We start from the raw sequence: 109,220 nt of genomic DNA, 5'->3' as shown, positions 1-109,220 counted from the left end.
TTCAGGTTTTTTGCAATGCACTTAACAAACCCACTTAGTTATTTCATCCTAGATTCCAACTTATTATGCTTACCCTCCCTTCTGTTTTAAAGACAGTCACATTTGGTAATTTGTTTCGGCCTTTTTTCCTTCATCCTTTGTGGGGATGCAAGATCCCTAGTTAGGTGCCTGAAGTGAAAATGTGAGGCACAGTAAAGAAAAGCGCTGGGTTCACAACCCACTAAAAAATAGACTCATTGCTATATCCACATGTCTTGAGCACAGAAAACATAACACAAGTGGGAGGAGGCAGTTTTTGAAGAAGGGAAGGAACACTTTTGAAGACTGCTCAGTTGGCATCTTTTACACACACACCTGTCTACTATCAAAATACCTCTTCCTAGAACTTGGAAGCATTCAGTTTATAACTTGCTCAGACTAATTTAAACTGATGTTGCAAAAAGGTTGCTGTGCATTTGTGTGTGCAGGTAGTAACTTTACATTCAGATATAGCTCCCTAATAAATTACCTCCTTATTCCAATCAAACTGGTTAAACTTAAGGAATTTTCTATTTCATTATGCAATCTGCCTAGAGATTCTCCAAACTTCCATTTTAGCTGCCCAGTGTATGAATATTTACAGAGACTCTTAACCTCACTCCCCCACCCACCCCTCTCTGGAAGCTTCCTCACCCTGAGCTGCTACCAACTAACAGTCTGGATTCACTACTTCTTTTTCTCCAACTCTGCAATTTAGAATACTTCTCTATTGGCTAGAAGCAAAAGACATCCCTGTCTCCACTACCTGGCAGGTAAGCATGATGATAGGGGCTCAAATCTTACGGCCAGTGGGTAGAAGAAAAAGATCCACTAGAAATGCTGTTTTCCATGAATCAGACAGTCAGACTACACACTGTGGATGGTCTGGAAACCTAAACACCTATGTTCCTTTTCTATTTCCTAACAGGAAGAGGGGCTCCTGAACTTTGTCTTTCCTTTTACACTGATGCTTCCCAAAGCAGAAACCCAGTTATAGATTTAATTGATGTCTAAAGTGCCCATAAGAACTCTAAGAGATTTTCAAGAACTTTAACTTGATTAATTTTGTAAGTAGGTTTGTTGATGTAAGAAATGTCCAAACCTGTAGAGACTTTTTATGAGTTTATTTGAACCAAATCAACAACATATGCTGGGGAGCAAGGTCTCAAATGCTCTGGAGAATGGCAGTTTTGCAGCATATTTTATACATTAGAATCAAAGAAGACCTAAGGAAAGTGCATGAAATCCATTGGTGGTAGATTAAGGAGGCAGGAGAAAGCATGGGGTGGGGGGAATCACTAGAATGGGATAAAAGGCAAAATGGAGAAACACATACTTTTACATTGGTGGCATTTACAGCACATAGAGATGGTACCAGGGAACAAGGTAACAGTGAGGTATTCTGTGGTCTCATGCTCTGGTGGTCTTGTGCTCTGGTATCAGGAGTTGTGACTTCCAGGCGTAGGAAAAGAAAATTACTCTGACATTTCAAAGGTATATTTTCATAAGTGCATAAGTACAGCAGACAGAACTCATTTGGTAAAGATTGACCTTTGCGAAGGAAACTGTAGGCCTGGGACGTGACTACTATGATGTCCAGTTAGGAATTTTTGATCAGACCATTTTGTATGGTTACTTTTGATCATTGAGCTTGTCAGGCCTGCTATGTGCTGCCCCTCTCCCTGCCCCCCCTCTGCCCCCTTATGTGCTGCCCCTGGCCCTACCCTGCCCCGCCCCCCAAGCTTGTCAGGTTTATTGCATAGCCCCATTTTGGTTCACAGGTTTTTATCTGGTTTGGTGTTTGGAAATAGCAAGGCTCAGGTTCTCCAATCTGGATGGGCTGTTGGGTATTTTTAAGGGGCGGGGGACTGGAGAGGGATTGCCAAGAAAATCGATGGCTGCTGACTGCCAGTGGCAGGAAATGTGGGAGGGAAGCCTTTCTCACCCCATAGCTTCGAAATCTTTTTTCTTCTCTCTTCTTTGTCCTATAGTTCCTCAAACAGTACCGTGTCGCCTCAATTTTATTCACTTCAAAAAAATGTATAATTCTAAGTTTAGCCAGAAAAAAAGCAAGAGATAATTGATATGAATCCTAGAGCCAAGTTTTTTGTTTGTTTGTTTTTTTACTATTTATTATTTATGCCTACAGCACCTGGTCTTCCTAGGTGGTCTACCATCCCAGTACTAACTAGGCTGGCCCCTGCTTAGCTTCCCAGATCAGACACCAGGCTCGTTCAGGGTAGCATGGCCATAGACCATGGACTGTGGCTCCACTGGGGTGTGAACCTAGGACCTTCAGTATATAAAGCAGCTGTGCTAACTGCTACACTATGGAACCACATCTGAGCCAAGCATTTTTAACAAGTAAATAGCAAAGCCTTCAATGACCTGGGAACTCTGGAAATTTCCAGGAATGTGGAGAAAAAAAACTGGGAAAGAGAAGACTGGGTTTGCATCTGGACTCTACTTCTTTGTTGAAGCTTTTCTTTACAAAACAAAACAAAAACAATGAAGCACTTGTAAGTTACCTAAATTACACAAGTCTCTTTATCTCTAAAATAGATTTAACAGTATCTATTTCATAGGATGGTAGCAATAACGATTAATAGGATTATAAGGCCTTAGTTCAGTCCCTTTGAAAGAGTAGTGCTCAAAAGTTGCCCTCTTCTCCCTTTTGTTGGGGTCCTATACTCTTGGGTCTGACCTCTAATTAAATCAGTCTTATTGAGGTGCTTACAACGTTGGGGACTACTACCAGAACTATGTAGTACTTTTATTGTCGCTACTATCTCAAGTTTCTAGCCAGAGGGCATTCAGCCAAATCCTTTCACAAAGATGAATACAAAAGACCAGAAGTTCAGTGGCTTGGTCTGGTGGCACAGACAGGTAGAGAACAGGTAATTGAACCTACACATTTTCATACTCCCTATTTTGGACTCTTCCCAGTACTGGCACATCAATAGGTCGTTTCATTCTCTCAAACGGCCACAAAAGAAGGGAGTAAAGAGTGATTATCAGGGCTCGGTGTGCATTAGGAGCGCTCATGGGGCTATATAACAAGTCAAGGGCTCCCCTCCTGCTTCTGCCTCACAATCATACCCCTACAAGCTCCCACCCTCCCAGCTTCTCCTAAAGTCGCCTCCCCTTCCTTTTAAAACAGACTGCTAGGTCAGAAAGAGGTGAAAGGATTGGCGGGGGTGGGGCGTTACTATGGCTAGATTGGCAGAGGGTGCCAGAATCTTCTGGAAATTAAATGTGGAGCCGTGACTAAGCTTAATGTTCCAGGATCGAGCGGGGGAGTAGGGTGACTTAGGTGTCGCAGTTTGTTGATGAGTGTTCTAGGAGTCAGTCACCAACTTCCAGCCCAAAAAAACTCCAGAACGTTCCGGGCACAACGCGAAACAAGGTAAAGGAACCTGAGCCAACCGGCCTCTGACCTAGGGGGCCGGGACTGGGCGGAGCGATTGCAGGGCGGGGGGGCCGGGACTGGGCGGAGCGATTGCAGGGGCCTCACCGCGGGGCTGGCCGCAAAGCTGCCTCCCCGGAGCCGGCGCTTTGCGGTTGTTTTTTCAATACGGGATTAAAGGGGAAAAAAAAAAAAATGGAGAGACTTTTAGAATTCTCTAATGTATCAGGAGAAAACAGTGGAAAGTTTTGTAACTCATACAACAATGAAGCCAGAGGCATTGGGTGGTCAGACGCGAGAAGGGAAGGTCCCCAGAGCCCCAGGCGACCATGCACCGGGTTGGGCTGGGACGAATGACGGATGGCAGCATCCGCTATCTCATTGCGTGGCTCTAGTCCATCCTTTCCGAATGGACATGTGGAGGGGTAAAAATGTCGAAAACCTTCGGGAGTAATTCTCGTCTTCTGGATTCCCCCGTCTTCCCAACCGTTCTCTCCCATCGTGTCCTCTTCTCTGGTTCTTGACTTGGTGGGACGGGGGCCGGCGGGGTGGGAACTCGTTCCACTGCCTCAGTCTTTTTAACCGAGCGGTGGTTAACGGACTGGAGAGGCAACGGACTGGTTGGGGTTGCTGCACTGGTTACCTTAGAGGTGACCCAAGAGGACTGATTTCGGCTGATCGAATAGAGTGAAGGATGATGATAGTTACCGTTTCTTATTCCTACCGTAAGTTTCGCCTCCTTAGAAATCGCCAGTATTGGCACTTCCCTTGAAATAACCCCATCTCTTTTAACCAAAAACTCACGTACCTGCCTACTTCCCTCACATTTGTAAACGTTTTTGTTTTAGTATCTTTTTCTGCAATTTTGATGCTATAAGTCTGTTAAGCACCAGAAATAACATAAGTATATATGTTACTAATAAAGTATTGTTTTGGGTTCAAAGGTGTATGAAATCAGTGGCATTACCATAGCTGCCTGCTTTCTGAGGGCTGGGATAGGGAGATAGGAGGTGAGATTGGAATCAGGGGAGATATTCCATTCAAAATTTCCTCACCTACAATTTTTTTTCTCAGTGTACTCCCCTCCCCAGTTTCTTTTGCTACCCAAAACATCACTTCCTCCTGGGATGGCACTTCCTCCTCTTTGCTAATTTTATGATATCTGCTCTACTTGATCTCCTTGAGCTTACACAGTATTTTTAAAGTATACGGTGCAAGGGTTTGCAGGCAATACCATTTTAATTTCTTAATAAAACATATGTTCAGTAACCTCGAGTGGAACTCTTATTTTCTCCAAGGTTATTTCAGGAGATTTCACTAAACTCTCTTACTAACGGTGTTTGGTAGGTCCCTGCCAATCTCCACCCTTTTCTGCCCAACTGCTTTATCTCCTGTTCCCACCCCCACCCCACCCCTACCCCACCCCCAAGTAGTGGTAGTGGCTGCTGGTTTGAAGAGTCACCATTATCTGCAGATGAGTCACAAATGCTTCTGCAGCTCTAAGGGTCCTATAGCAAATGTATATCCCCACAAAGATTGATTTATGTTGTTTGGAGTCCACAGTTCTACAGTTCAACTATCTTGACAGTTGAATGTGCTTTTATAAGCTGGCATGGAGGCCTAAGCATTTCTTAGATTTCCATTTCCAAACTTCCAGGGCAAGGTCTGTCTATCTATATGTGCCATTCTCTTAATACTAGGCAAATATTTAGTGAAAGGTTTGGTGGGTTCTGAGGCACACATAGGCTCACAAAGTGCTTTTTTGGAATGTTGGTATAATTTTTAAAACTTTTTGTTGAAGTGAAATTCACATGACAGCCATTTTAAAGTACAATTCAGTGGGACCTAGTAAACTGACAATGTTATGCAACCACCACCTCAATCTAGTTCTAAAATATCTTTGTAACCCCCAGATGCAATTGATTTTTTTTTAGAGAAAAATTTTATTACAATATAAAATGCACTTATAAAATGTCCACAGAAGGCATGTAATTCTTCACTGCTATATAAATTCATTGAGAATACTTTATTCACCTATTATGATGATGCCACCTAAAACATATTGTAAACGATGAGTTATACTCTATATCAAATGCAGATACAATTGATTTTTAAAGGGGCTCACTCTGCAAGTCTTGAGAATTATGCCAAGCCTTTTCCAGTAAGAAAGCTGGGAAGGGGATTACTTCTAGGATAATAGCAGCTAGGGCATGAACCATCTCCAAGGGAAGAAGTCTGTAGAGTTCCAGGCGAGGTTAGTGAGTACAGAGATGCAGGCTTTTTCTCCTCTTCTGAGTTAAAAAAAAAAAAAAAAAAACTAAACCTTTGTCATCAATCTTACTGTTTATCTGACATAATTGTTCAGCATTGCACAGAATAAAGGTAAAAGGGGTAGTGATTGTGAAACCTAGGGTAGAACCAGACATGCACAAACAAGCCTTGTGGACTTGGGGCAGCATGGCAAAAACCTGTAAAACCTGAGTTGGAATACAGGTTCAACATCTTTGCTGAACTGGAGCCTATTTTTAACCTTTAAGCAATTTTAGTTAAGCCAGTACTTTTAGATGTCCCCTTATATTCACCTGTGATAGTCAAACACTACCTAAACTCAGTGTGGTGGAATGAGAATTAACACGGTGCCTGGCATATAAGAGCACTAAAACATTGGAGTCCGGCTGGGACACCAAACTCTCAATAACACCTCCCTAAGGTAGTCACTGGAATATTTAAAAAGGAATTAACTGCTAGAAATGCGGCACTTCTATCTCAGCATCCTTTCATAAATTATAAACTGAGGCATTAGCCAAACCATTTCATTTTAAAATGAAATGAGAAGTAGGGATCACAGTGGCTAATGCACTTGCAGGTAACTCAGCAAGCCTGTGCTTAAATTCACATCTCACTATTTTAGGCCCCACTTTCTCTATCATATTGAATTCAGATTAAATATCAGGGCTTTGATAAATGAGGGGCACTTACAGAATGAGTAGCCATGACCTTCCCATCTGCCTCTTCCTTGCTGGCTTCTCCCAGAACATACCCACCCCCAAGTCCCTTTTGAGGCCACTCTTCAAGGGTTGACCCCCTCACCAACCTTAAGGTCACCAGGGCAGTAGCGCTAACTTTTTTTGGACTCACAGACCCAACCTACTGTAAATAAGCAGATTCTTCTTTTTAATCTCCTAAGGATACCACTTGGCTAAAAGAAAGGGATCACAATGCAATAGCCTTACTTTTCCAGATCCCTAACCTCGCCTAAGAGACAAATTACCATTCAGTTTTAAATGCTGCTAAGACAAACTATGCAGACCCTTCGCACCTCAAAATAAAACTCAGAGGCAAACACCACATCACTAGACTTCTTTTGAGTTTATTTACTTTGAAGGAAACAGGTGGGAAAAAAGGCCCAAGTTTAGTGTGAGCATTACAAAAAAAGGAAATAGACAAAAGGTGGCAGTATAAAATCATCTCTACACTTACATTGAAAACAAGGCAGTTCCTACCTATACCAAAAGAGATACACAGTTAAACTTTACAAACAACTTGCAAAATTGGGAGCTGATGAAAGGCAAATATATGGCAATGCAAAGTCTTGAACCCCATCCGTTTTCATAACAAACACGACCAATCTGGAAAAGCCTCCTCCTAATCCACCTCCTCAATGGTCGGGCCAGACCCAGAGCCCCCCTTGGGGGCCTGGGCCCCAAACCCACCGGCCCCGGGGCCGCCCGCCCCCTGGTACAGTCCGCTGATGATGGGGTTACACACCTGCTCCAACTCCTTCCTCCTGTGCTCAAACTCCTCCTTCTCGGCCAGGCTGTTGGCGTCCAGCCAGGAAATCACCTCCTGGCACTTGTCTAGCACCTTCTTCTTGTCGGACTCGCTGATCTTGCCTTTGAGCCCCTCATCCTCCACAGCGCTCTTCATGTTGAAGGCGTACGACTCCAAAGCGTTCTTGGCAGACACCCTCTCGCGCTGGACCTCGTCCTCGGCTTTGTACTTCTCCGCTTCCTGCACCATGCGCTCGATCTCCTCCTTGCTCAGGCGGCCCTTGTCATTGGTGATGGTGATCTTGTTGGCCTTGCCGGTGCTCTTGTCCGTAGCCGTGACGTTCAGGATGCCATTGGCGTCGATATCAAAGGTCACCTCGATCTGGGGCACGCCCCTGGGGGCAGGTGGGATGCCGCTCAGCTCGAAGCGCCCCAGCAGGTTGTTGTCCTTCGTCATGGCCCTCTCGCCCTCGTACACCTGGATCAGCACCCCGGGCTGGTTGTCCGAGTAGGTGGTGAAGGTCTGCGTCTGCTTGGTGGGGATGGTGGAGTTGCGCTTGATCAGGGCGGTCATCACGCCCCCGGCAGTCTCCAGCCCCAGCGACAGAGGAGCCACGTCCAGCAGCAGCAGGTCCTGCACATTCTCGGACTTGTCCCCCATCAGGATGGCTGCCTGCACCGCCGCCCCGTAAGCCACCGCCTCATCGGGGTTGATGCTCTTGTTGAGGTCGCGCCCGTTGAAAAAGTCCTGCAGCAGCTTCTGCACCTTGGGGATGCGGGTGGAGCCCCCCACCAGGACCAGGTCGTGGATCTGGGCCTTGTCCAGCTTGGCGTCACGCAGAGCCTTCTCCACTGGCTCCAGGGTGCCCCGAAACAGGTCGGAGCACAGCTCCTCGAACCGCGCCCTGGTGATGGACGTGTAGAAGTCGATGCCCTCGAACAGGGAGTCGATCTCCAGGCTGGCCTGGGTGCTGGACGACAGGGTCCTCTTGGCCCTCTCGCAGGCGGTGCGCAGCCGCCTCACGGCTCGCTTGTTCTGGCTGATGTCCTTCTTGTGCTTCCTCTTGAACTCCTCCACGAAGTGGTTCACCAGCCTGTTGTCAAAGTCTTCCCCTCCCAGGTGGGTGTCCCCGGCCGTGGCCTTCACCTCGAAGATGCCGTCGTCGATGGTCAGGATCGACACGTCGAAGGTGCCCCCGCCCAGGTCGAAGATGAGCACGTTGCGCTCCCCCTTGCCGGTCCTGTCTAGGCCGTAGGCGATGGCGGCGGCCGTGGGCTCGTTGATGATCCTCAGCACGTTCAGCCCCGCGATCACCCCTGCATCCTTGGTGGCCTGGCGCTGCGAGTCGTTGAAGTAGGCCGGCACGGTGATCACCGCGTTGGTCACCGGGTAGCCCAGGTACGCCTCGGCGATCTCCTTCATCTTGGTCAGCACCATGGACGAGATCTCCTCGGGGTAGAACGCCTTGGTCTCCCCCTTGTAGCTCACCTGCACCTTGGGCTTGTCCCCGTCGCTGATCACCTGGAAAGGCCAGTGCTTCATGTCCGACTGCACCACCGCGTCGCCGAACTTGCGGCCGATCAGCCGCTTGGCGTCGAACACGGTGTTCTGCGGGTTCAGCGCCCCCTGGTTCTTGGCGGCATCCCCGATGAGCCGCTCGGTGTCGGTGAACGCCACGTAGCTGGGGGTCGTGCGGTTGCCCTGGTCGTTGGCGATGATCTCCACCTTGCCGTGCTGGAACACCCCCACGCACGAGTAGGTGGTGCCCAGGTCGATGCCGATGGCTGTGGTTTTAGCCATGCCGGTGCCCTGCTCTCTCGCCCCGCGCTGAGGTTCGGGCCTGAAAACGGCGGCCGGGATCCGCGAACAGAAGCTCGGTCCTTTCCGAAGCCGGGAACTGAAGGCCGGTGCCGCAGGGGTTCGTCCTCGGAGGCAGTGGGTCGGTGGAAGCGCGCTCAGCGACACCCGTCAGCACTTCGTCAATCAGCTTGTCTCTGCAGGCTCGCTGTTTTCCCCGCGGCGCGCGGCTCTGCATTTATAATTCTTCATCGAGCCCCTCCTGTTCCCGGCTCACCCAATCACCGAGCTTGGAGGCGCTGCCTGGTCCGGAACATTCCAGGGGATTCGCCTTGCGTCCTGCCCCCAGTCTTTGCCAGACCAATCGGCGTCCCGGGTGCCGCCCCACCAGAACTCTCCAGACTTTTCTGGGGCTTGCTAGGCGGTGGAGGGGAGGCGGGAGATGGGGGCGGGAGATGGGGGCGGGAGATGGGGGCGGGAGCGGCAGGAGGGTGAGGAGGACCTGGCTGGACTGGTGTGTGACGCTATGAAAGGACGAGGGCGGGGCTGTTGCCGCTGCTCGACTCAGTCGCGTTACAATGCAAATACGGCCTCTGACCTCATGGCTAGTATGGATCAGGACGAAAAGACAGGAGCCAGCTCAAAGTTGTAGGGCGGGCGGGTGGGGGGTGGGTGGGGGACCACTGGCTGCGCAGTGTGGCTCTGTGGGAGTCCCTACCAACAGGGGCTCCGCAATCCGAACATTACCAAACTGGAACGAAGGCGGCGGGAGAATAGGTGAACCAGGAGAGCTGATTGAGATGGGGTGGGAATGGACACGACTGGTGGGTCCTTGTTTGAGAAAATGTTGCAGAGGTCTCTAGCCTGTTTAAGACTAAGATTCGGGGTTTTGGTCAAGCAGGGAAGGGGGATCCTTTGAGGAGCTCAAGGTGGATGAGATTGTTCATAGCTGCTGGAAGGAGGTGGATAAGCTGACTGTTATTTTCCCCAGATAACAGGATTTTATTTGGTAGAAGGTTAGACAAAATGACTGCTAGGACTCACCACTGCAACCTGAGAAAACTTGTGAGGTCTTGAGTGGGTTCCTGGCAGCCCAGATTTACTCCCACAAATCCCTATTAGAGGGTAAAGGAGCCCAGAAAAGCAGCTAAACCGAAGTGTGGAGAGTGTCTTGTGCAGAGATTAGAAGGTAAAATACTCATAGTCCAGCAAGAGACAGGTACAATTGCAGAATAAAATATATCATAGACATAGGAGATGATAGTTGAGTCAGGACGTGTAAGAAACTGAAGACAGTGAACACCCACTACCCACTGCCTTCCCACTTCTAGTTAGCTAACAATACTTTTGTCTAACTTGTCAGAAAAACATGAAAACATTGTCTGGAAGAAATATTTGTACACTAAAAACATACTTGTATGCTGAGTTCATGGCAGCATTATTCACAATAGCCATGAGGTAGAAGCAGCCTAAGTGTTCATGGAGAGAATAAATGAATAAATGTGGATACACAATGGAATATTATTCATCCTTTAAAAGGAAGGAAAATAAGACGCATAGTATAGCATAGATGAATTTTGACACTGTGCTAAGTGAAATAAACCAGACACACACACACACACACACACACACACACACAAAGTATATAATTCCATTAATTTGAGCTACCTAGAATAGTCAAAATCATAGAGACAGTAAAGTTGTGGTTTCCAGGGCTGGTGGGAGCAGGGAATGGGGGAAGTTGTTTAGTGAGCATAGAAGTCTGTTTTGCAAGATAAAGAGTACTAAAGTTTGGTTGGACAACAATGTGAACAAACTTACTACTGAATCGTACACTTAAAAATGGTTAACAGAAAGTTTCATGTTATGTGTATTTTACCACAATTAAAAATAATAAATAAATAAAATAAAAAGCACTCCGCCAAGATTTCATCTCATTTGTTCTCAATAGGCCTCGGAAAAGCATGGCTGCTACTAAGGGAATGGCCATTGGCATCGACCTGGGCACCACCTACTCATGTGTGGGGGTGTTCCAGCATGGCAAGGTGGAGATCATCGCCAACGACCAGGGCAACCGCACCACCCCTAGCTACGTGGCCTTCACCGATACTGAGCGGCTCATCGGGGATGCCGCCAAGAACCAGGTAGCCATGAATCCCCAGAACACTGTCTTTGATGCCAAACGTCTGATTGGCAGAAAATTTAATGATCCTGTAGTACAATCAGATATGAAACTTTGGCCTTTTCAAGTAATCAATGAAGGAGGCAAGCCTAAGGTGCTGGTGTCCTACAAAGGGGAGAAAAAAGCTTTCTACCCTGAAGAAATCTCTTCTATGGTACTAACTAAAATGAAGGAGACTGCTGAGGCTTTTTTAGGCCACCCTGTCACCAATGCTGTGATCACTGTGCCAGCCTATTTCAATGACTCTCAACGCCAGGCCACCAAGGATGCAGGTGTGATTGCAGGTCTCAATGTGTTAAGAATTATCAATGAACCCACAGCTGCTGCCATTGCCTATGGCTTAGATAAAGCAGGTCAGGGAGAGCGACATGTACTGATCTTTGATCTGGGTGGAGGCACATTTGATGTGTCCATCCTGACCATAGATGATGGGATTTTTGAGGTAAAGGCCACAGCTGGGGACACCCACTTGGGTGGAGAGGACTTTGACAACAGACTGGTGAGTCACTTTGTGGAAGAATTCAAGAGGAAGCACAAGAAGGACATCAGCCAAAACAAGCGAGCTGTGAGGCGGCTGCGAACTGCCTGTGAGAGGGCCAAGAGGACCCTGTCATCCAGCACTCAGGCCAACTTGGAAATCGATTCACTTTTTGAAGGAATTGACTTCTACACGTCCATTACCAGAGCCCGGTTTGAGGAGTTGTGTGCAGATCTGTTCAGGGGCACTCTGGAGCCTGTGGAGAAGGCTCTTCGTGATGCCAAGATGGATAAAGCTAAAATTCATGACATTGTTTTAGTAGGAGGCTCTACCCGCATCCCTAAGGTTCAGAGGCTGCTGCAGGACTACTTTAATGGCCGTGATCTCAACAAGAGCATCAACCCAGATGAGGCAGTGGCCTATGGGGCTGCAGTACAGGCAGCCATTTTGATGGGGGACAAGTCCGAAAAGGTACAGGACCTGCTTTTGTTAGATGTGGCTCCCTTGTCCTTAGGGTTGGAGACAGCCGGGGGTGTGATGACGGTCCTAATTAAGCGCAACTCCACCATCCCCACCAAGCAGACGCAGATCTTCACCACTTACTCAGATAACCAGCCTGGGGTATTGATCCAGGTGTATGAGGGCGAGAGGGCCATGACGAGGGACAACAACCTGCTGGGGCGCTTTGACCTGACTGGAATCCCTCCTGCACCTAGAGGAGTTCCTCAGATCGAAGTAACCTTTGACATCGATGCCAACGGTATTCTCAATGTAACGGCCATGGACAAGAGCACAGGAAAGGCCAACAAGATCACCATCACCAATGACAAGGGCCGCCTGAGCAAGGAGGAGATTGAGCGCATGGTTGTGGATGCTGAAAAATACAAAGCCGAAGATGAGGTCCAGAGAGAGAAAATTGCTGCAAAAAATGCCTTAGAATCTTATGCTTTTAACATGAAGAGTGCTGTGAGTGATGAAGGCTTGAAGGGTAAGATTAGTGAGACGGATAAAAAGAAAATACTGGATAAATGCAATGAGGTCCTTTCATGGCTGGAGGCCAATCAACTGGCAGAAAAAGATGAATTTGATCATAAGAGAAAGGAATTGGAACAAGTGTGCAACCCAGTCGTCACAAAACTCTACCAGGGAGGGTGCACTGGGCCTGCCTGTGGAACAGGGACTATGCCTGGAAGGGCTGCGACAGGCCCCACCATTGAAGAAGTAGATTAATCTTATCTGGAGCTGGAGGGTTCTAGGGTGCCTTGAAGGTGAATAGTTACCCTCTTCTTCAGACATTGTTATGATTCTTAAATTGACTGGATCTGAGCCTAAGTTACCATCGTTTGGGGATTCTGATGGAGAAGTTTCATATGCCATCTTTTCACATTCCGCTGTCCTGTTTCTGACTCTGGAATGAGACTCTTAGGAAACCTAGGCCCCTATTTGAACCATCTGATGAATTTGAATGTTTGTTATTTATTTCCGCCGTTCCCAACTTTCTCCTCTCTGTGTGGATAATTATTTGTCACTCAGTAAATTTGTTCCTAAAGCAAATTATTTCTGGTATCTTTAAACTGTGAGTGTATCTTGAAAAGTAAGGAACAGGGAAGGTCATTGAGAGAGCATGTGTGGTATGACTGAGAGCTAATTTTGAGTGATTAAGCTGGTAAGGGCAAAGTATGTGAACTTTCATGAGCTATTTCAAACAGGAAAATAACTTTTGATCATAAGACATTTTTAGCCCCAGCTAGAGCAGTTGGTAACTATAATTATTGCTTATATTCAGTGATAGACCAATTTAGGTGCTTAGGGTTCAGCAAGTGGGGGTAAACTTTTGCTTGATGTCCTGATGTCACTTATAGATGGGGTTTAGATCAGCATCTGTGCATTCAAAGACCATTATTACATCCTTTACATGCAGAAACATTTCTACAATTCTCATCTATTCTTTTAATATTGCATATTTATAAAAGTCTCGGGGACATAAGTCTAGAAGTATGTGTGACCCTTTGTATTTGAGGGGGCATATTTGTTTGTGAAATAACAGAATGGCTATTTCTATCCTCAAGTCAGTCTATTTGGTTTTACTCAATCCTTCACAAGACAGCCCTAGGCAAAAGTGTATAAGAAATGTGGACTGAGATTGGGGTCCTTAGGAGAAATAGGTTAATTGGGAGGGAATCTTTGATAAAATCAAGATTTGTGCTCAGGCCCCTGATCTCGGGGACTCAACATTTCATTTTTAAAACATTTTTAGGAAGTTTAAGATATACAGAAAAGTGTACAAACTGAGCTTTCACAAACTCCCCAAGTTTTCAATAGAAGCGTCTGCTGGACGTAGACTAAGCTAGGAGCCGTTCTGGCCCTCAGGCTGGGGCGGCGCCTGCGCAGTGGATGCCACCGCTCCCGGAGGACGTCGGGAGGCAGGAAGCCCCACCCCTTACTGGGCTTTAGCGTGCCGGCCGCTCTACCCTACTCGCGCTTGCCACCCTGGTGTCTCCGCGCACCCTCCATCAGTATTCCCAGCTTCCCACGGCGTTTTCCGCCCCGCCCCACCCAACACGCGGGCTCGCGCTCCGGTTCCCGCCCAGCCTCTAGCCCGCGGCACCAGGCTGTCGCCTGCCCAGTCCGGCTGGCAGCCCGTTGCGCGAGCACCATGGTAGGTACCGTGAAGTCACAAGGGGGCACCCTTGGGGAGCGCGGGCGCGTCGGACAGTTGGCGCTGGAGTGGGGGTCCCGGCTTTGTTCTGTGCGCTGGAGTTGGGCCTTGGGCTTCCCTCCGTCCTTAGTTCCTGCGCTTCAAGTTCTTTGAGGAGGCACCTGGGAGCACATGGGATTTTTTTTTTCTTTCTTTTTTTTCCTCTTAATAAGGAGGAAAAAACCCGAGGGAGAGTCGGTAGGGACAGCAGGAGAAGGAAAAGCTAGACCTCAGGGAGCATTTTCTGACGGCTTTGAGAGTTTGGTGGGAGGTACATTCTACAGTTCCCTAGAAGGAGTGGACAGGGACCCCAGCAGAGATGGTGGATTGAGAAACAAGCCCGGAAAGCCTGAGGAGTGCAGGGCAGAGCCTCTTTCCAGGGCTTTATGTCAGGGGTTCATTGAAGTGTGTGGAACCATTTGGGTACCAGTCGTTCATCTCTGTCACCTAGTGTTTTTTATTGTGAAGTTTGAGAACTGCCAGAGATGTGGTGGGGATCCCAATACCAGTATTTGGTAATAGTGGCAGGAGGACACTCCTCGCTACCATGTCCCTTCCCACATGATGGTTTTCCCTCTCTTCCCCAATAGCTCTTCTATTCCTTTTTCAAGTCCCTTGTGGGCAAGGATGTGGTCGTGGAACTCAAGAATGACCTGAGGTAGGTACCTATTACAACAAGTCTGAAGGGGATGGATGTGTCCACCTCCTCAGGAACCTCTTAATATAATTCGATGATATGACTTGTGCTTTAAACTGACAGATTAGCTGGAGAGTTGTATCTTGTATTGGAGAACAATACAAAGAAAAAAATATGTAAAGAGTTCAGAGAGGTCAGGGGATGGAGGCATCAATGATGTCTTTTACAAACATAATTTTTTTTCTTATTATATATTCCTTTGACCCAACTTCTAGAAATGTGAGAATCAGTTCCACAAGTAAACATATATGTACAAAGATGTTTGTAAAAGTTGAAAAGAGCTATTAATAGGGAGTGGATTAATTAAATTATGGTAATACCATATTATACAACTGTCACATAGGAATGAGATGTATTTATATGAAAAGCTATTGCAGAATAGTATATGTAGCATAATCTCTCTTTTATTAAAAAAATGTAAAGGATAAACGAGCAGTGAGGTCCCTTCTATCTGTACCACTTTTACATCACCTACCCCTTTTTGTCATTAGTTCCTAATCATCTTTTAGGACTTGGATTAAATGCTGTATCTTTGGAGAGTCTTTTCCTGATCCTTCTAGCCAATAGACCCCCTTTATCATAGAGTCTTATTTTCTTCCTAGTGGGTTCTTGTCAAATTTTCATTTCAGATAAGTATGTTTACTGTTTATGGCCTGTTTTTTCTACAGGGCCAGGACCATGTTTAAGCTCACCATTGTCTACCTAATGTCTGGCATAGGCCTGGTATGTAGTAGGAGCTTAATAAATGTGTATGGAAAGGAAGAAAAGTAGCTCACAATTGAGGACCTCCTCTTGACTAACCAGTATTCTGAATACTTTACATTTATTAACTAATTTAATTCTCATAACACCCCTATATGACATATACTATTGTTGCTGTTTTACACATGAGGAAACTGAAGCTCGGATAGGCTAAACTTGTTTGGGTCTATACAACTAGTAAATGACATCCAGAATTAAAATCCAATTCTGCCTGGCTTTTTTTCTTTTAGTTAAAAACAGGATCATATTCTCTATGCAGTTGTGAAACTTGTTTTTCACTTAACAGATGTTGTAGCTATTTTCCATGTTAATAAAGTTGATCTTTAACGTTCTTAATGTCTGAGTGGTATCTTTATTAACTGGCTGGAACTAATTCAACCAAGGCCTTGCTGTTGGACACTTAGGCTGTTTCCAGTTCTTTAGAAAAAAATCCTTTAATTGAGTTGTACATTTAAAATATTGATACTTATTTGATTCTCTCCCTAACAGTGTCTTCTGCATATCTATGTGCTGTACTTCTTAGAGGAAGAAACATTGACATGGCAGGGAGAGGTGAAGAGAGGGACATGCCTTTTAGATTAGAGATTTCCACGTATGACACTGGTAGTGCATATGGTATTGATGGTGTATAGATTAGGTCCATATAGAGAGACAAGTATGAACAAGACCAACCCTATGCAACTCTATGAGATGACTTGTTTTTTATTTTCCTCTTTTCTCCTTCCTGGACCTTCTACCTGGCAAAAGCAACTGTTGTGTTTTAGCCCCAGGTCCTAAAGCAAAGACTATAAATTAGAAGATAGTCCATTGGGTTGGGAGAAGAGCTCTTTCTTTAAAGCTGGGAGAAGAGCTCTTTCTTTAAAGCTTATTATCAGACCACTTTTCTGCCAAATATCTCATTCTTAAAGGATTGAATTAAATAATATCACCTTATGCAATTCCTAAATATTATTGCTGCAGATGGTGGTAGGTCGTGTCAAAGGCTTTTCAGTAGCCAGGGATATAGTGAAACCACCACTCAAGTAGTAGGTCTCATACTGGATATCAGCAACTTAGAATTTTAGAAAACTTAGGGTCGAGCAGAGAACTGCCAACTTTATTTTTGGCAAGATAAGATTAAAAGAACTGCCGTTTATTCTAGTAATTAAAAAAAATTTTAATACCCCCCAAAATAGGACAGTTACAGTTATTTTTAGGGAAAAAATTTAAAAACCTTTAGTACACTGCATAGACACTCCACACACACTATACTAGCCTGCGTTTCCCCTTTTACCGTGGACTCATGAAACTTTTGAGCACATCAGTGCTTGAGAACCATGGTTCTAAGGAACCTTAGAATCTGGGCAAAGACACACAGGACAGTTAGGATGAGGATGGCCAGGTTGGAGGGTGGCCTGGATCGAGGTATAAAGCAATAAAACGTTGGTTTGTAGAAGTCAGACTAGAAAGAGAATTACAAAAGTGTTAGAAATCAATGTGGATTCAGGGGACGTGGTGGGTGGAGAAATACTAAGGGGATTTTAGGTTGTGAGACAATGTTGAAGCTACCGACTAAAAGAAGTTGGGTGAGAGGTAGCAGGGCTTGGAGCACTGGTGTTTTGATAGTATTAACATTTCAGGGTCTCAAGGATTGAGGAGGGGAGAGAATGCCCCTTGTGCCTTAATCATCAAGAGCAATGCTAGTTACTTTACATATGGGGCTCTGGTTCTAAAGCAATAAACGTTTCAAAATAGCCGGTGGTTCTAGGGGTCAGACAGATGTGGACTGAATCCCTGTTTATTCTAAACTTGGGCAAGTTATACAACAACTTTGAGCCTCTGGATAGTCATAGCTACTTTGTAAAGTAGCTAAAAGGTTATAAAATGGCTTTAAAAGGTTATAAAAATTTCAAATGCTATGCATAGTACAGGTGAAATACAAGTCCTGTGTTTAATGGTAGCTATTCAGAGTGAATTGGTTTAGGGAGAGATGTACAATCTAAACACATGACTCTGGAAGCACTGTCTTTCCTACTCCAGGGCTTAGAAATGCCCCTTTTGGTCCCACTTATTCTGGCTTCCTTAAGTCCTTGACTTCCCCCATCCATGTTCTTAGCTCAGAAATCACCTGTATGTTGACTTTGGCTTAAACTAATTTGGTTCTTCATTCCCTCTGCTCCTGACAGCATCTGTGGAACCCTCCATTCTGTGGATCAGGTGAGACAAAGCAAAAGACCAGGATTTGGGCTTGGGGAAGGAGAAAGGGGAGAGCTTAATGGCTGGGTACTTGCATCTTGTTTCTAAGTCTAATGATGGTGTTCATCTTTTTTTAGTATCTCAACATAAAACTAACTGACATTAGTGTCACAGATCCTGAGAAATACCCTCACATGGTGAGTTGGGGATGGTGGAAAAGAGGAAACACCTCTAAAAGCAGGAGGCCCTTGGGTAGGTAGAGGACCTTTTTAAGGGTATTCACATTTGCCTACCTTTGTCTAGCTATCTGTGAAGAACTGCTTCATCCGGGGCTCAGTGGTGCGCTATGTGCAGTTGCCAGCAGATGAGGTGGATACACAGTTGCTACAGGATGCAGCAAGGAAGGAGGCCCTGCAGCAGAAACAGTGATGGCTCCTCTATACTCTTTCTCCTTATGTTGGCGACTCCTTCCCCCATACTTGAGGTGGTGGTGTTCTTTCTAATAGTGAAGGTGCTTTTTTCTTTTTTAAGGGATGAGTGGATGAGAGAACTAATAGTGGGGATCAGCTACCCTCTGTTGAGACAGGGTGGATAAGTAGTCCGAAGAACTGCAAAACCTTGTCTCCAGCACCTACCTCTCTTACTCCTTCCCTGGAGCTGGTAGGAGAATCTCCTAGATCTCCACAGCAGCATGTAATTCTTTTGGGGGGATGGAAGGAAACTGTCCCGCATCGGGAATAAAATTTATCATGCAAATGTTGAGTTCTGGTTGTGTGTGTGTTTTGGAAATGAGGCTGTAGGGTGGGAAAGGGAAGTTGAATTCATCCACACTCTTACTTGTCACTACCCCAGCCAAGAATCCAATCTCACTTCTCAGCGTTATTTGCCACTACTTTCCTTGAAAAAAGCCGCATAGTACCTCAACTGGGCTACACCATGTTTATTGAACATGCCCCTACCTAAATGGCCTTTTTCTCATACTGCACCTTTCATGAGTGCTTGCTGTCCTTCTTAAAAAAAGAAATTTTTTATTTTTATGCCTACAGCACCAGATCTTCCTAGGTGGTCTCCTATCCCAGTACTAACCAGGCCTGGCCCTGCTTAGCTTCAGAGATCAGCCAGGATTATGGCCTAGACACTTGCTAGTCTTTTGTAATGTGACAATGTTAGATGAGACACCAAGATGCATTCGACGCTGCTGGATTTCTTCCTCAACTCAATACACTCTGAATTCGATAATAGTTAAATACAAACGACAATTTTTATTGTGGAGAGGAGCTGGATATAAGTCGTGTATTCACTCATTCCTGCTACGGATGAGAGCTCTCTGCATTAAGGGGCTTTAGAGGGTATCCAGCGTGTCTCCATATTAACAAAGGAAACGAAGCCCACATTAGAACTGGCCGCGCCGGAGCCTGGAAATGCGATCGTCCCTGGGCCGCAGCACCCTCTCAGGGCCGCTTCCGCCGCTACCCGCTGCGCGCCGCCATCCCGCCTGAGGACCTGCGGGTGCCCGCGGCGGCGCCTGACGGGAGCGGCGGCCCGGAGCGTCCTCCCATCCTGTGCCCGCAGCCAGCGCCCTTCTGCCGAGCGTGGTCCAGGGCGGGCAAAACGCCCTCCGGATTAGTGCCGCGCAGGGCGGCGGCTGCACACACAGGCGGTGCAAGGCAGCCCGCGCTAGGACCCGCCAGCCCGGAAACGCTTGCTGTCACAAAGGGGGCAACACGTGGGGGCGACGCGTGGGCCCAGACGGCCGGGGCAGCCTGGAGAACCGTCCACTGTCTCGGCCACCTGACTCCTCGGTCCCAGCCGCCAGGTCGGTCCAGCTTCGGCCGGCGCCCGGTTGTGAGGTGGACGCCCGAGCTCCGTCTGATCACCTCCCTCCAGTACGTACATGCGGCCCTAACCCGCGTTCTAGCAGACACTGCGGGGCTCCTCCGAACTTTCCACTCTCCCCGAGTCCCCCACTGTCACTTCCACTCCGAGCCCCAGACCCTCGGCTCTTGAGACCCAGTTAGTTAGACCTCTCAGCCCTGGAGGGTCTCGTGCGCCTGCGGTAGAGGAGACCCACGAGGGTCTCCTCAACTCAGATAAAATCCCCATGGTCCCTCAGTCTTCCTGGTCTCTTTCTCTCTAGGTCTTTTCCACCTGGTTCGGACGCCTGCATAATCATGTCCATCCTCTACGTCTCCCCTCACCCCGATGCCTTCCCCAGCCTCCGAGCCCTCATAGCTGCGCGCTACGGGGAGGCTGGGGACGGTCCGGGGTGGGGAGGGGCCCACCCCCGCATCTGTCTCCAGCCGCCTCCGACGAGCAGGACTCCCTTTCCCCCACCACGTCTGCCGGCCCTGGAGCAGGGGCCGGGTGGGCTCTGGGTGTGGGGGGCTACAGCTGTGGCCCAGCTGCTGTGGCCAGCAGGCCTGGGGGGCCCTGGGGGCAGCCGGGCAGCCGTCCTCGTCCAACAGTGGGTTAGTTATGCAGACACGGAGCTAATACCAGCTGCCTGTGGGGCAACGCTGCCCGCCTTGGGACTCCGCAGCTCTGTCCAGGACCCCCAGGCGAGTGGGAAGAGGGGGAGGGGGATATGTAGAAAAAGAAAGAAAGAGTTGGAATGGCTAATGAGACAGGAAGATAGCGGGTCAGATGTGGAAAGAGATTAATCAAATCCCAGTTTGCCACCTGGTATGGTAATTTCTCAGCCTTGGTCTTTCTGTGCCAATGAAAAGTTTAGTTTTCATGTTGAGGAACTTATGGAGAACATGTCGAGAAGATTAAAAAATGTGTGCAGAGTGCATAGTCTAGCGCCAGGCACTCTGAAGTCTCTGAGTAAAAGTTTGATGAGTCTGAAACTGATGATAGAGATTATTGTGAATAAGGCTGGGTGAAGGAGAGAGGAGGAGAGGCAGGTAGGGCCAGGAGAGAAGATAATGTGAGAGATGAAGGAGAAATGAAATAAGGAGAGGGGGAAGATAACCACACCAGATTACAACTAAGTCCTTCCAGGGTGGGTTGTGCCTTAGGGTCATTATCAGCACTGCTTCCTTGCAGAATATTGAGCACACAGTGAATACTTAGTATTTCATTCATTCATGAACAAACGAATGAATGAATAGGTGGATGGATGGAATATATGACTTAGACCCTGGCTTGCTCCCCAATATCCCAATTACCCTATCTAAAATAGAAAACACACACACACACACACACTTTGTAATTCCTTGTCTGGTTCAGCCTGATTTATTTTTCTTCATAGCACTTAAGAAGAAAAATAGGGTAATGCATTTATATATTAGCTCATTTATTGTTTCCCCCATTAGATTGTAAACTCCACCAGGTCAGAAGCTCCTTCTATTCATGTTCTTTTCATTCCTTAGAGAAGTACTTGACTTACAGTAGGTACTTAATAAATGTTTGTTGAAGCAATTAATGTGTTGCCTCAAGTAGTGTTTAAATTCCTGTGCTTAATATATTGCATCTGATGCATAGTAAGTGTTGAGTAGGAATTATCTGAATGGAAGGAAAGTATGTGTTTATGACTATTTCAGTGAAGATAAAACTGGGGTGATCTGTGGGAGTGGAAGGAGGTCAGGCCTTGTCTCATACTCCTCTTTCCTGCTAGGCTGCACTGGGGGCCCTGGGAAGAGCTCTGAGCCCCTTGGAAGAGTGGCTTCGGCTACACACCTACCTGGCTGGGGAGGCCCCCACTCTGGCTGACCTGGCGGCTGTCACAGCTTTGCTGCTGCCTTTCCGATATGTGAGTCAGTAGGGCCTAGAGAAGAGTGAGGGCAGCTCGCTTCATTGTAGGATAACTAAGGATAGTCCATTTCTTTTCCCCATCCCAGGTCTTGGACCCCTCTGCCCGCCGGATCTGGGGTAATGTCAGTCGCTGGTTTATCACATGTGTCCAGCAGCCAGAATTCCGGGCTGTGCTGGGAGAGGTGGTTCTGTACTCAGGGGCCAGGCATCTTTCCCAACAGCCAGGTGAGGAAGGGGTAGGAGGGGAGGAGTTCCTTGGGGTCTTCCATGCAGCTCAGTTTCTATTTTCTCTTAGAAATGGCACAATCGCTGGGGCAGGGGCCTCCGGGAGGGTAAGATGGGAAGTCAGCATGGGAGAGCCTTTGGGCAGCTGAAATAGCCCATTTGAGACATAGCAGTGTTCACAGAGGGCTTCCAGTGGGCTAAGTCTGCATTTCTGTGCCTCTCACCAGGCCCTGAGGTCACTGCACCCCCAAAGACAGCTGGCCAACTCAAGAAAGAAGCAAAGAAACGGGAGAAGCTACAGAAATTTCAACAGAAGCAGAAGATCCAACAGCAGCAGCCACCCTTAGGGGAGGTGAGAGGCTAAGGGTAGAGCTGGATGGGAGGTTGGTACCATTATGGGGTGGCTAATATATGCACCTGTATTCTTTCCCTCCCAAGCAGAAGAAACCAAAATCAGAGAAGAGGGAGAAACGGGATCCTGGAGTCATTACCTATGACCTCCCAACCCCAGCAGGGGAAAAGAAAGGTACTAGGAAAGGGAAGGGACCCTTCACTTCTACTGTCTTCAGCTGCTGCTGCTTCTGTTTTTGACCTTCCTGCTTTGTACTTGCTCCCACTGCTTTGCTTATAAAGATCTGCAGAGCCTCCCAATGCCTGTCCTGTGATATGAACAACAGAGGCCCAAGTCCTTCTCTGCTGGCCCATCGTCCCCTTCCCAGCTGCTCCCAGCCTCTACACTGACCCCTTCCTTTCTTTCCCCCAGATGTCAGTGGCACCATGCCTGACTCCTATAGCCCTCAGTATGTGGAGGCAGCCTGGTACCCTTGGTGGGAGCAGCAGGGCTTCTTCAAGCCAGAGTATGGAGTGAGTGGGCACGGCCACCCAGACCTGGAGGGGAGGAGATGGGAAGGGAAGGGGTGAAGAACACATTGCCCACGAGGGGACTAGGAGAGGTGACTTGAGGCCTTAGCTGATGCCTGTCCTCCTTCCCCCATAGCGTTCTAGCGTGTCAGCACCAAATCCTCGGGGCATCTTCATGATGTGCATCCCACCCCCCAACGTGACAGGATCCCTGCACCTGGGCCATGCGCTCACCAACGCCATCCAGGACTCCCTGACCCGATGGTGAGCTCCTGTCCTCTCCAACTGGTTCCCTCTGCTTCCTTCTCTCTTGCCTTACTGGAGCCCTCTGGCCTCTCTCCTTCCATATTGGCCCTCAGCTCTGCCCCCTGGTGGTGCTACACTTCTCTGTCTCATTCCCATCTGTTCACTTTGAATCTTCCCCTAGGTAAGTAACCAACAGTCCCACTCGCAGACTCCCTTCTCTCCATTCTCTTGCTACTAGAAATAACATTTGAATCAAACAAGAAATATGTGAAATATTCTTGTTATAAGGAATTGAAAGCTTCAAGTCTCCTTGAACACTCCTCCAGACCTATTCCATCCCAAAAACTGGATTTTTCTAGATCTTTCCTATTTACTTACATGTACATGTACCCATAGAAATTTATAGTTTTCATTTTGAGTGGGTTTTTCTTTCTTCTATTCTTTAATATAAAGAGCTCACACCATTAAAAGCCCAAATGTTATTCTTCAACTTTCTTCTTACACTTAATAGTTTATTTTAAAGATCTTTATCCTTATTCGTAGACTGACTTCATCATTCTCTTTGATTGCTCTGTAGTATTCTGTAGTGTGACCATACTGTAATGGAGTCATTTTTTATTAATGATTCCTAATTTTCTATGATGAGAACTTTGCTGGAATGGATATTCCTGCACATGCTTTTCCAAGCACATGTGGAAGTATTTCTCTGGTGCAACTACCAGGAAGTGGAACTGCTTGATTGGAGGGACATGCCTTTATTAAGTACAGATAGGAGCTGCCGAGTTGCCCTACAAAACAACTTTGAGGATTTATATCTCCATGAATTGCATGTGAGGGTATTTGTTTCCCCATTCCCTTGCCAGCTCTGGACATTCTTGGTCTTCATTTTGCCAATCTAATGGGCAAAAAAAAAAAAAAAAAAAGGGGGCACCTCTGTAATTTCTGATTATCGGTGAGGCTCTACCTCTTCATGTTTCTGGGCCAGTCTGGTTTCCCCTTATGTGGATTGTCTGTATGTACCTACCATTTGCCCATCTTTCTACTGATTCTTTGTTGTTTTTGTTTCTTTTTAAATTGGTTTTTTGGAACATTCTTTACATATTCTGGGTATTGGCTTTTTGTTTGTGATATGTTGTAAATGTCTCCTAACATTTGCTTCCCCTGCCCAAACCAACCCCATTGTTAATATTTTAATTAGTTAACAAATAGAAAGTCTAATATTAATATTCCAGGTGACAAATTTCTTAAACTTTTAAAACAACTTTTTTATCTTTGGAAACCAGGGTTATTTATCATATTTTAAATTTTGAGATATTTTCTTACTGTCCTACTTACTAAATTAATTTGGTCAAAAAAAATTACAGGACATCACTATGTGCTAGCTCCGGGCTCTGGGGGTATAATGTCATATTAAGCATTTTGAAAGGAATTGAGAGCTGGTAAAACAGTTGTATTAAATACTCATAACATGTAATGGCCAACTTATTTACATGAGAATAGAATTAACACCTCATTTTAGCAATGTTTTTTCTTATGAACATGATTTAAATAAAATATTAGAAACTCTCATTACTTAAGTGAAATAGATTTATATCAATATTTTTGAATCAAAAATAGCATGTGAAATACAGCCTTAAATATCTTCAGCAATAAGACATTATAAAAATGAAATAAAAGCGAGTTGTATATTTTTTCTTTCTCCAGCAGAGTATGTTGCCTTTTTACAGTTACCCATGACATTGATTTATTTTTTTGCTAATTTTATATGATCCTCAGGAGATACTTTTTAATGAAAAAATATTTTAATCTTCCTTTCTTATACTTCACTTCTTTAATAGTATTATCTAACAACATCTTGAAGTTCAGAAAATAGTCATATGCGTGTGAGATATAAGCAACATTTCTGAGTATTAGTTATCTGTGAGAGTACAGAATTCCTACAATCCCTGTTCCCAAGGAGATCTGAACATAATGGGTGGGGATAAATGGACTATAAAGAAATGAATGTGATACAGTTTGATGAGTCTTTGAAAATAACATGTTATTACAGTGTTATTGTGTTTCTATGGTAATTTCCTTTCCCCCACTTTAATGCACCTAGTATTTCTACAGGGGTACAAGAAGGTTCCTGAGAGTTTAATGCTTCATGTGTCAGCCACGTAATAAGCCTAGGGCTTCAGAGTAAAGCACATGCATGTGCTTTTATCAGTACGGTCAACGAAGACCCATGATTTCACTCTCTCTAATTCATTTCTTGATTAATTCTCTAAAACATTACTAGCTTCCAATTATTTTCTCAAAAATGATCGATCACTTAACTTCACTGAGAGGTGCTGATGTGCTGAGGTTTTACGGTTTGCTCTAGTCAGTTAATCAATGTTTGTAGACTTCAAGATGGCCTCTTGTACCTCAGAGTAATACACATGTCTACCTGTGTTACTGTCTTTTTTTTTTTTTTGAAACTATCATTTTCTAAGGCTTTTCTCACATGTTTAGTTTTTTATGTTGAGTCTTGTATGTTGAGTTCTTTAATCTGACTAGAATTTATTTTTGTGAATATTGGGAAACAGGGAGATTTTTTTTTCTAACTAAGTAGCTAGTTGTCCCAAACAAATTTTTTGAATAATTTTTCCTTTCCCTACTGATACAAAGTGCCACCCCTGACAAGTACTAAATTGGCTTGGATTTGTTTCCAGTCATACTTTTGTTCCCTTAGTCTGTAACTTTGTTCCTGTGTCATACTTGTTGCTTTAATAATCATAGCTTTTCTCATATGATTTGCTGTATTGTTGGGCAAGAGCTTTCTCTTGGTTGTCCTTGTACTTCTCCTCCCTCTGAATGTAATTCCAGAATTGAGGGTCCTTCTCCACCACAGCTTTCTTTCCCAAGTCCATTGACTCCCTACCCCGAAGCCCCTTCTTCCTTTGGTGCCAAGCTTTACTGGCCCACTCACCTCCAGTGCTCCGTGCTCCTCCCACAGGCACCGCATGCGTGGGGAGACTACCCTGTGGAACCCAGGCTGTGACCATGCGGGCATTGCCACCCAAGTTGTGGTGGAGAAGAAACTCTGGCGAGAGCAGGGCCGAAATCGGCATGAATTGGGCCGTGAGGCCTTTCTACGGGAGGTCTGGAAGTGGAAGGAGGAGTGAGTGTGCAGCAGCCCTGCCTCCCTGTCCCCTGTTTGGATAAGACCTCTGTCACCTGAGACCCCGGCTGCAGGGTCAGACCCTTGCTCGCTGCAGGGTCAGACCCTCTTAAAGAGGCTGAGGGTCAGTGACCTTAAGACCCAGGTCAATTTCAGAGGATGAGTGATCCCCACACTGCCCTATCAGCCACCCTCTAGTTCAGGCCTAAGTGCTAATCCTACCTGTCTATCCAATTCCAGGAAAGGTGACCGGATTTACCACCAGCTGAAGAAGCTTGGCAGTTCCTTGGACTGGGATAGAGCCTGTTTCACCATGGATCCTGTGAGTATGAGGGGTGTCAGAGCTGGGGCAGGAGGGCGAGGCACCCCAGAGTTGGACACCCACTGACGAGAGCTGTGCTGTGCCCTGCCCCAGAAGGTAAACCCACTTACAGGAAACCACTGAGGGCTCAGCTGTAAACGCCATTTCTCGCCCCATGTCGTGTCCTTTTGTGTTCTCTGTCACCCACTCTGAGAGCTCGCATTGCTCCAGGTGGCACATGATGGGGCCTTACCATGGAGCCTGAACTCCCAGGATTCTCTGCACTGGTACCTATCCCCAGCTGAGTGGCTTCCCTGCTTCACCAGGCTTATTGACTGCCCTTAGGTTCCCATAGTCCCTTCACCCCTTCCTAGCCCTTAAAGGGGTTTAGGTGCAGGGCAGTGGTTTCTGGACAGGCCAGTATCACTGGACCCTGTTACCTTAGAAAGTCTGCCTGGGCACCTGGACACCTAGTCCCATGTCTAACTACCCTGCTCCACCCTAGAAATTGTCAGCAGCTGTGATAGAGGCCTTTGTCCGGCTTCACGAGGAAGGAGTCATCTACCGCAGTACCCGCCTTGTCAACTGGTCCTGCACCCTCAACTCTGCCATCTCCGACATTGAGGTGCGCCCCTGCCCTTGGCTCTTTCTAGCTCCACCACTAGCCCTAGTCCCTGAGCCACTTTTCCTGATACCCATTTCACAGGTGGATAAGAAGGAGCTGACAGGTCGTACCCTGCTCTCTGTGCCTGGCTACAAGGAGAAAGTGGAGTTTGGGGTCCTCGTTTCTTTTGCCTACAAGGTCCAAGGCTCAGGTAGGAGCTGGGGCACCAGGATTCTGAGCTGGATGGCGTGAGGTTTGGGAAGCAGCCAGCACTAAGATCACAAGGTCTCTTGTCACCCCAGAAAGCAATGAGGAGGTGGTGGTGGCAACAACACGGATCGAGACAATGCTGGGAGATGTGGCCGTAGCTGTACACCCCAAAGATCCCAGATACCAGGTGCAGCAAGGGTGCTACCCACAGTTGGGGGAAGAATGCTGGCTGAAAAGGAGCCCTTGCATTACGTGGGGGGATGGGCACTGAGCCCCTAGCTAAGGAGAGAAAATTTGGATTAGAAGCTCATCTTGGACCTTCTTTCTACCTCTGAAGAGGGAATTTGGGTGTTGGGACAGTCAGGATCCTTGGTAGGGATGAGTTACGCTCAGCCCTTCGTGTATTTCATGTATTTTCTCCCTTTGTTCCCAGCACCTGAAGGGCAAGAGCGTGATACACCCATTCCTGTCTCGGAGCCTCCCCATCATCTTTGATGATTTTGTGGACATGGAGTTTGGCACAGGTGAGCTAAGGACTGTCCTATGGGAGAGGAAAGAGCCTATGAGGCACATCCTGCTATCTTTCAAGCAAAAGAAAAGCAGCTTCCCGTAAAGAGGCAGGATTTGGGCTGATTCTCAGGAGACTATCTTAGGTGGTCTGGGAGCCACATCCTTCAGCAAAAGGGGATGATGCGGGTGGGAAGGGACTCCAATGAGTACCTTGTGGTCCTGGCACCCACACGTGTACCCAGGTGCGGTGAAGATCACCCCTGCACATGACCAGAATGACTATGAGGTTGGGCAGAGGCACAGGCTGGAGGCCATCAGCATCATGGACTCCCGAGGGGCCCTCATCAATGTGCCCTTGCCTTTCCTGGTGAGACTGCCTGGGTATGGTATGGGGGTCACCTCTGGAGACAGTAGGGTACCTAGGCACGGCCATAATGAAGCCTGTTTTCCACTCAGGGCCTACCCAGGTTTGAGGCCAGGAAGGCAGTGTTGGCGGCACTGAAGGAGCAGGGACTATTCCGTGGTATTGAGGACAACCCCATGGTGGTGCCACTTTGCAAGTGAGGGTTGGGGCCAGAGAAGAGGGAGGAGGGGCTCCTCAGGGTGCTCACCACCCAGCCTCCTCACCCATGTGTACCTGCAGCCGGTCCAAGGACGTGGTAGAGCCTCTGCTGCGGCCACAGTGGTATGTGCGCTGTGGGGAGATGGCCCAGGCCGCCAGTGCTGCTGTGACTCGGGGCGACCTCCGAATCCTGCCTGAGACCCATCAGCGGACTTGGCATGCCTGGATGGACAATATCCGGTATGTCAGGCCTCTCCATGTGGGGAGGGTGACTGGGGGTGCTGAGCCAGGAACAGGTCAGGACACCTCCTCCCCCCAACTACTTCCTTCTCTCTACCATTCGCAGGGACTGGTGCATCTCCCGGCAGCTGTGGTGGGGCCATCGCATCCCAGCCTACTTCATCACTGTCAACGACCCAACCGTACCCCCAGGGGAGGTGAGAACTGGGCTAGAACTTGATACTGGTGCACTGGGGGATTTGTTGGGTCCTTGATGGGGGGCGGGGTCAAGGCGAGGCAGGGGCACCCCCTTGTGTACTCACTCTACCTATGGCAGGACCCTGATGGGCGGTACTGGGTGAGTGGGCGCAACGAGGCCGAGGCCCGTGAGAAGGCAGCCAAGGAATTTGGAGTGTCCCCTGACAAGATCATTCTTCAGCAAGGCAAGGTGGGGACTTGGGGGTGGAAAGCAGAGCTGGGGCTCTGATCTATACCTCTGCCGCCTCTGACCTCTGTCATTTGGCTTCCCTCAGATGAAGATGTATTGGATACCTGGTTCTCCTCTGGCCTCTTCCCCCTCTCCATCCTGGGCTGGCCCAACCAGGTACATTTTGGAGACTAGTCAAGACAAGGGTGGGGATGGGGATCTTGGAGGCGGATGCTTGGCTCCGCATCATGCCCTGCTCTGCCCCCAGTCGGAAGACCTGAGTGTGTTCTACCCGGGGACACTGCTGGAGACGGGCCATGACATCCTCTTCTTTTGGGTGGCCAGGATGGTCATGCTTGGCCTGAAGCTCACTGGCAGGCTGCCTTTCAGAGAGGTGAGAAGCCTGCTGAGACCCCTCCCACAGTCCCTACCCTCAGTCACCCTTCTGTTCCACAGGTCAGGCTCAGCATGGATGGGACACAGGGCAGGGCCCATGGATAGCTATTGGTGGGCTTTGGGGAGCTGAAAGCCAGCCTGGAATCCCCGCTCAGTGACTCTGTGCCTGGGCTTCCCAGAGGAGGGAGAGCTTCTAATTCACCTAAAGGTGCTGAATGGGCTGGCGGGGACACTGAGGGGCCTGAGGTTCAAAGTGAGGCATCCAGAAGCAGAGCCCTGGGGTGCAATGGGGTCTGAGTGGGAAGACATAGTTTCACAGGCTGTTTGTTTCTTCCCCACCTCATAGGTCTACCTTCATGCCATCGTGCGAGATGCCCATGGCCGGAAAATGAGCAAGTCTCTGGGCAATGTCATTGACCCCCTGGACGTTATCCATGGAGTCTCCCTGCAGGTGGGGGTGCTGGGCCAGACCGGGAAGGGCTATGGGGCTTCGGCCACGGCCCCTGGCCACTCACTCCCACCTCACCCTCAGGGCCTCCACGACCAGTTACTGAACAGTAACCTGGATCCCAGCGAGGTGGAGAAGGCTAAAGAAGGGCAGGTACAGAGGGTGGGCCTGGGCTAGAGTGTGGGCAGAAGGAAGGTGGGGCTGGCAGAGGACTCCCACTCTGACTTCCACTGCAGAAGGCGGACTTCCCGGCAGGGATTCCCGAGTGTGGCACTGATGCCCTCCGGTTTGGACTGTGCGCCTACACGTCCCAGGGTATGGGTAGCCCCCAAATCTCTCAGCCCCATTTTTCCTCCTTCCTTAAGGCCCATCCCTCTCCTCCTCTGCCCTGGGTGAGGGTTGGAAGGGAGGTGGTGAGGACAGACACTTCACTCGCACCCAGGTCGTGACATCAACCTGGATGTGAACCGGATACTGGGATACCGCCACTTCTGCAACAAGCTTTGGAATGCCACCAAGTTTGCCCTTCGTGGTCTAGGGAAGGGTTTTGTGCCCTCAGCCACCTCTGAGGTGAGGACCTGATAGGCAGCACCTACACAGGCTGTACGTCTGCCCCTCTGGCCTCAGGCACAACCCATGCTGTGTCAGGGTTGCAGCCACTGACTCAGGCCCAGCCCTTTCCCTAGAGGAGCCTCCATGTAGGAGGTGGAGGGACAGAGGGTTACAGGGAAAGCCCAGGGCATTGGGGTCCTCCCCCAAGATACAGGGCACACAATGGCTTCAGACTCATCAGGCTCCTTCCTCTGTGGGGTTCTGGCTCCCTCCCTGTGGCTGATCTGTCCCCTCCCCCCCAGCCTGGAGGCCATGAGAGCCTGGTAGACCGCTGGATCCGCAGTCGGCTGACTGAGGCCGTGAGACTCAGCAACCAAGGTTTCCAGGCCTACGACTTCCCAGCTATCACCACCGCCCAGTACAGCTTCTGGCTATACGAGCTCTGTGATGTCTACCTGGTGAGGAGGAGGAGCTGAGTGGGGTGGGGTCAGCTGAGCCCTGGGCCTCCCTTTTACAGTGGTGAGGCATGAGACCTGAGCCAACTTGTCCCCCTCCCAGTCGTCACAGGCACAGTGAGGGCTGGAGGCTAGATCTTTTCTAGACCTGATCCCTGTGCTTCCCTGTTCTCTAGGAGTGTCTGAAGCCCGTGCTGAATGGGTTGGACCAGGCGGCCACAGAGTGCGCCTGCCAGACCCTCTATACCTGTCTGGATGTTGGCCTGCGGCTGCTCTCACCTTTCATGCCGTTTGTGACTGAGGAGCTATTCCAGAGGCTGCCCCGGCGGATGCCACAAGCACCCCCTAGCCTCTGTGTCACTCCCTACCCAGAGCCTTCAGAGGTATGGGGTTAGGCCTGGAGGGGGACTCCAGTCTAACCCCACCCAGCCCTCTTTACCCCCTCCTCTGCCCCACAGTGCTCCTGGAAGGACACTGAGGCAGAAGCTGCCATTGAGCTGGCCCTGAGCATCACGCGAGCCGTGCGCTCCCTGCGTGCTGACTACAACCTCATCCGGATCCGGCCCGACTGTGAGCCTCAGGCCCCCATGTGCACCCAGTCCCAGTTTCCCCTCATCCCACTCTGCAGCCCCGTATCTACCCTGTGCCACTGTTCCGTAGTCCACTCTCCAGTATGGCTGCCTCTTTTCGTGTCTTCTAGGGGCCAGGCCTCACCTTCCTCCCTCCCCTGGCAGGTTTCCTGGAAGTGGCTGACGAGGCCACAGGTGCCCTGGCATCGGCAGTGTCGGGCTACGTGCAGGTGCTGGCCAGCGCAGGTGTGGTAGCTGTCTTGGCCCTGGGGGCTCCCGCACCCCAGGGCTGTGCTATGGCCCTGGCCTCTGACCGCTGCTCCGTCCACCTGCAGCTGCAGGGGCTGGTGGACCCGGCCCGGGAGCTGGGCAAGCTGCAAGCCAAACGTGGTGAGGCGCAGCGGCAGGCCCAGCGTCTGCGGGAACGCCGCTCCGCCATGAGCTACCCAGTCAAGGTGCCCCTCAAAGTCCAGGAGGCAGATGAAGCCAAGGTGTGTTGTATACTTGGGTATTTCCTTCCCCCATCTCCCACATCTCAAACCTGGTCCTACAGCTGCACTCATTTCAGCCCAGGAAGTCCATGGGGGAGCACAGAGCCCAGGCCTTTGGAGCTGGTGGGAAACAGCTGGGGTAGGGGCATAGCCCAAGCCACACTGCAAGGTGCAGATGGAGGCAGACTTAGAGCTGGGGACCCTGCCTCACAGCCAGACCTCTCACGCCCCACCTGGTGCCCGGAACATGGCATCCCACGTGCCTGGGGTTCAGCATAGACCACATACAGACAGGGTGCCCTTCAGGGCAGGAGCAGGGGGTCAACTGCACCTAGGGATGGACGCAGAGAGAAACAGCAGTAGAGGCTGAGTACAGTTACTCACTTGATTCTCCCAGTAGCCCTCTCTCAGCATGCAGTATTACTCTTACCATTTTACAAATGAAGGCTAATTGCCTGCCTAGCAGCCAGTCTCTGGGCTCGGCTCCCTTGGTGGGGGCTGGGGTTGGGCTGCAGGGTGTGGTACCTGGGCTCCGAGGCTCCTTTGTCTTTGGGGACTGACCACTGTGGGAAAAGACAAGATCCAAGAGTCCACTGATGATGGAGGAGAAGCGGGGTGCCAGTGGGGAGGCTGCTGAGAATTTGGGGGACTGGTCCAGCCAAGCACACAAAGTTCCCTAACTAATCCCTGCCTGTGGTCCTTACCTGCCTTTCCATCTCTGATCCCCTCTTGGGCCTGGGTCCTCACCACCCCATATTACACTTGCAGCTCCGACAAACAGAAGCAGAGCTCAGGAAGATGGACGAGGCTATCACCCTTTTTCAGAAGATGCTGTGATAAACCAGTTCCAACCCACTGTGGTCTACCATGGGGATGGCAGCAATAAATATTTTGCCACAAAACCATGTCTTGTCTGTATGTGTAGGTGGGGCTGGGGAAGGGATGCTGAGGGACTGGGTTCCTGAATCCTCAGGCTGGGTCAGAAAGGACCACATTTGCTTAGGAGGCAGTGGGGTTTTTTGTTGTTGTTGTTTTTTTACCTCCTCCCTCCAGATCTCTTTTCCTAACCCAGGGAAATGTAGCCATGGGGCTGTTTTGACCAGAGCAGTTCCCAGCCACCACAGGGAGGCATCAACAAGGATAGCACATCTCCAGGCTTTTCCCCCCACCACGTGCTGTACCTCTAGGCTGCAAAACTGGCCCTTCTGGCCTCCCTCAAGCCTTCAGCCTCCTGCAAAGCTGCCTGGGAGACAGGGGTCTCTCCAGATGAGTGGCCTCCTAGAGATGGTTTCCCTAAAAGGTAAGTGCTCCTGGGGGAGCTAAGAAACCCAGGGCTGGAAACCAATGTGCTAAACCTTCACTGTTTCACTGGGCTACTCCCTAGGCTGCTGGACATCACCCCAGCACCCAGCCTGAGCTTCATCATGGACACCATGGGCAGTATGGGTGAGATCGATGCTATAAAAATCTAGGCTCACCACATTGTGGAATAGAGACAGGACAGCCACACGGAGTCCATCCACTATGTCCTGGTGCCTTTCTATGACCCAGGTAACTGAGGTCTGGCTGGGATAGCAGAGGGAAGAAAAGCCCAGGGCAAAGGGTTAATGATACTGGTGGGGCAATGGGCCTCATGGCAGTTCCTATGATCCTGAGTGAGCCTTTCCTGGGTATCTGTGTGCATCCAGAGAACAATCAGTCACTTCTTCCACTGCTTCTAAAATGGCAGCACTTTACATAGGAGTTTAATCATGATCCATGGTTAGGCAGGTGGCCTATGCTTTCTTAGGGTTCAGTACTAATAAGTGATTTTTCAATTCTCTCCATTTCCAGTAGACAGAGATTGAGGTGAAGATGGGGTATTGGTGGGTTTAGGCCTCTGTGAAGTATCTGAAAAGATAGTTTACATGGTACTCCTTTCCCCACTATATTTATTGGAAGTCAGACAATCTGGCTTGGGTCAACCAGTCTTACTTTGTGTCCTTATGTTGGTCATCTAACCTCTCTTTGCCTAATTTCATCACCCATAAAATGTGTCACTAGTAGCCTTATCCTGCCTATCTCCCAGGTTTGAAATGATCATCAAATAAAATGCTTTTAGGACTGAGAATTTCCTTAGGGCAAGGTTCGAGTCACATTTGCCTACATAAACCTCATAGTAGCTCACATTAATAGGGGCTTATCACATATTTGATGAAGGTATGAATAAATGAATAATTAAGAATTTAGTCACTTATGTGTCAAAGCACTATTTTTACATTTAAAAAATCAACTCCTTCAGTCCTCCCAATAACCCTCTGATGTAAGTACTATTAATTCACCAGCTTTTCTGGTGAGAAAACTGAAGCCCCAGTGGATTTTTTATACTTAAACACATACCCCAAAAGGCCCACTCAGGACCATAGGAAGTGATGCCATTTTGTTAAGGAAATGAGGTCCACCTTCCCACCGGAGTTACCCAGTCCATGCTCTGCCCTGCCTATATAAATATAACGGAATGTTATTTCAATACTTGTCCAACCCAAGAGCACAGTGGGCCTCTTGACTGGGTAAGAATGAGGGGAGTCCTCTCCTTACTCATCTCAACCTCCTTTTCTCCCCTCTAGGGTTTGGGCTCATCTTTCCAACCAGTGACCCTGATAGCTTCTGGCAGCAATTCAATGAGATCCATGCCTTAGAAGGTGGAGATGAGCCTGAGATGTACCTGTCAGCCCTGGAGGTCTGCCATATCCCCCACTTCTCCTCTCCTTTATAGGCCCCACCTCCAAGGGGAGCGCTAAAGCCTTCCTGGTACCACTACCTCCATCCCCTCTTAGAGCTCTGTTCTACTAGCTTCACTCCAGGGTTCCACATTGCCTTCTACCCATTTCCCCATTGCCACCATTTTCAATACATCATTTCCCCCCCTATAGCTGGCCCTGCTGCACACACCTCCACTCCCAGATATCTTCGTCTTCACTGATGCCTCCCCCAAGGATGCCTTTCACACCAACCAGGTGGAATCCCTGACTTGGGAGCAGCGCTGCAGAGTGAGCATAGCTGGTGGGAGACCCAGTGTTAGCCACCCAGGGATGCAGGAGATGCTACAACAACAATTTCATAACAAGGTTCATACCACACTATGGTGGTTGAACCAGGCTTGGCATAGGGTGGGAAAAGTGAACATTTCCTGATCCCTTTAACAACACTAAAGAGTGAGAGGCCCTACCCTTAATGATACTGAATTTGTATTTAAACCTGCCCCTGATAAACTATCTGAAGAACTGAAAATCTAGCTGCCGACATCTGCTATGTGGATGACATATGGTGACAGTTACAACTGCTAACTGAAGGCCGGGGGGTTGTGTCAATGGGAGACCCTATGTAGCAGCCAGGTGGTAGACAGAGACCTTACCACTAATCATGAGCTTTATGGAAAGCTGGAGCACAGGAGATCCTCATGTACAATAGTAAATAGCACTAGGACACCTCAAGTACTGGCTTCTCTTCTGGGTACAGGTAACATTCCTGGTGACCATCAAGGGGTCAGGGCTGAGCTTGGCATGAGGTCTTGTCCTGTTTGTGTTTTGAGCCATATTTAGTGGTGACCCTGGCCCCTGGAGGAGAGGTGATCTTCACCAAAGATCAGCACATTTGGGATGTGGCAGATATTATTGGGGACAGCATGGCTGACCTGGTAAGCGTAAGGGACCAATGATTTCAGCTTAGAACTGAAGGGATGGGTGACACTGCATTTCTCTTTCTCATAGGAGAAAGGGAAAGGCTCCCATTGCTGTGATGCCAGAAAGGTGTCAGAAGAGTGGGAAAGGAAGTTTCTCTCCCTCTGAGATCCATGGCTACCCACTTTCAACACTGATCCTTCTATGTTAGTAAGGAGGGGAGAAAAAATGATTGACTCATCCTTAATCCTTTGCTTTCAACTTTGTCCCTGACCATAACTCCATTCCTGGTCCTATGCCCCCTCTCACTGGCATCTCTTCTCCAGATGTGACTTAGTTTCTTTCTGTCTCCTCCTTTCTCCTTTGCTCCCACCTCATTTCATGCCTTATCTTGTCCCTATATTTTGGTCCTACCCATCCCTCAAGGTGCTCCTTCCCCTGAAACCTCCTGTTATGGTGACTGGGAAGCCACCTGTGTTCATCATGGATGGACTGCTTCAGAGAGTCACAATCCAGATCCACAGGGAGGTCAGCAGCTTCTGGATCAGGAACCCTGAAGGTACTTCCATATGCATCTCAAGGCATAGGGAAGAATGGAGAATGAGTGGTGACATACTAAGGGAAAATAATTGTTTTATGTGACAATCTCTTGTTCCCCACCCCCACCCAGGGGTCTCCCAGGGCCAGGAGGAAGGCCAGGGGCCTCTAGGTCACACTCGCTGCTTTCGGCAGTTCTGGATGGTGACAATGAATGACCAACCACCCAGAGACAGGGACCTGGGATATCCAAGTCACAGCCAAGGGCAACCCCCAGGTGAGAGTGCAAGGTAAGGAGGGAGATATTCCTGGGAAAGGAAGGAGAGACAGGAGCTCAAAGAGCAATGTCACTTAACATTCATTCAGGAAGATCTCTGCCTTCACCTCCCTCAGCCCAGATCTCCTTTGACTTCCTCTTCTACTTTGGGGGTCCCATGGAGGATGGCCCTCACCCTGGCCTCTATCCCCTGACTCAGCCAGTTACATCTCCCCCCCCAGACTTGTTCATTAATTTTATATGTATAAAATTATATTTATATTTAACTTTCTACTGAGTTATAATTTACATATAGTAACATGCACTAAACTGAAGTGTAGAGCTCGATGGGTTTCATATAATACACCTATGGAGCCTTCACTCAGTTAAAAATTTAGAACATTTCCAGCATCCCAGAACGCCCTCCTCACCCTCCCCCAGCAGTAACCCCTATGTCTCCCCGCCCCTCCCATGTCCCAGGTCTCCAGACCCAGCTTCTGGTAGAAGTGACAGAGCTAGGCCCAGAGGTAACCCTGGAGATCCTCTGCTGCATTTCTCCCAATGTCGTCTTTGGAGGGTTCCCGGAGGGTGCCGAGTTGGACCGGGTACCTTTGGAGCTCAAGGGACCCCGGGAGTGAGGCCTCCTCTCTGCCACGCTTCCACCCACGCTTTTGTCCACGGTCGGAGCCTTCTCTCTGGAACTGATTGGCCAGCACGGAGGGGGATGAGGCCTACACCCGGCTGCTCTCCAGACCTGCACTGTGGTCCCTGTCCTTCTGGATGTGAGACGCTATGGGAAGGTGCGACTGCGGCTAGGGAGACCCGGGGCGGCTCCTCCCCTGACCCGCCCTCCTCTGCAGCTCCCCGGGTTTCGTGGCCCCCCGGGTTTCCTGGCCCTCCGGGTTTCCTGGCCCCAGGCAGCAAGGCCCTGCTCAGCCTCGCCAGCCTTTTTAGCCCTCAGGATCTCGATCTTTAGGCATCTATCAACTCCAGCTTCGCTCTCACCCCAGCCTCTCCAGGTGAAGCAGCTGAGCACTCCGTCTTCTTTCTGGCCCTACATTGCGGTTCCCGGGGAGAGGGTATCTAGTACTCACTTTCTAAGCCTTGCCTCTGGCCCCGCCCTATTGGCCCTCAGATTCTACTCCCCCCTCCTCCCCGTCCCCCCTTCTCCCTCCCCAGCGCTTGGCTCTGTCCCTTGAATCTCAGCTCTTCGGAGCCTGGAACTTCAGCTAGATCTGTACCCACTAGACAGGGTTCGCCTGGAACAGAATGAGTCCGCCTGGGGGCGCCTATGGCTGGAGGTCCCAGACTTAGCCCTCCCGACCCCGTGGTGATGGTTACTGTGACTGCGACTGCAATGGGTCGAGAAGCCAGCGCAGTGCCGCCTACCCACCCATGCCTTCCTCCGGATCCTAGTGCTGGCCCGGCCTCGCGGGTGAGGCGCCCCCACTTTTAGTCGCAGGCTAGACAGAGGCTTAATTTGGATGCAGACACCCTAACAGTCTCTCTTCTCCTCAAGACCAGCTTGCTGCCCCTGCCCATTCATTTGGCCCCGGTTTCACCACAGCCAGCCCGCCTTTCCCCCCTCTCCTTTGGTGACTCCGGTAGGGCTGGGGGAGGGCTGGCAGGCAAACTTTGGTGGCATATAGTAGAAAGGGTGCTGTTCCTCCGAGGCTTGGCCTCCTGGTGACAATGGCTCCTAGAAGGATGGGTCTTTAGCACTATTTTCTTTTTCATTTTTCAATTGGAGCTGACATTTTATATTAGATTAATTTCAGGTGTACAGCATAGACATATTTATATAATTTATGAAGTGATCCCCCTCATTAGTCTAGTATCCACTTGGCACTATACATAGTTATTATAATATTATTGACTCTATTCCCTATGCTGTACTCTATTAACTCCTCCAGCACGATTTTCAATCTTGCCCTGATAGAAGGTAACATGGGCCTCAGGACCCTATCTCCCCTGGCTGGGCTGCAGGTTTTCCTTCTCAAGCACTTGTCCCTTCTCTTTTCTTAGCAAGATTGGAATAGAGGGCAATGAATTCTCCCACAGCGCACTTTCCCTAACCCTCGTAGGAACCAAACTAAAGACTTATTTTTGGAAAAGTTGCTTTCTATTTCTCTGTAGCATCTTTATTCCATTACCTGTTCTTGTCCTCTCAAGCTCAGGTAGAGGGAAAGATATACTGGGAGAAGAGGAAGGTTGAGAGTGGGATAGGAAGTGTTATTTATAGAATTGTTTTTATTTGAAATTCTAAAGAAGCTTCCATTTTATTTTTGTATTTAAAATTGAAGGACAGTTTCAATAAACATGTCTTCTCCCCAGAGGGATTTCAAAGAAAGATCATTTACAAATATATGATACCAAGAAGTTGAAATGAAAGTTTTCAAGAGCAGAGAAGAAACTTTACACCAAGATGTTTGGGCTCCAGTTGACCCACCTCCTGGAGCGATTTAGCTGTTGAGTCGGTTAGGCAGAATAAGGAGGTTGGGGGTTCTGACTCAGCCGCCTCTGTCACCAACTGAGGGGAATGATAGAGGCCTTAGACACTGGTAGGGGCCCTCCGCCCTTTGAGGCTGCCCAACTGAGCCATCTCCCCTTTTGGATGAATGACTCCTTTCTGCTGCCTTGACAGTTCCTGGAGGAGAGGAGAGAAACAGTTTAGGCATCTGTGCTCTACCCTTCCCCCACTCCCTTCCAGTTTACCTGTTGTTGCCACAAGTTCTGCTTCCTTGGCCTTCCCTTCCAATCCTGGGTGGCGCAGGAACTAGCCTGTTCAAGGGATAGTTCAAGGGATATGGGGAGAACAGGAGGAATATTCTGTTCTCTGTAAAACCAGTGTTGACCCCAAGTCCACTCTCTACCCCAACTTCCCAAAAGTCTAAAGTAAAACCAATAAACTCACCTTCCCTTGAATAAGATTCTGCAAACAGATGTTCACCTTTTGAATCTGGGCCAACTGGGGGCCACCAGGCTCTGAGTATAAATCTGTTAGAAAATTCTAAAGGAGTTGGAGGCTAAGAATGTGGTGAAAATTTGAGGTCTGTCTGCCACTCTTCTATCCCCACAGGGCATTCTTCTTTTCCAACTGGATCCTCTCATCCCAATACCCCTCTAAGACGTGTGGAAAAATCCAGTATTCACTCTATCTCTAATAGTTCAGTTCCTCCGTCCCCCTCAAGTAGCACAGTACCCAATTTTTCTTTATGGATCCTCCCTGTCCATCCCTGACCCATTGGAATAATCCCAGCCACTCCCCCATGCTAATGGAGTAATCCAAATCACGTCCCTCTGAATGGAATGCAGACCAGCCTCCTCCAATCCCAACAATGAACACCAACTTAACACTTAGTGGCATCCTGTCATTATAATGCTGCTTCCAATTCATGATCCCTGCCCGTTAACTCTCTCCTTTCCAGAGTACTGTCAGGCTGTGTTCACACGTCCCTGCTTCCCATCCCCACACACCTCAGGGCAGCCTCATACCTCACCAAGGGCCCCCAGACGTAGCTGCTGTTGCTGTGCCTCCCTCAGATGGCCTTCAAACCAGCCCTGGCCATGCTTCAGCAGCTCCAGCCCCTGCCACAGGGCATCCTGTTCCCTCTCCAGAGCCTGCATCCTCTGTAGCTAGAAAATGCAAGCACAGGATGCTTCACTTTACAGCAGGACCTTGGGCCATGGTGTCTCTCACAACTCCTGCATGGGTTCACTGTCTGGTCATGGAATGTGAGCCTGGACTGATCACTGAGGATCTGGAGGGCAAGGGGAAGCAATGGAGAAGACTTATGAGTCCTCAAAATTGAGTAGAAATGTAGGGAGCAGATCTAGAAAGAGGGGCTTTCCCTGGGCCCCCTTGTTAGACTAATACTTACCCAGAGGAAGAAGCTCCGGGCTCCTGGGTCTTGGCGGCTTGTCCCCAGTGGTAGCAGCAGAACTGTGTAGGGGGCCTGCACCAGGGGCACCCTACCAGGACCCAGGCTCTCCATGGCTCTGAAGTGGTAAGGGTGGAGCCACACCCACTGGTGGCCAGTGCTGGTCCCTCCCCTTCCCCCCTGACTTGCACAGTCCCACTTAGTCTTTCAGCCTCTCAGAGCCCTTCCTGCTGTGTCTGTCTGAAGCTGGGGTGTTCCCACTAAAGTGGAAAGACCATCTCCTTTGGGCTCCGTCCTCCCTCTCATCTGTTTTTGTAGAGTCTGTTAAAGTTGGTTCTCATGAAGCCCCCTGGGTAGAATCCTCCTTTGTCTTCCTATAGCAGTGTCACTGTATTTTTAATGATGCAGGGCAGCCCCCTCTGTGGACTCTTGCCTGACATTTCATCTTTTCCTATTCTCTTGCTTTGTTTTGGCTGGTCCAAGGAAACAATAACTTTCTCCAGATAAACTTTATTTATAATATGAAACAAAATTTCTGGGGAAACTGAGAATGCTGGTTCTGAAGAAGATAAAGTTACAAAGTGGGCATGGCAGCACACTGGGGTTTGGGAAGTAGAGGAGGGCCGAGGAAGGACTCTCAAAGGATGGTGGTGGCTGCAGGCAGTACTTCCTGACTCATGAAAATGTCCAGGTCCAGGTTTGGATCTTCCAAATCCAGTTTCAGAAACTTATCTACTAATGTCTGGCAACTGAGGGGAGAGAGAACAGTGAGATTTATGGAAGAATAGATAACTGAGTCCTTGAGCAGAGCGGAGAGGGGATGGCACGGGAAACCTGGGACCTTGAAAATTTAGGGATTTCAGAAAGAAACAGTGGGTCATTGGAAGGCAAAGAGGCTCTCTGAGTCCCTGAAAGGGGAAAAGAGCTGCAGAAGATGCCAGAGAGTACAAGGACCCTGGGTTATACACTCACTTTTCCATTTGCTTCTCCTTTAGCAACTCCTTTACAGGCTTAATGGGTTTCCCATTGCGGATCAAGTCTGAGACCTAGAAACAAGAAGGAACGGGAAGGGGTGGGTGAGTTGGGTAAGAAAAGAGGAAATAAGAGTCAGAAACCCCATGGGCCCAGAAACCCAGGCCCTTGAGAGGAGCAGGGATAGTAGAAGGGAGCCCTGACAGAAGTGGTTGACATCTGGATCTCAGCACCTCCTTGCCACGAGCAATGAGTTTGTCAGGAAGCCTGGCCTGGGCAGCTGTGTGGGAGGCATGGCTGGCGTTGGCAACACCTTCGCAAACTTGATAGAAGAAGACAAGGTCGTTTCCATCCTCACAGGTCTCCATGGTCTTAGAATAAAAGGGTACACTATGACATTATCACTTCCCTCTGCCCTGAAACCCTTGGCCAATCCCTGTAGGGTGTAAGAAAAGGGAAGGGACATGGTCCCTGAGCTCAGGGAGCCCCTGTTCTGATGGGAGGAGCCAGTCTCCAGTTCTGGGAAACACTTGGCTTAGGAGCCCTTAGGGGGCTAGATTAGTTTTCTTACCAAGTACTGCAAAAGGGGCCCCTGTGGCAGCAGCTTTAGCTGAATGAGGCTTAGAAAATTGGTGGTCACAAAGATGTGGGGGCACGTGGGTCCAAGTGCCAGCCAGTGTCGGAGGACAGCAGCCAGAAGTGCAAGGCCATCCACCTGTGCAGAGGATGGGTAAGAGTATAGAACCATGGGTGCCCTGTGGGTCCCCCTGCATCTGCTTTAGCCTTTCCCATCTTGCGTTTTTCTGTTTCTTTTCGCCCACATAGCCCTATTCTTTTCCTGAGGCCCAGCCTTCCCATAATGCTTTGTCCTCCATTTTCCCCTTCTTAGTTACTCATCATTTTCTCCCCTCACCGTGTTAGTTCCCTTTCCGAATTCATCAATAAGGACCAGAGACTGTTCAGTGGCGTTGTTCACTGCTTTTGCCACCTGCCGGGCACAAGGTGGACAAGGGAGAGTTTCATTAGCATTTGAGGCCTGTAACACTGACCACAGTCTGTCTGCCTGTGAATAAAGCTGCTTGTATATATGTCTACCCTACTGGACTACATATTCTTTAGCCCTCTTCCTGTCTTCCCAGAGATAACTTGAAGATTACAGTCCTAACCTTACCCCCAAAGTTTGCCATGAAATGTCTTGCTTTTATTATTATTTTCACATTGCTCTAGTATATCAATAGTCTTTGGAAACAAATGACATTGTTCTATTTATAGCATTCTATTTTTAGTAGTTTAATTGCTGAAAATGTCAAATCCTAGAAAACATAGCATTTCTATGTGAGCTGTACTTTTTTCTAAATGGGAAAAGAGTTAGTGGCAGGGGGCATGTTTTGTTCATCCTTTCATTGCCAACAGTACCTCATAAAAACAAAGGATTCAAAAGAGGTTCCCTTGTGTAGAGGGCAGGCAGCAGAGGAAATGTTTTTTTCCTGTTCTGATCATTTTTCAGGGGTAGTGTTCCTTCCTCATTATCCCCCTTCCCCAATCCCACCTCTCTGTGCTCCCTCTGACCTGGTTGAGGTCGATAATGAAGGTGGAGAGGCCAAGGGAGACAGATTCACAGCTATGAATTCTGGTGAAGATGGCATCTACTGCCCCAATTTCAGCTTCCTCTGCTGGTACAAAGCTGCCCACCAGAGCCATGAATGTGATCAAGCCTACCTGAACAGGGAAGGAGACAGGGCCTGGTAGTATCGGCTGAGGTAAAGGCTAAACTAAAGGGTAAATGATAGATCAAGGAGAAACAGACACGCTTTAATAGAAGATCACAGATCATAGCTCCTTCTACTCACTTTAGAAACAGTAGGGAGGGACAGGCAGTGGGCAGAGGCATACTGGGGAATGGCGTGGACCTATTCAGAGGTGGGGGAAGAGAACTGAAGCCATGGAAAGATCTATTAGGCCATGGTTCTCCCTCAAGTAGAAAGTGCAACAGGTAAGATAGAAAAGCAGCGGGTATGGATTATGGTCTCTTCATGACAGGGAGTGTCAGAACACAGCAGAAGAGCTGCAGGAACACGGGTTGGCTTGCAGGGGTGGGCTGAGATGATGGAGAAGATGCCAGAGGCCCAGTGTGTAGGATTCTCCTACCTGTTTGAGGTATATACTCTTCCCTGAGGAGTTCGGCCCGGTGATGACTTTGACCCTCCCTTTGTCCCTACCGCATTCTGCAGAGTTGGGCACAAATGTTCGGGCACAGAGTTCCATCAGAGGATGTCTGCAGTAGATGGAGAGGTACCTCACACATGGTCTGTGGATCCAGACAGATGAAGCCCCCGAAATATGGGGCCTTTGGGCCCCTCATTTCTATGCCTCCACCTCACTCTGTTCTCACCTGCCATTCTGGATTCGTACTCCAAGGAGTTGGGGGGAGTAATGAGGCCTTGAGTAGCCATAGTCCCGGGCAGCACTGGCAAGAGCTAGAAGGACATCCAGGCGGGAGGCAAGGTCCAATACCCGGGTCAAGACAGCTGCCCGCGCCAGCACCTGACACTGCAGCTGATGCATCAGCAGAGTCTCCTGGTCTGAGGGTGGATGATGAAAGATCTGGAGGTTAACGCCAAGGGAATGTGAAGGAGAGACAAAGACACCAGTAGAGGGACCTGGAAACAGGCTTGCAGATAACAGTATGAGACACCCAGAGACATTCAGAGAAGATTCAGAGTCAGAATGAGATATGAGAGAAAGAAGAAAAGGAGCCTGTTAGAATCATCTTTAAGTTGCCCACTCTCCTCCAGCCTTTCACATCTCCTCACCCCGGATGTCGCAGTGCAGGTCCCCCAGCAATCCATCCAGTTCCTTGGTTCGAGCACTACGATAGTGCAGCTTCCCCTCTAAGAGAAACTGGGTAAGGGGGTTCAAGCTGGGGTTTTTGCACCTCTTGGTCTTCATCCTTTCCTACTTTTCTAACCTCACTCCCAGCTCCCCTCCCTGACTTCCTTCTCCTTTATCTCAGAGCTGATAAATGTCAAAGTAAAACTACAGAAGAGAGATCCCATATTGGGCAGTGCTGATGGGGTAAAGTCCTCTGCCAGCTGCTGATTTATTTTCCTTATTACCACCAGTGGTCAAAGTTCTTACCATGAAATCCAGTCCCTCAATCTCAAAGTCACTGGCCTCTACCATGAAAGGCAGGCGAGGAATAGAAAGAAGGAAGCCAATCTGGGGAGAGTATAGAAGAGATAAAGCAGAGTGATATACTGGGTATCTTCTCTCCCTAGAGGAATCCAGAGTCCCTTGTATTCCCAATGCTTCCCTCAGGGGACTAAGGCCACCATAAGGTATTCATGTTCTTCAGACTTCTCCAGAAGTTCTCTAATCTACCAATGTGTCCTTCATAAGCCTAATATCTCCCCTAAAGACCCCTGGAAACTACACCCACTCTCCTGCCCTCACCAGAGGGATGTAGATGACACTGCATGAAGGAATACGGGAGTCCAGATTGTCCAGCTCCTTCCAGGCGACCTCAGTGAGGAAACTGGAAAGTCCCATCAGCCTTCGTTTTTCTAGGAGGGTGGAATGTATGTGGATATCAAAAGTAAGGTTCCTGAAATGGTTGCTAAAATTATCCCCAGTTGTAGTGGCCGCCTGCTGAGGATGGGACCCCATTATTGTGGAGGCCCATGTCTCAGGGTCACAGATCCACCCGCATACCCAACACTCACTCTCATCGACTTCAGGATCTATGTTGGGGAGAACTGTGAAGTGATTTGCAGCAAGACTGCCTTCGAAGTCCACCTGAGGAGACAAAAGCCCAGCACCATTTCTCGGTCCTGTTCCTCACCTCTACTTGGGCCTCAATTCTCTCTGCAGTCCCTGCTCCATCACTAACCCTCTAAGCACATCCCTGATGTTCTGCCACCTCCTCTCACCATCCCATTCTTTAGTCATTTGGCTGACTTCAATGTTTCCCATGCTTCCCCCTCTTCCACACCACAGAGTCCAGTCCCTCTCCATTGTCCAACCCCATCTCTTGCCCCTAGTTCCCCAGAGACTTGGATTTTTTTTTATTCTACTCACCACTTTCCCAATGAGTCTGGCGATATGGTGCAGGTCATCAGAGAACTCTTGGGCAATGTCCCGAAAGAGCTGGATGGACTGGGGCAAGGAGCGACAGGCATCCCTTAGGCCCAGGGCACTATACACAGTCTGTAGGAGAAATTGACAGAGGAGGGTGGCTCACGCCAAGCCCGAGCTGAGGCAAGGGGATAAGGATGGACTGAGAACAAAGATCAACAAGGAAAAACAATAACAAAGACAGAGAGAAGCCTTCAAAGGCAGAAAAAAAATCGTGAGAAAGAAAATGTGCCAGGTACTACACTAAGCACTGAGGCAACAAAGACAACCAAGATATGGTCCCTGTCCATATGAGCCTATAGGCTAGTAAAGAAGACAAATTTTTAAAACAGAAAGATTATCTAAAGTGGAGAAAAGGGACAGGAATAGAAGTTAGAATTAGTTGACTATGCTTTGGGAGATTTGACTTTGGAGCTGTGCAAATATTTTACATAATTGTACAATTAAATTAAAATTCAAAAACGAATTCCAAAAAATCAAAACTAGAATGAAGCCAATGAACATAAATGTATTTCCATATACTGGCATAACCATACAGAGAGGCACTATTCCAAGTGACCAAAATGTAGGAATTTACATATTCCTAGTGGGGACAAAAAAATGTCCCCCCTCTCCCTTCAATAATCATATAGTTTGTGGTAATAATGGTATTGCTATAATAAGATTGTTGTGGATGTAATGTAGGAAAAAGCAAATGAGTGATATTTTAATTTTATCATAGTGTTGCTGAGAACCAGAATTTCCAGTATGGAAGAAGGAAATATTGAAGAGGATAAGTACAGTCAAGGAATATACAAGGCAAGTATACTGTGGTTCCAAATTTAAAATGGTGGTATCAGTACTAATTTAGAATGTACTTTATTTATTTATTTTTTTAAATTCCTAGATCTGTCCATAGAAAAGGCCTAGAAACAATAAGCAAAATATGCTGAACACCCTCTAGCATTCAGACTGTGGTAAAGAAATAATGTTTCTCACTAAAAGGAACCAGGGCTCCTTGGAGAAATGTCAGGTTCCAGGTCAGAACCAGGAGATGGAAATTATATATCTGGTATATCTTGTTAAACCAGAGAGCAGGGAAGCTATCAAAGTCTACCCAGGTTGTGTTCAAAGGACTCAGAAGCCAACCTCAGAAGGCCCCCCACTGGGAAAAGATGGACTAATTTGAATGTGTATAAAGATTAAAAAGGGAGTGGACTGAAACACATGTGTAAATCCATAAATTCATAATCACACTAAAATAACAACAAAAAACTCATTGGCTATCTGGGTGGATATTAGGGAACTAATTTACTAAGATGATAGCTGATAAAGGCAGAGAAAACAAATCAATTTTCTGTGATATGAACTGTATCACTGGGTAACCAAAGAGCAGATGAGAGGAAGTTTTTCTTTACAGAAACATTCTGGCTAATAAATGAAAAAAGAATGACAGAATTAGAAAAAACCACTTTTCAATCCCTAAAGAACCAATGGACTTAGGTATTAAACAAACACAAAAGCCTGATAACATCACAAAAGAAGAGACATATATGTCAGACATTATGATCTTCTACTAATGAAACAGTATTTTAAAAAACCAAATGAACCTGATCAAGGTTCTAGAGTCAACTATTAATTTACAGAAATTCTAGAAGAGACAGAAACATGTCAAAAACACCTACGGAATATAATCAGCAAATCCAGGCTAAAGGAAGCACTACAGGACAAATAACCTAGCTTCTTCAACAAATAACTTGCAAGGCAAATAAGAGAGAAAAAGGGAGGGAAAGAGAGAGAGGAAGAGAGACAGAGACACAAAGACACACACAGAAGGAACTCATAAAAGAAATTTAAAGAGACATCATCCCATTGCCATATGTTGAACATATTTGGGTCCTAATTAAACAAACTGCAACAACAACAACAAAAAAAATCATGACATTTAAGAGATGATTAGAAATTTAAACATCAGAGAGTTGGTATTAAATAATTATGTTAATTTTTAGGTAAGATTATGGTAGTTATTTTTTTTTTTAAATAACATGCTTTTAGAAATCATACTGAAATATTTATGGATGAAATGATATGATAGCTGGGCATTGCTTCAAAATAATCCAGGAGTGGAAAGTGGGAGAAGATATACATGAAACAAGATTGGCATCAATCAGAGTATCAAAGCTGCATGGTGGGTACATTGAGATTCATTTATTATTCTAAATTTTGGACAATTTCTACAACACGAGCTTTAAAAAAAGTGTTGGGATAAGGTTGGATGGGGTGACTAGAGTACAGAGAGTCTAGAACCACATGCTGAGGGGATTAACCTGAACTTTTGAGATTCAAGAACAGAGGTCCTACCTTGTAGAGAATCTGCCAGTCGCTGACCTTGGTGTGGGACAACTTCATGCGTTTCAGAATCAGCTAGTCAGACAAGGGGATAGCCACTGTTTCCCTCGCCCATCCTAATGTCCCTCAAGAAGCCCTATGTCCAGTATTGGCCTTCAATCTCCTTCGTCACCTCCCTGTCCACCCCCTACCCTGGGCTCACAGGCACATTCTTGATGTGACCCAGCAACCGATGCAGCGTCTGAGCCATGTCCAGATTCTGGGGTAGCAAGAAAAACTGAATGACGTCCAGACGGGAATTTAGTTCCCCCAGGTCCTGAGTTGGACGTGTGAACCATAGCCTGGAAGTGAGAGTTGGGGTAAGGAGCCCAGAAATTACGTACGTTTTCAACATCTTGATCTCAATTTGTGAAAATGTGTGTTTACAAGGCCCTGGTGATGTGGCAACATGTATTCTTTCTGGCAAGTAGTGTCCTTCCTATCTATGCAGGGGTGTTTACCACATATCTACTGAAAATCTCTGGATGTGAGCAGGACTGTGTCTGTATACCAAAGTTTTGATGGATATGCCCATGTGTCATTCCACGTAGATATGTGATAGAGCTTGGCAATATTTTAAAGGGAGACTAGAGTGTTGAGGCATCTGTATGCCAATGCTCTAGCTCTCTCTGTGGCTCAGTAGGAGAGGGTGAGTTAGAGTGAGTTTATATATCTGTATTTAGCTGTGAAAGTGTCTCTGGGTGTAATAGCAGAGACATTTGTCTTTTTGTGTGCTTCCTGTGAAAGTACATAATTGTCCCATGTGGAATGGTAAGTCCTCAATTCAAGACAATGGTCATCTCTGCAGAAAAGAAAGGATTGAGAAAGGACACTTAAGGAGGGCTTCAATACCACTGTCTTATTTTCAAATTGGCTAGTGGAAACAGAGGTTTATAATATTATTAATATTTATACATTGTGTCTGAGGTATTTCCTAATAAATCAGTATATAGAAATAAATGCCTCAGCTGTGTTTGCCCAATTCTGGGCATCCCCATCTCTCTATGGCTATGAAGAGTGAGATTCTGTAAAGATCTATGAGACCACAGATTCTTTTCTACATTAGGCACACCATTTTGTATAAGAGCCAACATGTGGAGTCACTGAGGCCTGAGGATGTATATCTCACACTGGCCAGTTACCCTGAGTTAGAACACTCGAAGTTAGAATGGAGCAGAGGACTCAGATGCATTTCAGCGTAGGTGTTAGGCACTTCTGCTCCTTGGCCACAGAAGGCTCTACCCAGTGCAATGTAGGCCAGTTTGTGAATTCCCATCTCTACCTTGAAGAGCACATGAGTCTTATTAAGCCAATTTTCTTATAAAACACCTAGGTGTTTACTGCCAGTGCCAGGAGAGATTTTAATCAAATCGAACTTCCTCATTTTACAGCTGAAGAAATGAGGCCCTTAGAGTGTAATCAACTTGTCCAAAGTAATACTGCTAGTAAGAAGTAAAGCTGGGTCTCAAATTTGGGTCTTCAGACTACCAGAACAGTGCTCTTTAGAGCATACTGTGACATTTAATCAATTTTCTGGTGCCTTGTCCAGCTTTAGGCCAGCCGCGTCTTTAGTTCATCATTCGGGTTATGATTCCATGCCCTGGAGGATCCCATCTGGGGAATCTGCATTCCTCCCCACCTTTAATTCAGTTCTCTTACCCACTGAGAATTCTTTCCTTCTCATCCCTGGTTGAGATCTGCACCTGAAGCACTGGAGAATGTGTAATTAAATCACCCACCAATTACCTGGAGATGACCTCAGAGATGATCATAATTTAACCTCCAAAAGACACACATTGCAGTGTGGGTGAGTTGGGTAAAGGATTATTCACTGGTAGGCTAGCAAAGGTTTCCTGAGTTTTTAGAGATGATGTCACTGGTGTGCTTATATTTGTGTATTGTGCTCACTCACTGTGTTACTGTGTATGAAGGTGCATGTCAATCTCCTTTTGGAGGCCTGTGAGAGCTTCATGACAAAGGTGAAAGGTGGGTTGCACCTTGAAGAGGATGTAAAATTTTGACAGTGGAGAACAAAGGAAAGACTTTTCAGAGGGAACAGCATAAACAGAAGCATGATGTGTTTCTATGACAGCAAGTGGCCTTCAATGACTAGAATATAGAATGGATCTGGTAAGAAAGGATTTAGGAGCAGCTTGGGAAAGTAAGCCTGTAAATTAAAATTGGGGTGAATGGGAGGGGTTCTGAACATCACACTGCTAAAGATGCTAATCTTCATCCTTCAGGTAATGGGGAAGCTTCCTGGGGTTTATGTTATTTCGTTTCAACTTAAGGTTTTTTAAAAAAGTGGAGTGACATGCTCATATCTCTGTTTTGGATTAACAGGTATTTTAGAATGAAGGGTAGATTGGAAAAATAGAAAAGAGTAGAGGCAGAGAGTCCAATTTGGAGGCAAATGCAATGCTTCAGGTTAGAAATTATGATAGCCAGAATTAGAGCCATGGAAAGAGGGAGAAGGGATAGCTGAGAGAGACACTGGAGGATAGAATCAAAAGGCCTTAGTGAATAATTGAATATAGGAGTAGGGGGAAGCATCAATCCAAGGTTCAGAGTTTGAGAAGTTCTACTGCCAGTAATGACATTAAGAATGCAGGGAGAGGAACAGGTTCTATGGGTATCAGTTTGAATGCTCTGAGTTTGAGCTGTAGAAATTACAGGTAGGAATGATGTATAATTAGCATCCTACATATGAAACTCTGAACTAGAGACACAAATTTGAGAGTCATCAGAGAAAAGCTCACATTTGAAGTGTGGTTTTTATAATTAAAAATATTACTATGTGGACATTAGGGTTTTGTGATTGTGTTTCTGCTGCTGGTATGTATGCAAGTCTGTGATCATCAATGAGGATAATACTAGCTACCACATGGGGTCGTTGTAAGGATTAAATGCATTTAGCCAAGATTCTGGAAAGGGCAGTTGCTTTTATTACAACTACTATGTGAGGTGGTGAGTGTGCCTGTAGACTGCATGCATTAGCCTGTAGCATGTATGCGAAACATACTCACCTGAGCAACTTCTCTCCCCACTTACAGCGGCATCTGTTGAGGATTCCTGTGGGGGAGTGGGGACAATGAAAAGAATATGTGGCTGTGTCTAAGCTGAAGCATCCAGGTCAGAGGTTTTAGTGTTGGGCAGGCTGCCCTGAGGGGTGTTCCCCAGAAAGAGGACACAAAGGCAGTCAAAGGCAGCAACTCCTGGCCACAAGTCTGAGCAAGGATTACCGTACATGAGCTTAGGGGAGGAGACGGGCACTTATTGGAACACTGCCAGAAAAATATGCAGAGTAGGCTTAGTTAGACTAACAAAGAGCCCAACACATATATGTAAACACTAGACACCCACCCACTGAGATATGTGTAGTGAAACCAGGTGGATACTTGGGGCGATGTCCCCAGTACACCCTAAATCTAGAGACAACTGATAACGATTCTATGCAAATCAAACATGAGCAGTTTCGCAGTTACTAACTCTTCTCTATACATAGGGCCTCCCAAAGTCCCTAGACCAGTACACAACTAGTGGAAACACTCATACAAACCCAAGGAATAAACATGGAGTGGTAAAGTAAGAGATATGTCAATGACATTGGACAATTACAGGGGGATGCCCAAATTTAGGGAGTGTACAAAGAAGTTAAGAGCTGGATTAGAGTGGAAGAGACATCTGGCAATGCGAGTGAAGTGGGAAGACAGGGCCTGGAAGATATCGTTGGAGGCAGCCACTTTTCTGGAAAGCTTTCATAGTGTGGGATGAGGGATGGATGGGCACACATACCAAAGAGACTGAGCCCCTCCTTCAGTCCACTGGCCACTTTATACACCGAGGGGTGAGACTCACTCTTAAATATCTGCAGAACACTGTCAGGGAGGAATGGGAGAGTTTGAGGTAATTTGGACTTTTAAAGGGAACTGAGAAAATGGGAATTGAGACCATCCTCCTGAGATCAAGTCTTAATGTAAGGTTCGTCCCCCACTTCTGCCTCAGTTTCTCCCTTTGGAAAAGGGTGACAATTTTGTGCTTTTTTCCCTCTTTCCCTCACTCCCCCTTCCTTTTCCTTCAGGAAGAGGGATCTTAATAGCCCCAGGATTAGCCTCATTAGGGTTATTAGAGCATTAGGCGTAATCCTTCTCCCTCCCCAGAGATGACATCTCTGTCTCCTTACCTGTAAGTATCTTGATCTATGCTCACCAAATGGGCCCTGAAGACAGAAAACAAGCAGAAGGGAAAGTGGCTGAGGTATGAGAAGTCTGAGTTCAATCCTAAATTCCACCTCCTTCGCCCCACCTCCCAGAATACTATCTGTCTTCTCCCCACAGCTCCTCATCCCCTCAGGTGCTCCTGTGTGTCCTAGATCACTTTACCTGATAGGTCACTGCCCACTTACCACTCCTATCCCTACCGCCACCCACTACCCTAACCCTGTCTTACTATTCATGGCTCCCAACACCACCTTACTTTGGTTGAGTTTAGGGTAAATCACCTACAACACAAATTTCTTAAAGCCCAGGATGGGAACGCTGATGTTATAGTCTTCCAGTTCAACCCCAATCCTTCTTCGACCCATGAACTTGAGCAGCCCTCCAAGTACTCGAACCTGGGAGATCAGTATTGGATCTGGGGTAAATCTCAATATCCCAGAGCTTGGACAATACCAGGGAAAATTATTATTTTTCTAGTACCTCTCAAGACTCAACCCAAAGACTGGGGTGCTTGTGCTCTTATCTCCCAGGACCCATCTCACCGTGAGGAGGCAGTCAAAAGGAATGATGGATGAGAGGAAGAGAATTTTCTCAGTAGTGGTCATGGAGTCTGGGATGAATGAGTAGTTTCCAGAAAGAAGACGTTGTTTGCTTATCTCCAGACCTATTATGGAGGAGGCGTGGGAGGAAAAGTTCTTGTAGCCCAGTTTTTCACCCCAATTTAAAAATGAGACAATAGAAACAAAAGAGATCATCTAACTTGCCAAGCTTGCACAGGCAGTTAATAGAAAGCTGAAACAGGAACCAAATTTTCAGACTTTTAGCTTAATTCTCTTTATTCTACATATGGTATAAAGATATTTGGCTCAGATCACAACCTGAGAAAAATAAATGGCTCAGGGGGGTAAGATATTTGTCTGGAATTGGGGATTTTTGGTCCAAAAGATCATATAACACTAATGCCTTAACATCTAATTAGGATAAAGCATTCCCTATCCTTTTTGCAAAACTGGGAAGGTTATAGAAGTGCCTTATGGATCATCAAGGTCACTGAAGCAGTGGATTCCACCCAACCCTCACCCCCGACAAATGGTTTTGGCTTAAAGGGGAAAATTTCAACAATCAAAGCTGTCCAAAAGGTGTCACCACTCTGTTCTCAGGGGAGGCCTTCGTCTCTAGACATGCCTGATTAGAGGTTTCATAATAAGCTCCTGGTTATTAAAGGGTAGGGAGCAGGAGAGTTCCTAAGATTAGTCATGGGGCTTGGAGAATACAAACAAAATTTTAGGATGAGGTAAAGTTGAGGGGAGACTTCTAATGATGGGGGTGGAATTAAGAGAAAGGGTTAGGAAACTGGGATGGGGGGTTCAGCAAAGCAAAGAGATACCGAAATCCACATTTGGCAAAAATATAATTTCAGGTCTCTTAGGCTCTCTGTGCTCCTGGGAGGCTGTCAGGAAGGCAAAGAAAGGGCCATTAGTCTGTAAATTTTAGTCTTTCTGCCTCTGTCCCACCTTCCCTCTCACTCAGTTCTTGCTTCCTGGCTCTACTTCCCTCCAAGACCCTTTAGTCTCCTGTAATATTCCATACTTTAGTCCTTCCTCATTTTCCTTCTCAGCCTTAGTCAGTCCTTACCAAGCTTCTCCAGAAACTGAGTCATATTCTCATCCTGTTTGGCACTCGTAACAACAGACTGGGGGTTGATTTCATCTAGAACTTGGAAGGAGAATGGAAATCAAATGAGTTAAAGGATCTTTATCCTTTGACTAAGAGAAAACATAGCCCTCCCCTTCACACCTCAAAAACTTATTTCCTCCCTCCAAGAGTAGGGAGTGCCCCACACATTGGTAGAAGCATAAGTAGAAGTAAGGCATGAGAATTAGTTAATAGTAAGACTGGTAGGGTGGTGAGAGGGAATAGGGGTGCCCTGGAGACTGTCACTAGACTATAAACCCCTAGAGGACAAACATGATTGATTTGCCCAGGACTACATCTCCAGCATCTAATACATTGTGAACACCTAATAAGTATTTGTTGAAGTATTCCTAAAAACAACGGAGTCCTCTAGAAGTCAACTAATAAAACCAATCAAGTCAGGAAAGGACATATGAGTGAAGGACACGTCCAACCCCAGAGCAGAGAAATTGTTGGTTATGTCCTACCTCTCTGGAGAAGCTTGAGGTTCTCGTGGTCTGGGGTATCTGGCATGAAGTGGATGGTGTAGTCACTAGTGTCATAGTAGGCCATGCTCAAGTAGCCTGAATTCCACAGTACACACAGATGGATCTGTCCACAAGGAAGTAAGAACCAGTATCTGAACCACTCCTAAGTGCAGGGTTGTGCCGTGCCTTATTTTTCATCATTTTCTCAAATGTCTGAGAAAAGCATCATTATTCCCCTTCAGTACATGTGAAACAAACGCCTAGCTCTTCCCCGCCCCCTTTTATCCTAACACCCTAACATCCAGTCAACTCCCCACTCTCAATTCATTCGAGCTCACGCTCCCTGGACCTCGCCGCCCCAGAGACCTCCGCCTGCTGCTCAGCGTCGTCCTCCTCCTCCGCCCCCCCAAGGCCCGGCACTGGGGCCGGGCTGGGACAGCTTGCCGCCGCTGCCCCGAGTACCGGTCCCTGAGGCGTCCTGTCTACGGTCGCTCCCAAGGAGGCCATGACCTGAGAAGCTCTGCGGATGCGGAAAATGAAGGCGACTTAGGAGGAAGCATTCATCAAGAGGCGGCTGGGAAGGTGGGAGAGGGCTGAGGCGAGAGAGGGGTCATATTTTGTTCTCAACATCTGTGGGGCATTTCGAGAGGTGGCTCAGGTAACTCACTGATGTACAGACTGAAAAACTCCGCCCCCTCCCCATTCCTGTCACGCCAAGGTCATAGTTGGATGGAGACGGTCTGAGGGCCATTGGGGCGAGTTGTGCATGTCCCCTGTACCTGCCCCTGTCAACTACACCCCCATCACCGCAGCCCTATGCTCTCGACTTCCTCACCCCACTTGCGGATAACTCGCAGAGTTTTCCCGCGTTTTCAGTCACCAGGAGCGCAACGTGCGCGAGACCACGTCACTAACAACCAAGATGCTGCGGGAGGTGCGCGCCAGCGCGAGGACAGGGCGCACGCGCACGCGCCCCGCCCTCTTAGCCTCTATTGGTCGGAGAGGCCCGGATCCCGCCTCGAAAGTCTACGGGGGCAAAACGGAGGAGGGGGAACCGCACTTGATGAGACGCCGGACGCTGATTGGTCTATTCGTATACGAGGCAGTGCCAGAATGTTCAAACTTCCCGCCCTCTGCGGTTGTTCAGCCCCCCGGCGTCTGGCCCTCAGGGTTTCTGGGCATTGATTGACGCGCGTGGAGCTTGTGGGAAGGTTAGAAGCGGAGCTAGAGTCTAAACCACAGGAACTGGTCTAGGAGAGTTGCAGGGGCGGGGGACGGGGGCGGCAACCTGGCGAGGGGATGATCTTAAAGGGCCCGAGGCGCGTTTCTCCCCCCCGACCCCCCCCCAGAGTGGAGATAAGCAACATTAATTCAACTTGTGCCAACAACTCTGAGTTACTATTTGTACCTGAGTTAATATTTATAAGAGCTTAAAACAGTGCCTGGCAAACATAGTAAGAGCAACGTGAGTGTTTTAAATAAATAAGCAGAAATAAGAAGTCAGACTCCTATTGCAACCCTCCTTGGCCGATTTCCAGGGTACAGTGTATGACCACGCCCACAAAGGGCACTACAGGGCCTAATTTATAATTTCAGCCCCCCAAGAGGAGATGAAAGCGTCGAAATTACATCAAAGCAGAGAGTGGACCTGATAAGAACATCTACACCCCTCTTGGGACATGCCCATACCCTTGGGCAGGCACATGCACCCTGAGGACAGAGGGGAGTCATTTACTCCTTCAACAACTATTTAGTGCCTACTCTGGGCCAGGTGGTATACTCAAAATAGTGAACAAAATTAAGTACGGGCTACATGAAGCTAACTTTTGAGTGTGTGTGTGTGTGTGCGTGTGTAGGAAAAGCAAGGAAATTGTGAAACAGAAACCAACATATACTTTAAAAAAGATCCCTTAAAATACATCTTCTAGCTTTGTTCTGGGTACCCTGAGATGGGGAGATCTCACTCAAAACTTTAGGAAAGATGGCAAGGTAACCTGGCTCTGCTAAACAATGATTGGAAAATCCCCTCTAGGGGAGTGAGCTCAGGGCAAAGTTAATGGTTACCCTTGACAAACTTGAGCACTGGCACTATGGAAACCTGGAGGAGGCAGGTGATAGCTCTAAGGAGTGTCTGGAAGGGACACATCTTCCAATGGGGGGGGGGGGGAGCTGTGAGAAGAGATTAAATAGGGACTGGTTTACCAAGCCCAAGAAAGGGAGGGAATGGAAAGAGAGGCCTGCTCAGAAAAGGAAAGGGGAAAAATTGAGATAGGAGAAAAGCAGGGGCAAGGAGATGAAACAGGAAGGAGACTTCTCTGATGTAGGATTTGGGTGTGCAACCCTTGGCTTTAAAGCCATGGAACACTGCTGGATGGTACCAGGAGAGAGTAGCATCACATGTCATCTGGGAAATAAAGGCAAAATACCTTGTGGATAGCCATGCCAGCCAGCCAAAGTCAATATTGATGAATAAGGCAGCTATAGCTATAAAGCTGTAAGAAAGAAAAGAGGCAGGGGAGAAGCTGCCAAACCTGTTTAAACTCAGAGCTGGCCCCACTTGCCTGAGGCTTTTCCCAGAGGGGACATTTCTGGTGGACACTGACCAGTTGGAGCAAAAGAGGACCCTGGGAAGTAGGGCTGTTTCGATATCCCCTACCCCATCCTCAGATGGAAGGGGTCCTGTTTGGAGGTTTTGAGGGTCCACCCCCACACACACACACACACTCATGGAATCATTCTATCTCTTTATAGGATGTTACAATTCAAAGAAGTAAACACCAAATATATACATCCTCTCTCTGGGGAGGAAAGAGATAGACTTTTCCCCAGAGAGGTAAAAACCCACAGAAGAGGAAGCATGAGAGGAAACCACTAACTGCTGGTTTCCAGCAGGACATCTTGTCATTCTACCCCACTCCTCCCCCAAGTCCCTCCCTCTCTTTTTAAATTTCAAGCTCTGTTTTGCTCCTATGCCCTTGCACTCCACCAAGTTTTTCTGGTGGAAAAAAACTGTAGGTATCTTGTTAGACAAGATAAGGAAGAAAGAGAAGGCATAGTTGGATAGGAGATTCAAGATGTGGAAGATAGACTATGTCTAGTTTGGAGAATATATACTTGGGCTATTTTTTAGCAGATCATAGCTTGATACCACTCCAAAATCAAGGTTTCTGGGAAGGGAGAGAGCTATTCTTCCTCTGTTCTCTTCACTTCTTTATGCGTGTACCTAAAGACTCCACTCACTCTATTTTGTCTGTTCTTTGCTTTTTACCCTTCTGCTCCATCTCCAAAACAAACTCAAGTAAGAAAGAGGCAAAGGAGTCTGTGACCGTGCCACCCTGAACAAGCCTGATCCCAATGCCTTCTGATCTTGGAAGCCTGATCCCGATCCCTTCTGATCTTGGTTAGATCCCATCTGGCTTGGTTAGTACTTGGATGGGAGACCACGTAGGAAGAGCCGGTGCTGTTAGATGTTTTTTGTTTTGTTTTGTTTTAAAAAAAGAAAAAAGAGAAAGGCAAAGGGGCACAGGAAGGAGCCCTGTATTGGAGTCCCAAGTGGAAGCATTAAAGATGACCAGACTATAGAGAGCATACCTCCTTAAGTGATGAGGTAAGCTCAGCTTCCTGTTTTCTTAGCACAAGCCTGATTGTCTCCCTTCCCATCCCCTGCCCTACTTGTCACTACTCTCTACCCCCAATCCCAGCTTCCACTTCCAAGGAGTGTCTGGAAGGGACACACCTTCCAATCTGGGGTGAGAAGAGTTGCTAGGAACACCGTCCTAGCAACCCAGAATTTTGACTGAAACCTGGAAGAAATGTGGAAAAAGAAACGACCTCTTTCCCATCCTAAAATTCCCTGTGGGTCCTCGTGGGTGGGCCCAACCAGTTGATATCAAGTTTTTTGTGTGAAGGCAGAGTGGGAGAGTCCTTGGATTAATGAAGTAGGGAAACCGAGGCAGAAAGAAAGTCCTGTATTCAAGGAAACTGGTGGAGAAACAAGGAGGCCCCTAGGATTCCTTCACTTTAACAACCCCTCCTTATCTTCCGGGAAACCTGAGGATCTCTCCTCCAGGTCCACTGCCTGAACGTTGGGTCCCTCCCCTCTCCTGTCCCCTCCCCAGGTTCAGGGCGGGGCCGGTCAGTGAGTCAGCCAGTTCCCTGATCCAGCCTGGCAGGGGGATCGAGCCGAACCAACTAGGTGTGGGGACGCTGGGCTGGTGGGGAGGTTGTGTCTGGAGCGAGTGGGTCTGATTGGGCTTATGTTGCTCTGAAGAGACAGTCCTAGCTTTGAGAGAGAGAATCTCTACTTGTGAGACCGCCTTCCCTGGCCTGGGCCCCTCCCAGTTCCCCCAGCGACTGCCGCTTCCTGGTCCCCGTCGCAACCATGGCTGAAGAACAACCGCAGGTCGAATTGTTCGTTAAGGTAAGAACATCTTCCTCCCCTTAGGCCACCCTCTGAACTCCTGAAAGGCAGCTCTCACCTTTCCCCTGCTCCAGCCTTAACTCCCCAAATCTCTTCCCTTCCTACCCACCACGCCCAACCCCTTGTACAGTCTTTGGGATTGGGAGTGGTGCTGTTTCCGGAGGAGAAGACAATTGACCTGTGTGCAGATAATGAGAATTCTAGGCTCAACTCTTAAAAGTTTGAAAAGTGCAAGTTTCCAGCAGCCTAAAGGACCGCAAGATAGAGAAAAGAGGGTTCCCGGGAGTGGATAAGATGACTGGAGAAGGGGGAACAAGCTCACGGAAGGAGGGGGAGAGAGGGGGACAGCTAGAGTCCAACACGATTTGGGAGGGACAGAGGGAAACGTCAGGACCTGTGGCCCTGTGAGATCAGAGGGTGAGGATTATGGGTGGGGAGACTTGGAGAAGTGCATGTGTGGGTTTGTGTGTGGGGCCCGAGGTTTCGAGGGAAAGGTTTCAAGGCAGAAGGTGTGGTATGGCGGCCTGGGAGTGGGAGGAGGACAATTGGAAAGAATCGGCAGGGTGGAAGGAGAAGGGAGAGTGGGAGTGGAGTTCAAGAAGCAGAGCTGAAAAGGTGATGGGTGGAGAAGCATGTCCAGGGGTCCGAGAAAGGGAGGTGAGGAGATGGGAGTTTAGCTGTGGCTACCTGAAGGCCAGGCGAGAAAATCAGAAGGAAGAGGGGAGCTAGGTTTAGGGCATTTAGGGTTTGGGGTTGTAGAAGCAGGAAAGAGTTGCCCCAATTCGCTTCTGTATGTGGGTAGATGAGGAGAGGTAGCCATGGCATTCGAGTATCGAAACCACAGTTTCGGGTCTTCACTGTTTTTGCCCTGCTCCCTTTCCACTAGCGCTGCATCTCTCCCCTCTCTGGACTTCGTCTCTGTGCCCCTCCCTCCCTTTGGCAGCCCCCCCTCTGTGTCCTCTTTTTTGCACATTCTCTCCCACTTTCACTTTCCTGCTTCCTTTTTCTCCACTTCTCCCCTTTTGTTCATATTGTCTTTGTCTGTTCCTGGCTGTTTCTCCCTCTCCTTTATGCTCTGCTACTCTAGTAGCCATTCCTCTCCCCAAGCGCAGCGAAGTGCCTGGGTCCGCCCCCTTAGGTGTGGTCCCCACCTCACTTTCACACTTGCCTCAAGAGATATTTTTACTCCTGGGTGAGGCTGGGCTGCAGAGATTCTGGCTTTGGGTCCTGTGTGAGGAGTATTATCTGAAGCCTGAGGACTTGAGCTGGGAGACCTCCTTATGCAATGTCTGGTAAGGGAGAGGTGGCCTTCACTGCCCAGTCCTCAGTTTCACAGGCCCCTGCCCCCAACTCTTTTGCCAGGAAGGAAGTTGCTGAGGCTGGAGGCACTGTGAGATGAATCACCCTCAGCCTAGGGGGAGGTGTCCTTTGAGAGATGAGGTCACCAATTGCCAATTAGAGGGCAGCCCCTCTCGGCAAGGCCTTCTACTTCTCTAGAGGGGCAAGGCCTTCTTCTCTAAAGTGAGGCTCTGAGCCCCTAGACTCCCCACCCAGCTGCCCAGAAACAGCTTGGGTGGAGATACGAAGAACCAGGACCCTGGCTTCCAAACCCTTCCCCACCTCCCCTGTCCTCAGGCTCTACTCCATTCTGGAACCAGGGAATCCAGGCATCTATCCTAAACTCTGGCCTCATCAAAATTCCTCTCTAGAGGCTATTTTATGAGTTGATGTGAGAATTAAATGAATTTTTGTCTGTAAGGTGCTTAGAATAGCACATAGAAAACTAACCACATTACTGTTAGTATTTCTCTCTAGGGTCCATATCCTCTAACTTCTCCACAGTCCATTCCCTCTGCTCACCTTCTGCCTGTCCTCAACTCTTTGGGGAACCGGAAGCTGACCTTTGAAGAAAAGGTTCCCACTGATCTGCCCTAGGTTTGACCCAGCCCCAGGGTGGAGAGCCCAGTTCTAGAGGAAGCTTTCAGTGGAGAGTCTGAGTGTGTGTCATGACTAGGCAGAAAACAACTAAGTATGGGAGTAGGAGATGCTGAGAATGGCCTGGAAATGGGCAGGGTGCACCAGGCCTAACTTTGGGGGTTGGGGTTGCTTTTCAGGCTGGCAGTGATGGGGCCAAGATTGGGAACTGTCCCTTCTCCCAGAGACTGTTCATGGTGCTCTGGCTCAAGGGAGTCACCTTCAACGTCACCACCGTTGACACAAAGAGGTGGGTCTACTTCTCTTCCTTTGAACACCCCCTTGTATTCACATGTGCTTATGCACACACTCAGCCACCTGAGTCCTTCTATCCTGAATGTATTTTTCCTTCTACCCAGAGCCTCTTTCTCTTCTCACATCCCTCATCTTCCCTTTCTGGTTCTCCCTGACCCCCTTTTCCTGTCCTGATGCCTGACCTCTCCTCTAGGCGAACTGAGACTGTACAGAAGTTGTGCCCAGGAGGGCAGCTCCCATTCCTGCTGTATGGCACTGAAGTACACACAGACACCAACAAGATTGAGGAATTTCTGGAGGCAGTGTTGTGCCCTCCCAGGTATTTGGGCACTTGGAAAGGGGAGGAGGAGTTGGGAGGCTCTGAGAAAGAGGTTGAAAAAATGAAAAACAGATGGTGATGGGGTTGGGACCAGGGATCTGAGATTCCTCCCAGGAGAGTATCTTATTTTGTTTGTCCTGTTGGCTTTTAGGTACCCCAAACTGGCAGCTCTGAACCCTGAATCCAACACAGCTGGGCTGGATGTATTTGCCAAATTTTCTGCCTACATCAAGAATTCAAACCCAGCACTCAATGATAGTGAGTCTTGTGGGTCAGAGGCCTGGGTCCTAGGAGGAATGGAGAAGATCCAGGGATTAGGAGGCATTGGGGGCACCTGAAAAATTCAGATATCAGGGAGATGGAGCAGATGTTGGCAAGCCTTCAACCTCCCCCCTACTGCCTCATTTTTGCCTAACTCTCATATATCCTTGTATTCTCATTGGCCGTGACTTTTAAGTATCTTTCATTTTTTTCCTTAACCTCTCTTGCCCTGCTGGGGACATTGGCTGATAGGTACATTCGTGTTAGCTATTATTATTTTAGACTAGCCTCACCATTAGTATTCACCCCCTCAATCCTACCTTGTCCCCTGGACTTCTTGGACTATGTTGATTTTCTGATCTTGGCAATTCTCTCTTGCACAGATCTGGAGAAGGGGCTCCTGAAAGCTCTGAAAGTTTTAGACAATTACTTGACATCCCCGCTCCCAGAAGAAGTGGATGAAACCAGTGCTGAGGATGAAGGCATCTCTCAGAGGCAGTTTCTGGATGGCAATGAGCTGACTCTGGCTGACTGCAACCTGTTGCCAAAGCTTCACATAGTACAGGTGGGTAGTCATTGTGAGAGGAGAGGATGGTCTCTGAGATGGCTTCCCATGACAACCGCTCTAAAGTGGTTTCTTTCTTAGGGTGTTTTCTATAGGTTGCTGCCAATAGCAAATACCACCCTATTCCTTCTCATTTCTGGCAAAACCACTGCTTAAAAAAAATTACATACCATGATATAAGCCGTGGGTTTAAGTAGGCAGTCTGAGAGTAATACATCTTTGTATTACTCTGAAAAATGCTCTTCCTGTCTCTATCACTGCCAGATCCCCAGATCAGACAACAGGCTTTACCTAACATCAAAGCTTTAACTCTATAGCTTCAGTCTCCAATTCCTCTTGTAGAAGATGAAAACTGTTGGTTCCCATATTTTTGTCATAGCCTTAAATCTATAGTTTTAGTTTGTGAAACATGGCCCAATGTTAGTCTACCACAGAACTATGTATTGAACGAGGCACTGAAAAAGTCATCTGATGATTAATCCTTGCCCCAAAGGATTTGAAATCTAGCCAATTGAAAAATAGAGACAAAAGTCGCTGTGGAAATTCAAGAGAAAAATTTTATGGTTTGTGAATTATATTAGTAAAATCAAGAGGAGAAAAGTAGCACCATGGAATGTGGTGGTCTGAAAATAGGCTGATTATCAGTAAATAAAGAAGAGTTGAAGACATTACAAAACTGAGGAATTAAGAGTAGATTGGTTAAGATGGTTCATATGGGAGATAAGAATCAAAGGAAGAAAGCCAGATAGTGCCTAAAGGAGATGGCTGGATTTTATCTGGTACCCCTTGGGATAAGAGAAAGACCACAGTTTGGCTTCCCTGAGGCTAATATTTTGGTCCTTATGCTCTCTAGGTGGTATGTAAGAAGTACCGGGGATTCTCCATCCCTGAGGTGTTCCGTGGAGTGCATCGGTACTTGCGCAATGCATATGCCCGGGAAGAGTTCGCCTCCACCTGTCCAGAGGATGAGGAGATCGAGCTGGCCTATGAGCAAGTGGCCAAGGCCCTCAAATAAGCCCCTCCTGAGCAATCTTGCCCCCCTCCATTTTGCCCCACAAAGGTGGTTTCCACTTGGCCACCCAATGGACACTCCAAAATGCTCAGTGGGGGAATGAATTCTGGAGCACTTGTGCAGGACTGGCTGGGGAACAGGGGGAAGGAATGAGGGATCTGGGTGAGAATTTTATTATGGGGTGGGGAGGGGTGGGGTGGGATGGGTGGGACAATGTATTTCATTAATAAAATACAGAATGAAAAGTCTAGTATGTTTTTACACAAAGGGTGCTAGAAATGTGGATAACACGGAATGAAGGGTGGGTCAGTGACCTTGAGCTCAGAGCAGAAGCTAGGAATTTAGAAGAGGGGTGCCTGCAGCGATATTGCCGGGGGTTTTTTTGTTTTGTTTTTGTTTTTACCGTCAGTCCATCATCGTGCTGTCTTGTACTCCATGTCACATTTGCAGCCCAGCTTTCAGGGGTGGCCAGATCTGGGTGGGCCCGAGCAGCGCTCGTAGGGCGGGGCCGAGTTCAGAACTGAGCACAGTCCCTTAGGAATGGGCGCGGCAAAGCAGGACAGAGTGGGCGGGGCCTTGATGAGCCCCGCCTTGTCCCGCTTAGACAATGCCCGGGAGCCGCCAGACCGTCGCGCCCCCGCCCCACTGTAGTATTTGAGCTCGTCTGCGCAGGGACCCCTCAAAGCCAGAGCTCCAGTCCCTAAGGCTTGAAGACTAGGAGTATCTTCGCCAACTCTGTCCTCGGTGGGGGGAGGGACCTTGCCGACATTCAGAGCGGCAGGAGTGGGGGTAGCAGCTGGAGGTGAGTCCGGGGTGGGAGGTGTCGACTGGACCGTGTTGGGGCCGGAGTCTGGGCGTGTTGGGCCCGTACCTTCACTAGACAGAGTGCAGAGGGGCCAACATTTGGGCGCGGAGCTGAGTGGGGTGGACTTTGGGGAAGATAGACGGGGAGAGCGGGGAACTGGGTCCTGGAGTGGCACCCGTTTCCTGAAACCACGCCTCTCCCTGTTTCCCCGCCCCTCGGATTTTGTTTTAGACTTCACCCAGTCCTCTGGGACTCGGTCTGGTTTATACTGGGTCGGGCTAGGGCCAGACTGACCCGCCGAGGTGGAGAGGATGTTTTAACTCCTAAGGCCCTATTTCCTCCTCCTTTGCCCCTCTCCCTTTATCATTCGGACATCCAAGACTTCCATCCCCCAGGCCCTCTCCCGCTAGTTGTCTCCTGTCCCATAACCTCTGTGGGTTCCCTGCCGCACTTAGGGTTCCTACGCAGCGAGCAGCTGAGGGTTAAGGGGGCGGGGCCGCTGCATTTTTGGGGAGTGAGCGCATCCTAGCGGCTGCCAAGAGGGGCGTCGGGCAGGAACCTCACGAAGCTCCTGAGCAAGGGGCAACAGGTGTTTTGCAGATTAGAAGGTCCCGATCTTGCTCCTTGGACTCCCCCTAAAGAAGCAGACCCGCGAGGGTGCGGGTGCAGTGGGGTGGGCAGGAGAGGAAGGTCTGGAGCGGGTGGGGAAGAGTGGGAGGGGCGTCCAAAGATGGCAGGAGGAAGACCCCGGCGTTCTTAACCACCCCCCTTCGCCCTTCTTTGCATGTTTCTGTCACTCCCCCATTCTGTCTCTTCTCCCAGACAGGTGAAATAAAAAGAAACTAAGAAATCAGCGCGACCAGAGGGGTCGTCCGTGTGGATGGGATGGGGACAACGGGGGAGGGGCTGGGCCGCTGCTCCCATGCCCTGATCCGGGGGGTCCCAGAGAGCCTGGCGTCGGGAGAGGGTGCAGGGGCTGGCCTTCCGGCTCTGGACCTGGCCAAAGCTCAGAGGGAGCACGGGGTGCTGGGGGGTAAACTGAGGCAGCGATTGGGGCTGCAGCTGCTAGAACTGCCTCCTGAAGAGTCGTTGCCGCTGGGACCGCTGCTCGGTGACACCGCCGTGATCCAAGGCGACACGGCCCTAATTACGCGGCCCTGGAGCCCCGCTCGCAGGCCGGAGGTGAGCGCCAAGGTGGCGGTGGGCTAAGAAGAAGGGAGGTGCTGGACTTCCCTTCTTTAGGAGAGCATTGGGGGTGGGAATGTCTCAGCCCCGGGCCCTCTTCTCTTGCCCTAAGGTGGATGGAGTCCGCAAAGCCCTCCAGGACCTGGGGCTCCGAATTGTGGAGATGGAGGATGAGAACGCAACGCTGGATGGCACGGATGTTCTCTTCACTGGTGAGGCTGAGGTGTTGACACCCTTGGGGCTTGGCACAGGGAAGCAGAGTTTGAGAGACTGGGCCGTCTCTGGCTTGTTTCTAACTCATTCCCTCTTGCCCTCAAACCTCTGCGGCCCCAGGCCGGGAGTTTTTCGTAGGCCTGTCCAAGTGGACCAATCACCGAGGAGCGGAGATCGTGGCAGACACTTTCCGAGTGAGGAGTGGGACAAGCCTTGGTTGGTGGGAGGCAGCGGGGAACGGATGGGGGTTGGAAGGGCATGGGGAGGGGGGCTCTGAGGAGGGAGAGTTGAATGCAGCCTGTGTCACCTCTCCGGCATTCCTGAGTACTTTCCCTTGTACCCCCTAGGACTTTGCAGTCTCCACAGTGCCTGTCTGGAGCCCCTCCCATCTGCGAGGGCTCTGCGGCATGGGGGGACCCCGCACTGTGGTGGCAGGTAGCAGTGAGGCTGCCCAAAAGGCTGTCAGGGTAAGGAGGGTCGGGCTGGGGTGGGGCAGGTTGGGGCACTGCCCACCTCCCAGCTGTGAGGCTCAGAATTAGATCCAGCTCCTGCTCTCACCTAGAAGTCCATCTACTGTGAAAATAGGAGCAAAAACCAGTAGTATAGGGGAACAGGGAGCTGGGAAACTGGGGAACAGGGTCGATTAACATTGTCTTCCAAAAATCTCAAGGGTGGCATCTAAGCGGTGATTTGAAGAATGGATAGGTCAGACAGGTGGGGGCAGGAGAAGGGGGGAAGAGTTACAGGTAGAAAGAACTGCATATGTGAGTTCAAGGTGGAAATTAGCATAGGTAATTAAAGTGCTTAAAACAGCGCCTAACACATAGTAAGCCCTATGTGCTTGCTGTCATTATTCTACCATTGTAACTGTCTCTATCCCTTATAGGTGATAGGGCAGCTGAGCTCAGTTGTGGAGCAGCTCTGAGTCTTGAATATTTCCTTCTTCCTCTGCTCCAGGCAATGGCAGTGTTGACGGACCATCCCTATGCTTCCCTGACCCTCCCAGATGATGCAGCTGCTGATTGTCTCTTTCTGCGACCGGGGTTGCCTGGTGTGCCCCCTTTCCTCCTACACCGTGGAGGCGGGGACCTGCCCAACAGCCAGGAGGTGAGGGAAGGGAGGAGCGCCACCACAACCACCAACCAGAGGAAGGAGTCTCAGACCTTCCTAGTGCAAGAAAGGAAGGGTACCTTCTCTACAATCCAGGGTGGGACCACTCTGAGCTGGCTGCAATGGTCTCACGCTCATCTCCCCACTCTGTGTCCTCCCTGCAGGCACTGCAGAAGCTCTCTGACGTCACCCTGGTACCTGTGTCCTGCTCAGAACTGGAGAAGGCAGGTGCTGGGCTCAGTTCCCTCTGCCTGGTGCTCAGCACACGCCACCACAGCTGAAGGCCTAGCTTTGGAGTCCTGGTGGGCCAGGGGTAGGGAAGCATAGGGAGTAGAAAGGGAAGGAGGGTTTGACAGAGGATGATGAATAGTAGCGGGGAGAGGGCACTACAAGATAGGGGGAGGGCATAGTGTGGGAAAATGGATAGAGGTCACTGGTGAGTCCTCTCCCCCAGAACTAATAAAATAGAACTGACCTTTTAGACTAGGCTGTGGCTGGTGTCTTACTGGGGTAGAGGGACAGTTTGGGTATAGTGCTGGGAAGGAGGCCTCTTTTATTCGTCAAACCCCAGGCACTTACTGACTCATTGCCCAGCCCCGTCATAGGTGTTTGGGCATAAAATGGGACAGGATAGAATTTCTGTTGTGGGGAGTTTGTACAGGGCAGAGAAGAGAGAGTATGGGTGGATCACTTGTTGAATTTATCCAGCTGTCAGATGATTCAGAGACTGGTAGATTACCAGCCCACCCCTAGTTGACAGAGAAGAAAAAATGCTTTCAGGGATATTTTTGTTCACTCATATACTGAGGCTCAGTGGTAATCTGAAAATGGTCAGTCTCCTGCTATCAAGGAACTCACAATACATGAAAATTTCTTACAAATTGAAATACAGGTTGTGATGGAACAAGTCACAGGAGGCTGTTACTATGAGAGAAATAAAGGGACTCCCAGGGCTCCAAAATATATGCAGTAGGGCAAAGAGGGTCAGGAATGGCTTCCCAGAAGGCAACAGTTTGAACTGAGCCCTAAGGATAAATAACAGTTATCCAGACAGGTGGTGGGGAGGAAAACAAAGGGCAATCCATGAAGAAAGAATTGCACTGGACAAAGGCATGTAGCATTTGGGGCCTGGGAGGAATTTCTGTAAGGTTGGCATGTTGTGTGCATATGGTGTGACAGCAATAAGCCTGGGGAGTAGACAGAGTGCTATAGCACCTTGTACCCAATGCTAAGGCCCATGAGCCCAGAGCTGAAAGTTAAGGGAAGAAATACTGCAGTACTGAAATATAGGCTGTCAGGACCTGGCTTCAGGGAAGAGGGCAAGGGCAGGAGGATGAGGTGGGGCTTTGGGTAATCTAGACAAGAAATGAGGAGAGTACACTCATGTGACAGCGCTGTGCATGAAGAAGGGTATGGATTTGACAAATAGAATGGCAGGACTTGGTTCACCAGCATTAAATGAAAACAGCTTAAAGAAGGGAGTAATCAAAAACCAAGCCAGATGAATGCTAAAAAATGTCTACTGAGTATAGCCATTAGGACATCACTGGCAACCTCATAAGAGGAGAGTGAAAAAGTAGGAGAGATGAGTGTAGGCCTCTGGATCAAACAGTTTGACTGCAGAGAGATAGAGAGAGATGGGACAACTATCTACAAGTGGTTAATGTCTTAAGACAGGGAGACAGGGCTTGATGAGGTTTAGAGAGGATACCAGCGGTGAAAGGGACATGGAGGTTATAGGAGAGTTGTGGTAACTGAAGGAATGAGATCAGTGGCAGGGAGAGCCTGGAACCCAAGTCTCCTTACTCCCAGTCTACTGCTCATTTCTATCCCATAGTGCCTTCCTTTTTTAGAGAAGAAGCTGAGGCTGTAGGGGGGAGTAGTGGGGGTGCATTTACGGAGAGGTGGGAGTCCACAGCCTGTGAGGTTTGGAGTAAAGGCTTTCCTTCAAACGACAACCGCATAGATGGTGGAGGCATCAGCAGGGACCACTGGGGACAACCCACCAGGCCTTCTGAGAGCCCTACAATCCAGGTCTGCGTAGAGCAGGCTCTGAAAGGTAGGAAGGAAGGCAGGAGGATCTCAGAAGTGTGAATCCCTTGGCGATACAGGCTTCTGTCTCTCTTGGGCCACTTTCTCAGGGATTCTGGGCAGTCCCCTTCCCATCCCCAAGCCCTTACCGGCTCCTGGTCCAGGTCCCCGGCAATTTTAGGTTCCTCTTCCGTTACTGACCTCTGGGGCTCATCTTTCACAAGTGGAGCTATTTGGGGGGGACAGAGCTGAAGGATTGAAAGAAGGTGACCTACGGTCTGCTTCCAGCGAGGGCTCAGACTCAGGAATTGAGGGGTGAGAAATATGCGGGGAGGGGAAGGAAAATGGAGTGGAGTTAGTCTCACCAGATCTGGGGAGTGGTCGAAGTGGGTGCGGGGACGAGCGCCTGTAAGGGATGTATAATAGTCTTTGAGAGCCACCATTATTGTCTTCGCTTGTTCTCCGCTCCAGGCCTCACCAACCGCAATCCAGCAACTTGCAGGCTCTGACCCGCAAAACAACCTAGATTCCGCCCCCACAGATAGTTCCTCCCATGCTCAGATCCTGCTCCCCTCTAGCTTCGCTTCCCGAGCCAGCGCTCCACCCACTAGCCTGTGGCCTCGCCCCCAAGTTCTGACCTTCCAGGTTCCCCAAACCACACCCTTGGGCTCCATATCCAGCTTTTGCTTATGAAAGTTCTGGTTCTGCCCGTCCTGTCTCTGGCCCCGCCCCATTAAACCAGGCCCCGCCCCTAGTGCTCACCTGAGTTGCCACCAGACCACGCTCAAGGCTCCGAGTCCCAGCACAAACCCAGATCCCAGCAGTGGGATCAGGAACTGGGGATACACGGACTCTGGGGGAACGGTGGGAAAGGGTGGGAGATACCGAGGTCAGGGGTGCAAGGACAGACAAGCTACCTCGCCTCTTAGGAATCTCCAGCCAAGGCCCTCCTCTCTGCCAGAGGATGTGTGTCCGAGTTAAGTCTCCCTGTGACCGAAGGCTTAGACCTACCCTGGCTAGGCTCCGGGGCCCTGCAATCGGCCCCATCTCCCAGCACGTGAATCACTGTCCGGCTTTCGTCCTCGCGGCGGCCCCTGCAGATAAAGGTACCCGAGTCCCCCGCGTTCAGGAGAAGCTCCAGCCGCCGTATACCAGGGTCCAGGGCGCGTAGGCGGCCAGCAAAAAGCTGAACAGGAGACACGGTGGGGGTCGCCCTCGAAGAGGCCCACAGGATCGGTCGGCGTCCTTTAGATAGGCCCTTGCAGGCTGGGAAGCTAGGCGCCCAGGCCCAGCGGATAGGATACGAGACCCCTACGCAGGAGAGATTCACCCGGTCCCCAGGACGGCCCTCCAAGGAAACTAGGGGAGGCCAGGATCAGTGGTTAGAGCAAATCCACAGGGCGAGGCAACCCTCCTCCCTCCCATCTCCTCCCTCTCGCCTCTCCTCTGCTCTCCCATTGTCCTGGATCTTTCCACACATCCCACCACCCAGTCTCCTCCTCCCCCTGCCCAGTCATTCCTCGTCCATCTCGACTTTCCCAGGAACGGCTTACGCCCGGAGTCTGCCTGGGCCCTCGACAGCAGCAGTGGTAGCAGCTGCAGAAACAGGCTCATGGCTGGGATGTGGTGGGGAGAGGAGGCGAATGAGTCAGCCGAGAAGACCGGAGGGAAACCGGGGTGAGAGGAGAGGGAGGATCCAAGGGTCTGGGGGCTCTGATAAGAGGGCAGCGGAGCCACCAGCTGCCCGGATCCCTTTGGGAATCCTCACAGGCAAGTTCACAGACTTCAGTGTTCACTTAAGATTAGTGCTCGGGATGTTTATACAAGCATTTTTGCAAGCTTTAACTCCTGTAGGGGAGCAATGGTCAGAGCATTATTAATTCTGTATATTGAGTTCAAACCCTGACTTTGCCAGCTACTAACTGTGTGATGTGGGCAAGTGGCTTAATTTCCCTGGGCCTGTTGGTTCATCTGTAAAAGTATCTATGTGATACCTATCATGAGAACTAAACACACACACACACACACACACACACACACACACACACACCCCACTAGAACAACCACTGACACATAGGAACATGAAATACTTGCCATTATCATTGCTATGTCTATTCTTATTTAACATCTGCCTCACCCCTATGCGCCCACGCTGTCCATCCCAGCTGTGGTGCCTCACCCAAACAGGCAGGTTTTGATTTGAAAGGCACTTTGGAGCAGGCGCACATGCCCCACATCCAGGACTTCATTGGCCCTCCCTGAACTGGAGCAACAGAACGAGACCAAACCCAAGTGGAGCGGGCCAAGATCCTGAGAACCTTTTGGGGGACTGAGGCAACCTCTCCTTATCAGGCAGCCCCAGGCAGTACCTCTGCTGCTGTGACATCACAGAAACCCTTGGGGACATCTCAAACCCTACTTCCCTTATCCTGTGACTGAGCAGGGGTTGGGAAGACCAAGTGGGGGCTGAATGGAAATTAATTTGGCTTCTTCCATCCAAAATTTCTGCTCACATGTCCTTCCTTACCAGTGCCCCCCAGGGACCCAAATTTGGCAGTTATCTTGGGCCACACCTCATTGTCCATTCTCCAGGAACCAGCAGATGTTACGACCACGCCACTGTAACATGATAGGGGCTTCTGGTTATGCTCCTTCAGGGGACTGGGCAGGCAGGGTTGTCAGCTGGGGGCCAAGAGAGGTGTCTTGGCCTGAAACCAAGAACCAAAATGGTTCACCTATGCTCCCTGCTCCTTCCCATTCCCACTTCTCCACCCAGTCCTGTTTAGCCCCTCCCCACCCCTCCACTTTTCCTCAATCGGCTGTGCATAAATGGGGAAGGAGGGGCCATCAGAGAGGCAAAGAAGGGAGGGACTGTTAGGATTATAAATTCTCAAAAGGCCACTCAACTCCTGGAGCTGGATCCCTGAAAATCTACTCCGTCAGCTGCTGCAGTTGCTACCATTCTCGGGACCCTCATCATGAAAGGCCACCTGCTATTCGTCTTGTCTTCTCTGTTCTGCTGGGTCTCAGGTGAGCACCTGGGGCCCTACGGATCTGGTTGACTCGGTCAGGACTTTTACACCCTGCCCCATCTGCTGCCCTACACTCCCCACTACTGGGATCCCAAGCATTCCTGGCTCCAGTTAGCTCAGCCTTGCTATACTTCCAGAACCAGGCCCCCCTGTGACAGGGTGCTTGCTCCATTTCTCAAGGACCCACATCTCCATCCTTCGGAATGCTCTCCACCTCCAAGACTCACTCTTCTATCCGGCCAGGGCTCCAAGTCCCCTGTTCCCCATGACAAAGTGTCCCCTACTTGGAAACCCTGATATCCAATTTCCCTGCCAATCCCACTCCAATACAAAACTCTCCAGGATCTAGCTTACCTGCTTTTTCCTTCTGTCCACCAGTACCAGCAGGGTGTCCTCCCAGAAACCTAAGCATCCAGCCTGGAGCTTCTTTTGCACTGCACCCTCCCCCATCCACTCCAACAGGGACTTGCAGCTCAGTCCCTTGAGCAGTGTTTTTTTCCTAGTTCTCCCCACTCCCCTCCTGAGGCACATACCCCTAGGGACACAGCTTTCTGGAGGGTGCCAGTGACCTCTTAGAACTTCCTAGGAAACCAGGAAGATTTCCCTAGCCTTCTAGGGAGAGAATTCCAGGGCTGCTCGCCCCGGTGAGGTGGCTTTCACTGAGGTAGTCACCAGTCTCCTCCATCCTGGGACTAAATCTCTCCTTCACCAAACCTTGCATGTCCAAACCTTGAATTAGTTGAGTCAGGAACTTTGGGGGTGCCACCTTCTATACCCACCCTGTCCATTTTGGTAAGGTGCCCAGGAAGAATCTGATAATCTGCCTCCCAGGTAGTATTCCTTTCTGTCAGAGAGCTCCTGGGGTGAGAGGTGGGAATTCCATTTAGGTCTGGTTCCTCTTCCTATACTCTTGGTGGGCCCAGGAGGTGAAGAGTAAATTGCTAAAGCTGGCCACAGGTGGCTTTCTTGCCAGCCTCAAGTTCCAAGCCATTTCTGCTAGTGTTGCAACCTCCATGATTTTTATTTTTATTATTTCTTCCTATTTCAAGTCTCTGTGACCTTTTCTGAATTCCTTCATCTTCTCCCCATCTCCTCCATTCCTATCCCATGGAATTCTCACTTTTCACTTATTTCCAGCACCACGTTTTTGTTGGTAGCTCTGCTCCTCCTGACTCATCCCCAGATGGAGTGGAGTGAATAAAGGTATTTAGGGTGTGTGTCATGCACAGAACAACAACTCCACCCTCACCCACTTCCACTCTTTCTCTATCACTCACCTGCTCTGTCCCTGCCAAACCAAACAGGTCAGAACACCTGCTTCATTGGCTCTTCTCCACCCTATCCCCTCGCTCGGCTCATCCCCAGGTGAGTCAGACACCTCATCACCTCAGCCCAACTTGTGTCTTCCAGCTGACATTCGCTGTCACTCCTGCTACAAGGTCCCTGTTCTGGGCTGTGTGGACCGGCAGTCCTGTCTCCTGGAACAAGGACAAAAATGCCTGACAACAAATGTGTATCTCGGTAATATCCCCTTCTTTCGTGGGGAGAGGAAGCTGTAGGAGCCATAGGAGACTCTGGGGTTGAGGCTCATTTGGGGCTACAACTGAGATGGAACAGAAAAATGACAGCAATGATAACATTTGGCCAAGGATTGTTATGTGCCAGGTCCCTCTATGTCTTTACATAAATTGTTTCAATTAATGTTCATGACAACCCTATGATGTGAGTGCTATTATTACACTGAGGAAACAGCCTCGGAAAGAGACAGTAATGGGGACAAGACCTCATAGCCAGCAAGTAATAGGACCAGGATTGGGGTGAAGGGGCAGGGTATGGAAGTGCATGCAGGAGGAAGATTAGACTGAGAAGGAATAAAGGAAGGGAAAGCCAGGGCAGAGTTGGGAAGGAAGGAAGCTTGGATGGGTGCATGGGGTGGGGAGGTGGACACAGGAATGCCAGGTACTCATCCAGGCTGATCCCACTGCCCACTCCTATCCCTAGGTAAGATGTGGGTTTTCTCCAACCTTCGCTGTGGCACACCAGAAGAGCCCTGTCGGGAGGCTTTCAACCAAACCAGCCACAAGCTGGGGCTGACCTATAACACCACCTGCTGTAACAAGGACAACTGCAACAGCCCAGCCCCTCGGCCCACCCCAGCCCTAGCCCTGGTCCTCCTTACCTCCTTAGCTGGCCTTGGCCTCTGGCTGCTGCACTGAGACTCACTCCATGGCTGCCCCTCCTCTCACCTGCCATACCTGAGCCCCTCTCCTGTGTCTCCATACCCCCTGGCTTTCCACGATGGACTCCCCCTAGCTCCCTTTGCTCAGAAAAACATTTCTCCAGACCCTTTACATTTCTTTAATTAGACAGTGGTCTCCCTATCCATCATTCCACCCAACAACCTCCTCTCTGCTTTTCTCCAGTCCCTTCCTATTTCCCTCTAGATCATTCCAGATCTTCCATTGGCCCCTAGAAAGGCTCCCTACTTTGTCTCCTGCACTGTACTGTGCCCTACTTGGGGAGAGATTGGGATCTGGGTCTGAAATGGGACTTCTGTCCTGTCTTCAGGGAAGGCTCCAAGGAAAGATTTGATGACCTCACTGTATAGGGCTGATTCCCCAAATATTGGCTGTCATTCATACCCCATCCCCCTACTCACCTCTTTCCATTTTGAGTAATAAATGTCTGTGTTTGATAAATGGTGCATTTATTGTCAGAATACCTATTGTTAGAGGCCCCCCTCCGAGGAACTAACACTCTCAGCCCCTGCCCTTACCCAAGAATCCTTCAGGGAGTTTCCCTGGAAGGCTGGGCTGGGGCAAATGGAGAAACAGGTTTTTCAGGCCTCTATGCTCCCTTCCAGTATCTGGGGGTGGCACACAGTTCCCAGCATTTGGAGAAACAATCCTTATCTCAAATTTAGGCCACATCTGTGATGTACTGCCAAGAGGGAGATACAGCTTGTCTTGAAGGCTCCCCAGAAAGTGTAAGAGAGTTGCATGGGGATGGAACCCAGGACCCTGCTTTCAGGGTCAGTACCTCACCTGGCCTGGTTACTAAGTGGGGCACTGAGCAACCCTCCTATCACAGGCTTACATTTATTTCCTTCCTCAATTCAAAAGAGTCCTATTGGGAGCCAAGCTTCAAATGAGGAAAAGGGGAACCAACCCAGACAATCAGGCTCATTCTTTCCTGATGACTCCCACCTAGCCCAGAGCCTGCTCCTTGATGATCCTGGTTGCTAAGGAAGGTTCTCCTTAGCAACAAGATCCAGGAGTAACTTAGGGCAGATTCTCCATTGTCCTTTAGGTTCAGTCAGTTAAGAAGTGCATCATCATAACTAAGTCCACTGATGCTTGGTAACGCCAAACTAGAGAGCCTGGATGTCCCCATATTACTCCTTCGGCCCTCCCGTTTACAAAAGAGAGATGGAATTTTCTAGCCAGCTCTAGGGTAGTTAATAGATTTTAATGGCTCACAGAGGAGTGTGCGTCGTCTCACCTCAGATCTCCTTTGTTCCCTTTCCTTCTTCTCCTCTCTCTACCCTCTCCACAGTCCTTGTGAGACCCAGGCCAACGTGGTGGCTGCTGTAGCCAAGATGCAGGCCGGGGCCACAGTTCTTGCCACAGTGCAGTTGCACAGGTCTCCAATGCAGCAGTCCCTGTGGGTTGTGTAAGTCATATCTCCAACTCTGTTTCCACTTGATTGCAATGATGGGCTGCCATGCAGGCTGGATGGTGATGAGGCAAGGGCACTGAGGCTGAGAGAGAGAATGAGACTGAGGTGTTGGTTTCCTGGTTGGAGGAATTGCCTTCTGAGGCAGAGATGTGATTTCAAGGAACCCAAAGGGATTCTCTGCCCCTTCAAAAAACACCTCTCTAAAACCAAGTGATGAGAGTTAACACATTTACATTGCGAACCCTCTGATGTGATACATTGAAGAGGACCAGCATCAGTTTTTTGGCATTCTTGCCAAAAGCTCATAACCTCAATCTAATTGTGAGAAAATATCCAATCAATCCAAATTGAGAGACATTCTGTAAAGCGACTTATCAGGACTTTTCAAAAGTGTCAGAGTCATGGAAGCTGGGAAGGAAAGCAGGTTCAGAAACGTCACGGATTCGGGGCAACTAAGAACACATGAGCTAAATGTAATGTGGGATTCTGGTTTAGGTCCTACATTAGAAAAAGCACATGAGTGGAACAACTGGCTAAATTGAATAGGGTCTGTAGCTTCATTAGTAGTATTGTACCAATGTTATTTTCTGAGTTTGATAATTGTACAGTTGGCCCTTGAACAACACAGATTTAAACTGCATGGGTCCAATTATATACAGGTTTTGCCCTCTATATCCCTTGGTTTCACATCCTTGGATTCAACCAACCACAGACTGAAAACAGTATTTTTGGTCCACAGTTAGATGCAGAGGACCAAATGTATGTATGCATTGTTCTAATCGTTTTATATAAGGGACTTGAGCATCGGCTTATTTTGGTATCCACAAGGAGGTGGGAGGTGGCATACCAAGGGACAACTGTAGTTAAGTTTGAGTGGAGTCAAAAGTTATATGCGAACTTTTGACCAAGCTGGGTTGGGTGCCTCTAACCCCTGAGTTGTTTCGAGGGCAACTGTACTGTACAGTTGCCCTCTTACATAGATGTACATCTTATATAGGTGCCAGCATTAGGGGAAGCTAGGTGAGGGATATACAGAAATTCTGTGTACTATTGTTATAATTTTGTGTCCACATAAAATTATTTCAAAACAAAAAATTAAAATACACACATACCTTCCTAGTCCTTAGCCGATGCCTGAAAGTTGAAGTTTGATTACTTTTATTACTTTTTAAGTGAGGCAACCCTTGGTTGACCTCACAGATTGCAAGGACCTTATTAGCTTACAATCCCTTATTTTATTTTTTACACCTACAGCACCTGGTTTTCTTAGGTGGTCTCCCATCCAAGTACTAACCAGGCCTGACCCTGCTTAGCTTCCAAGATCAGACAGGATCTGGCTTATTCAGGGTAGCATAGCTATAGACTGAAGTTTGATTTAACATTTTTGACCCTGCTTTAAGGGACTGAGCTTTTACAACCACTTATGAGTGAATGGGTCTTTGAGATTCTGGAAAGCAAAGAGAAGAGAGGTGGGACCACATAGATAGCAATCGGCAGGCACCTAAGGGGCTCAATGCCAGGAGCCAGAAGGGGATACACTGCCAGCAGCACCATCTGCCCAGACCCAGACTCGGCCTGGAAGGTTTTGGAAGCAGGAAAGGGCTGGGAAAAGAGGAGAAAACTGAGGACTTATGGCTTCCAGATAGCTTGCTCTGTCCCAGGCCTGGTTGGGAATTGTGCTCCAGGAAGCCACAGCATTTGCTCTCACCACAGATGGTCACTGCCTCTTTGCAGAGGCTGCTAGGGCCTCTGCCACTGCTGTCATAGGACAGCATGTAGTTTCCTGGCAGGAGAGAAGAGCTGGACCTAGGCTCTCTCCCAGGCCCCTCTCCCTAGCCCTGTTCTGCCAGCCTTATATACCCCTCGCCTTGGACTTTATAGGGCAATAAAAAGGGAGGAAAGAGTCTCCCCCAGCAAGCATCAGGAATTCCGATGGGGACAGGGAGAGGGACCCATGGGAGAAAGCTCTCAGCATCCTTTGGAGTCCCCAAACTCCTCCATCCTCAGCAGTGATTCTGAAATTGTGGCCCCAGAACTCCTGAAGGTCTCCTCTCAGTGGGTCCTCAGCGGTTTTCCTTTTCCAACCACATATTGCTGTGGGGTCAGATTTTCTTCATATACTTCAACCAAAACAAATAGTCCAACAGGTTGATTACAGAAGTATATACGAAAACCCAGCCATCTTCTGTTAAGCCTGCCATAGATTTCCCAAGTGTAAAGCAATGCCACTTATTGTTGGGAAAGTTATTTTTCACAAAACTATGTTTTGTTTACATGTAGGTTTATTATTTCAATTTTGAAACGAAATGTATTTATGATGTTCCGTTTTGATTTCTAATATAATAATGTCAATACGATTCACACAAAGAAAAGTTCTTTGGGTTTTCAGTTATTTTTAAGAGTATAAAGAGGTCCTGATATTTAAAAAAGTCTTAAAAAACTGCTGCTGAAAGGAGAGCTGTCTCCTCCACCTCACCCCACCCAGTCTTACTCCTCCTTGGACATTCCTGCTTTTATTCTCCAGATGTAGTTCTCCTCCCTAATTTTTTAAACTCTTGTCTACCAGACTCTGCCACTGCCCCCCAAATCTTATCCCTGCATTCCTTCCTAGTCTTCATGCTCCCCCACACCACTGACTTCCCTGCCCCAGTGGAACCACGTGTCCCTCTGACACCAAGTGTTACTAATTCTTTCCTCCAGGTAATAAAGCTGAGAAGGATAATTATGGAGAACGAATGTTGAGGCTGGCTGGGGGTGGGGGGTAGGTTCATAATCAAAAGGATCTGAAGCTGGGTGGGGCCCTCCGTGTGGGTCCCTCCCTTAAGCCGTTGGGTTTTGCATGGGTGGGTGGAGATGTTGATTCCAAACTCAAACAAATTCAGGCTAGGGCGGTTTAGGAGGGTGACTGTGAGAGACTTAAATGCACAGAGTGGGAAATGACAGAGAAAGCGAAGACAGGAGACTAGTTGTTAAAAGAGTAGAGACCAGCTTGAGACAACAGCGGGGAAGGGAAAGGAGTAGGAGGGAAGGTGACTGACTCTGGAGTATAGACGGGAGCTGAGAGAACAGAGAAGGCCCTTAAGGCAAGAGCAGACTTCAGTAGGCGGCTGAGAGACATGGTGTGCCCAGAGCAGGCCCAGGGCTCCTGCAGCTTCAGGCTGGTGGATCTGGTCCCATTCAGCCTCCCCACCCCAGGTTCACTCCCTAGTACTGGTCTCTCTCTGTCTCAGAAGCTCCAACATACTAATTCTCAGGATCTTGGGGTGCAGGTCACATTCTCCCAGATTCCTGAGACCTGAGCCCAGCCATGGCCACCTCCAGCACCTTCTCTTGAATCCTGTTCCTCTGTGGGGCTGGGTAAATGTGGGCTGGGGAATCCCCTGGAGCATGGGGCTTTGGGTGGGTGGAGGGATGCAGTGGGGGCAGGGGTTCGTGGAGGAGCCTGAGGGGTGCAGGTGAGAGGGTGAAAGAGGGCTGAGAGATGCCAAGGGGAGAGTTGTAAGAGCTTTAGAAAGGGGAGCTACCTGGAATGACCTCAGGCTACCCTGAGGACAAAGTTTCGTGCAAAGGCATCAGAGAATAACTGCCCTTTCTTTGTGGCCTGTCTCCCCTGTCCCTTATCTCACCTCTTGCTTCTTTGCTGGACACCTCTGTCATTGTCAATTTCGATTTTTCTCATCTGTCTTTGGTACAATCTGCTTAACTTCTTCACTGCTGCCTTCCAACTCCAGCTTTTTGTGTCCTTCTCCAAGTTCATCTCTGATTCTCCTGGCTTCTGTTCATTCTGTGTCTCTCACAATCCCTGTATTCCTCTTGCCTCTGTGTCTTTCTTTTTTACTGCATTATCTCCCTGCCCTTCTCTGTGTCCCTTTTTCTACTTCTGTCTGCCCTTCTCCCTTCATTTCACTGCTTCTCTCTCCCTGCTTTGTGTGTCATCTCTCTCTGTGCATCCCTATCCTGTCCCGGATCTTGGCTCTGTCTCTCACCTGGCTTGTTTGCTTTTCTTCCCCATTGCCCTGATCTCTACCAACACCACAGGTCTCATCACTTGCGCTGAGAGCCACTGCCTTATTATGCCACATATGCATCTTTGCTAAACTCTGTTATCCTGTTCCCACTGTCAGGATGATGAAACTTGTGGCATCAGTACTGGCATCTCAGGTACGACTCCTGGACCCTACTCCAGGTTTTCCCCATCTCCATCCATCCTGCCGGTCCACCTGCCCCTGACCCTTACCTCCTTCCTGGCCCTCCCTGAGCATTCCTCCTTTGTCCCACAGAGCAGAGTGAGATCATTGAGTGCAAAGGCTGCTTCCCAGGAGCCCAGTGCCCTCTGCCAGGCCATGCCACCTACTGGTCATGTTCCTCTGCTTCTGCAGCAGCACTGCTGTGATCAAGACCTGTGCAATATGGCCACCATGCTGCAGCAACCCCCAAGTCCCCTCCTTACCACCCTACTCCTCCTCATGGCCAGCTTCACCTGGGGAGGCCAGTTCCTCCACTAGCCTCATAGGGATCTGCAGACCTCAACCCGGGACTCTCCCACCATTGCTATGGCCCTGGAAACACCTACACAAACACTTTTGAGATATGACCAAGAACATAATTTTATACAGAGACCTCGGACCTTTGCAGACCCGTCCCAAACACCTGATTCCCATCGGCACTGCTCCAGCCCCTACGGGCACCTGTCCAGAATCCAGCCTCATAAAAAACACTCGTTCTGTGTCATTTGTCTTTTCTACATGCCTGTTGCTGATGCCCTCACTCAGGCCTAGGTCTCTGGCAAGACAGGTGTTTTGATGGAGCTGTGCGTCCCAGACAAGGGGTTGGGAGGGGCCCCATGTATAGTGAGCCTTGCTAGGAAAGATTAATTTGGTAGGTCAGGAACTCAGAAAGGAGGGCTTAGGGGATTATGAAGAATAAATTTAATTAAATGCTTTCTGGGAGTCTGGTAACACTGCAATGTATGTGCATGCATGCCCTCTAAAAGTAAACTGTAGCTGCTTGGGGGTCGTGCTGGGTGCTGGACCTGAACCATAACTTTCACCTCATTCTCCGTCATTCGTGTCCTCCTTTTTGCCAACAGCTTAGCTTAAGCCACTGCAGCATGAAGGCTTTAGGTGAAACTTCCAAGAAAGCTTTCTCCAGTGAGGCTCAAGCTTGGCAGATGCACAAAAGGGCACCTGGAGGAGTTGCTCGTGAGGGTGTGGCTTGGAGTCCAGCTCATTTCTGCCTGAATCTAGTGAATTGACCAGTTGGGAGCATCAATGTCCTCCCGTTTCACCAGCCCAGACTTGTCCATGGTTTACAGACAGCCCAGCATGCAGAACCCGATTATATACCTCAGGAGGGAATCCGCCTACCCACCCCTATGGACATTCCTTCTGCCCAGAGAGATAGCTTGACTCTGGGCTCCCAGGATGTCAGGGTGATGATAAGCGACTCACTGCTCCGGATGTCACAATGGAGTGCCTAGGATAAGGAGGGTGACCTGGGGTGGGGACCGAGCACGGGCACCCCCAAACTGATTCAGTTCCCTCCCCTTCCATCTGAGGAAGTCTGGGGTCTGATTAAAAGTGTATATTCTCGCTCAACCTCTTTTCTTTGTGAGGATGGGGGAGCTGGCTTAATTTAAGGGCAACTTGCATTTTCTTTCCATTTTCTCTGTCCCTCAATCCTCCCACTATTTTCCTCTCTTTGAAAATCTCATCCCTTATTCTGACTTGAGTCTCTTCCCTTCTTTCTTCTTCGGTTATCCCCCATTTGTTTCTGGTTCCTCCATGCCTGGTTCTCCACCACTGCTCAAGTCCTTGGATTCCTCTGTCTCCTCTCTGCCCATCCCCATCCCTCTTTACCCCCTGCCAGCTATGCCAGGCTCCCCCCTATAATTCTCTGGTATCAAGGGCTCAGGGCTGTCCTCCATTGGCTGCTACAAGACTGGAGACCACACCTTTTTGTCTGTAACATCAAGAAATAATGCTTCTCCTTTCCTTTAGCATCCCCCTCCCTTTCCAACACACACACCAGCTTGACTGCAGGAGACCAGCTGGACTTATGAAGTAACCCTCTCCGCCCCTCCCGCCTTGCCAAGGTTTTCAGGGAATCCTTCAAGTGCCAGATGGCCAGGGAGACAGCAGGTCACCTCCCAGCAGATGTCACCGAGATCATCTGGTCTTGGGAGCAGGTGGGCTGTAAGATTTGTGAAACAGAAAGATAGATTAAGGATATTTCCATTCTCCACCACCTCAGGAACCAGGGCCCTATGTCCACTCCAACCTCGGTTCCCTCTAGGATTTAACCCTTTGTCCTCTAGTTGTTCCTCACCTGAGACGGGCCAAATGGATGTTCTCATAGACCTGGATTTCAGGTTCAAACTGAGGAATTGAGGCACCTAGGAACCATATGGGATATGGCAGAGAAGTCACCAAATAACTCAGCTGTATTCCCTATCCCCTTCTTCCATGGAGAAGACAAGGTACAAAGGCAAGATGTGAGCCCAATCCTCTGCCTTGCACCCACATGCTTTCTTCCTCCCTCTGATAGGAAGGGACTCACCTCTGCACTGAGCCCCCTGGATCCTCCGCCTCCAGAGCATGATACTGAGGACCAGGATGATGACCCCCTGGCCTGCTGTGAGCAACAGCATCAGGATCCAGGGCACATCCCAGCCTGTGGAAGGGGCACAGAGGGCAGGGGAGGCATCCAGGGAGGCTGCAGGGAGGGCAAGACAAGAGGATATGGAGGGAGGCAGTGAGAAGGTCTGTCCTTGTGCCTCAAAGAGAGGCTTCCCCCATGGTCCTGTGGGCTCTCCAAAAAGAAGATTTCATAAGTTTCCTTGCCCCCAAGATCCTCTCCCCTTTGTACCCTTCTAGGCCTCTCACCCTGACCCCATGAGTCAAGAGGGATAGACAACGGCCATACCTTCTCACATCCAACACACACACAGACAGCTAATTCCAGAGCAGACTATTTGCCGTAACTGTCATTTCTCCTCATACCCTTCTCAGTAATCCACTCTTTCAAGAAAAAATTAAGTGCCTTTCATGTATGCATTTTTCTATTCATTCATTCCATAAGCATTCGCTAAGTGCCTACCACATGCCAGGCACCACAGTAGGTCCTATGGATGCAGAGAGAAATAAGCCCCAGTGTCACCCTTTATTGGCCTTTGCATACCAAAATAATGGCCATTTACTCCTCCTTCCTGCCTCGTAAATCGGTTATTCCACATCTAATAGCATTCTTTCTCTGTATAACAGACTTTTTCTTGTAAAACAATATTTTCTCCTTCTGCCTTCAGTATCAATGGGCCATTATAACATCAGTGCATATATACTTTATTCAAAAGACAATTCCCCTAGCAATAATTCTTATTGTCTTCCTCTCTGCTATGAAATATTCCATACAAATCATAGATCAGCCTATTTCTAAACAATAGCATGTTCCATCAGAATTATTATTCTCTTTCTTGGCTATGACCTATCAGAAAGCTGGCTTAACCAACTTCTTTCTCTGTTATGAAATGATGAGAGAAAAAGCCCTCCTCCTGCAGGCGATGGCCAGAAATCACCCCTTCTGACCTGCCCATTAACAGATTTGCCTCCTCTCTCACCATCTCCCCTAGCCATCAGCGTGGGATGTGCCACAAGGAACATCCTTTCCTATATCTTCTCTCAGTTTACCTGCCAAGTTAAAGCTGACCCCTTTGTTCTGAGGCAGGAGGCAGCGGATGATCCTTGGTCTCCGGCCCCTGGGCTCAGGAAGCCCCTCCCCAGGACACACCAAGAGCAGGGCAGCCCCTTCACTCCAGAAGGATTGTACACGGCCCCTCACAGGACCCTTCCCCTCCAGCCAGGTCACATAGTCGAGGCGTCTGGCAGGAACCACAGAGCACAGGAGGACAGAGCAGGGGGATCCATCTGCAGCCCTTGCAGATAACTGGGATCCTGTGAGGAGAGAGGGACCCCTCAGTTCTTTGCCTGGGCTTCCACATCTTCCAGTCGCCCCTTGTCTGCATGCCCCCACTCACCTTTGAACACAGAGACATCATACACCCTCCAGTTCTGGTACTTGTGGCGCTGACCCAGCACTGTGCACCAGTACCGCCCAGCGTCTCCCTCCTTGGACACTTCTAGCCACAAAGAGAAGTTCCCCAGCAGTTTGAACCTGGATTCCCTTCCAGACTTCCAAGGGTCTGGTGCTGGCCTGGCCACTTGGACTTGGGCCACCAGGGCAGTAGAGGAGCCTGCTGCAGGGCTGCGGAACCAGGACAGGAGTTCATCCCCATACAGGGTGTGTGGTGAGGGACATGGCAGCTCTAATGCTTCTCCCAAGGCCGCATAGATGTTCTGGATGTTGTCTGTGAGGAGGGGCTCATATGAGGCCAGAGACCTTCATCAGATCAACAACCCCCCACTGGACTTCCAACCCCTGGTTTTTTCCCCTTCTGAGGTCCCTCGGCATTGGTCTTACTGTGAGCACATTTCTCAAGTGACAGCTATGAAAACTATGAGGTGGAGAGAGAAGATTAGGGGCTTTCCTCCTCTCTTTCCCCAGTGAGTGAGGGAGTCTGAGAGCAAGAGGGGGAAAGGCTGGAATAGTTGGCAAATGACCGTTCTCTACCTTTCATTTCTCCTTTTCTGGGAGCATTTACTCATCTGTTCTTATTTTCTAAAAGAAACTGTATATGATTTGGACCTTCATTGTCTCTGGGTCTTCCCCAGTATTAGAGGCAGGGAGAGGTCATTTGGGGTAACTGTATCTTCTTGAGTCAGATGTCTTCCCGGGCCCCTAAGGAGAAACAGCGACAGTCCCTCACAACATTGCAGAATCCCCCACCTCCTGCTCCTTACCTGCAGTAGCCTGGGGGGGTCCACAGAGGAACAGAAGGAGGAGGAATAAGACTGCCATGAGGAGAGCCTGCCAAGTTCTCTTGCGTGGGACCTGGTGTCCCCAGGGAGGAAACAGAGCCTAGATAGAGGCCTACACTCCCTGGTCTGGAGTGACATGGGCCTCTGGAGGGGGTGGGAATGCTGGGGAGATTAAGCCTAGCTGCATGTCTACAGGGGAAAGAGTGACCACTGCTTTTCTGTCCTGAGGAGAAAAAGACGCAGTCCAGGCCACTCCAAAGACAAGCTTCTCATGCTTCTGACTCCACGTAGGTGGAAGGACTCAGATCAAAGACTCTCCATGCTAAGAAACCTGAACAGAAGTCAAAGCTGTCCTCCTCCCATCAGCATGAAAGTCCATTCTGTGTTCTCTCCTCCACCCCTAAGAGATACTAGTCATGAGAGAAGAAACTGGGTCTTCATGTTGGTCTCCACGGAACCCAGCAAGAGACTGTACACCCAGTCAATACTTCCGAAATGGTTTAGAATGACTTTCCCTGTGGCTGCCTGGCATGTCACAGACCCCTCTGAGCCTCTGATAAGTATATTAAGTATATCTAGAATAAGGATAGCAGGAGCAGGGCCTGCAAAATTCACTGATCCATCCCTTTGCCGTCGGGCAGGGCTGTAAGGGCAGATCTTCATATGACTCTATTAGTTTTTAATGTGTTATTTATTTTTAAAGGCTACTTATTTAAAAAATTATTTTAAATAAAATGATCCATGATATCAAAGACTATCTAATGTACAACTGTATAATGGCTAAATAAACTGTAGTGTATTCACACAATGGAACATTCCACAGCAATGAGAATACACAAACCAGTGACATGCAACAAGGTTGAATCTTACAAACATATTGAAAGTAAAAGAAGCCAGCAACAAAGGGCATGTATTGTATAATTCCATTTATATAAAGTACAGAAATAAGTAAAACTTATCTAAGAGGTTAGAAATTAAGGTAGTGGTTACTCTTAGTGGGGTGGGTAGCGACTGGTAGTGATCTGGAGAGGGTCTTCTAGTTGTGATAATGATGTGGGTGCTGAGATGTGGGTATATTCAGTTGGTGCACATTTCTGTATATATGTTTATTGCAATACAAAGCTAATGAATTTATATACTAGATAGATGTAAGGTACAAAAAAAAAATAAAACTAGTACATCTATTAAGAAGCAGAATATTATCAGTCTATAGCCTGTTACCCTGAACAATCCAGATCCCATCTGATCTCAAAAGCTAAGCAGGGTCAGGCCTGGTTAGTACTTGGATGGGAGACCACTTAGGAAGACTGGGTGCTGTAGGAGAGAGAGAAAAAAGAAAATAAATGGAATATTGTCATTTCAGCTAAAGATCCTCTATGCTGTGTAACACTTTTCTAAATTTGCTTTTTTATCTTTCACTAACTTGTTCATTAAATTTTATGTGTTTTTGAATGTTATACAGTGGTGTCACATTGCATGTAATCTTTTGTGGCTTTCTTTTTTTTCGCACAACAATATGGTTTTGAGATTTGTCCACGCTGAAGAGTGATGATTCATCCATTTTTTAAACCAGTATTTCACACATCTTAACAATACGAAGTCTTTCTATATATGATCGTGCTGTAGCTGCCCTTTTATTCAAGCCTTTTTTACGTATCTTTCAAAAACTTTATATAATTTTCTCCATAAAATCTTGCATTTCTTTACTAGATGTATTCCTAGACACTTTATCTTTTTTGTCGCTTTTGTCAAGTGCTCCTAATCTTATCCCTCGTTCCCAATGTCGCTCCAGTGCCTGCCAATGTTAAGGGAGAGAAAAAAATGATTGAACTATGCCTGATAATTTTCTAACTCTCTGCGTTCTAAACGCCTTTATTAATTTCTGACCATTGCTGCACCCGTAGGTTCAACTGCACGAAATTTTTCTCAAGAAGCGCTAAAAATATCTCGACTAGGCACGAGGCGGAGCCAGTACGTGCTGACGCCAAGAGCTCGCCGCAACTAGAGGCCGGAGAGGGCGGGGCCAGCAGGGGGTCCTGCTGCTGGAAGAGCCGCGGCCCGAGGTGGGGCCATGGCGAAGCTTTTGAGCTGCGTCCTCGGGCCCCGGCTTTACAAAATCTACCGAGAAAGGGATTCTGAAAGGGCCCCATCCGGTGTCCCGGAGACTCCAACTTCAGTCACTAACCCCCCTTCCAGCTCCTGGGTGAGTCGAGTTCTCCCCTATTCAGAAATATGGTACGGCCCAAACCCCTTCGCGGCCTTTGCTCCCTAGAAGCTCCCATTATTGGAAATCGGGGGAGCTTCCTTGTCAATTCAGCTGTGCGCAAGATCTACGCTCTTTGTGCTTCCTGGGTTAGAGTACGCCTGTGGACTGGCCACCTCCTTTAGCTATTTGCTACCACTTTCTCGTTCCTACTGTCACTCCTTGCTTTTTCAACTCTGGCGGTCCCCCACCCTATCTGTAATGGTTCATCCCGGCCCCTAGTGACTCTTAAGTCCTGAAAGAGACCCTGTGTGGATTCCGGAGCTGCATAGATTTTCCGTCGAACTCGATTTCTTCTCACTCGGCGTCCCTTGGTGCCTGCCTCTCCGGCTCCGTTTTCTCTTCCCTATAATACATTTTGACTTTCAGCATGACTTCAACATATCACCTGTCCGCTGCTCTTCACCTCACACCCCCCCCCATCCTACCTACCCTGGAGACCCCAGGGTCATTGCACTCATGAAAGCTGGGGGTTGTGGTAGGCTGTATCCTTAAATTCTCTTTGATTTTATCGGTAGTCTCGAGTTGTGTTTCCGGTCTCCTACAAACTGCCCACCCCCAACAACATCTTCCTTAATAAACCCACTCTTAATCTCTGACATTCTTTCCCTCTTGAAGTTGTCGTGGTGTCTTTCCTTTCTTCCCTAACCCCTCACTCCCCATTTGAAACTGGGTCGTGAAAAAGGAGCAAAAGTCGTCCAATGCTGCTTTCACTTTTGCTTCCAATTCCAGCCCCCTGTGTTTGTCCTTAAGGTCTGGAGTGGGAAATCAGGTTGAGTTGGGGTGGGAAAGAGAGGTTTCTTTGGGAGCCAGGCATGTCCCAGGAGACACAGCTTTGGAGGCTAGAACCAGCGAACACACATCAGCGCTTCCAAAAGGGAAGGGGAAGAACTTGTAATTGGGCAAGGTCCTTAACCCGGGCATCTGTTTTGGCAGGATACGTACTATCAACCCCGGGCTCTGGAGAAACATGCCGATAGCATCCTGGCGCTGGTATGTCTGCCCTGGCATCTGAGACTACTGCATCTTTTCAGTCCCAGCTGCCTCCTGAACTTTCTCCTCCCCATCCTGGGAAAAGGCAGCTCCCCTGGGGGTGGGGGATGCTTTTGGCTCTGCAGAAGACCTCTCCAACACACACACACACACACACACACACATATGCTATCAAGCGCATGCATACTTGGCACTCCCCTTTGGCATGTTCCCTACTTTCTCTGGGGCAACCTGAGCCATGAGGAAAATGTGTTTACTCTTGGGACCATCGGCAGGTACTGAGTCCTGAAGTCCCCGGTGATTTGCCCTCCCTGGCAGCTAACCTGTTTGGCTGTAGAGATAGTTCTCCCTGGCAGGGTTCCTATGGTGACATTTATGCATTTCTTGGGGACCAGGCCAGGGGCTGTCCTGTGCAGGATCAATTGAAAAGGTTTGACTTACTTGAGTAGAGACTGGCCTTTAAATGTGATGAATTATGTCTAGAGATGATAAGAGGAAGAAAATAGAACCTGTACCTAGTTTTACCAGCCTATGTTATGCTATGACACATTGCCTTTCAACAAATATTGAGCACCTACTGTATGCATGATGGCATACACAGAGTAGGTACTTCATATATCCCCCAGAGCCTAGGCCTGGAAATGGCAGGAGTGTGTGTGTGTGTGTATGTGTGTATTGATTGCTTGTCCCTGTCTCTCTGCTGCAGGCTTCAGTGTTCTGGTCAATCTCTTATTATTCCTCTCCCTTCGCCTTCTTCTACTTATACAGGAAAGGTCAGTGTGGTTTCAAAGGTGGTGGGACAGGAAATGCAGGTTGTTGGCAGATGAGCCAACCCCCTAAAGAGGAAAGGGGACCTGCAAGGGTGGCTTGCTTTCCCTCTTCCGTCAGGCATCTTATCCTCAGAGGGCACGGCTGTCCCATTGGGAGGGCGTGGGGTGGAGGTTGGAGCAGGACTGGGAAGAGGAGCTGAGGTGCTGTGAAGAAAGCTCCTCATGTCGTCTCTCTCCCTTCCCAGGTTACTTGAGTCTGTCCAAAGTGGTGCCATTTTCTCACTATGCTGGGACATTGCTACTACTGCTGGCAGGTGTGGCCTGCCTCCGAGGTAGGTGGAAAGGGAGCTTGGTTTGGGTCTGTTCATCTAATATTCATTAGGTAAATATTTACTAAGTAGCTTCAGCAATTTTGTCTTGGGTCCTACGGGGGAAGAACTGAGGAAGGTCAAGACATGATCTTTTTCTTAAAGGGCTCGAGTCATAAATATGAAAAAATAATTAGCAGAAAAGTTTGCTATTAACTAGAAAAAATGCATATATTCAACAACAATTCCACATATATCCATATATATGTTTGTAGTAATGCTAAACTGGAAACAACTCTACAGCCACAAATAGTAGGATGGGTAAATACATTAGGGGATATAGTCTTACAACAGAACATTCTAACATGGTGCAAATGAACAAACTTGAGTTACATTTGGCAATGCAGATCAATCTCACTAACGTAATGTTGAATGAAAGAAGCTGACTGCAAAGTAATTTATACAGTGTGTCTCCATTTATATAAAGTTTAAAAGGGAGGCATATATAAGTGGCAAACACTAAAAACCATGGGCATGGTTATCTTGAAAGTCAGGAGAGTGATTTCCTGGGAGGGGGAGGGGAGAGGATGGGGAGGACTTCTGGTGGGAGATGGCTTTGTTCTTTCTTGACCTGGATGATGGTCACATGAATGTTGCTTTGCATTTTTTAAACTGAATGTTTTATGTATTTACATTATATCTCACAATTAAATTAAAAAATGAAGAGACAGATCAAATCATTATTCCCTGGTGGGAACACATGATAGAAACTGGGTGAGAGGGATGCTTGGAGAAAGGAGTGGCAGTCAGGAGCTGGATGGCTGCAGTTGGATTTGGTCAGGGTAGGGACCTTCTGCTTGCGTGTTCTGCCTCCTGGTCTCCACAGGGCTGGGCTCCCTCCTCAGAGAGGCCTTCCCTGACCACCCCATCTGAAAATAGCTCCCACCCCTTAGTTGTCTCTTAATTTTTAATTTTATTTATTTTTAAATTGGGGGGAAAATACAGAAAAGTTCAGAGAACAAAACATTTTTTTACTTTTTCATATTATAAAATTTTATTGATTTTTTTATTTGAAGAATAACAATCTAATTTCTTTTTATAATTTTTTAAATGCCAATTTATTTTTTTATACTATATATACATAATATTTTTTTAACATTTTATTTTTTTATTTTTCCCCTTCGTCCTCCCCTTCCCTCCTCCCTCTGGCAATCACTAGTCCATTGGCCATGTCCATGAGTCTGTTTGTTTGTCCTATTCATTTGTTGCTTTTAGGTTTATATCCCACATATGTGATGTGATTTTCAACTTTTTCTGTCTGGCTTATTTCACTTAGTATGATTATTTCAAGGTCCATTCATATTGTTGCAAATGGCAGTATTTCATCTCTTCTTATGGTTGAGTAATATTCCATTGTATATGTACCACAGCTTCTTTAGCCAGTCATCTATCGTAGGGCACTTTGGTTCCTTCCATGTCCTGGCCACTGTGAATAATGCTATGTACATTGGTGTGCAAATACCTTTTCGGATATGAGTTTTCAAGTCTTTGGGGTGAATACGCAGTAGAGAGATTGCTGGATCATATGGAAGATCAATTCTTAGTTTGTTTGAGGAACCTCCATACTGTTTTCCACTGTAGCTGTACCAATTTTCAGTCCCACCAGCAATGTATGACAGTTTCTATTTCTCCACATCCTCTCCAACATTTGTTCTTACTTGTCCTGTTGATTATAGTCATTCTAACAGGTGTGAGATGGTATCTTATTGTGGTTTTGATTTGTATTTCCCTAATAGCTAGTGATGTTGAGATCTTTTCATATAGTTGTTGGCCATTTGTATGTCCTCTAGGGAGAAGTGTCTGTTCAGGTCCTCTGCCCATTTTTTGATTTGATCATTTGTGTTTTTGTTGTTATTGAGTCGTATGAGTTCTTTGTGTATTTTCGATATTAGGCCCTTATCAGAGGTATTACTTACAAATATATTTTCCCATTCAGATGGTTGTCTATTTACCTTGCTGACGGTTTCTTTTGCTGAGCAGAAACTTTTTAGTTTGATGTAGTCCCATTCATTTATTTTACCTTTTACTTCCCTTGCCTTTGAGGTCAATCATAAAATCCTCTTTAAATCCAAGGTCCTTGAGTTTCGTTCCTATGTTTTCTTGTATGCATTTTATTATTTCAGGTCTTATATTCAGGTCCTTAATCCATTTTGAGTTAATTTTGGTGAGTGGTGATAGACAACAGTTTAATTTCATTCTTTTGCAGGTGGCTTTCCAGTTTTCCCAGCACCACTCAGTTGAAGAGGCTTTCTTTTCTCCACTGTATATTTTTGGCATTTTTGTCAAAAATTATTTGCCCAGATAAATACGAGTTTATTTCTGGATTCTCGATTCTGTTCCACTGGTCTGTGTGTCTGTTTTTCTGCCAGTACCATGCCATTTGATTACTGTCACTTTGTAATATAATTTAAAGTCGAGCAGAGTGATGCCTCCAGCCTCGTTCATTTTTCTCAGGACAGCTTTGGCAATTCGAAGTCTTTTGTGCTTCCATACGAATCTGATAATTTTTTGTTCTATTTCTTTCAAAAATGCCAATGGGATTTTGATGGGAATTGCATTAAATTTGTATAATGCTTTAGGTAACAAGGTCATTTTAACTATGTTGATTCTTCCAATCCAAGAACATGGAATATCTTTCCATTTCTTTGTATCTTCTTCGATTTCTTTTAATAGGGTCTTATAGTTTTCATTATATAGGTCCTTTACTTGTTTCGTTAGATTTTTTTGTAGGTATTTTATTCTCTTTGTTGCAATTGTAAAAGGAATTATTTTTTCCACTTCTTTTTCTGACACTTCATTATTAGAATATAGGGATGCTATGGATTTTTGAACATTGATTTTGTATCCAGAAACTTTACTGTATTTGCTTATTGTTTCTAGTAGTGTTCTTGTAGAGTCTTTAGGGTTTTCTTTATAGAGAATCATGTCATCCACAAATAGTGACAGTTTGACTTTTTCATTTCCTATTTGGATGCCTTTTGTATCTTTCTCTTGTCTGATTGCACTTGCTAGGACCTCCAGTGTTATATTGAATAACAGTGACAATAGTGGACAGTCTTGCCTTGTTCCTGATCTTAGAAGGAAGGTTTTTAGTTTTTCACCATTAAGTATAATGTTGGCTGAGGGCTTGTCATATATGGCCTTTATAATTGCTAAAGTACTTCCCTTCTCTATCAATTTTGTTGTGTTTTGATCATAAGTGGGTACTGTATCTCGCTGAAGGCTTTTTCTGAATCTATCGATATGATCATATGATTCTTGTTTTCTAATTTGTTTATGTGGTGTATCACATTGATTGATTTGCGTATGTCGAACCATTCTTGTGCCTCTGGGATGGAGCCCACTTGACCATGGTGTATAATCTTTTTAATACGTTGCTGTATTTGGTTTGCTAATATCTTATTTAGGATTTTTGCATCTGTGTTTATGAGAGATATCGGTCTGTAGTTTTCTTTTTTTGTGTTATCTTTATCAGGTTATGGTATCAAGGTAATATTGGCCTCATAAAATGATTTGGGAAGTATTGCTTCCACTTCGCTTTTTTGGAACAATTTGAGAACAGGTATTAAATCTTCTTTGAATGTTTGGTAGGATTCACTGGTGAAGCCGTCTGGTCTTGGACTTTGACTTTTTGGTAGGTTTTTGATGATTGTTTCAATTTTGATAAATGATCAGTCTATTTAGATTTTCCAGTTCTTCTTGATTCAATTTAGGAAGGTTGCATTTTTCTAATTACTGGTCCATTTCTTCTAGGTTATTGAATTTGGTGTTATATACTTTTTCATAGTATTCATGTATGATCTTTTGTATTTCTCCAGTGTCTGTCATAATTTCTCGTCTTTCATCCCTGATTTTATTTGTGTCCTTTCTCTTTTTTCTTTAGTGAGTCTGGCGAGGGGTTTGTCAATTTTATTAACCTTCTCAAAGAACCAGCTCTTGTTGCATTTATTTTTTCTACTGTTTTTGTGTTTTCAATTTCATTTATTTCTGCTCTAATTTTGATGATTTCTTTCCTTCTGCCGACTTTAGGGTTCATTTGTTCTTCCTTTTCTAGTTTTTTAAGATGAAGTGTTATGTTGTTTATTTGGGCCTGTAATGATATGAACTTTCCTCTTATGACTGCTTTTGCTGTGTCCCAAAATTTTTGTTATGTTGTACTATCATTATCATTCATTTCTATGTATTTCTTCATCTCTCTTTTTATTTCTTCTCTGACCCGATTATTCTTCAGTAGTATGTTGTTTAATCCCCATGTATTTGTGGTTCTTTCCACTCTCTTTTTACAGTTGATCTCTAGTTTCAAAGCATTATAATCAGAGAATATGGTTGGTATGATTTCAGTTGTCTTATATTTGTTGAGGCTACCTCTGTGTCCCAGTATGTGGTTGATTTTTGAGAATGTTCCTTGTGCACTGGAGGAGAATGTATAAGCAACTGTTTTGGGATGAAAGGCTCTGTAAATGTCAATTATGTTCAGTTGGTCTAATGTATCATTTAAGGATGTTATTTCCTTATTGATTTTCTGTTTGAATGATCCGTCCATATCAAACAGTGGAGTATTTAGGTCCCCTACTATGACAGTGTTTTCGTCTGTTTCTCCCTTTAATTCTGTTAGTAATTGCTTTATATATTTCGGGGCTCCCTGATTGGGAGCATAGGTATTAACGAGTGTTATGTCTTCTTGGTGCATGATTCCCTTTATCATTATGAAGTGTCCTTCAGTATCTTTCTTTACTTTTTTTGTTTTGAAGTCTCTTTTATCTGGTATTAGTACTGCTACTCCCACTTTTCTCTAAATGCCATTTGCTTGAAATATCATTTTCCACCCTTTCACTTTGAGTCTATATTTGTCTTTGGAGCAGAAATGTGTCTCCTGGAAGCAGCATATGGTTGGGTTTTGTTTTTTGATCCAATTGGCAACTCTGTGCCTTTTTATTGTTGAGTTCAGTCTATTTACATTTAGAGTGATTATTGAAGTATGAGGTCTTCTTACAGTCATTTTATCTTTTACTTTCTGCTAGTCCATGTTTCCATTGCTTCCTTGTCCTTGTGTTTCTGTTTTCTTTATTTTGGTTGGCTTTTGTGGGTGTTGCCTCTGGTCCTTCTTGTTTTATGTTATATACTTCTGTTCTAAATCTTTTGCCTGTGGTTACCATTATGAATATGAAAAGGATAGTTGTGTGTGTGTGTGTGTGTGTGTGTGTGTATACAGTTGTCCATTTTCTCTTGCATACGTCTTATCTCCATTCCCCTTTGTGAATTTGGATCTTTGCATCCTCCCCTTTTCAGTCATTCTTGTCTCAGTTTTTCCCTATGTATGCTGAGTGTTCATTACTATCTTGCTATAGCAAATCTTTTCTTATTTTAAGCTTATAATGCCCTGTTCATAGTAAGCGTTGCATTCCTCTGCTTTTATCAGCCTGCTAGTCACCTTATTCCTAATTATGCTTTTTTTTTCTTTTTTTTTTTTTTTTTGTCATTTTGGTTTAGGTGAGCTGACCTCTTTCAGTATTTCTTGTAGTGCAGGCCTCGTAGTGGAGAATTCCCTCAATTTTTGTGTATCTGGAAAGGTCTTTATTTCTCCTTCATATCTAAAGGAGAGCTTAGTTGAATACATTATTCTTGGCTGGTAGTTCCTTTCACTTAATAGTTTGAATATTTGATTTCATTCCTTTCTGGCTTGTAAGGTTTGTGCTGAGAAGATGATAATCTAACAGGTTTTCCTTTATAGGTTACCATCTTCTTTTCCCTGACTTCCCTGAGAATTCTGTCTTTGTCGTTGATTTTTGATAATTTTAATACAATGGGTCTTGGTGAAGGCTTTTTTGGGTTGAGATAATTGGGTGTTCTGTTGACTTTTTGAATTCCAAGCTCCAGCTCATTCTTTAGATTTGGGAAATTCTCGTCCACTGTTTGTCTGAAAATGCTTTCTAGTCCCTGCTCCTTTTCCTAATTCTCATGTTTCCTCTCCTGATGGTATCAGCTAGTTCTTTTATTTCTCTTTCATTATTTTTCATTCTTTGGTTTCTCTCTTCTTCCTTCTGATTTATTTCTAGATTTCTGTCTTCGATATAACTGATCCTTTCCTCCATTTGGTCGACTCTATTTCTCATGCTTGTTATTTCATTTTTCAACTCTTGCGGTGTGCTCTTTATCTCCAGAATGTCTGTTCGACTCTTTTTGAGCGTTTCAGTCTCCTTGCTAAAGAACTCACTCTGCTCATCTAGTTGTTTTTTCAGTTCCTGAAATTGTTGATATGATTCATTTCGGATCTCACTTAGTTTTTTCAGAAGTACCATCCTGAATTCTCTGTCATTTAAGTCACATATTTCTATATCTGTAAGCTTATTTTCTGAAAATTTTTCTGTTTTTTTTCCTGAGATGCCTTGTCACCTTGGTTGTTCATGGTGTGTAATGGACTATTTCTCCACCTGGGCATTAATAGAAGTGTGTTCTGCTTTTTTTTTTTTTCAGAAAGAAGATTTATTATATAATGGTCCCTGGCTTGTTGCAAATAAGGTGTTTTTCTTTTGGTTTCCAGTAGGCGGTGTCTATGCCTTTTAGATCTCTGCTTTATATAAAGTCTTAATGTCTTCTTTTTCCCTTATAGATGTTTATTCATGGTCATTACCCTCAGTCTCAATTCCTGTCAGTGTTAGCAACAGTTTCGGTAGCGTTTGCTCAGATTCCCCTGGGGCTCCATGGCGTTCCACCTCGGAGGGTATGGAGGGCCCTCTGGGTTGGGGTTTGGGGGTTGCCCTTCAGTCTCAGTTTTGCAACAGGAGCCGGTAAAAATCAACTGTTGTTTCTCTGCTGTCCCCGCTTTTCTGCCATCCCTGTTTCTCTGCCTTATGCCCTGATGATTTAGCACTGCTGCTGGCCACGTGGAGCTCACAGCACTCTCAGGCAGGGCTGTTCAGGGCACTCTCTGCACCCTCACCCCTCCCCTCCACCTGCAGGGAGCTCCAGCGGCCACTGGAGGCAGCTTCTTTGTTTCTCCCAGTTCACCGCCCCCGACACCCAGGATTCTGATCTGTGGTAGCTCTTATGCGCAGATTCCATGCTCACATGTGCTGGTGTGCAGTTTGGGTGTTTTTGTTGAATTTCAGATGTTCATCTTATTGTTGTTTCAAGGGGAGAGATCTGGGAACGTCTCTCACGCCACCATGTTTAATCCAATCTCCCAGAGAACAAAATATTAAAAAGAACTAAAATGCCTATGTTTTGTGATATTGCTTCAAATACCTTTTCAGTAAAATACTAACTAGATCATTACGTATAGAATTGGCGTTCCCATGGGACTCTTCCCCACTCCCATGTTCCTCTTTATGCAAAAGTAAACACTGTCATCTGGTGCATTTTTTCCCCCTGGTCCATGTTTTTATGATATATATGCCTCATTTCATCAAACCTAAGCTGCTGTGAATTGTAAAATGCACACTGATTTCACAGTTTTGACTGTGAAAAAATATATCTTAGAATCTATGAAATATGGTTAAATAACATATAACATTTTTTTGGTGTACTTTACATTTTTGGCACAAATGGCATTGCTGTACACAAATCATTCTGTACCTTGCTTCATTCTCAGTATTGCTGGTGGGTTTACCCTTGATGATGCATAGCATTCTAGTCCATTCTGGTTTTATTTTCTTTATAGCACTTATCCCTCTCTGAAATTTTCCTGTGTACTTATATCTTGTCTTTCTCCAGCCCCACCCCAACCCCAACCAGAGTGGTTGGTATTTGAGAGCTGGGACCTGTGTGTCTCATTTCCTACTGTCTCCCATGTCAGAACAGTGCCTGGCACATGATACCTGTTCAGTCATTGGAAGGAGAGATGTCAGGGTTTGAAGCTCCTCAGCAGTGAAGGGAGAGCAGATGCAAGAGGGGCTAGGTGAAGAGAGAAGGGAGCTCACCATGGAGTATGGTTCTCAGCTCAGAGAGGATAGTAACATGGAGGCACAGGAGCAGCAGTCCAGGAATTGGAAGGAGGTGACGATGGACCCATGAAGCAGAGGAGGAAGGAATATTGAGGGACAGGAAGAGTGCTGAGTGGCACAGTTGAAGATATTGAGGACGGAAGAAGAGGACTTGGATTCAGTGAGGAAATAATTATGGGGCAAGAGCCATGAAGCCAGAAAGCAGGGAGTTAGAGTATACAGAAAAGAAATAGCAGCATGCATTGGAGAAGGGTGGCAGTGAAAAGAAGAAAAACCCAATATTGGCAGGGCAAATAGTGAGGTTGTATGACAGTGACTTAAGATTGGGGAGCATGAACATTGTGGAGGAAGGAAGAAAGGCTATAAAGAAACTAACTGAAGAAGCTAGGGCGGGGAAGAATGTTGTAGCCAGTTGCTGGATATAGAGGAAGGGGCTCAAGTCTCCCATTTCCCCAGATCCTGGGTCCTTTGTTCCTTTTCTTCTCACTTCTCCTTCTAGGGCCTTCTCCTGGCCCATCTTTAATTCTCTTACTGAAACCTGCTCATCTTGCTTCTCAGCTTTCCTAACACTGTTTCCTGTCCCTTCTCAACCAGGCATTGGCCGCTGGACCAACCCCCAGTACCGGCAGTTCATCACCATCTTAGAGGCGACACATAGGAACCAGTCTGTAGAAAACAAGGTGAGAGGCTCCAGGAAAGGTACAGACAGGTGCCTCCCCAGAGCACCAGCACTGCTTCTCCCAGGGGAAGGAGATGTGTTTGCCACACACCACACTGGGTGTTTGCTTGCACAGTGTTACATCACTTCTCCCCTCCCCAAGTGAACTGTCCACCTGACAAACTTATCCTTCCTGCTACTTTTAATGGAATATTTTGGTAGAACAACCTTTACCCCCTACACCTTCCATCTGCAAGGATTGCCTAAATGTAGAAACAATCTACAGTGTTAGATAGATTTTCTCTCTGTCATAGGAGTTCATTTCTGTAAATGTTTGTTTATTGTTGCTAGTTTTGTTCAGGGATAGGACAAGATGGACAGGTATGTCCACTCTTGTGCGGGGAGCACAGCATGGTGCCAGGAGGTAGAAAAGCCAGGGCACAGTGTCCTTGGAGTTCTGCCAGTCCAGCCAGTGCTGGAGTGTAATTTTTAAGAAGAGGCTTTGGGGCCCTGTAAAGTTCTTCTCTGCTACAAAGAGGTTTATTGGGATCAAACAGTTCTGACCACTGTCATGGTATTACCTGTTACTCCACACCACATTTGCAGAGCTATATAGTGATTCTCCACCATGCCACTGTCTGAGTAATTTGCATACATCCTTTCTAATCCTCACAACAGCCAGATGAGGTGGCCTTATTACCCTTATCTATACATCTGAAGAAACAGGCAAAAAGAGGTTAAGTGACTCAGGCAGAGCCCCATAACAAGGAAATGACTGAGTCTGAATTTGAGTCCAGGTCTGAGCAAAGCCTGCTGAAAATGTGCTTTTCTTCATTTCATTTTGTTTTGCCATTTATATTTTTATGCAAATTTTCTTTTGCTCTGAGTCATTTTTGAAGATGTCAAAAAATTTCTCTGACAAAATAAAAAACAACCCTCTATTAAAATAAAGTGCTGGGTGATCTGGGGATAGGGGAAGGAATACAGCTGAGTATAAGACAGCTCCTGCTGCCCCAAAAAGCATGTGGACTGACTCAGTGGAGTGCCCAGAGGCCCAGATGATCTAGGTGGCAGTGCCAGCCCATGGCCATAGGCATTGAGGGAAGAGAGGTAGCTGTAAGGACAGAACAGTTAGAGGGGGCTTCATTCAAGAAGTAGCCCCTCCTTTCCTCTCACCTAACCTTGGGACAGTCAGTTTGATTCACCGGGCATTTCTGAGCCTCCAAGACAGCATCATGTGAAGGACCCTTGTGGGGAAGAGAGCATGACCAGCCAATAGCCCCCCACCTCTCCCTTAGAAGTACCAGCACCTCCAGTCACACATTCTGGGGGTGGGTCAGTCTTAGATTTTGGTAAGGCAAAAAGTGTTAGGTTCCTCTTCTGGAAGAGGGCAAACAGGCCAGTCCTCATACCTGACAGGGAATCCTCTCTTACTGGATTTTCCTGGCCATGTCGGCTTTCTGTCTGAAAACCAAGAGGCTGTTGACCTCTGCTTGTCTTCTCATGCTGTGTGGGGGCCAGTCCCCAGGATGATGAGAATACTGAGAGTGGGTAGGTGGGCCTCCCTTCACGTCTCAATTCTCCACTTAATCCCTAACTCCTCCTGCTGCCCACCACAGAGGCAGCTCGCCAACTACAACTTCGACTTCAGGAGCTGGCCAGTTGACTTCCACTGGGAAGAACCCAGTAGCCGGTGAGGCCCCAGTTCTGTTACTCCATCCCTGCTCTTCCCTTTCCCCCATCTCCATCTCCCTTTGAGCCCCAGTGCCTGCCTTCCAGCTCCATCTCCTCATTCTAGACACTACCGTCCTCTAGACCTCAGATGTCCAGCTTGCTGCTTCTGACCCCATCCTCCCTGCATCTTTCCATTCCTTAGGAAGGAGTCCCGAGGGGGCCCTTCCCACCGGGGTGTGGCCCTGCTCCGCCCAGAGCCCCTGCACCGGGGGACAGCAGATACCCTTCTCAACCGGGTCAAGAAGCTGCCTTGTCAGATCACCAGGTGGGAAGTAGCAGAGAGGAGAAGCCAGTAGGGGTGGAGGGGACATGGGGGCAAGGGCTCTGAGACTGGGTGCCCCGCTATAAGATAGCTGTCATTCTTTGGGTCTGGTGCTGTGTGCTTTGTATTATGTGTGGCAAAGTCATTTTTATCCATGTTCATGTATAAAGAAAAGAGGCTCGGAGAGGTCCCGAGTCACTCCAGTGGTGAAGGAAGAGCTGGGAATTTAAGTTTTGTGTGACACAAAAGCTCTTTCAGTGAGGCCTAGAGGGAAGAATGAGGTTGGGGGTGGGCAGGGGACACAGAGCATTAGCTGGAACAGGGTCTGGTGTCAGCGTATCCCTGTCCTGGCGCCTCCGCTCCTGGATTGTCCCACTTTGAGTGAGCTACAGTTTGCGCATCTGTGAATAACCTGCCTCACAGGATTGGTGACATTATGTATGGTGATGTATTCTGAAGGGCATTGACCTTGCTTGGGGGCGTGGGAGCATGAGGTAAAGCTCAAATTGTAGTTGTGGTCATTGATGATGTCCAAGTAACAAGTGGAGCAGATGCTGTGAGAATTTTCTGTTGCTGGGGGATAGGCAGGTTCTAGACCAAGGAAAGGGGTGGACTAGGTGGTTGGTTGTTGGCAGTGTGCTGACTGTCAGAGGGGCAAGCCAAAGTTGATGTTCTGAGGTGGATGCTGGAAGGGGGGGATAGACCCTACTTTGGGATTAACTGGAAATGGTTAATCATCTGTCAGGAGCAGCACCTACTACATCTTATCTATGTAGATGAGTACATTTATTCAGTAAATATTCATTAAGCCCCTACTCTGCGCCAGGCTCTGGGCACCTCATACATGGCAGATATCAGGCATGATACAGTGAACAAAACAGCCATGTCTGCCCGATGGAGTTTGCAGTCTAGTTGTTGTCTTTCCAGCTACAGAGCTTGACCCATTAGTGAATCTTGAAATCAATTTAGTGAATTACAACCTTTTTTTCCCAAGTATTTGGAGACTTTTATTAAGCTGTATTTATTCATTAACAGAATCATATTTGATAATAACTTTGCTTTTACTTATCATATATAGAAAATACTATCGCATAAAACTTTTAGAATTATATGCACCTATGTGTATACTGGGCCATAACATAGAATGTGTATCTTACAAAGTTTGCAGTAAAAAAAAGTTTGACAAACACCAGCCTGGTACATATATTTTATTAAGTCCTGAAAGAGGAAAACAAAGCTGTGAAGGTCAAGAGTGAAGCAGGCCCCAGAATCCATGAGTGCTGGGGCTGAGACAGTCTCTGGGCCCCACTTGGGTTGGGGGTTCATTAACCCCATGTTTACCACAGCTACCTGGTGGCACACACCGTGGGGCGCCGGATGCTGTTCCCTGGCTCTGTGTACCTGCTCCAGAAGGCCCTTATGCCTGTGCTACTGCAGGGCCAGGCCCGGCTGGTGGAAGAGGTGAGGCTCCCCTGCCCCTGTCCCCTAATAGCCCTCTCCCCACAAATGATATGGTCTCCTGTCCTTAACAACTTGGCCTTGCATATCCCCTACTCAGTGTAATGGGCGCCGGGCAAAGCTGTTGGCTTGTGATGGCAATGAGATTGACACCATGTTTGTGGACCGGCGGGGGACAGCTGAGCCCCAGGGACAGAAGCTGGTGAGAGGGAGCAGGGATCCCAAAGGTAGAGTGTTGGGGGGCCCAATGGAGATTCTGGGGCTCAGTTCTACAGCGGCCCATGGGAAGCACAGCTGTTGATAATCCCATCTCTCAGCTCTACCCTAAAGACTTCTTAGTGTAGGAAAACCCTATGATAGGGCAATAGATGTAGGAGTTGCCATTCAGGGACCGAAAAGTAATCATAGTAGTCACCACTTAGGTAGCACTTACTATGTGCAATGCATATATTTAATCTCCACAATAGCCCTGTAAGATAGATGCTGTTTTTATTAGCCCATTACAGATGATGAAACAAGCACAGAATAACTTTCCCATATCACACAGTAAGTGGAAGAGCTGGGATTTGAACCCAGTCTCCAAAGTCTTCTTCCATTAAGCAGCCCTAGAAAGAGCACTAAGCCAGCAGTCTAGGGAGATGGGTTCTGGTCCCGGCTCTGCCCTGCTGTTGTGAGAGTCCATCCAAGTCCTATCTTTTCTGGGCTTTGGCTTAGGGCACCATGGAATTAAGAGTTTATCTGATCAAAAGACCTGAGCCCAGAGAGGGAGTGTGAAAGCAATTGCCATATAACACAAAAGAAACAGTTACATCAAAAATAGACCCAAAAACTGGACAGGAAAAAATACCCATAATCCCATTCCTGAGTGATATCTACTTGGTGGTCTTCCAAGGGCATATGGATTGGACACTGTGCTGAGTGGCCGAGCAATTCAACTCAAAACATTCATCTTCCTTGGAGGACCCAATTTGCTAAGCATTTGCATCTTCATTGCTTCTCACCTTCTGGACCTTGAGAAATGAGTAGTTTCTATTCCCCTTGGAGAGAACAGGAATGTGCCCTTTCCTCTTCCCTGTAAAGTTCCCACAGGTTTCCCTCCCTGCCACGAGGAGGATTTTCAGTCCCTCTTGGCTCTTTACCAGCCCTCCTTCCTGCCTCCTTCTGTAGGTGATCTGCTGTGAGGGGAATGCGGGCTTCTATGAGGTGGGCTGCGTCTCCACACCTCTGGAAGGTAGGCTCATGACTCAACCCTCTTGTCTCTGTCCCTTGGAATGGAATGTCTCCATCTTCATACAGTGCTATGACCTCCCCAGGCCTGACCACTTTTTCTGGGTGAGGTTTGAAACCTTCACCTGTGGGGAAAAGTCCACTCTCCATTTGCTTTGCTAACTTTACATCCCTCCCCTTAGGTAGTATCCCTAACCTTATTATCCTCCTCCCCACAATGACACATTTTTCCCTTCTGCTGCCTCAGAACCGTTAGTGTCATCTCCCCATCCTGGAAAGCTTTAAAGTTATTTGCTTCTGGTTGGGGGTGGTTAGAGCTCCAGTGTCCTGCTGTTCCTTCTGGGAGACTGGGAATGTGGGCCATGAGGTCCCAGCCCCTCCTCCCCTTCTGTTACAGCTGGATATTCAGTCCTGGGCTGGAATCATCCAGGCTTTGCTGGAAGTACGGTGAGACCCTCTCCAGAATCCCTTCCTTTTCCTGAATTATGGTCTCCACCCCTCTGGAGAGCCACTGGAGTTAGGGAAGGCAGTATATATTCATGTGGGGCTCCCACTCACCTGTGACCTGGGTGCCAAGGGCAGGGAGCTACAAGCCATGGGGTGCCTCACCCCATCATCTCACAGTGGGGGTTAGCAGGATGGAATGAGGGTAGAACTCCTTGTAAATGCTGGTTTCTGGGTATAGCCACCCCTCCCACTTCCCTTTTCTTTTATACCTTCTCTGTTACAGCATAGATGCAGAAAGGTCCACTCTGGGAGGGCGTGGGTAGTGGGCGAGCTGGCCTGTGGTACTGACCCACTCCTGCCTTTGCCCTTCCTCCTGCAGGGGGTGCCGTTCCCACAGAATGAGGCCAATGCCATGGATGTGGTTGTCCAGTTTGCCGTCCACCGTCTGGGCTTTCAGCTCCAGGACATCATAATCTACGCCTGGTCCATTGGTGGTTTCACTGGTACCAGTCTCCCTCCTAACCCCACTGTAGGCATATTCATGCCACCCTCCCAAGGAGCGGTGGGAAAATGCACTGGTGGCCCAGGAGTGGGGTGGAAGCTTAAGGAAGGGGAGGTTTTGAGTGGTATGGAAGAAGGTATCCTATACATATACACTTCACATTTCCTTCCACACTCATGGTCAGTTATTAAAAGTAGACCAGGGTCCTGGGCTGGAAAGATCAGAGAAGTGAATGTTTTCTTTGCAGATTGTCTTCAGTGCACTTCCATATTCTCTGTTTTTTTTCCAGACAGTGTGATCTAGCCTAGTGACATGAGTGGTTAAGGAGAGCCCTGGGGCTAACCTAGTAGGGTGGATGGGGTCAGCCTTTGGGGTCAGTGGGACAAGGTTGGATTGGTGGGCAGGAGCCCCTCTGTCCTCTCCCTTCTTCTCTGTCCTGGTACCAGCCACATGGGCAGCCATGTCCTATCCAGACATTAGTGCTGTGATCTTGGATGCCTCCTTTGATGACCTGGTGCCCTTGGCCTTGAAAGTCATGCCAGATAGCTGGAGTGAGTACAGCCCCCAGGCCTGCCTTTGCAGGGAAGGGTGGGCTGGAACTAGGAGCTGTTCTAACCGGAGATGGTTTCCTTTTTCGTGGTTGGGGAGTGGGTTGCCCTGTTGTCGAGAAGCAGGACTCTTCCCTTTCTGGAGGCTGTAGTTTTTTCTCCGTAAACAGTAAAGATCTTTGTGTCGGGCAAGGGCTTTACCTGTGCTGTCCCTTCAACTTTATCCCACTCTAGGGGGCCTAGTGACCAGGACTGTGAGGCAGCACCTCAATCTAAACAATGCGGAACAGCTGTGCAGGTGAGGGCAGGCCAGTGTCCAGCATGTAACACCTTGCCCCCACCTCAGCCCCCTAACCCATTCAGTTCTACTGGGTATGCAAACACCAAAATCAGTACTAAAGTGTAAGTTGGCAAATGACCGTTGCCCACATCCTTTGAGTGACCCTGCCATCACCCAGATGGCCTAACCCCTTCCCATGTTCCCTGGGACCTTCCGTTTTATGATCTGACAAGCAAAGGGTTAATGCCTGACACAGCAGGGATCACCCAGCAAGGCCAGACTTTCAGTAAGCCCCTTCTTAAATATTCTGACTCTCACCTCTGGGTGAAGAGCTAGTCCATGGTGCCCTGTTGTAGCAGGGGCTAAGAATGCAGCCAGTGCAGGAGTGGCGTGACCAATTGTCATTCGTCTCTTTCTGAGCATCCCCTCTCTCCCAATGGTCTGTCCCCTGAAGGTACCAGGGCCCTGTACTGCTGATCCGGAGAACCAAGGATGAGATCATCACCACCACGTGAGTGCCTGGGAAATTACCCTCTTGGGTCCCAGAGAGAGCAAGACAGTTGTTCTGCTCACCTCTGCCCACTAAAAACCCAGGTATCTAAACCCTTTCTCCACAACCTCCAGCCCCTCCAGTGTACTTTCTTCTCACCTCCAGGGTTCCTGAGGACATCATGTCCAACCGAGGCAATGATCTCTTGCTGAAGCTTCTGCAGCATCGGTGAGAGCCAGGGAGGGAAAAAAGAAGGTTCAGGGATGAGGAATGAAGAGAATTGGTTCTGACCCCCGTCCCGGCATTCCTTCTGTAGGTATCCCCGTGTAATGGCAGATGAGGGTCTTCGAGTGGTAAGGCAGTGGTTGGAGGCCTCTTCACAGCTGGAAGAAGGTGAGAGGGGATCTGGTGAGGCTTTTGGGTGGAGGCCCTGGCAAGGTTAGGTTGTTGACGGGTCCTCATCTCCTTGACCAGCCTCGATTTACAGCCGATGGGAGGTGGAGGAAGATTGGTGTCTGTCTGTCCTCCGCTCCTACCAGGCTGAACATGGGCCAGACTTTCCCTGGAGTGTGGGTAAGTAGGTCCTAGGGCAGGAGAGAGGGTCAGAAAGAGCCCAGGAAGAGGATGAATGCCCAGATTCATGGCCTATGTTTGAGTGCCTCCTCTCTGCAGGGGAGGACATGAGTGCAGATGGAAGGCGGCAGCTGGCTTTGTTTCTGGTGAGCTAAGGGGTGAGAAGCAAGAAGGGGGTGCCTGAATGGCTAGGGGATGCATGTGGAGCTTGGGGACAGGGAATACTCTGAAGCATCAGAAGTGTCAGCTTTTATAGAGTGGGTGGTAGGTTTGGAGAGTGGACGGTGGGGAGGTGTCTGGTGGCTGCTGCTCACTACGGTGCTGTGTACCCTACTTGTACTGCTCTCTCTCCTCAGGCTCAGAGACATCTGCACAACTTTGAGGCCACACATTGCACTCCACTCCCTGTCCAGAACTTCCAGATGCCCTGGCACCTCTAGAGACCACACTGGGACTCATTCTGGAAGAAAGGAATGGGAGGAGACATGAGGAAGGACCGTCTTATTTGTGATTCTGTGTTCGGGTTGCTGTTCATAGTTTGTGGAAAGTGGGGGTCATCCCCCTTTTCACTGTTCCTCTTGCACGTTTCCCCCCATCCATCCAGCAGTACCTAACCTCCCCTGGCACACACCCTGTGTTAAATGAATAGATTATTCCTAATAATTAATAAAAAGTTGTTTTTTTTTTTTTTTTACTGTCTGACTAATTGTGTGATTTCTTAAGTGTCCCAGGAGCCAGGGGCTAAAGCCCCAAAAGGCTGGGCTTTGGGAAACCCCAACTTCAGAAAGCCAGTTTAACCCTCTGTCATCTCTGCTTTCTCCCCAGGCCTTCTGTTCAGTCTCCAACCTGAGATGTCCTCATGCAGTTGGTCTCCAAGCCTCACACTTCTTTCGTGTGCCTCATACTATCACCACTGTGTAGCCTCCCTAGCCCCTGCCTCAGTCCTTGTGTACAACCACCCCAGGAGCTTTGGGTTGCCTCCTATTGCTACAACTCAAAAGCTTCATTGTTTACAAAATGTTTTCTATTACCTGATTTCACCAACCAGCTTTTCTACCGATTTCCAGATCCAACCTGCATGGTTTCACCATCATTTTGCCAAATTTTCCTTGCCCAGCTCTTGTTATTTGCATGGAGAGTGAGGAACAGCCTATTCCCCATGTCTTACATAGGAAATCCTGCACACACTCCTCACCATCACATTAAGTCTCTCCTCACACTCTCTTTGCAGAATAACACAGGGCCTGCCAGGGACTGGGTACCAAGGACTCATGTCCTCCCAGAGCTGCACTTTGCCTTTTTGGGCAGCTGTTAGAACAATATTCTTAGGTTGAACCTGAGGAAATTGGTTCTCTGTAACTCCCCTCCCATTTCCAATCCTTGGACCTTATGGAACAGAATGAATCCCTCTTTCACCCATCAGTTTGTCGCCTGGCCACCTTCTTCCCTTGGAAGCCTCCTTTCCAGATGAGACACCTCTAGGTTTACTACCTGGGTCCACTATTTTAAGCAAGATATTTAATGTGGGCGACAGTGTTCTGATGTCCTAGATACAGTCTCTGGCTAATTTCCGCATCTCCTCCAGCTGTGGGTGAAACACCACTGCAATCCCAGGCAGAGGTTTGGCTCCCAACAGCTCAGCAACTCCTTAAGGCGGGGCATACTTCATCTCCACTGGAAGGGGCGATCTGAGATTTGTTATGTGATACAACACCTGATATTTGCAGCTAAAAGATGGGAGGTGGCCACAGCTCCAAAATGCTCCACCTTTAGCAAATATTGGAGAACTGATATTTGGCACACTTTCCTCTGTCCTGTCCCAGGGGGCAAATGGTGGGAAGTGTGGAGCATGAAGCTGTGCAACCAGCTGCATGGCTCTGAACCTCACCCGGATCCACCAGGACAGTTAATCTAGAAACCAAATCTTTGTTCAGCTAAGGGAACCTCCTTAAATGCAGATAGGGGGCACCAGCCCCACTTCACACACCGAGGAGATGAGGAGACGACTCCCCTTTCCTGGCTATGGCCTTTAGGAGCTCTACTGACCTGCCCCTACCTCTACTCCCCCTCCCCTTCTTCCTGCACATACTGCAGTGGTCCCCCACCTTTTTGGCACCAGAGACCAGTGTTTCTCTGAGAATCTGATGATCTGAGGTGGAACTGAAGCAGTGATGCTACGGCTGGGGAGTACTGCGAATACAGATGAAGTTTTGTTCACTCACCCACATTCACCTCCTGTTCTGTGGCCTTTTCCTAACAGGCCACAGCCTGGTACTGGTCCATGGCCCAGGTGTTGGGGACCCACTATAGAGAACAGTGGATGCCACGAGGATTCCCGAAGTGGATGGGGAGAGGGGAGGCTCAACATTTGAATTCTGGACAACCCTACCCATGGGCCTGTTTATACCCTCATATTATTATCCACCTGAGAAGACTGACAGCAGCTGTTTGTTTTCAGAACCCCACCCCCATCCCCATCCCACTAAGGGACCAGCTCCCTCTCCACTCATCACCCTACATAGCAGAGTTCCAGCAGTCTCAAGGGAAAACCAGCTGAGATACAAACCGCATATCTCCTGGGGCATTGGACTTTGCTCTACTGGGCACCAAGTGAAGCCTGGACGCCCAGGTGTCCCCGAGGAGCTGGGCAAACTAGGTGAGAGAACGGAGGATGGAAAAAAAGGAGAGGTAGCATCTAGGCAAAAAACCTGGGAAGGAGTGGGTCCCAGGCTGTGTCATCCCTTATCCTACCGTATTTCACCGGCCCAGGTTCAGCCCTGTACCGCTCCCAATGTGAGGTGCTGGATTCGGCTCTTGGCCGAGTGTTTGAGTTGAGAGTTTGATCCACGATCCCTGGAGGAACATATATTTCCAGCACAGCCGTCACAAATGCGTGTCCCCGACGCGTTGGAAGGGCCCAAGTGTCTGGCATAGCCAGGTATCCATCCATCCCCCCATCCATCCATCCATCCATCCATCCATCCATCCATCCATCCAATCAACAAGCTATCTCAGTTCTCAGGAAACCCGTTATTCATTTTCTCAGTCATTTGTATTCGAGTTAAAGATTGCCTCTCCAATCCCTCTCTAAACCACAGTGTCTTGCGGTGCCCGGAACTTGGCTCTCGCCGGGCCCAAACATCTATTGCCTCGCCCCTCGTCCGCCCCACCTTATCTCCCCTAACTGTGGCTTTCAGCCCTGAGGGCCCGACCTCCTCTGTTTCGTCATTCGGTTGGTTGCCCCCAAGTATCCGGGGAAAGGGCACCCAGCGTGGATATTGTCAGCCACTGCTGTCGCCATGATGACTATTGCAAAGCCCCATCTCTTCACTCCAGGAAGGCCTCCAAGGAGCCCGTCACCATGGTAATGAATTCTTGTGGCTCTTCCCGCGCACTGGCCGAGCCCTGCTGCGTGGATCCAAGGAGTGAAAATAAGGCAAAAATTAATGAACGTGAGGCCACGCCCCTTCCGAAGAACATTGTGTCCAGCCCCAGCCGCAGCCGAGCCTAGGCCCGAAATTACGTCCGTATCTTCCCTCCTGTTACCCTCAGGGCTCAGTGTCGCTGAAGCTCCCCAGCAAGTCCTCCCGTACCTCTCAGGGTGACCCCTTCAGGGAGTCCAGCTTCAGCCACCCATAACGCCCCCATAGTCCTAGGTCTTTTCGTCGCGGTTATATTCAGAAGGAGTTCAGAGGGCACTGAAATTCTCTTTTGCCTCCCCTTTGACCTCTTCGCTTTAAGGAGGCCCCGTTCTCTGATTCTCTTCGTCTATCACTCTGTCACTAATTTAACAGACAGTAATGCAGGTGCCAGACGCTCTTCCCCTGGCACCTACATAAATTACTGACTTTAATACAATGTTCTTATTTCATGTATCCCAAGGTTCATGGGGGGCGCGCAGCAACATGCTTTTTCCTCCCGTGTTTCTTCTTTCCCGTCCGCCTTTCGCGGCGTGTCTCCGTCTGTTTCTTCCCATCTTCCTCATCAGCACCCCGAAGACGGATGGTCTGGGACAGTAGCAGGAACCCTCCCGGCAAGGCCCAGCCCCAAACCTCCAGACTGGAAATTGGAGCAGGTGATCCGTTCTTGAACGCCGAGAACTTCTCACAGTCCACCCACCCCTTTAAGTAAAAATCCTGAGCCTCTCACAGAGAGAATGAATGACCTAGCAAGAGAGTGGACAGAGTAGAGGAGCTGGAGAAGCCCAGCAGCTTCCTGGCTGGGGGAATAGACCAGGCGCCCGGGGCCCGCCCACGGCCGCTCATTGGTTGCTGAGCAGTCTCCCGAATTCCGACCTGGGCGAGATGTGGCGCTTTGACACCACCTCGCGGAGAAGCGGTCTAGTGCTCTGAGGGTCCGCTGGGGCGAGCCGCCTGGACCCCGACGCCGGGCACACCCTCCCCAGGTTCCCAGTCGCCAAGGCAGAGAGTTGAACTGGGAGCTGCCTCCGCGTCCTGCGGAGACCGCTGAGATGCAGCCAGGAGCAGAGAGCGCGCCAAAGCCTGTGGGAGTTGGAGATCAGACCCACTGACCTGAAAATGACTTTAAGCAAGGCGCGGGGGCATTGGAAAAGGTGCTGGCTTTCCGGAACCCACACGGGGCACTGGGCTGAGGACGGTCACCCAGATGTCTTCGGTTTTCAATTTGTGACCGTGCCACATCTTTCCCATCTTGGAAAACATTTTCACCAATCACCCCCTTGTGCAAGCCTATTTCCCCCTGCCCTCACCTACATTCAGTGTAACTCCAAATCTGTCCTGTCTTCTAAATATATCTCAGATTCAGTCACTTGGCTTCCCTGCTTTTCTTCTGCTAGACCAAG

At 48.1% G+C, this 109,220-nt stretch overlaps 13 protein-coding genes and 3 pseudogenes across 36 annotated transcripts; 10 read left to right on the top strand and 6 right to left on the bottom strand.

Moving 5' to 3' along the window:
• Positions 1 to 3,227: 3,227 nt before the first annotated feature.
• LOC107498471 (heat shock 70 kDa protein 1-like) lies at positions 3,228 to 13,209 on the top strand. Of its 4 annotated transcripts, none has more exons than XM_016121637.2 (2): positions 3,228 to 3,424; positions 10,944 to 13,209. In XM_016121637.2, the coding sequence occupies exons 1-2, from the start codon at positions 3,348 to 3,350 to the stop codon at positions 12,880 to 12,882; spliced, it is 2,016 nt and encodes a 671-aa protein (XP_015977123.1). In that variant the 5' UTR covers positions 3,228 to 3,347; the 3' UTR covers positions 12,883 to 13,209. The 4 variants fall into 4 exon arrangements, with proteins under 4 accessions (XP_015977123.1, XP_015977126.1, XP_036094139.1 ...); XM_016121640.2 differs by lacking the exon at positions 3,228 to 3,424 and adding an exon at positions 9,580 to 9,600; XM_036238246.1 differs by lacking the exon at positions 3,228 to 3,424 and adding an exon at positions 9,691 to 10,181.
• On the bottom strand, positions 6,775 to 9,245 carry LOC107498469 (heat shock 70 kDa protein 1). The gene is given in 2 exon segments (XM_036238235.1): positions 6,775 to 9,061; positions 9,063 to 9,245. Coding segments are annotated over 2 exon segments (2,160 nt in total). The 5' UTR covers positions 9,231 to 9,245; the 3' UTR covers positions 6,775 to 7,069.
• Positions 13,210 to 14,079: 870 nt separating the features above from the next.
• Positions 14,080 to 18,746, top strand: LSM2 (LSM2 homolog, U6 small nuclear RNA and mRNA degradation associated). The gene is made up of 5 exons (XM_016121652.2): positions 14,080 to 14,311; positions 14,941 to 15,008; positions 17,975 to 18,005; positions 18,122 to 18,181; positions 18,288 to 18,746. Exons 1-5 carry the CDS (start codon positions 14,309 to 14,311, stop codon positions 18,411 to 18,413), a joined length of 288 nt encoding a protein of 95 aa, XP_015977138.1. The 5' UTR covers positions 14,080 to 14,308; the 3' UTR covers positions 18,414 to 18,746.
• An 858-nt stretch (positions 18,747 to 19,604) lies between these two features.
• On the top strand, positions 19,605 to 32,866 carry VARS1 (valyl-tRNA synthetase 1). 5 transcript variants are annotated; one of them, XM_016121653.2, is made up of 30 exons: positions 19,605 to 19,870; positions 20,122 to 20,542; positions 21,604 to 21,738; positions 21,827 to 21,965; positions 22,193 to 22,317; positions 22,404 to 22,491; positions 22,729 to 22,829; positions 22,963 to 23,090; positions 26,053 to 26,217; positions 26,458 to 26,539; positions 27,024 to 27,143; positions 27,225 to 27,333; positions 27,425 to 27,519; positions 27,766 to 27,856; positions 28,085 to 28,209; positions 28,299 to 28,402; positions 28,486 to 28,644; positions 28,751 to 28,841; positions 28,961 to 29,066; positions 29,157 to 29,227; positions 29,319 to 29,444; positions 29,793 to 29,897; positions 29,979 to 30,047; positions 30,131 to 30,209; positions 30,337 to 30,464; positions 30,749 to 30,904; positions 31,078 to 31,284; positions 31,360 to 31,471; positions 31,636 to 31,961; positions 32,730 to 32,798. In XM_016121653.2, the coding sequence occupies exons 2-30, from the start codon at positions 20,156 to 20,158 to the stop codon at positions 32,796 to 32,798; spliced, it is 3,798 nt and encodes a 1,265-aa protein (XP_015977139.2). In that variant the 5' UTR covers positions 19,605 to 19,870; positions 20,122 to 20,155. The 5 variants fall into 5 exon arrangements, with proteins under 5 accessions (XP_015977139.2, XP_015977140.2, XP_015977141.2 ...); XM_016121654.2 differs by having other exon boundaries at positions 19,606 to 19,870; positions 22,407 to 22,491; positions 32,730 to 32,863; XM_016121655.2 differs by lacking the exon at positions 32,730 to 32,798 and having other exon boundaries at positions 19,609 to 19,870; positions 31,602 to 31,786.
• VWA7 (von Willebrand factor A domain containing 7) lies at positions 32,801 to 38,229 on the top strand. The gene is given in 19 exon segments (XM_036238229.1): positions 32,801 to 33,051; positions 33,054 to 33,173; positions 33,176 to 33,248; positions 33,346 to 33,512; positions 34,568 to 34,680; positions 34,874 to 34,990; positions 35,460 to 35,476; positions 35,478 to 35,637; positions 36,047 to 36,179; positions 36,291 to 36,382; positions 36,384 to 36,447; positions 36,551 to 36,640; positions 36,891 to 36,932; positions 36,935 to 36,972; positions 36,974 to 37,200; positions 37,305 to 37,432; positions 37,662 to 37,727; positions 37,730 to 37,800; positions 37,802 to 38,229. Coding segments are annotated over 19 exon segments (1,992 nt in total). The 5' UTR covers positions 32,801 to 32,828; the 3' UTR covers positions 37,853 to 38,229.
• Positions 38,230 to 38,644: 415 nt separating this feature from the next.
• Positions 38,645 to 40,451, bottom strand: SAPCD1 (suppressor APC domain containing 1). Of its 2 annotated transcripts, none has more exons than XM_016121661.2 (5): positions 40,295 to 40,451; positions 39,909 to 40,049; positions 39,328 to 39,423; positions 39,129 to 39,242; positions 38,645 to 39,060 (listed from the first exon to the last, which is right to left on the bottom strand). In XM_016121661.2, exons 1-5 carry the CDS (start codon positions 40,406 to 40,408, stop codon positions 38,965 to 38,967), a joined length of 561 nt encoding a protein of 186 aa, XP_015977147.2. In that variant the 5' UTR covers positions 40,409 to 40,451; the 3' UTR covers positions 38,645 to 38,964. The 2 variants fall into 2 exon arrangements, with proteins under 2 accessions (XP_015977147.2, XP_015977146.2); XM_016121660.2 differs by having other exon boundaries at positions 39,129 to 39,194.
• A 341-nt stretch (positions 40,452 to 40,792) lies between these two features.
• On the bottom strand, positions 40,793 to 59,933 carry MSH5 (mutS homolog 5). 8 transcript variants are annotated; one of them, XM_036238154.1, is made up of 25 exons: positions 55,030 to 55,105; positions 54,516 to 54,669; positions 54,150 to 54,273; positions 53,623 to 53,703; positions 53,375 to 53,437; positions 52,468 to 52,651; positions 52,269 to 52,382; positions 51,951 to 51,986; positions 51,563 to 51,645; positions 50,794 to 50,839; positions 47,931 to 48,069; positions 47,741 to 47,803; positions 45,344 to 45,472; positions 44,989 to 45,061; positions 44,720 to 44,829; positions 44,405 to 44,485; positions 44,080 to 44,167; positions 43,659 to 43,848; positions 43,415 to 43,541; positions 42,836 to 42,985; positions 42,180 to 42,254; positions 41,838 to 41,981; positions 41,500 to 41,637; positions 41,267 to 41,340; positions 40,824 to 41,043 (listed from the first exon to the last, which is right to left on the bottom strand). In XM_036238154.1, exons 2-25 carry the CDS (start codon positions 54,654 to 54,656, stop codon positions 40,932 to 40,934), a joined length of 2,565 nt encoding a protein of 854 aa, XP_036094047.1. In that variant the 5' UTR covers positions 54,657 to 54,669; positions 55,030 to 55,105; the 3' UTR covers positions 40,824 to 40,931. The 8 variants fall into 8 exon arrangements, with proteins under 8 accessions (XP_015977144.1, XP_036094047.1, XP_036094065.1 ...); XM_016121658.2 differs by having other exon boundaries at positions 40,793 to 41,043; positions 52,273 to 52,382; positions 52,530 to 52,651; positions 54,516 to 55,065; XM_036238172.1 differs by lacking the exons at positions 54,516 to 54,669; positions 55,030 to 55,105 and adding an exon at positions 59,738 to 59,933.
• On the top strand, positions 58,242 to 63,195 carry CLIC1 (chloride intracellular channel 1). The gene is made up of 6 exons (XM_016121680.2): positions 58,242 to 58,569; positions 60,684 to 60,793; positions 60,992 to 61,117; positions 61,269 to 61,375; positions 61,762 to 61,943; positions 62,797 to 63,195. The coding sequence occupies exons 1-6, from the start codon at positions 58,531 to 58,533 to the stop codon at positions 62,956 to 62,958; spliced, it is 726 nt and encodes a 241-aa protein (XP_015977166.1). The 5' UTR covers positions 58,242 to 58,530; the 3' UTR covers positions 62,959 to 63,195.
• Positions 63,196 to 63,537: 342 nt separating this feature from the next.
• DDAH2 (dimethylarginine dimethylaminohydrolase 2) lies at positions 63,538 to 66,749 on the top strand. The gene is made up of 7 exons (XM_016121677.2): positions 63,538 to 63,757; positions 64,583 to 64,942; positions 65,058 to 65,157; positions 65,279 to 65,352; positions 65,506 to 65,625; positions 66,116 to 66,265; positions 66,433 to 66,749. Exons 2-7 carry the CDS (start codon positions 64,646 to 64,648, stop codon positions 66,547 to 66,549), a joined length of 858 nt encoding a protein of 285 aa, XP_015977163.2. The 5' UTR covers positions 63,538 to 63,757; positions 64,583 to 64,645; the 3' UTR covers positions 66,550 to 66,749.
• Positions 66,750 to 66,863: 114 nt separating this feature from the next.
• Positions 66,864 to 70,132, bottom strand: MPIG6B (megakaryocyte and platelet inhibitory receptor G6b). 5 transcript variants are annotated; one of them, XM_016121675.2, is made up of 6 exons: positions 69,853 to 70,125; positions 69,311 to 69,658; positions 69,062 to 69,152; positions 68,665 to 68,705; positions 68,449 to 68,528; positions 68,094 to 68,320 (listed from the first exon to the last, which is right to left on the bottom strand). In XM_016121675.2, exons 1-6 carry the CDS (start codon positions 69,911 to 69,913, stop codon positions 68,216 to 68,218), a joined length of 726 nt encoding a protein of 241 aa, XP_015977161.2. In that variant the 5' UTR covers positions 69,914 to 70,125; the 3' UTR covers positions 68,094 to 68,215. The 5 variants fall into 5 exon arrangements, 4 of the variants coding, with proteins under 4 accessions (XP_015977159.2, XP_015977161.2, XP_036094088.1 ...); XR_001594074.2 differs by having other exon boundaries at positions 68,204 to 68,320; positions 68,449 to 68,547; positions 69,853 to 70,128; XM_016121673.2 differs by having other exon boundaries at positions 66,864 to 68,528.
• Positions 70,133 to 70,287: 155 nt separating this feature from the next.
• Positions 70,288 to 73,974, top strand: LY6G6C (lymphocyte antigen 6 family member G6C). The gene is made up of 3 exons (XM_016121681.2): positions 70,288 to 71,329; positions 72,742 to 72,852; positions 73,333 to 73,974. Exons 1-3 carry the CDS (start codon positions 71,278 to 71,280, stop codon positions 73,545 to 73,547), a joined length of 378 nt encoding a protein of 125 aa, XP_015977167.1. The 5' UTR covers positions 70,288 to 71,277; the 3' UTR covers positions 73,548 to 73,974.
• A 2,280-nt stretch (positions 73,975 to 76,254) lies between these two features.
• Positions 76,255 to 76,373, bottom strand: LOC118606731 (annotated as a pseudogene).
• Positions 76,374 to 77,287: 914 nt separating this feature from the next.
• On the bottom strand, positions 77,288 to 83,997 carry LOC107498482 (lymphocyte antigen 6 family member G6F). Of its 3 annotated transcripts, none has more exons than XM_016121662.2 (6): positions 83,865 to 83,997; positions 83,042 to 83,371; positions 82,695 to 82,958; positions 81,568 to 81,819; positions 81,337 to 81,403; positions 77,288 to 81,201 (listed from the first exon to the last, which is right to left on the bottom strand). In XM_016121662.2, exons 1-6 carry the CDS (start codon positions 83,920 to 83,922, stop codon positions 81,177 to 81,179), a joined length of 996 nt encoding a protein of 331 aa, XP_015977148.2. In that variant the 5' UTR covers positions 83,923 to 83,997; the 3' UTR covers positions 77,288 to 81,176. The 3 variants fall into 3 exon arrangements, with proteins under 3 accessions (XP_015977148.2, XP_015977149.2, XP_015977150.2); XM_016121663.2 differs by having other exon boundaries at positions 81,568 to 81,810; XM_016121664.2 differs by having other exon boundaries at positions 81,568 to 81,723.
• On the top strand, positions 78,397 to 79,675 carry LOC118612901 (annotated as a pseudogene).
• A 1,090-nt stretch (positions 83,998 to 85,087) lies between the features above and the next one.
• On the top strand, positions 85,088 to 85,205 carry LOC118605269 (annotated as a pseudogene).
• A 684-nt stretch (positions 85,206 to 85,889) lies between these two features.
• Positions 85,890 to 105,091, top strand: ABHD16A (abhydrolase domain containing 16A, phospholipase). 3 transcript variants are annotated; one of them, XM_016121667.2, is made up of 20 exons: positions 85,890 to 86,085; positions 87,082 to 87,138; positions 87,845 to 87,911; positions 88,154 to 88,240; positions 96,814 to 96,899; positions 98,497 to 98,570; positions 98,754 to 98,876; positions 100,220 to 100,334; positions 100,432 to 100,533; positions 101,499 to 101,562; positions 101,956 to 102,005; positions 102,385 to 102,508; positions 102,954 to 103,058; positions 103,290 to 103,353; positions 103,790 to 103,846; positions 103,991 to 104,053; positions 104,142 to 104,218; positions 104,300 to 104,398; positions 104,498 to 104,556; positions 104,755 to 105,091. In XM_016121667.2, exons 1-19 carry the CDS (start codon positions 85,954 to 85,956, stop codon positions 104,551 to 104,553), a joined length of 1,602 nt encoding a protein of 533 aa, XP_015977153.2. In that variant the 5' UTR covers positions 85,890 to 85,953; the 3' UTR covers positions 104,554 to 104,556; positions 104,755 to 105,091. The 3 variants fall into 3 exon arrangements, with proteins under 3 accessions (XP_015977153.2, XP_015977151.2, XP_015977154.2); XM_016121665.2 differs by having other exon boundaries at positions 104,498 to 104,544; positions 104,755 to 105,089; XM_016121668.2 differs by lacking the exon at positions 104,498 to 104,556.
• The last annotated feature ends 4,129 nt before the right edge of the window (positions 105,092 to 109,220 follow it).

The sequence above is a fragment of the Rousettus aegyptiacus genome, unplaced genomic scaffold (assembly GCF_014176215.1).
Source record: "Rousettus aegyptiacus isolate mRouAeg1 unplaced genomic scaffold, mRouAeg1.p scaffold_m13_p_1, whole genome shotgun sequence".
Taxonomy (NCBI): Eukaryota; Metazoa; Chordata; class Mammalia; order Chiroptera; family Pteropodidae; genus Rousettus; species Rousettus aegyptiacus.
The sequence above is the reverse complement of the archived record's forward strand: the minus strand, read 5'-3'. Positions and strand labels throughout refer to the sequence as shown.

Bases quoted from the DNA above. Each gene is read 5' to 3' on its own strand.
- ABHD16A (XM_016121665.2), top strand. From the start codon at position 85,954: ATGGCGAAGCTTTTGAGCTGCGTCCTCGGGCCCCGGCTTTACAAAATC. The intron at 86,086-87,081 runs GTGAGTCGAGTT...CTGTTTTGGCAG, and splicing joins ACCCCCCTTCCAGCTCCTGG to GATACGTACTATCAACCCCG. The intron at 87,912-88,153 runs GTCAGTGTGGTT...CTCCCTTCCCAG, and splicing joins CTTCTACTTATACAGGAAAG to GTTACTTGAGTCTGTCCAAA.
- MPIG6B (XM_016121673.2), bottom strand. From the start codon at position 69,913: ATGAGCCTGTTTCTGCAGCTGCTACCACTGCTGCTGTCGAGGGCCCAG. The intron at 69,153-69,310 runs GTAGGTCTAAGC...CCGTTCCCCCAG, and splicing joins GGCCCCGGAGCCTAGCCAGG to AGTCCGTGTATCCCCAGTTC. The intron at 68,706-69,061 runs GTGAGCACTAGG...CATCCCTTACAG, and splicing joins GTGGTCTGGTGGCAACTCAG to GCGCTCGTCCCCGCACCCAC.
- LOC107498482 (XM_016121662.2), bottom strand. From the start codon at position 83,922: ATGGCAGTCTTATTCCTCCTCCTTCTGTTCCTCTGTGGACCCCCCCAG. The intron at 82,959-83,041 runs GTGAGTGGGGGC...CTCTCCTCACAG, and splicing joins TGATGTCTCTGTGTTCAAAG to GATCCCAGTTATCTGCAAGG. The intron at 81,820-82,694 runs GTAAACTGAGAG...TTCTTTTTGGAG, and splicing joins GGTCAGCTTTAACTTGGCAG to AGCCCACAGGACCATGGGGG.
- MSH5 (XM_036238154.1), bottom strand. From the start codon at position 54,656: ATGGCCTCCTTGGGAGCGACCGTAGACAGGACGCCTCAGGGACCGGTA. The intron at 53,438-53,622 runs GTAAGGACTGAC...CCTTCCTGACAG, and splicing joins TCAGTTTCTGGAGAAGCTTG to CCTCCCAGGAGCACAGAGAG. The intron at 45,062-45,343 runs GTGAGTAGAATA...TTGTCTCCTCAG, and splicing joins CCAGACTCATTGGGAAAGTG to GTGGACTTCGAAGGCAGTCT.
- CLIC1 (XM_016121680.2), top strand. From the start codon at position 58,531: ATGGCTGAAGAACAACCGCAGGTCGAATTGTTCGTTAAG. The intron at 60,794-60,991 runs GTGGGTCTACTT...CCTCTCCTCTAG, and splicing joins ACCACCGTTGACACAAAGAG to GCGAACTGAGACTGTACAGA. The intron at 61,118-61,268 runs GTATTTGGGCAC...GTTGGCTTTTAG, and splicing joins GCAGTGTTGTGCCCTCCCAG to GTACCCCAAACTGGCAGCTC.
- LOC107498471 (XM_016121637.2), top strand. From the start codon at position 3,348: ATGAGTGTTCTAGGAGTCAGTCACCAACTTCCAGCCCAAAAAAACTCC. The intron at 3,425-10,943 runs GTAAAGGAACCT...TGTTCTCAATAG, and splicing joins CGGGCACAACGCGAAACAAG to GCCTCGGAAAAGCATGGCTG.
- SAPCD1 (XM_016121661.2), bottom strand. From the start codon at position 40,408: ATGGAGAGCCTGGGTCCTGGTAGGGTGCCCCTGGTGCAGGCCCCCTAC. The intron at 39,243-39,327 runs GTGAGTTTATTG...TACAGAGAACAG, and splicing joins AGAATCTTATTCAAGGGAAG to AATATTCCTCCTGTTCTCCC. The intron at 39,061-39,128 runs GTAAACTGGAAG...CCTCTCCTCCAG, and splicing joins AGAACTTGTGGCAACAACAG to GAACTGTCAAGGCAGCAGAA.
- LSM2 (XM_016121652.2), top strand. The intron at 15,009-17,974 runs GTAGGTACCTAT...TGCTCCTGACAG, and splicing joins GAACTCAAGAATGACCTGAG to CATCTGTGGAACCCTCCATT. The intron at 18,182-18,287 runs GTGAGTTGGGGA...ACCTTTGTCTAG, and splicing joins CTGAGAAATACCCTCACATG to CTATCTGTGAAGAACTGCTT.
- DDAH2 (XM_016121677.2), top strand. From the start codon at position 64,646: ATGGGGACAACGGGGGAGGGGCTGGGCCGCTGCTCCCATGCCCTGATC. The intron at 65,353-65,505 runs GTGAGGAGTGGG...TGTACCCCCTAG, and splicing joins TCGTGGCAGACACTTTCCGA to GACTTTGCAGTCTCCACAGT. The intron at 66,266-66,432 runs GTGAGGGAAGGG...TCCTCCCTGCAG, and splicing joins ACCTGCCCAACAGCCAGGAG to GCACTGCAGAAGCTCTCTGA.
- LY6G6C (XM_016121681.2), top strand. From the start codon at position 71,278: ATGAAAGGCCACCTGCTATTCGTCTTGTCTTCTCTGTTCTGCTGGGTC. The intron at 71,330-72,741 runs GTGAGCACCTGG...TGTGTCTTCCAG, and splicing joins TCTGTTCTGCTGGGTCTCAG to CTGACATTCGCTGTCACTCC. The intron at 72,853-73,332 runs GTAATATCCCCT...TCCTATCCCTAG, and splicing joins GACAACAAATGTGTATCTCG to GTAAGATGTGGGTTTTCTCC.
- VARS1 (XM_036238124.1), top strand. From the start codon at position 20,156: ATGTCCATCCTCTACGTCTCCCCTCACCCCGATGCCTTCCCCAGCCTC. The intron at 22,492-22,728 runs GTACTAGGAAAG...TCTTTCCCCCAG, and splicing joins CCCAGCAGGGGAAAAGAAAG to ATGTCAGTGGCACCATGCCT. The intron at 29,228-29,318 runs GTACATTTTGGA...CTCTGCCCCCAG, and splicing joins TCCTGGGCTGGCCCAACCAG to TCGGAAGACCTGAGTGTGTT.